Raw genomic sequence first — 144,179 nt, 5'->3', positions numbered from 1 at the left:
CAGTCCAGTGCTGCTTCTCTGTAGCCCAGGTCAGGCGCTTCTGCCGCTGTTTATGGTTCAAAAGTGGCTTTACCTGGGGAATGCGGCACCTGTAGCCCATTTCCTGCACACGCCTGTGCACGGTGGCTCTGGATGTTTCCACACCAGACTCAGTCCACTGCTTCCTCAGGTTCCCCAAGGTCTGGAATCGGTCCTTCTCCACAATCTTCCTCAGGGTCCGGTCACCTCTTCTCGTTGTACAGCGTTTTCTGCCACATTGTTTCCTTCCAACAGACTTACCATTGAATAGTCCAAGACAAAAGAAAAAAGTAAGCTGCACAGCCTGTGTATGCAGACCGAAGGTCAACAGCGGTAAGTGGTGACAAGCTGAATGAAATCTAGGAGGTGCTCGCATAAGAAATAGAAGCAATCCAGAAGATCAAAAACAGAAAAAGAGAAAAATGCGGCAGCACTCACCCAATTGTGGTCCAGCTTGGATCAGCGCGAAACAGCTGTCGTCATTCACCTGCTCACCTCCCATCCTACTGCACTCCCTCGGACCGAAAAGCTGTATTTACTCATGTTCTAAATAAAGAACTGGACCACAATTGGGTGAGTGCTGCCGCATTTTTCTCTTTTTCTGTTTTAGACTTACCATTGAGGTGCCTTGATACAGCACTCTGGGAACAGCCTATTTGTTGAGAAATTTCTTTTTGGGTCTTAAGGCCCCGTCTCACATAGCGAGATCGCTAGCGAGATCGCTGCTGAGTCACTAGTTTTGTGACGCAACAGCGACCTCAGTAGCGATCTCGCTATGTGTGACACGTACCAGCGATCAGGCCCCTGCTGCGAGATCGCTGGTCGTGTCGGAATGGCCTGGACCTTTTTTTGGTCGTTGAGGTCCCGCTGACATCGTTGAATCGGTGTGTGTGACACCGATCCAGCGATGTCTTCACTGGTAACCAGGGTAAACATCGGGTTACTAAGCGCAGGGCCGCGCTTAGTAACCCGATGTTTACCCTGGTTACCAGCCTAAATGTAAAAAAAACCAAACACTACATACTCACCATCTGTTGCCCGTCAGGTCCCTTGGCGTCTGCTTCCTGCTCTGACTGAGCCGCCGTAAAGTGAGAGCACAGCAGTGACGTCACCGCTGCGCTCTGCTCTCACTGTACGGCGGCACTCAGTCAGAGCAGGAAGCAGACGGCAAGGGACCTGACGGACATCAGATGGTGAGTATGTACTGTTTGTTTTTTTTGGTAACCAGGGTAAACATCGGGTTACTAAGCGCGGCCCTGCGCTTAGTAACCCGATGTTTACCCTGGTTACCCGGGTGCTGCAGGGGGACTTCGGCATCGTTGAAGACAGTTTCAACGATGCCGAAGTCGTTCCCCTGATCGTTGGTCGCTGGAGAGAGCCGTCTGTGTGACAGCTCCCCAGCGACCACACAGCGACGCTGCAGCGATCAGCATCGTTGTCTGTATCGCTACAGCGTCGCTGTGTGAGACGGGGCCTTTACCCTCTTGCTTGAGGGTGTCAATGATGGCCTTCTTGACATCTGTCAGGTCGCTAGTCTTACCCATGATGGGGGTTTTGAGTAATGAACCAGGCAGGGAGTTTTTAAAAGCCTCAGGTATCTTTTGCATGTGTTTAGAGTTAATTAGTTGATTCAGAAGATTAGGGTAATAGGTCGTTTAGAGAACCTTTTCTTGATATGCTAATTTATTGAGACAGGTTTTTTGGGTTATCAGGAGTTGTATGCCAAAATCATCAGTATTAAAACAATAAAAGACCTGACAAATTTCAGTTGGTGGATAATGAATCTATAATATATGAAAGTTTAATTGTAATCATTACATTATGGTAAATAATGAAATTTAACACTATATGCTAATTTTTTGAGAAGGACCTGTATACAGACAATAAAGACATCACAAAGTAACACATAATTCAGCAGTTACAAAAGAGTGAGGGCCCTGCTCACGAGCTTACAACCTGCAAGGAAATAAGGGAAACATAGTAAATAAAAACGGCTTGTCATGTATGCAGGGCCGGTGTTATGGCAGGGCAAACTAGGCATTTTCCTAGGGCCCTCAGTCCCCCAGCCAGTGGCATGGAGCTAATAGCGGCAGATCATGCGGCTGCTATGGGGCCTGTGAGTCAGTTGAAAGCAATGATGGAGGAAGGAGCGACAGGTGACACTCCTCCCAACATTCCCCAACTGAGTGTGGCCCAAAGGGTGCCACATGCTGTGCCCGTCAGTGGAGCTTCTGAGGAGACGAGCTGCAGAGACCGAAGCAGCAGGGAAACGGGGAGAGGCGAGTATTGTACTTTTATTTTTTTTTAAATCAGTGAGTACATTGTGACCATAATACTGCAGGACTATGGGGTGTTTATTAAACTATATGGGGCTGCATTATTCAATATGGGGCTATATTATACTATATAGGGCTCCATTATACTATATGGGGCTGCATTATAATCTATTAGGGGCTATGGGGTGTGCATTATATTATACGGGGACTGTACTATACTCTATTGAGGGCTATGGGGTGCATTATACTATGTGTACTCTATACAGGAGTGCATTATATTCTATTGAGACTATGGGATGTATTACACTGTATGGAGGACTATGGTGATTGCATTATACTATATGAGGGCCTATGGGGAGTGCATTATACTGTATGGAGGACTATAACAAAAAGAGAAGGTAATCATCTGTTCATCTTGCAGGGTGTGGAGGAAATGCAGCCTCGCACAGATAAGACAAAGGAATATACTGTAAGTGACGATCCAGTGAAAGAAGGCTTCAATGCTTTGAATAAAACTTAGCTTTTCATTAGTCACTTAAATAGAAAGTTCCACACAACATTGTGGCAAAGGTGCAGTTTAAAAATTAGAACCTATGTGTTTCGACATAAGTCTTGTTCATAGTCAGACAACCTTTTATTTCTTTCTAGACAATTGTTTAAACCTTTTTTTTTCTGGTGCGCATACGAACTCCTTTTGTTAACCGGTGTTTTGATGCCGTCTGAAGAGGTAAATTGCAGTGGCAGGAAATAGGGGATCTGGTGCAGGTATTACCTCTTGTCTTGCAGTATAATAGTATAAGTGATATGTATATCATCAAGATGCATGATCCGGTCATCAGCCGGTATCTGTCCAAGTACAGTTAGCAAGTGCTATTTGGCGGATGTGGAGACGGATGAATAGGAGGGAGCAGATTCTGAGGAACTTTTAGGGCTGTGGAAGATTAGTGAAGTGAGATGATAGGCCTATTTAAAGAGATGTGTTTTAGCGCTTAAAAAAGTGGGGGCTAATTATGAATCAGATTGTCTGGGGTAGTGCATTCCAGAAAACTGGAGCAGCGTGAGAGAAACCTGGAGATGGAAGTGCGAGGTGTGGACTATGGATAATCCGAAGAAAATGCAGTCTTTCCCACTTTTGTGTAGGGAGATAAAAAGTAAAAAAAAAATCATAAGTCCCCGGGTTTGCACAATTTCAAAATCACAGCAGAAAAAAACGCTCTACCTCAGTTCCTATTTATGTGAACAGGAGCTGATCTCCGCGCCTGGGAATGGCCACGACAATGCTGCCACAGATGATGGCGGGAATACCGGAGGTTGGCTACTGAGTGCAGGACCCTGGCCCGGTGCCCACGGATGCCGGCACTGGCAGAACCTGTGATATCCCTAGTGCCTCTCTGATTAGTATGCTGCCACATATGGCCACTAGTCAGAGGCGGTGCTAGGTAGCTCGCATTAGGATAGCCGGCAGTGCAGTATGTTATATTCCGCTGTGTACGCTCTGGAACACTGGGCCGGCCTAGGGCAGAATACAGGCGCCGTCCTATACCTACACCACATAGCACAGCACGGGCTCCACAGCGCATGCCTGACTGAGTCCTCCAGTACCATAGAGACACGCCTCCTATAGGGCAGAGCGTACAACCACTCCGGGCGGAAGTACGTCACCGAGGCAGCGGCGTGAAAGGTGAGCGGAGCCGCAATTACTTCCTTTCTTTTCAGGGTGGCCATTGAGCTGGAGCGAGTGAGTAGTCGGCGCTGTGTAATCCCCCGCCATCCTCCGTGTCCCCGCAGGGCAGCGCTCTGTAGCCGCCGGGATGTGGCCGCGCAGTGCCGCTGTGTGGTGCCGGGCGGGTATTGTGGACGTGCTCCCCGTGTTACCTGTGTATGTGAGGCCCGGCCTGGTGTGTGCAGGGCTTAATAGCGGCGCCCAGTAGTGTCTCCACACATGGGGCCATCTGTCTGGTGCCACAGTGAGAGCTGCCAGTACGGGGGTCTCTGGCTCCCCTGTGTACTTAGTGCAGTGGTGGTCGTCTCCCTGGTGTGTGCGGGAGGGGCAGTCATCGGGGGGCTGCCATGGCTTAGTAAAGGGGAGTCTGAGGATAACTTTGTGATACTTCGCTGTTCCTAGTGGGGAGCTGAATTGGTGTAGGGCTCCCCACTGATTACATGTGATCACTGGTGGCTGTGCTCAGCTTATCCTCAAGGGGATCATATTTATCTACAGTGGACACCCCTTGTAGTGACACGTTCACCCAGTGGTCACTGTCGGGGTCTCTTGGTGGCAGAGAGGCTCTGGGCACACAGCGCTGAATGGATAGCTGCAGATTTACAGTGGTCACATGGAATGGCGTAATCGTGCTCATACTGTACCCCTGCTCGATCCATTCCTCGGGACTGCCAGCCTCACAGAGAATGAATGGAGCGCTGCTTGTGTGTCTGGCCTGCCCGTCCATATTGTACCTGAGATAAAGGCTACCTCTTCTGCTGATCCAGGTGCCTACCTGATTGCCACCCGTCAGTAAATTATCCTGCAGGTTATTGACCATTTTGTTTTGCACAACCCCTTTAATTATTCTACAACATCCTTCTAGTAGTCCCTGGGGGGTGGGGAGGGGGTCTCGTCTGAGGCCCACCTGCTATATTAGGCATGTCTGTGAATGGTATCTTATTTTTTGTTTTTAAGAGAATTGCTATTAACTCAATCTGATTTGTATGACCAGGGTTCCTGACTGAGGAGAACACTTGACCCTGGAGACAATCTCCTATTAATGTAATCCTCTCTTCTGCAGACATGGGCAAGTTCATGAAACCAGGGAAAGTGGTCCTTGTTCTGGCAGGGCGCTACGCTGGCCGCAAAGCCGTCATAGTAAAGGTATGTCTGCTCCTAATTTGTTAGTTTCGTATGATAGTTGTTCTAGGGTGGTAATATGTAAATTGCAGGACTTTGACGTTGGTTTATTCTGTTACTTCCCTGTCAGAACGTTGACGATGGCACCTCAGACCGTCAGTACAGTCACGCCTTGGTTGCTGGTATTGACCGCTATCCCCGCAAGGTGATTGCCACCATGGGCAAAAAGAGAATTGCCAAGCGATCCAAGATTAAAACGTTTGTGAAGGTCTACAACTACAACCACCTTATGCCAACCAGGTGAGTGCGGGATATTCTGTGTAAGCAGCTGTTAGCCCAGGTTTAGTTGCCACTTTGTATGCCTGCTACGTGGTAATATTAGGGCCTGCCATGTCTGCAGCAGTTCAGTCTTGTTTCTATTTGGCCACATCATTGTATAGTCACAGCCCTTAGTCTTGTATGTTGCCTAATGGTAGAAGCAAAACGCAAACATTTAACCCCTTAATGACCGCAGATACGCCTTTTAATGGCACTGAGATATAAGGTTATAGCTCCACCCAGCATCATTAATTCTTGGGGGTCTGTTTTAACAGACCCCCCCAATGTTTCGATCACCACTATTCATGGAATAGCGGCGACCACAAAAGTCTGATTTCCCATGTAATTTGTCTCCTCTTGTATGATCTATCACATCAGAGGAGAGAGTCAGGCCATGTGCACACGTTAAGTATTTTTCGCGTTTTTTTTCGCGTTTTTTCGCTATAAAAACGTGATAAAAACGCGAAAAAAACGCTTACATATGCCTCCCATTATTTTAAGTGTATTCCGCATTTTTTGTGCAAATGTAGCCTTTTTTTCTGCGAAAAAATCGCATCGCGGAAAAAAAAGCAACATGTTCATTAAAATGCGGAATTGCAGGGGATTCCGCACACCTAGGGGTCCATTGATCTGCTTACTTCCCGCACGGGGCTGTGCCCACGATGCGGGAAGTAAGCAGATTATGTGCGGTTGGTACCCAGGGTGGAGGAGAGGAGACTCTCCTCCACGCACTCTCCTCCACGCACTGGGCACCATATAAGTGGTCAAAAAATAAGAATTAAAATAAAAAATAGCGATATACTCACCCTCGATGTCTTCCCGCCTCCACTGCATGCTGCCGCTTCGGTTCCTGTAGCTGATGTTCGGCGAAGGACCTTGCCGATGACGTCACTGTCCTGTGATTGGTCGTGAGCGGTCATGTGACCGCTCACGTGACCATGACGTCACGGAGGGTCCTGTGCGCACAGACCAGCTATAGGAAGAGGAGCCGGACGCCGCTGAGGAGATGTCTGGGTGAGTATAACCATTTTTTTATTTTTTTTATTATTTTTAAACATTCTATCTTTTACTATAGATGCTGCAAAAGCTGCATCTATAGTAAAAAGTTGGTCACACTTGTCAAACAGTATGTTTGACAAGTGTGACCAACTTGTCAGTCAGTTTTCCAAGCGATGCTACAGATCGCTTGGAAAACTTTAGCATTCTGCAAGCTAATTACGATTGCAGAATGCTAAAAAAACGGAAAAAAAATGCGGATTTCTTGCAGAAAATTTCCGGTTTTCTTCAGGAAATTTCTGCAAGAAATCCGCAACGTGTGCACATACCCTAATGGTGTCTCCTGAGCCCTGCCCCCACTACCTCGAGTGTCCCTGACCCTCATGCATCCCTAGCCATTGGCCTCTTCAGGAAGAAAATGGCCGTCCGACACCCAGCAACAATAGGACATTTTTCCTATTGGTTCATTTTGAGCACTGTGATGGACCCCCATCATAGTGATCAAAATAAAAATAGTAAATTAAACACCTCTTTCTCACCCCCTTAGTTAGGTAAAGATGATCAAATAAAAAAACTGTATTTCCATTTTTCTGTCGGGGTTTTTCCACTGTTTAGTTACATCAGGGGGTGTCCAAACACTACATGGTGTCACCGTTGATTCCAGCCAATTTTGCTTTCAAAAAGTCAAAACGGTGCTCCCTCCCTTCTGAGCCCTGCCATGCGCCCGAGCAGTGGCTTTCCCCCACATACGGGGTATTGGTATACTCAGGAGAAATTGCACAACAAATATTGTGGTCAATTTTCTCCTGATACCCTTGTGAAAAAAAAAAAAATGGTTCCAACGTAAATTTATGAAAAAAGTGAAATGTTCATTTTTTTTTTTTAATTTTTTTTTTTTCTTCTACATTGCTTTAGTTCTCATGAAGCATCTGAAAGGTTAATAAACATCTTGAACATGGTTTTGCGCACTTTGAGGGGTGCAGTTTTTATAATGGTGTCACTTTTGGGTATTTTCTGTTATATTGACCTCCCCCCCCAACTCACTTCAAATGTGAGGTGGTCCCTACAAAAGTGGTTTTGTAAATTTTGTTGGAAAAATGAGAAATCGCTGATCAACTATTTAACCCTTATAACTTCCTAACAAAAAAAAATTGTTTCCAAAATTGTGCTGATGTAAAGTAGACATGTGGGAAATGTTGTTTAAGTATTTTGTGATACCACTCGTAACAAATTGCCCCCCAAAAAATTTCCTTCCATACATGAGTGCATTTAAAGAGGAGTTTTCACCAGTTTGTAAATGTTGTCCTGGCCACATCAGACTATTTCCTGCAGAGCTGAGAAATAAATACGTTATGGGCTCAACTCATCACAGCTTTCACGCCAGAATTCCAGCTTAAAAGTTGCTTCAAAATTTGCAAGATTTATGCGCCATTCGGAGTTGCACCAAAATTGTCACTTGGACTTTTCATGAGTTTTTCCTAGCCCTGCCAAAATGGATGGAGTTGGGTGGGACGGTAATGTGGCAGGGGTGCTAATCTAATTCATGACTTTGTGGTGGTCCTTACTTCAGAAATCTTACTTAAAGGGAACAGTCACCCCCAAAATCGATGGTGAGGTAAGCTTACCGTCATCAGGGGCTTATCTACAGCATTCTGTAATGCTGTATATAAGCCCCCGATGTTACATAAGAGGTTAGATTACACTCACCCAGGGGCGGTCCCATTGCGGTCCGGGTCCGATGAGTGTCTCAGGTCCGATCCAGGGCCTCCCATCTTCATTCCATGACGTCCTCTTCTGGTCTTCATGCTGCGGCGCAGGCGTACTTTGTCTGCCCTGTTGTGGGCAGAGCAAAGTACTGCAGTGCGCAGGCGCTGGGAAAGGTCAGAGGCCCGACCCCTGCGCTTTGCAGTACTTTGCTCTGCCCTCAACAGGACAAATCAGTACGCCAGCACAGGAGCCGTGACAGATTGAAGAGGACATCATGGAATGAAGATGGGAGGCTCCGGACCGGACCTGAGACACCACCCATCGGACCCCGAGCGCAGCGTGACCGCCCCTGGGTGAGTATAATCTAACCTCTTTTTCTCCCCTTGTAGGTAACATCGGGGGCTTATCTACAGCATTACAGAATGCTGTAGATAAGCCCCTGATGACGGTGGGCTTACCTCACCATTGATTTTGGGGGTGACAGGTTCCCTTTAAGTCCTTCACTTGAGTAAGACTTTTGGCATGGCACGCAGAGACTTGCATCACTCACACTAAAGATTCTTTTAGGAGTGTCTAAATCCAGCATGCCCTCTCTTCAAGACCTTCGTGAACAATGGCAGTCTTCATGAATCCTGGTCCTATATTTTAAACTTCACATCTGTTTCGGCAATATTGGCTTGTAAAGTTTAGGTTAGAATTTGATAAGCTCAACTGGGCTTTCCAGACATTTTTCTGGGGGTATGTACTTCTTTCCTTGCATGAGATTGACCAGTCATAAGCAGGCAGTCATGCAGGCAAGTTAAGAACACACCCTTCACTGATCTCTGTAGAGGTACAGCTGAGATGAGTTGTTCATTACAAACACTTCCAGATGTCATTGCAGTCGGTGTAGGGGGAAAGGCTTAGGGTATATGCACACGTATTTTTGGCCACTACGGATTTTTCCGCAGCAGATTTGATAAATCTGCAGAGCAAAAACGCTGCGGATTTACCGCGTTTTTTTCTGCAGTTTTCACTGCGGTTTTACAACTGCAGTTTTCCATAGGGGCAGCTGTAAAACCGCTGTGGAATCCGCAGAAAAGTGACATGCTGCGGAATGTAAATCGCTGCGTTTCCGCGCATTTTTTTTCCGCAGCATGTGCAGAGTGTTTTTGGTTTGGTTTATATTGAACTGTAAACTCAAGGGAAACTACTGCAGACCCGCAGCTGCAGAAACGCTGTGGATCCGCAGCAAAAACCACATCGTGTGCACATACTCTTACAGTACGATGAGATCTGGAAGGAGTTGGTAATGATACACAACTTGCCTCAGCTGTATCTCCCCATGGTAGCTGCAGAAATCAGTGAGGGGAGCATGTTCTACTCTCGCGTGCATAACACTGCCTGCTTATATCACTGGTCAACCTCGTGCAGGGGAAGAGGCACACACCCCAGTAAAATCTCTAAAAAGCCCAGTTGCACTTCTCATAAATTATAATCTAAGCTTTACAAGCTACTATCTCTGCAATGGGTGAGAAATAAAAAAAAAAAAACCAAAACAAAAGCATGTTTACTTGGCTTTAAAGCCACTATCCCATGATATGACCAGTTTATCATACTCAAACTGGTGGAACGGCCTCTAAATAACTGCATGGCAAAATGGAGAGCTGCCACCTGTCAGGAGTCTGCAGGATAAGTTCACACTAGGTGCTTTTGCTTCATTTTTTAATGCTGATTTTCAGCTGTTTTACAGTACTAGCAAAGCCTGAGACTTCAGAAATGTCATGCACCCACATTATTTTTTGTCATTAGTATTTTGTGCATGTTTGTTTTGGACACGGAGCATGTCCTTCTTTCAGCTTTTTTTTTTTTTTTTTTACCCATCGAAATTGATGGGTAATGAAAACAAGCAAGTCCTGCTTATGAAACCTATTTTTGAAAAAAAAATAAAAAAAAAATATATATATATATATATATATATATATATATATATATATATATATATATATATATATATATATATATATATATATCCCCAGATTAAGGGTACTGTCACACAGTGCCATTTTGATCGCTACGACGGCACGATCCGTGACGTCGCAGCGATCGTATGATTATCGCTCCAGCGTCGTAGACTGCGGTCACACGTTGCAATCACGGCGCTGGAGCGATGCCGAAGTCCCCGGGTAACCAGGGTAAACATCGGGTTACTAAGCGCAGGGCCGCGCTTAGTAACCCGATGTTTACCCTTGTTACCAGCGTAAATGTAAAAAAACAAACAGTACATACTTGCATTCCGGTGTCTGTCCCCGGCGTTCTGCTTCTCTCCACTGTGTAAGCAGCAGAGCCGGAAAGCACAGCGGTGACGTCAGACGTCACCGCTGTGCTCGCTTTCCGGCTGGCAGGCGCTCACAGTGCAGAGAAGCTGAGACGCCGGAGGACAGACACCGGAATGTGAGTATGTACTGTTTGTTTTTTTTTTACTTTTTACGCTGGTAACCACGGTAAACATCGGGTTACTAAGCGTGGCCCTGCGCTTAGTTACCCGATGTTTACCCTGGTTACAAGCGAACACATCGCTGGATCGCTGTCACACACAGCGATGTCAGCGGGAGATCCAGCGACGAAAGAAAGTTCCATACGATCTGCTACGACGTACGATTCTCAGCAGGATCCCTGATCGCTGCTGCGTGTCAGACACAGCGATATCGTAACGATATCGCTAGAACGTCACGAATCGTACGGTCGTAGCGATCAAAGTGTGACTGTGTGACAGTACCCTTACTGAGAAGGCAGTTGGGATTAGTACAGTTTAATTACATTAGTGATGTGTACAAAGTAAAGATTGGAATGATTGGCGAACAAAGGTGTGAGATTGAACAATGCCTATGGCTGACCAAGGTGTGAGATTGAGTTGCTCATGCATTGTGCAGAGAGGGTACCGTCTCACAGTGGCACTTTGGTCGCTACGACGGCACGATCCGTGACGTTCCAGCGATATACTTACTTGCTGTGTCTGACACGCTACTGTGATCAAGGACCCCGCTGAGAATCGTACGTCGTAGCAGATCGTTTGAAACTTTCTTTCGTCGTCAAGTGTCCCGCTGTGGCGGCATGATCACGTCGTGTAACAAAGGTGTGCACGATATGACATGCCCGAACGACTGTCCCGTACGACTTCTACATCGCAAATACGTCATGAAATTATCGCTCCAGCGCTGTGCATTGCGAAGTGTGACCGCAGTCTACGACGCTGGAGCGATAATGGAGCGACGCTGGAGCGTCACGGATCGTGCCGTCGTAGCGACCAAAGTGCCACTGTGAGACGGTACCTTTAAAGTTGGTTACCTACAAACTCAATGCACTACCAGTGTCTTGGGTAAATTTATTCCCCCCCCCCAGTTACATTTACATGCATATTTTTTTTCAATGATCCCATGTCTTGTATTGGTGACCTGTGTTCATGTGTCTGTGGTGGAACCAAAGCTGATCTTTGGGATCCTCAAATATGCACCAACACATGCGTTTTTGACTGCTTGTTTTCTGTTAATAGTGCAGGTTTTGCAGAAAGAAAAAAAAAAAATGCCTAGTGTGAGCTTAGCCTTAAAGTGGTTTTCCAGGCAATATACACTATTGAATGCCTCAGGCTTAGAGAATCAATACTGAGCACCCACATTCTGCAGCAGGGATGCGAGGCAGACATTACATGGCTTCTTTGCAAAAATGGCGGTCTCTGAGTATTTGAAGGATGTGCTTCTCTACGCCAAGTATGCTTCTGCAAGTATCAGTCTTCCAGGGTATTTTACCATAACATAATGCAAGAACACCCACCTCCTTAAAGCAAATAAGAAAGTCAACTACTTATTAGTTGTGTGTTTTTTTTTTTGTTTTTTTTTGTTTTTTTTTTTTTACCAAATGTATGAAAAGATTTAATGTGTCTGGTCATGGATTTTTTTTTTTTTGTTGTTGTTTCTGCAGATACTCTGTTGACATCCCTCTTGACAAGGCTGTAGTGAATAAAGACGTTTTCAGGGACCCAGCTCTGAAGCGTAAAGCCAGGAGGGAGGCCAAAGTAAAATTTGAGGAGAGGTTGGTATATCATGCTGCAAGATTTTAATATGGCAAAACTTTCTGCTGCATTTATTATGCTTTGCTATTATAGCGCTATCATTCTGCAGAACTGTCCCCAATGGGGCTTTCAATCTAAGTTCCCCATCAGTATGTGTTTGGAGTGTGGGAAGAAACACGAGCGAGCATACAAACTCCTCGCAGATGTTGCCCTTGGTGGGATTTGAATCTGGGAACCCGGCACTGCAAGGCTGCACTGCTAACCACTGAGCCACCGTGCTGCCCATGTTAGTTTTGTTCTGTCGGTTCTCCCATTTCACTTTCCTGGGTGATTAACAATCTGCCCTGCTATTCTGAAAGACCTACTGAGTGAATAGAATTGTCACGGATCCTATGTGAGCTAAAGCCTGCCTGTTTTTGTGGGTGACATGCTGCTGTTTTTACACTGATCCCCTTTGGTTCAGGACAGTTATCTATTAAAACCGAAAGCGACTGCACAGTATAATTTACATGGATATTTTCATTGCCCCCTGTGATGGTTGTTTTTTGTGCCTGCAGTGTATACACAATTAGTGATGAGTATACTCGTTACTCGAGATCCCGAGCATGCTTGGGTGATCTGAGTATTTTGGTGTGCTTGGAGATTTAGTTTGACGCCGTAGCTGCATGATTTGCGACTGCTAGATAGGGAATCCCCACATGTATTCAGCCTAACAGGCAACCCACACATGTGTTCGGGCTGGCTAGCAGCTGTAAATCATGTAGCTACGGCGTCAAACTAAATCTCAGAGCACACCAAAATACTCGGAGATCACTCGAGTAATGAGTATACTGTCTCATCACTAAAACTATCTGCAGAATTTATCATGATGGGAACAAGTCCTGCACATGGCTGCTTTACATTACATGTAGATCTGGCGTAGATAAAGGCAAAGTTTGATACACAAATTTATCTTTATGTAAAACACTTTTACAGCAGAGTTTCCACTTTACTCTGAATTCCCTATTGGAGTTGGTTTGCATTTCATAAATATGCCTTTGCCTCACTTGCAATGCTCTGCTTATTGACAGTCTTCTAACAATCTGTTAAAAATGCAGTCAACTTTGTCCTCGTGCTCACAACCATATTTTCAGTTTCTGGGGGGCAATGTCAGACCGACCTCTGGTCTCCTGACTGGTCTGTGGACTAACAGCCTCACAGGCATGATTAGTAGTGATTAGCGAATATACTCGTTACTCGAGATTTCCCGAGCACGCTCGGGGGTCCTCCAAGTGTTTTTTTAGTGCTCGGAGATTTAGTTTTTCTTGCCGCAGCTGAATGATTTACATCTGTTAGCCAGCATAAGTACATTTGGGAATTCCCTAGCAACCAGGCAACCCCCACATGTACTCAGCCTGGCTAACAGATGTAAATCATTCAGCTGTGGCAAGAAAAACTAAATCTCCGAGCACTAAAAAATACTCGGAGGACACCCGAGCGTGCTCGGGAAATCTGGAGTAACGATTATATTCGCTCATAACTAATGATTAGGCATTGCGGTCTGAATGCAGACCATGAAATGGTCGTGTGGATGCCCTCTTAATCAGGATGGAAACCTGTTTATTCTGATAATGTGGTTTATTCTGATAATGTGCGGGTTGACAATATGAACTAACTTTTGAAAGCCCTGATTTGTGGGGGATTGTCCCAAAAAATGGCTGAAAGTTTGCTAAAAAACTGAAGTTTCTATTTACCGTATATACTCGAGTATAAGCAGACCCCCCCCCCTTCCCTTCCTAATTTTGCCACAAAAAAACTGGGAAAACTTAATGACTCGAGTATAAGGCTAGGGTGGGAAATGCAGCAGCTACTGATAAATTTCAAAAATAAAAATAGATACCAATAAAAGTAAAAATTAATTGAGACATCAAAAGTTAAGTGTTTTTGAGTATCCATATTGAATCAGGAGCCCCATATAATGCTCCATATAGTTCATGATGGGCCCCATAAGATGCCCCGTACAAAATACACCCCATATAATGCTACATACAGTGTATGATGGGCTCCATAAGATGCTCCATATTAAAATATGCCCCATATAATGCTGCACAAATGTTGATTGACCCCATAAGATGCTCCATACAGATCATTGCCCCATATAACGCTGCACATGGCCCCATAAGATGCTCCATACAGACATTTGCCCCATATGCTGTTGCTGCGATAAAAAAAATCACATACCCGCCTCTCAGGCCCCGGCACTTGCTATACTCAACTTTCCCGTTCCACTGTCGACGCCGCTGTCTTCTCCATCCTGTCCACTGACTGTTCAGGCAGAACCCTCTGACCTGAGCGTCTGTGCAGAAGACGGGGAAGTTGTGCCGGCGGTGGAACGGGGAGCAGGTGAATATTGCGCACTGCGTTACTCACCTGCTCCTGGCGCGGTCCCTGCACATCTGTTCCCCGGCAGCTTCTTCCTGTAGTGAGCGGTCACATGGTACCGCTCATTACAGTAATGAGCGGTACCATGTGACCGCTCACTACAGGAAGAAGCTGTCAGCGCCGTGGAACAGACGTCCAGGGGCCGCGCCAGGAGCAGGTGAGTATTACTACACAGCTCCGCTCCCCCTCCCCTGCTGACCCCTGGGTATGAGTCGAGTATAAACCGAGAGGGGCAATTTCAGCCTAAAAAAATGGGCTGACATTCTCTGCTTATACTTGAGTATATACGGTACTTCTATTGAAAACTTCACTGTTTCATATGTTTAAATTTTTTTTTTTTTTAACCAAGCATTTTAAGGCGGTCAATCCTTCAAATGATTACCCAGTATGAATTAGTCCATGTTTTACAAAAGTCTGGGAAAGCTACAAGATGCCTGGGTTCTTTGGTCTCATGAAATGCTAGCTTTTTATTAATTAATTAATGGATTTCGATAAATGTAAGGATCGCCCATAAGAAAAGTTTTATAAATGCTTTGGGACCGAAAACGTGACAAAACAAAGCATTTCCTGATGCGGGTGTTTTGTTTTTTGTGGCCAAACATTCACTAATGGGAGCGTCCCACTAAATTAATTCCATACTGCAGGCAGCATGAATCTGATCCCAAATGTGTGACTGCAGCAAGGTATGTTTTTTTTATTTTGAAACTGCCATGTTTCAGATAAAACAAAATGTGAAATCTTGGCCAGGGACTAAAGGCAACACCTGACTAAGGCCCCTTTCACACCACCATATGAGTTTTTTTCTCAGACTTGTATTAGCGACAGATGGCCTCATGTTTCATCCGTCATTAGCTGGATCCACCAAAAATTGTTTGTCCGGCGGCTGGAGACAACAGACATAGTAACGTGTTTTGTTTTTTTTTGTCCGTCGAAAAAAACCGGACAGCAGCGGAACCATTGCCGCCTGTCGTTTGCTAGAATGGAAGCCTATGGCGCCGGATCCGTCAAATGATGGAATTGGTGCTGGATTCCGTTTTTTTTTTTTTTTTTTTTTTTTTTTTTTTTTTTAGGATCAAATTAGCAGGATCAGCTAATTGAATCCAGCGAAAAACAGGATCCGTCGCATCAGTTTTTCACAATCTGCCACGGATCCGTCGAGCCAATGGATTGTGACTGATGGCAAAACACTGATGTGTGAAAAGGGCCTAACCCCAGGCAGCCACTGACTGTCTCCGCACACCGCTACAGATGATTAACATGTCTCTCCCTGTGAATGCACATGGAAGATGCTATCCAACTAGCACGACGCATGGAGAAGATGCTGGTTGGGGCCATGCTGGTAGTCGGGTAGCTCTGTATAGTACTCGGCCTGCCAGTCTATGGGAGAAGCTGACAGTTTGGCCTGGTACTAGTCAGCCAAAATGCATAGTCCCAGACTGGCTCTCGTATGCTTTCTCTAAAAAAGTAGCATTTTAAAATAAAATATATCCAACTGCAATTGTACAGTCAGCACTTACCCTCATGCTGCCTGTGTTATAAAACCCCATGCCACAACATCCTCATTTTTTCCAACCTATGATTGATCAATACACTGACAGATGCCGGCTGGAAGGAGTTGTGGAGATGCTACATTTATGGGCAGTGGAGCAAAACTATAGTACAGGAACAGTAATGTTGGGTTTATGTGGCATGCTGTAAAGATTTGTGCACCTAATAGGAATTACAGGTTTCATGACTAGTGCCAAAAGTTGTCTTTAGTAGAAGCATCTCCTTATTGAGTTTAACTTCTGATAATTTTATCAAGTTTGTTAAATGTATTTTCCTTCTGTCTCTTGCAGGTACAAGACAGGCAAAAACAAGTGGTTCTTCCAGAAGCTGCGGTTCTAAATCACTTCATTTGGTCCAAAATTAAAGTTTATGAAAAAACATTCCTTAGAAGTGTCATTTTGTTTTGGATGTGAATTATATGTTGAACGGTCTTTATTTAGCAGATCTACAGGCAAGACACTAAGCCATTGTATGCAGAACATTAAATACAGGTGTTTTTTTTTGTTTTTTACAGTTGTGTAACATACTGTTAGACATTTTCTCTAGACTTCTGTAGTATATTAAAACTGAGGCCAAAAAAGTTGCTTTGATCTTGTACTACCGACTTGTTGTGCTCATGAAGAGCTCCTACAGATGTTTCTCACAAAATTAGATTACTACGTTTATTTCAGTTGTTCAATACAAAAAGTGAAACTCAATCATTATAAACTGATCTATTTCAAATGTTTGTTAATGTTTGATTATGGCTTACAGCCAAAGACAACCCAAGTCATTATCTCAGTAACTTAGAATAATTAACAAACACCTGCAAAGGCTTCCTAAGCGTTTTAGTCTACTTTCACACTAGCGTTGGTACGGGGCTGTCACCATGCGTCGGCCCGACGTACCGATGCACGTTGTGAAATAAATGCACAAAGGGGGCAAGCGGATGCAGTTTTTCAATGCATCTGCTGCCCCACTGTAATGTCTGGGGAGGAGTGGGTGGAGTTTTGGCCGCGCATGTGTGGTCGAAAATGGCGGACGCGACGCACAAAAAAAGTTACATGGAACGTTTTTTTTGTGCCAACGGTCTGCCAAAACACGACGCATCCGTCGCACGACGGATGCGACATGTGGCCATGCGTCGCTAATGCAAGTCTATGCCCGCAGGATGCGTTTTTTTTTCTCCAAAACTATGCATTACGACGTACGTCACACGACGCTAGTGTGAAAGTAGCCTTAGTCTTTCAGTAGGCTCCACAATCATGGGGAAGACTGCTGACCTGACAGATGTCCAGAAGGCAGTCATTGACACACTCCACAAGGAGGGTAAGCAACAAAAGGTCATTGTAAAGAAGCTGGCTGTATCCAAGCATATTAATGGAAAGTTGAGTGGAAGGATAAAGTGTGGTAGAAAAAGGTGCACAAGCAACTGGGATAACTGCAGCCTTGAAAGGATTAAGAAAAGGGCATTCAAAAATTTGGGGGAGATTAACAAGGAGTTGAACTGCTACTGGAGTCATTGCTTCAAGAGCCACCACACACGGATGTATCCAGGACACGGGCTACAAGTGTCGCATTCCTTGTGCCAAGTAACTCATGAGTAATATGTAGATAAAACGTGTGCACAGCTAGGAGAATTGGTTCCAAGGTAGGTTCCCAAACCTTAGTGATATATAATAAGAACCTGGCATTCAACTTGTTGTAATGCAAGTGGATTTATTCTGTTCCAACTGGTGGTACAGAATAAATCCACTTGCATTACAACAAGTTGAGTGCCAGGTTCTTACCATCACCCCTCTTCATGTAGATCCACTGTGCTTTATCAAGACCAAAGTCAGCACAGCTGTCTGCCAGGAAATTTTAGAGCACTTCATGCTTCCCTCTGCCAGCAAACTTTATGGAGATGGAAATGTCATTCTCCAGCAGGAATTGGCACCTGTCCACACTGCAAAGAGTACGAATATCTACAGTATCGCTGTGATTGATTGGCCAGCAAACACTCCTGACCTTAACCCCATAGAGATTGTGAAGAGGAGACACCAGACCCAACAATGCAGACAAGCTGAAGGCTGCTATCAAAGCAACCTGGGCTTCCATAACACCTCGGCAGTGCCACCGGCTGATCACCTCCATGCCACGCCGCATTGATGCAAAAGGAACCTTGACAAAGTATTGAGTGCATTTACTGAACATACATTTCCGTAGGCCAACATTTCAGATTTTAAAATCTTTTTTTTGAAGCTGGTGTTATAAAGTATTCTAATTTACTGAGATAATAACTTGGGTTTTGATTGGCTGCAAGCCATAATCAACATTAATAGAAATAAACATTTGGAATAGATCACTGTTTGTAATGACTCTAATGAGTTTCACTTTTTGTATTGAAGAATTGAAATAAAATTTAACTTTTTGATGATATTCTAATTTAGTAAGAAGCACTTGTGTATATACTGAGATTTCCTTTAGTGGTTAAAGTACATGTCTGTCAGCACAGAATGACTTTAAAGTGAGTACAGGCACTCAGTGCCCCTTTCACGTGGCTAAAATTTAAGTGCACCTTCTTATGTTCTATCTGCACCCTTCTCTGACTCTATAAATCGAGTTTTCAGAGGTGAGGTCTGTTAGCCCTTAGTACTAGCATGGTCTAATGGCCAACCTGGCAGTGTGAAACAGTTGTAATACTGGGGAAAAAGTACATTGCCAAAACATTTTTGGGTGTCCTTTTACTGTGAAACTATGATATGAATGTGGTATCAAATACTACCTAATACCATGTGGAAACCAACGTTTCTGAATTGGAGAAAAAAAGAATGGTAGTTCTCCGGAATACGGTGACATAAAATAAATTTGCCATTGCTGTAATCCTAGTAATCTTCAGAATAAAGTTAGCATGCCAGTCATGGTGAAGTTAACTCTAAAATTGTAGAATTGCTGTTTTTACAGAGGAAGGAGAAGTGGGCACAGTGAGCACATGGAAATGCCACCCCACACCATTACTGACCCACTGCCAAACAGGTCATGCTGAAGGATGTTGCAGGCAGGAGGTCGCTCTCCACGGGGTCTCCAGACTCAGTCACGTGCGCAGTGTGAACTTGCTTTCATCTGTGAAGAACACAGGGCGCCAGTGGCGAATTTGCCAATCCTGGTGTTCTGTGGCAAATGCCAAGCGTCCAGCACGGTGTTCGGCTGTGAGCACAACCCCCATCTGTGGACTTTGGGCACTCAGACCATTCTCATGGAGTCTGGTTCTAACCGTTTGTGCAGACACATGCACATTTGTGGCCTGCTGGAGGTCATTTTGCAGGGCTCTGGCAGTGCTCCTCCTTGCACAAAGGCGGAGGTAGTGGTCCTGCTGCTGTGTTGTTGCCCTCCTATGGCCCCCTTCCACGTCTCCTGGTGTACTGGCCTGTCTCCTGGTAGCGCCTTCAGCCTCTGGACACTATGCTGACAGACACAGCAAACCTTGCCACAGCTTGCATTGATGTGCCATCCTGGATGAGCTGCACTACCTGAACCACTTGTGTGGGTTGTAGAGTCCGTCTCGTGCTACTACGAGTGTGAAAGCACAACCAACATTCAAAACGTCAACCATAAAGCATTGGTACTGAGATGTGGTCTGTGTTCCCCACCTGCAGAACCACTCCTTTATTGAGTGTCTTGATAATTGCCAATAATTTCCATCTGTTGTCTATCCCATTTGCGCAACAGCATGTGAAATTGACAGTGTTGCTTCCTAAGTGGACAGTTTGATTTCACAGAAGTTTGATTTACTTGAAGTTATATTCTGTTGTTTAAAGGGCCACTGTGGCCCCCCTCCAGCCGTTATAAACTAAAAGAGCCACCTTGTGCAGCAGTAATGCTGCATTCTAACAAGGTGGCTCTTTTAGTTTTAAGTTCAAGTATACCCAAAATAAAGCGTTTTGATACTTAGCCACAATACCGGTCTTTAGCCAGGGAGGCGGGTCCTCACTCCCCAGCTTGAACCGCTACTCTGCCGTCACTCCAATCTTCATGCGCTTTCGGCGCCGCCCCCTCAGCGCTGTTTACGTTTCAAAACCGTCGCCTGCGCTGTTTACTAATGTGCTGCGCAGTCGCAGTAAGCTCTGGCCGTCTGACGTCCCAGCCAGGCTTGCAGACTGCGCCTGTGCGGGCAGTGCGGCCAGCCACCTTTGGAATCCCCGCCCCGCACTGTGTTATGCATTATGCACAGTGCCTCCTCATCCATTTCTGCCCCCAGCATTGATTAGCAGCTCACTGTCAATATACAAAGTATACAGAAAGCTGTGGTGTGGGTGTGGGCAGCATTTGAGTTCAGCTACATCTACAGCAGAGCAAACTGCTGCACCCAGGGAAGGACTGGCCCACCGGGACACCGGAGAATTCTCCGGTGGGCCTCGGGGTCTTGGCGGGCCCTTGAGCAGGACGTAGACAGGACCTGCGGCTTTCAACTGAATGTGCGTACTTGGATGCACATTCAGTTGAAATGTATTGCTTCGTCTCAATAGGCCGCCATCCTAGCAGAGGCTGTAAATTGACGTGTGTGTTTTTGTGTCACAGGCGGCGCATGACGTCACTATTATGTGACGCCTGCGCTGAGTGCACTCAGTGCATGCGATGACAGGAGCTGCCAGGAAGAGGAAGTGGCGGGGTGCGGAAGTCCTGAGTGAGTTGAGTACTTGCAGTGGCGAGCAGTGATGGCAGCCTGTCAACAGTAGGATTCACAAGTCTGCATTCGTGAACAGTGACTATTAAAATATAGGACAGAATGCCATAGAGATGAGTGACAAGATTTTTTCTGTGTAAACAAAAACAGTCCAATGCACAGACAACAAGGACAACACCACCCCTGCTGCCTGCCATAACTGTGTTACCAATGAACCTGGAGCTATCTGGAAAATACATTTATTTGTGCCAACACCCTTTTTCTTTGTAGGTCTCCTGGACATTTTAGAAATTGGTATGTAAGGTTAAAATTGATATAAAACACTGATCTTTACCTTTTTTTTCTATAACAAGTACATTACATGTCTTAATATATACTTACCTTGTAATGTCTTCACATCTTGTTCCGTCTAGATGTGTCTGGATCCCGGAATTCCAAGCGGCGGAAGTTCACTGACCGCCATATTGGGACACCCAAGTGATGGGTATCTCAATATGGAAATCCAAGAAGTATCGTTTCTCCTTGCGGAGATTGACATGCTAAGCATGCCGAGATGAGGAGACTTAAAGCTACAATGCTCCTCTGGGAAATATGCTAATTTTGCAAATTGTCTCTTCAGAGAGGAAGAGGACTAGAACTCTAGTGCCACCTATTTGAAGGTAGCAATCCTACAAGTCAATGTTGACCCTTTAACGAGCCTTGTCACATGACTTAGCATAATAGCCAAACCAGAATCTCAATTTGCAGACACTGTGTTTCGGGGTACTGCCCCTCATCAGTGCAAAGTGGAGATCTGCTTTGGCTGTGTGAGAGGCGTCCAACCGATATCCAAGAAGTATCGTTTCTCCTTGCGGAGATTGACATACTAAGCATGTCGAGATGAAGAGACGTAAAGCCGCAATGCTCCTCTGGGAAATATGCAAATTATGAAAAATTGTCTCTTCAGAGAGGAAGAGAACTAGAAGTCATGTGACAAGGCTCCTTAAAGGGTCGACAGTGACTTATAGGATTACTACTTCCAATAGGTGGCACTAGAGTTCTAGTTCTCTTCCTCTCTGAAGAGACAATTTGCATAACTATGAGGTGTAGTTCTATAGTTAGGCAGCAGATGTCACTGTGCATCTTGGTGTATAAAGCCAGGACACTGGCAACACCCTGGAATGAAAAAGAATTCAACTGTTTTTTCTGTTTCAAGGTCCACAGTGTCCGATTTCACCTAATTGAGGAGGAGATTACAAAGTTATTCATAAGACTTAAAGGAGTTGTCCACTAATAGGAAAATGCCTTTTCTTGCCGGATCCATTAGAAATCGACTACTACAGATGCCGCATTAATCTGATAGCCACTGACTCCAAAGTGAAAAAAAACGGATCTGGCAGTCTGTGAATAATGGACTTCTGGACATGATGTTGAGGATGATTAGGGTATGTTTCCATGTTCAGGAAACCTTCAGGATTTGCTGCGGATTGGACGCTGCGTACAGCCGCAGCGTCCAGATGTTACAGCATAGTGGAGGGGATTTTATTAAATCCCATCTCCATTATGCGTGCAGGGCTGCATCCGGACCTGTGTTACCGGACATGTGGTGCGTCTTTCCAGACCGCAGCATGTCTATTTATCTTGCGGAGAAGCTTAGTCTCCACAAGATAAATAACCCAGTCTATGAATATGATGCGGTGATTCCGCACGGTTCAATGAACACAGGAATCACCGCGCGTACAACAGGGGAGGGGCGGCGCTTTGGGCGGAGCAGGGTATCCGCTGCGTAGGGATTCCGGCACGTGGAAACATACCTTAAGGATCCAGCATCTCTGATTTCAGACTGCTAATCCTCTTGTTCTCCGCCAGAGAGGCGGTGTTGCAGCTTTCCAGAAATTCCAGGACAGTCCATAAAAAAATAAAACACTTTTTTGCCCTGCCCATAAAAAAATGTAAGGCGTCCATGATTTTTTTTTAAGCTAAAGAAACTTATACAGATTATTTTTACTGTAATGATTTTTTCACTGTAATGTTCCTAAAGGAATTACTTGTCTAGAAAACTGTGGGGAACTAGAACACTTCTGGGCCCAAGGTCCCTGGGAGTCCATCAGGGTGGTACTGTGATCAGCCTATTGCCAAGGGAGGTCTTCAGCTGCATTGGTTTCTTTCATCTCAGTGGGGTTATTTCAGTGGCAAGTACATGGGTTTTTGCAAGTTTCATTTAGATGAACGGATCAGTCCTAAAACTTTTTATAACAAATCTGCCACCTCTGAATGTAGCCTCCTCAACATAAAAAAATCACAGCGATCAAAATGAACCAATGGGAAAGATTTCCTATTGTTGCTGAGTGCCGGCCGGCAGATCTCATGCGCCTGCCATTATCTCCCAGAAGAAGACGGCGGCCCGGGGGGCTTCACGGGGGGTTGCAGGGACACCAGAGGTACCGGGGGGATCGGGGGACCCCATTTCTGTCTCCACTGATGTGCGATCACATCAGAGGAGACAGAAATTAAACGGGAAATCAGACTTTTGCGGTCGCTGTTATAACGTTAATAACGGCGATCACAACACTGGGGTCGGTGAAAACCACCCCGAATCATGTTCTCTGGGGTCTCAGCTACTGCCAGTAGTCAAGACCCCGGAGAAACTCCCAGGCTGGGGGGCGCTATCCACTAATTTCTTACCGCCGTTAAAAATTGGCACTGAGGCATAAGTACCCTTGACTGAAGCCGTTAAAAGGCGTATCGGCGGTCATTAAGGTGTTAATAACCATATTGATAGCAGCTAAGGCATATAAGTGCGTGGATTTGTGCACGTGGTACTCATACTCAATACTGAATAAATCAAGATGTTTTGAAAATGTATTTTTTTTTTTTCATTAATTGCATATAATTAACATGTCTATTCATTCTGTGATATATTATTCCAAAACGTTTCCTTCTTGGCGTTGCAATTTCAATGTTGGGGAAGAAGTGTATATTCTAAACTGGGAAACCAAGTATTTGATGTAAGGCAAGCTGATGAAAGCAGGAAGAGGACTGCTGGAGGAGAAATGAAAGTAAAAGCAAGGGAGCTGCAGAGAACAGGACAAGAGGAGAGGAGAGGCGGCCGAGGAGAGGTAGGAAATGTGCTATTTATCCCGAAACTAGTCCTACATTACACAACATTAGATACAGTGCCATGTGTCTGTAGAGCCTGGAACCAGACTGTGCCTGGACTCCTTATATATCACCTAGTGTGTCACTCCTGGAGCACATGCTGTATTCTTATATACTGCAGCTTCCATAGACTATTGCATTCGTGTTTATGCCCCCATACTGTAGTCAAAGACCCTCCAAACCAAAGGCAGTCTGTTTCCTTGTGTGCCCCCGACTGCTCGCACCTCTCATAGCTATGCCTGGTATGTGTCCTGGTAACACTGGGTTTCCTATATTGACTTTGATACAGAATAGATTATTACATGTTGCCTTTTTATGTCACTCCCACATATATCTGCTTGGACAAACTCTTCATTTCCAGAAATGTTCATTTTAGGCTAATCTGACTGGCAGAGGCCTTAGCTCGTTGGTATCTGGCATTAGGCATTTCCACTGAGAAAAGATTGTGAGCGAGCGTTCTTAATAGCACTTATTTCATGATAATCTTCGGTGTAAACATATTATTAAACAACTACTGATCGGTTAATGTTTACCGATCGCCGGTCATTTCGTGCCGTTGGTCACGCCATGTAAAGGGTCCCTAAGGTACTAAATCATTATTATTCTGTTTTGAATTTTGAATGTAAGAATTTTGGGATCGCCCCATATCTTTGAACAACTCTGCAGCTGGTGCTCTTGTATAAATGTACACCTACCTTGTTTATGGCCACAAATAAGACTTTTTACATGGAGTAGGAACCTGAACTTGAAGCTGCAATTCCACAACACGGATTAAGACCCATTTATCCTATGATATGTACCATTACAGACCGGACAGGTCCGTTTTAATATTGACGGGTAATTGCCAAAATAGTATGTTATCCCCTATACCAGAGGTGTCAAAACTGCATTCCTCGAGGGCCGCCAACAGGTCATGTTTTCAGGATTTCCTTGTATTGCACAGGTGATAATTTAATCACCTGCACAGAATGATTCCAGCTCCTTGTGGAATGCTAAGGAAATCCTGAAAACATGACCTGTTGGCGGCCCTCGAGGAATGCAGTTTGACACCTCTGCCCTATACTATAACTTATTGATCAATGGGGTCTGACCGTTAGGAGCCACAGTGATCCAAAAAAGTAAAACCTCTGTCTTGAATGGTTTGTCTATGCTCATGCATGGTTGACCACCTCTCTATTTATTGTCTGTTGGACTGCCGGGCTTAGCCAAGCACTGTACTTTTCTTTCTCCAAAAGTCCCATAGACAATAAATGAGGGCGGAGGTTCAACATGTGCCCCTCAGCTCCATTCAAGACAGTGCTCTGCAGAGTCCGGTTCCTGGGTTCCAAACTCTCATCATCACAGGGGGTCAGATCACAGTGATCAGTTAGTTCTTTCCTATGGATAGGGGATAACCTATGATTTGGGGAACAACCTTTTAATAAGTACATTTGTTAATACTGATACATGAGCAGTGTGCCAGTCTGTCATCAGTACACCATGTGCTAAGTGTATGGGCTCACTTTAGATGACAATCTGAATCTTTATAAGATATATAAGGCACCGTACTTTTTAGTTCTTTGAGGATCTGCTGCTCATTATTTGGTAATATATGACAGTGAACCCTAAGGCTATTTATCCATGATCAGGATATAGCTGCGTTCTAATCACGCATGTAAATCTGCATGTGTTCACTGAATGGCTATGGGTGAGACTACACAGCAGAGAAAGAGATAATTAACATGCTGCGGCTTGTAAATCCGCACCGCGGGGGAGTGTACGCAGCATCTGATAGAAGAACAGTGGGCACGGGATTCCTATAGATCCCACCCAGTGTGCTTGTAACCTAGAACACAGCGGTTTGGATGCTTTTCTGCTACATACAAACAATCTGATCATTGCCTGTATGTAGCAGCGCCGATCAGACAACGGCAGCTTCTAGTCTCCCATGGAGACTAATGAAGTCTGCCAAGTGTAAAAAAAAAAGTTTTCATAAATATTAAAAAAATATATAAAAGTTCAAATCATCCCACTTTTGCCCCATGCAAAATAAATTTAAAAAAAAAATCAAACATACACATATTTGGTATCACCACGTTCAAAATCACCAATCTATAAGAATAATTAATCTGACTGGTAAACGGCATAGCAAAAAAAAAAAGTGTAAAAACCCCAGAATTACGTTTTTTTGGTTGCCGCAAAATTGCATTAAAAGGCAATAATGGGTGATCAAAAGATCGTATACACACTAAAATGGTACCATTAAAAACGACAGCTCGGTACGCAAAAAATAAGGCCTCACCCAACCCCAGATCATGAAAAATGGAGACGCTACAGGTCTTTGGAAACGATGCAATTTTTTTTTTTTTTTAGCTAACTATGGATTTTTTTTCACCACTTAAATAAAAAAGAACCTAGACATGTTTGGTGTTTATGAACTCGTAATGACCTGGAGAATCATAATGGCAGGTCAGTTTTAGCATTTGGTGAACATAGAAAAAAAAAATAAAAAAAACAGTTGTGGAATTGCTTTTTTCTTGCAATTTCACCGTACTTAGAATTTTTTTTCCCCATTTTCAAGTACATGATATGGTAAAACCAATCATGTCGTTCAAAAGTACAACTTGTCCCGCCTAAAACAAGCCCTCACATGGCCATATTGACGGAAAATAAAAAAAAGTTATGGCTCTGGAAAGAAGGGGAGAGAAAAACAAACGCAAAAATGAAAAAGGGCTCCGTCATGAAGGGGTTAATACAGCACAATTTGCTCCCACACACCCATTTAACTTATTTCATTAAAAAAAAAAAAAAAAAAGTTTTCATACTTGCCTCTCATACGATCCCTTGCAGCTCCACTTTCATGTCCAGTGCGCGTATGTGCTGGTGCGATGCAGTCATTGCGTAGGTGCTGTCACCTGACCCCAGCTTGTCACTGACGAGGTGGAGAGAGCTTGGAGCTGCACGGTCATGTTGCTCCGGTAAAGCTCCCTGCCCCGACAAGATTGAGCCACAACCCACCCCTGCACCTGGTGAGCAAAAACAGAAAAATAGGGGGGCCCAGACTGGGTTTGAGACTCTGTTCTTTGCTTCTGCTCACCGGGCTCCATACACCAGTAAGGGTAGTAATGCCCTGATGGCGGCCCTGTATATCTTATCAATATCAATACTCAGATAAACTAAAGCTGAGCTAAGAAAGCAGTAAGAAATTTTAAGACATTTAAGTTCTCATTTTATGCAATTTCTTACCAAACTAATATTTTATTTTTATGATTACAGATATTGCGGTCACACCAAAGATACGACGATGGCGTCCGAGGCAGTCAAAAATGAGGTAAAATAGAAGAAATATTCGCAAACTTGTGACACTTTTTTGTGATTCTCAACCCCTGCCTTATAAGGCTACTTTACCATAATGAGATATTGGTGATATTTACTGCACCTATCATGTAAATTAGGTTACTTGCATTTTTTCATTGCGTTTGTGTGTGATTTTTACATGTTTTTATCACTTTTTGACGCTGCATTCTTGTCTCTTGTTGGTGTGTAATGTTTTAAATAAAGCTGCTTTATTTTTGATACTTTCTGGTATTTAGGTTTAACAAAACTTTATTGACACAGTGATGTGCAGATTGCATACATTTTTTATGCGTTTCCGCAGAGTTTTTCACCTGCTGATTTTCCACAGCTAATGCAAGTCTATGGGAAAAATCTGCACATAACGCTCAGTGTACCTGCAAGAGAAATTGACAAGTTGTTGATGTGAAACCCACACCGCAGGTCAGTTTACACTGCGTAAAAAAGAAGCACAGTGGGCACGAGATTTCTATAAATCCCATCCACTGTACTGGAGCTGCGGTTTTGACGCAGTGAAAACATGCAGCGTCAAAAACTCACCAAACACTCACTGTGGGCACACAGCCTAATGGTTTCCAGTGGATGATAGGAGTGGGATGGTAGTTAGCGGTTGGAGCCTGGATTCAATACAGACCTATTAGGACCCCATATGCCACTGTGTACTGCCTCCATAGAGCACCATACTTCTCTATAGTAGCCACGCTCCTGGCGGGAGAATACCAACAGAATGCGACATCTCAATGAATGTTTATTTTCCGATGAACAGATACAGTACAGACCAAAAGTTTGGACACACCTTCTCATTTAAAGGTTTTTCCGTATTTTCATGACTATGAAAATTGTATATTCACACTGAAGGCATCAAAACTATGAATTAACACATGTGGAATTATATACTTAACAAAAAAGAGTGAAACAACTGAAAATATGTCCTATATTCTAGGTTCTTCAAAGTAGCCACCTTTTGCTTTGATGACTTCTTTGCACACTCTTGGCATTCTCTTGATCAGCTTCAAGAGGTAGTCACCGGAAATGGTTTTCACTTCACAGGTGTGCCCTTTCAGGTTTAATAAGTAGGTTTTCTTGCCTTATAAATGGGGATGGGACCATCAGTTGTGTTGTGCAGAAGTCTGGTGGATACACAGCTGATAGTCCTACTGAATAGACTGTTAGAATTTGTATCATGGCAAGAAAAAAAGCAGCTCTGCACACAGAACAATTTCACTGCCACAAAATTACAACATGGGATATGGCAAGCTGTATCATGTTTAGCAACAGATAAACGTTAAAATTTTATTTTAATGTGCGTTAGGTCTGAAGACAGCTTCATATCACCGCCACAAAATTACAACGTGGAATATGGCGGGCTGTATCACATTTAGCAACAGAAAAAAATATTTTTTTAATGTGTATGAGCTATGCACACTGTGGAATTTCACCGCCACTAAATAACAAGATGAGATATGGCATGGGGAATCACGCTAGCAACTGCCCCCCAAAAAATATTTCTTCATGCACAACAGCTCAAATCACAGAACTATGTCACCACAGCACTAAATGACAAAATGGGATATGGCATGCTGTTTTGCATTTAGCTAGTGAAAAAATAAGATTTAGAACGCTATACTCATGCATGGAGCACAATAGAAGCAGTGCACAACACACTTGTATGACATGTGCCCTGCTGTCTTTGTCTGTGGACCTCAGTGATGGCAAAAAAAAAAAGGAAAAAGCTGAAAGGTCGATTTCACAGCCACACAGGACAAAAGCTAGCTAAACTTTCTGAATAAGAAACAACTGCCTAGCTAAGTACCTAAAATCTAGATGCAAACACTGCCAGCATCTGGAGCAGCCTCTCTGCGCTGTTACAGTGTCAAAATGGCACTAAAACAAGATGTCCACTCTTTATATGGAGAGGGACATGTGATTTTAGCAGCCAATGACACAAGCCGTTGTGTCAGGACATTGTGGATGTTTCCTGTACCCTGATTGGCTAGCCACACTGTGCATACATAAAGTTAGGGGAATAAAAAGACTTACAAGAACGCCGCGCCTCTGAGCTCTGCAAACCCCCTCATATAATCAAACACGTGCCCCACGCTCATGATACACCACCATTATCATAGCCAAAGTGCTGAAAATACTTTTTTTGACAACGCAAATATTTTCCCGCACTTTTTACTGAATATTTCTGATTTTTCCTGATTTTGTAATATTTTGCTTGTGCTTCCGATCACGAATCCGAATGTGCCACATTCATGCCGAATTTATGTTTGGTGATCGTTTTCCGAACAAATTTGATCATCTCTACTTGTGGGGGGTTTCTGCTGTTTTGACATATGTGCTCTGCAAATGCAACATGGCGTTCAAAATCTATTCCAGACAAATTTACTCTCCAAAAATTGAATAGCGCTCATTCCTTTCCGAGCCCTGTCATGTGCCCAAACAGCAGCTTTGTTTTTTGTACTTTAACCCCTTAATGACCACTGATCCACATTAAAACGGTGGCCGCATAGGGTACTTATACCCTCATTGCGATTTTAAAACAGAAAATCTCTGGGATCTCCGCTACCATCAGGGATGGATTTCCAGGTTCCGATCACAAAAAAAAGCGTGCCTGCTGTTACAATGATTTCTCTCTCTTCTGACATGATATATATGTCAGAAGAGAGAGAGAAAGGATGCCCCCCTGAACCACCCCAATACCTCCACCATCCACGGATCGTCCTGATCCTTCCCCCAGCCCAGTGTTATCTTCCTGGTAAAACAAACGGTGGGCGCATGTGCAGTGAGCCCGCCCAGATCTGCTGGCCGGTACCCGGAAACAATAGGAAATTTTTCCTATTAGTTCCTTATGATCACTCTGATAGACCCCTGTCATGATTTGACTGGCGAGTGACCTGGGACCAGTGGCACCTTTCCTGGCCCTAACACTAGGGGTCGCCCTAGCTCGCCCTGTTACACGGGATACTTCAGAAGACGCCGGAGCCTCCGCCCTTGCCCTATCACCTAGAATAGCCCTTCGTCTGTCCCCTTCCCCCACCCATTGAACAGGGGGCGCTACTGTGCACCGCAGTACACTAACCCGCAAGACAGGGTAACAAAGACCAGGGTAAACTGAAAACTCCACGCACACAAAATATACACTCACATATAACAGAGGTATTCACCAGGGTGTGTACGGAGGGGGAAGAAAGCAAAACAGGGAAGGATAAAGAATTTCCAAGCGTACAAACCAGGGAACAGTCGCTAATAAATTCCTCCAGCACTCCTTCATAAAACCAACTTCTCCCACTCCTATGTCTTGCAGTAAATGCTAACTCAGACAAGGACTTGGTAATCAAACACAGATTTTATAGGGGAAAGGAGTGGCTAACCGAGCACAACATGGCTGATTAACCCCTGATCTGCTGAAAGAAATAAACATGTTTAAAAGACTGGAGAAGTGCGATCTTCCGGCTCCACTCCATTGCGGTAACCCTGTGACAACCCCATCACAGTGATCAAAAGAGAAAAAAAAAGTAAATCAAATCCCCCTTTGTCACCCCCTTAGTTAAATAAAAATTATAAAATATATATATTTTTCCATTCTTTGCAGTTGGGGTTAGGGCTAGGGATGTGTTAGGGTTGGTGTTAGGGTTGGGATTAGGGTTGCGTGAAGGTTAGGGTTAGGGTTGCGTGAAGGTTAGGGTTGGATGTGGGGTTAGGGTTAGAATGTTTTTTTTTTAACACAAAAAAAAAAATGGTATGACGGTTATCAACACAAATATATAACATTAGGTTGTCATATTGAATAAGTCGTAATTAGTGTTGAGCGCAAGTGCTCGCTACTGGAGTTTGCTTCGGGTGCTCGGGTATGCACAGAGTATTGCAGATCACCGCATGTTTTTTTGTGGGTGTTTAACAGCCACGAAACATGCGGGGCAGGGACTCGAGCATGTCATTCGAGCACCCACGATATTCGATGCATATCCAAGCACCCGGTGCAAACTGGAGTAGCGAGCACTTGCGTTCAACACTAATGGCGACGTATTCAATATGACAACCTAATGTTATCAAATTCTGTGTTGTACCTGTGGGTTAAAAATACGCACTATACCCCTGGATAAAATTCTTGAGGGGTCTGGCTGGCAAAATGGGGTCACTTGGGGGGGGGTCCTGTTATGACCTGGTGGTTATGGAGCGGTACTGAGATGACCTGATGGGTAAAACCAATCATGGACAAGCTCAGAGGAGGTGGCAGCTCCACAGACAGAAATCACTGATATGACCTAGTGATTACGAAGCAGCACAGAAATGACTTGGTGGGTAAACAAATAATGTACAAGCTCTGAGGAGGTGGTAGCTTTACTGACCGCAATCCCTACTCCTAACACCAACACTAGAAATAGCCGTGGAGCGTTCCTATCTCTGCCTAGACGCCTCTTCACAGCCTAAGAACTAGCTACCCCTGAAGATGGAAACGGAAAACTATCTCGCCTCAGAGAAACCCCCAAAGGAAGATAGCCCCCCACAAATATTGACGGTGAGTGGAGAGGGAAATGACAAACTAAGAAATGAAACTAGATTTTAGCAAAGGAGGCCAAAACTATCTAAATAAACAGAGATAGAAAAGGCTACTGTGCGGTCAGTATAAAAACTAAATGTCCACGCAGAGTTTACAAAAATAACCTCCACACCGACTCACGGTGTGGAGGGGCAAATCTGCGACCCCAGAGCTTCCAACTAGCCGGAATATTTCATAATGACAAGCTGGACAAAAGAGACATAACTTAAACTGAACAGAAGGTCATAAGCAGGGAAACACCCAAAAACTAGCAGAACTTATCTTAAGCTGAAATGAACTGGCCAACAGAGAACTTCCAGGAAAGAACTGAATCCACAGGAAAAACATTGACAGCTGGCATCAACTACAGCCAAAAGCCCAGTTAAATAACAAGGCCAGGGAACCGATTAGAGAAAGCAGCTGCTAAGTTCCACTCGAAACCACCAGAGGGAGCCCAAGAGCAGAACTCCCAAAAATACCATTCGTAACCACAGGATGGAGCCCAAGAACGGAATTCACAACAGTACCCCCCCCTTGAGGAGGGGTCACCGAACCCTCACCAGAGCCCCCAGGCCGATCGGGACGAGCCAAATGAAAAGCACGTACCAAATCGGCAGCATGGACATCGGAGGCAAAAACCCAAGAGTTATCCTCCTGGCCATAACCCTTCCACTTGACCAGATACTGAAGTTTCCGCCTTGAAAGACGAGAATCCAAAATCTTCTCCACTGCATATTCCAGCTCCCCCTCAACCAACACCGGAGCAGGAGGGTCAACGGAGGGAACCATGGGCACCACATATCTCCGCAACAAAGATCTATGGAACACATTATGAATGGAAAAGGAAGCTGGAAGGGCCAAACGAAAAGACACCTGATTGATAATTTCCAAAATCCTATACGGACCAATACAACGAGGTTTGAACTTAGGGGAAGAGACCTTCATAGGAACATGACGAGAAGACAACCAGACCAAATCCCCAACCCGAAGCCGGGGACCAACGCACCGACGGCGGTTAGCAAAACGTTGAGCCTTTTCCTGAGACAATGTTAAATTGTCCACCACATGAGTCCAAATCCGCTGCAACCTGTCCACCACAGAATCTACCCCAGGACAGTCCGAAGGCTCAACCTGTCCTGAAGAAAAGCGAGGATGAAAACCGAATTTACAAAAAAAAGGCGAAACCAAAGTAGCCGAACTAGCCCGATTATTAAGGGCAAACTCGGCCAACGGCAAGAAGGTAACCCAATCATCCTGATCAGCAGACACAAAGCATCTCAAATAGGTTTCCAAGGTCTGATTGGTTCGCTCCGTCTGTCCATTTGTCTGAGGGTGAAACGCCGAAGAAAAAGACAAATTAATGCCCATTCTAACACAAAAGGACCGCCAAAACCTAGAAACAAACTGGGTACCTCTGTCAGACACAATATTCTCCGGAATACCATGCAAACGAACCACATGCTGGGAAAACAAAGGAACCAAATCAGAGGAGGAAGGCAACTTAGGCAAAGGTACCAAATGGACCATTTTAGAAAACCGGTCACAAACCACCCAGATGACAGACATCTTCTGAGAAACAGGAAGATCAGAAATAAAATCCATGGAAATATGCATCCAGGGCCTCTCAGGGATAGGCAAAGGCAAAAGCAACCCACTAGCACGAGAACAGCAGGGCTTAGCCCGGGCACAGATCCCACAGGACTGCACGAAGGAACGCACATCCCGTGACAAAGAAGGCCACCAAAAGGACCTGGCAACCAAATCTCTGGTACCAAAGATCCCAGGATGACCAGCCAACACCGAACAATGAATCTCAGAAATCACCTTACTAGTCCATCTATCAGGAACAAACAATTTCCCCACAGGACAGCGATCGGGTCTATCAGCCTGAAACTCCTGAAGCACCCGCCGCAAATCAGGAGAGATAGCAGAAAGAATCACCCCCTCCTTGAGAATACCAGCCGGCTCACAGACTCCCGGAGAATCAGGCAAAAAACTCGACAGGGCATCAGCCTTCACATTCTTAGATCCCGGAAGATACGAGACCACAAAATCAAAACGGGAGAAAAATAAAGACCACCGAGCCTGTCTAGGATTCAACCGCTTGGCCGACTCAAGGTAAATCAAATTCTTATGATCGGTCAAGACCACAACACGATGCTTGGCTCCCTCAAGCCAATGTCGCCACTCCTCGAATGCCCACTTCATAGCCAACAACTCCCGATTGCCGACATCATAATTACGCTCAGCAGGCGAAAACTTTCTAGAGAAGAAAGCACACGGCTTCAACACAGAGCCATCAGAACTTCTCTGAGACAGAACAGCTCCTGCCCCAATCTCAGAAGCGTCAACCTCAACCTGAAAAGGGAGATAAACATCTGGCTGACGCAACACAGGGGCAGAAGTAAAACGACGCTTAAGCTCCTGAAAGGCCTCCACAGCCGCAGAGGACCAATTCACCACATCTGCACCTTTCTTGGTCAAATCGGTCAGAGGTTTAACCAGAGTAGAAAAATTAGCAATGAAGCGGCGATAAAAATTAGCAAAGCCCAAAAATTTCTGAAGGCTCTTCACAGATGTGGGTTGAGTCCAATCATAAATAGCCTGGACCTTAACAGGGTCCATTTCAATAGCCGAGGGAGAAAAAATGAACCCCAGAAAAGAAACCTTCTGAACTCCAAAAAGGCACTTAGACCCCTTCACAAACAGAGTATTAGCACGAAGAATCTGAAATACCATCCTGACCTGCTTCACATGAGACTCCCAATCATCGGAAAAAAACAAAATATCATCCAAATATACAATCATAAATTTATCCAGATACTCCCGGAAAATATCATGCATAAAGGACTGAAACACAGATGGAGCATTAGAGAGCCCGAAAGGCATCACAAGATATTCAAAATGGCCTTCGGCGTATTAAATGCTGTTTTCCATTCATCACCCTGTTTAATGCGGACCAGATTATACGCTGTTATGATCCCAATGGCAGAGGATCTCTGATATTCTGTGCAAGATAGCAAAAATATAAATACTGCTCTAGGGAGGTGGAAACTGGACTAACCGCATACCTGATCCTGACACAAACAACTAAAAGTAGCCAGTGAACGTGCCTACGATGGTTCTAGACGTCTCGAGCCAGCCGGAGAACTGACTACCCCTAGAGGGAAAAAATAAGACCTCGCTTGCCTCCAGAGAAATTGAACCCCAAAGATATAGAAAGCCCCCAACAAATAATAACGGTGAGGCAAGAGGAAAACACAAACGCAGAGATGAACTAGATTCAGCAAAGTGAGGCCCAATAGTCTAGATAGCAGAAAATAGATAGTGGACTATGCGGTTAGCAGAAAACCCTACAAAACATCCACGCTGAACATTCAAGAACACCCACACCGACTGACGGTGTGGAGGGAGAATATCAGCCCCCTAGAGCTTCCAGCGAGTCAAAAATCAAATGTAAAGCAAGCTGGACAAAAACACTGAAAAATGCAAACGATCCAAATTGTACTAAACAGACTTAGCTTTTCTTGCATGAGGCAGACTGAAAGGAATCCGGAGGAGACCAAATAGGTCTGGATACAACGATGCCAGGCAAGAGACTGAGTCCAGAGGAGACTCAAATAGGAAACACCCGCTGCTTAACGACACAGCTGGAGCTCAGGCCTGCAACAAGACATACCTAACACAATACCGTTAGTGACCACCAGAGGGAGCCCAGAAACACAGTTCACAACAGTACCCCCCCCTTGAGGAGGGGTCACCGAACCCTCACCAAGACCCCCAGGGCGATCAGGATGAGCAGCGTGAAAGGCATGAACCAAATCAGCCGCATGAACATCAGAGGCGACAACCCAGGAATTATCCTCCTGACCATAGCCTTTCCACTTAACTAAATACTGGAGTTTTCGTCTAGAGATACGAGAATCCAGAATCTTCTCCACCACGTACTCCAACTCGCCCTCAACCAAAACCGGGGCAGGAGGCTCAACAGCAGGAACCATAGGCACCACGTACCGCCGCAACAAGGACCTATGGAACACATTATGAATAGCAAAAGACGCTGGAAGGTCCAAGCGAAAAGACACCGGGTTAAGGATTTCCAAAATCTTATAAGGACCGATAAAGCGAGGCTTGAACTTAGGAGAGGAGACTTTCAAAGGAACATGCCGAGAAGACAACCAAACCAAATCCCAAACCCGAAGTCGGGGACCCACACCACGGCGGCGGTTGGCAAACCGCTGGGCCTTGTCTTGTGACAGTTTCAAATTGTCCACCACATGGTTCCAAATCCGCTGCAACCTATCCACCACAGAATCAACCCCAGGACAGTCAGAAGATTCAACCTGACCCGAGGAGAAACGAGGATGAAAACCAGAGTTGCAGAAAAAGGGTGAAACCAAGGTGGCAGAACTAGCCCGATTATTAAGGGCAAACTCGGCCAGTGGCAAAAAGGTAACCCAGTCGTCCTGATCAGCAGAAACAAAACATCTCAAATAAGTCTCTAACGTCTGATTAGTTCGCTCGGCCTGGCATTCTGTTATGATCCCAATGGCAGAGGATCTCTGATATTCCGTGCAAGATAGCAAAAATATAAATACTGCTCTAGGGAGGTGGAAACTGGACTAACCGCATACCTGATCCTGACACAAACAACTAAAAGTAGCCGGTGAACGTGCCTACGTTGGTTCTAGACGTCTCGAGCCAGCCGGAGAACTGACTACCCCTAGAGGGAAAAAATAAGACCTCGCTTGCCTCCAGAGAAATTGAACCCCAAAGATATAGAAAGCCCCCAACAAATAATAACGGTGAGGCAAGAGGAAAACACAAACGCAGAGATGAACTAGATTCAGCAAAGTGAGGCCCAATAGTCTAGATAGCAGAAAATAGATAGTGGACTATGTGGTTAGCAGAAAACCCTACAAAACATCCACGCTGAACATTCAAGAACCCCCACACTGACTGACGGTGTGGAGGGAGAATATCAGCCCCCTAGAGCTTCCAGCGAGTCAAAAATCAAATGTAAAGCAAGCTGGACAAAAACACTGAAAAATGCAAACGATCCAAATTGTACAAAACAGACTTAGCTTTTCTTGCATGAGGCAGACTGAAAGGAATCCGGAGGAGACCAAATAGGTCTGGATACAACGATGCCAGGCAAGAGACTGAGTCCAGAGGAGACTCAAATAGGAAACACCCGCTGCTTAATGACACAGCTGGAGCTCAGGCCTGCAACAAGACATACCTAACACAATACCGTTAGTGACCACCAGAGGGAGCCCAGAAACACAGTTCACAACAATACGCCCCTCGAAGGTCAATCTTGGTAAACCAGCTAGCCCCTTTAATCCAAGCAAACAAATCAGAGAGCAAAGGTTACTGGAATTTGACCGTGATCTTATTGAGAAGGCGATAATCTATACAGGGCCTCAAGGAGCCATCCTTCTTGGCAACAAAAAAGAACCCCGCTCCCAACGGTGACGAAGACGGGCGAATATGCCCCTTCTCCAAGGACTCCTTTACATAAGTCCGCATAGCGGCATGCTCTGGCACTGACAGATTGAAAAGTCGACCCTTAGGGAACTTACAGCCAGGAATCAAATTAATAGCGCAATCACAGTCCCTATGAGGAGGCAGAGGACTGGATTTAGGCTCCTCAAATATATCCTGGAAATCCGACAAAAACTCAGGAACTTCAGAAGAAGGGGACGAGGAAATTGACATCAGAGGAATGTCACTATGTATCCCCTGACAACCCCAACTAGTCACAGACATAGATTTCCAATCCAGCACTGGATTATGTACCTGTAACCATGGAAACCCCAGCACAACCACATCATGCAAATTATGCAACACCAAAAAGCGAATATTTTCCTGATGTGCTGGAGCCATGTTCATGGCTAACTGTGTCCAGTACTGAGGTTTATTCTTGGCCAATGGCGTAGCATCAATCCCCCTCAAGGAAATCGGACTCTGCAAAGGCTCCAAGGAAAAACCACAGCGCTTGGCAAATTCTAAGTCCATTAAGTTCAGGGCAGCGCCAGAATCCACAAATGCCATTACAGAAAAGGACGACAATTAGCAAATCAGGGTAATAGACAAGAGAAATTTAGGCTGTACAGTACTGATGGTAACCGACCTAGCAACCCTCTTAGTTCGCTTCGGGCAGTCAGAGATAGCATGAGTAGCGTCACCACAGTAAAAACACAGCCCATTCTGACGTCTGAACTCCTGCCGTTCTGCTCTCGTCAAAATTCTATCACATTGCATAGGCTCAGAACTCTGCCCAGAGGACACCGCCATATGGTGCACTACCTTACGTTCACGTAGGCGCCGATCAATCTGAATGGCCAGAGACATTGATTCGTTCAAACCAGCAGGCGTGGGAAACCCCACCATAACATCTTTAAGGGCTTCAGAAAGACCCTTTCTGAAAATAGCCGCCAGGGCATCCTCATTCCATTTTGTAAGCACAGACCACTTTCTAAATTTCTGGCAATATATCTCTGCCGCTTCCTGACGCTGACAGAGCCAGCAAAATTTTTTCTGCCTGATCCACAGAATTGGGTTCGTCATAAAGCAATGCAAGTGATTGAAAAAATGAATCTACATTGAGCAATGCAGGATTCCCTGGCTCAAGGGAGAATGCCCAATCCTGCGGGTCGCCGCGCAGCAGAGAAATAACAATCTTCACCTGCTGAATGGGGTCACCAGAGGAACGGGGTCTCAGAGCAAAAAACAATCTGCAATTATTTTTAAAGTTCAAGAACTTAGATCTATCCCCAGCAGAAAACAAATCAGGGATAGGAATTCTAGGCTCAGAAACAGGAGTTTGAACAACATAATCTTGGATACTCTGTACCCTTGCAGCGAGATGATCAACACGCGCAGACAGACCCTGAACCTCCATATCAGCACCAAGCTCCTGCACCATCCAAAAATCAAGGGGAAGAAAAAAGACGAAACAAGCAACAAGAAAAAAAAAACACTGACTCAGAACTTTCTCTTCCCTCTTTTGAGATGCATTTAACACATTGTGGGCCAGCTGTACTGTTATGACCTGGTGGTTACGGAGCGGTACTGAGATGACCTGGTGGGTAAAACCAATCATGGACAAGCTCAGAGGAGGTGGCAGCTCCACAGACAGAAATCACTGATATGACCTAGTGATTACGAAGCAGCACAGAAATGACCTGGTGGGTAAACAAATAATGTACAAGCTCTGAGGAGGTGGTAGCTTTACTGACCGCAATCCCTACTCCTAACACCAACACTAGAAATAGCCGTGGAGCGTTCCTATCTCTGCCTAGATGCCTCTTCACAGCCTAAGAACTAGCTACCCCTGAAGATGGAAACGGAAAACTATCTCGCCTCAGAGAAACCCCCAAAGGAAGATAGCCCCCCACAAATATTGACGGTGAGTGGAGAGGGAAATGACAAACTAAGAAATGAAACTAGATTTTAGCAAAGGAGGCCAAAACTATCTAAATAGACAGAGATAGAAAAGGCTACTGTGCGGTCAGTATAAAAACTAAATGTCCACGCAGAGTTTACAAAAATAACCTCCACACCGACTCACGGTGTGGAGGGGCAAATCTGCGACCCCAGAGCTTCCAACTAGCCGGAATATTTCATAATGACAAGCTGGACAAAAGAGACATAACTTAAACTGAACAGAAGGTCATAAGCAGGGAAACACCCAAAAACTAGCAGAACTTATCTTAAGCTGAAATGAACTGGCCAACAGAGAACTTCCAGGAAAGAACTGAATCCACAGGAAAAACATTGACAGCTGGCATCAACTACAGCCAAAAGCCCAGTTAAATAACAAGGCCAGGGAACCGATTAGAGAAAGCAGCTGCTAAGTTCCACTCGAAACCACCAGAGGGAGCCCAAGAGCAGAACTCCCAAAAATACCATTCGTAACCACAGGATGGAGCCCAAGAACGGAATTCACAACAGGGTCCACTGTTTAGGCACATCAGGGGCTCTCCAAATGCAACATCGAGTCCGCTAATTATTCCAGTAATTTTTAAATTCAAAAAGTCTAATGGCGCTCTTTCCCTTCCTAGCTCTGCCAAGCGCCCAAACAGTGGATTTCCCCCACAAATAAGGTATCGGCGTGCTCAGCACAACAAATTTTGTGGTCCATTTTCTCCTGTTACCCTTGTGAAAATAAAAAGTTTGGGTCTAAAGTTATTCTTTTTCTTGTTTTTTTTATTAAGGCTAAGTTTACACATTGTCACTTCTTTCAATGTTTTTTCAGTGTTTTTCACCATTCAATTTAATGGAAAAAAAACACATGAAAAAATGAAGCAAAGATGCAACAAAACCTGCGTTTTTGCTGCAGCTTCTTTCCTGCAGAAAAAAAGGCGGCAGAAACGCCCAGTGTGAACTGTTCACTTTTTTCTTCCATATTGCTTCAATTTCTTTGAAGCATCTGAAGGTTTAATAAAGCTCTTGAATGTGGTTTTGAGCACCTTGATCAGTTCAATTTTTAGAATGGTGTCACTTTTGAGTACTTTCTGTCATATGGGCCCCTCAAAGTCACTTCAAATGTGATGTGGTCCCTAAAAAAAACAATAATTGACTGAACATCTGTTAGAAAGTGCTTAAGGATTTATTTCTTTGACTTTGAGACTGAATCCGGAGAAATAGAAAGTAGGCCAATTTGGGGGAGGATGTGACTCTGCTATCAGTGAGACTACTGTACAGTGAGAATATTGAATTCCATCAGGCCCGGATTGATAATCTGCCCCACTGGGCATTTTCCCGCTGAGCTACAATGTGTCCATTCATTGTGGGCCGCAGGCCGGCGGCGCCCGCTCTTCAGGCCACCCACCTGCTGATCTGCCCACCGGCCCGTTTTTTCCAGCCCTTTAAATCTGTGGACATGGCGGTTCTAGAGGAGCGCATATGCAGCAGTCAATGCTTGACTGTTGCGATGCACATAAGGTTAAGAACGCGCTGACGTTGACACGTCAGGACGTTCTTTGTGGGTGGAGAGAGCGCGCTCTACTCCCCCATCCCTGTAAAGGAGGATGCAGCAGTTGGTTGAGATCTGCAGCACAAGAATGTATCAGGGACAGGGAGCTCCTACCCGCGCGCCTGGTCTCAGTTGCTGCCCCCTTCTATTTCACTCTGGGTCGGGGTGAGTGAGTGTTGCTATTGCATTGGGAGGGTGGTAATGTCACAATGGGAGCAGGCTTTGCAGCGTTAAGAATCCCCCCCCATGTGCTCACCCACCTATCCACTCTCTTTCCCCATGTGCTGACTTCTCCCATCTGTGCTCTCTTCTTTGACTTGTCTACCACATGTGCTATCCCCCTTGTCTGCTGTCTCTGTCCTTCCTGTGCAGTGTTCTCCCCTCATGTGCTGTCCTGTTTGAGCTGTCCCCCCTGTGCTCCTGTCTCTCTCACCCCTGTGTTCTTTCTCTCTCCCTCATCTGCTGCCTTCTCCTCTCTTGTAATCTCTTCTTTGACCTGTGTACCCCATGTGCTCTCCCCCTTGTGTGCTCTCTCTCCACCACTGTGCTGTCTTCTTCCCTCATGTGTTGTCTCGTGTGCGCTGTTTCCCCCCTGTGTGTCCAGGAGATTGCACTCACATTTTGTGAGGTAAAATATTGTTTAAGAACAGTCAGTGAAATATTTTACCTGACAAAATGAATCCTCTGTGATCCCCTGCTGTTAAGTCAGTATTGTCTTTTGCTTCCTCCCCTGCCCAGGAGATGTGGTATGCTCCGTACACGGTCAGACACAGGCAATTTTTTAAATGATCTTTCGTTCGTGGGAAAAAACCTTTCATGTGATCGGCTTCCTCTGCCTGTAGACACATCGCGCATCTGCCGCAGGGATCAGCCGAATGATTCACTTCCCCTTGCCGGCATTCGCCTGAGGGATCTCCTCCCAGACCTGGACTAAAGCATCCGCCAACTCCTGGACAGTCTGTGGTGCAACATGACGTTGGTGAATGGTGCTAGACATGATGTCCCAGATGTGTTCAATCGGATTCAGGTCTGGGGAACGGGCGGGCCAGCCCATAGCTTCAATGCCTTCATCTTGCTGGAACTGCTGACACACTCCAGCCACATGAGGTCTGGCATTGTCCTGCATTAGGAGGAACCCAGGGCCAACCGCACCAGCATATGGTCTCACAAGGGGTCTGAGGATCTCATCTCGGTACCTAATGGCAGTCAGGCTACCTCTGGCAAGCACATGGAGGGCTGTGAGGCCCTCCAAAGAAATGCCACCCCACACCATTACTGACCCACTGCCAAACCCGTCATGCTGAAGGATGTTGCAGGCAGCAGATCGCTCTCCATGGCGTCTCCAGACTCTGTCACATGTGATCAGTGTGAACCTGCTTTCATCTGTTAAGAGCACAGAGCGCCAGTGGCGAATTTGCCAATCCTGGTGTTCTGTGGCAAATGCCAATCGTCCTGCACGGTGTTGGGCTGTGAGCACAACCCCCATCTGTGGACGTTGGGCACTCAGACCATCCTCATTGAGTTGGTTTCTAACCATTTGTGTAGACATATGCACATTTGTGGCCTGCTGGAGGTCATTTTGCAGTGCTCTGGCAGAGCTCCTCCTGTTCCTCCTTGCACAAAGGCTAAGGTAGCGGTCCTGCTGCTGGGTTGGTGCCCTCCTATGGCCCCCTCCATGTCTCCTGGTGTACTGACCTGTCTCCTGGTAGCGGTTCCAGCCTCTAGACACTACGCTGACAGACACAGCAAACCACGAGTGTGAAAGCACAACCAACATTCAAAAGTGACCAAAACATCAGCCAGAAAGCATTGGTACTGAGATGTGGTCTGTGGTCCCCACCTGCAGAACCACTCCTTTATTGAGTGTCTTGATAATTGGCAATAATTTCCATCTGTTGTCTATTCCATTTGCACAACCGCATGTGAAACTGATTGTCAAACAGTGTTGCTTCCTAAGTGGACAGTTTGAATTCACAGAACTTTGATTTACTTATATTCTGTTGTTTAATTGTTCCCTTTATTTTTTTGAGCAGTGTATATTGCCTATATATACATGTTTGGGAACATTTTAAGTTCTCTTTATGTTAAGTTCTTTTTAATGTTGCATATTTTTGCTGCTCAAAAAATGCAGCATCTTACAGTTCCAGAAAAGCGGATAAGATTTCTAGAAGTCTCGTGCCGACTGTGTTGAATTTTTTAAATTTGCAACATGTCAATTTCTCCTGAGTGTCATATGCATATTTTCCCCATGAAGTTGCAGTAGATGCAGAAACTCTGCAGGTAAAATGACGATTTGCGGTTTTAGAGATTTTTCCACAGCAGAAACGTACTAAAAACACATGTAAGGCTACGTTCACATTTGCGGTGTGTGCCGCAGCGTCGGGCGCCGCAGCGTCGCCGCATGCGTCATGCGTCCTATATTTAACATGGGGGCGCATGGACATGCGTCGCACTTGCGTTTTGCGCCGCGTGCGTCCCTGCGGCGCCTGCGTCTGGGCGCAGAGGACGCAGCAAGTTGCATTTTTGCTGCGTCAAAAATCAATGAAAAAAAGGACGCATGCGGCGCAAAACGCAGCGTTGTGCATGCGTTTTGCTGCGTTTTTGTTTGCGTTGTGCGTTGCGGCGCCGACGCTGCAGCGCACAACGCAAATGTGAACGTAGCCTAATTCATACATGACTGTTTGCTCAAAGCCAAATATCAGGAAGTTTCTATAACAAAGTATCTTTATTTAAAACATGATTTACCAACAACAGACAAAAACTACAACATCAAAATGTGATAAAAACTCATTAAAAAAGTGCATAAAAAAGTGCAGTGAAAAAAATGCAACTAACCCAACTCCGCTAAAAGATGCAGAAAATCTGCAACTTCAAAAACTCACAAAATAGCCATTGTGGGAACGAACCTTTAGGACTCTGCCAGCACATAATGACTGATCAAACTAAGCCGCTCAGTGCATCACGGGGAACCAATCATTTACAGTATATACACTTTCCCATGGGCTTGTTTTCCCTCTATCTCCTCCTTCCCTTGGATTGACGGCTTTGGCTTCCTAGAGCCAGAAAAGGGTGGAGAGACAGAAACCAAGCAGATGGGAAGGTGTATATAAATGATTGGCCTCCATCAAACACTGGGTGCTCATACTTGGTTGAACAGTCATTCTGTGCTGACAGAGTCCCTTTAAGCTTTTCTTATTTAACCCCTTAACGACCGCCGATACGCCTTTTAACGGCGGCCGCTAAGGGTACTTAAACCACAGCGCCGTTAATTAACGGCGCTGTGGAAAAAGTGAATAGCGCCCCCCAGAGTCGGATTTTCTCTGGGGTCTCGGTTGCCGGGGGTAGCCGAGACCCCAGAGAACATGATTCGGGGGTTTTTTACCGACCCCCGAGTTGCGATCGCCGGTAATTAACCGTTTACCGGCGGTCGCAACAAAAAAAAACAAAACGCGATTTGCCATTTAATTTAATTTAATAAGTGATCGCACATCGGAGGACAGAGAAATGTGGTCCCCGATAGCCCCCGATAGCCCCCCAATACTCACCTACCTCCCCCGGTGCTCCTCGTGGCTCCCGATGGGCGCCGCCATCTTTTTCCGGGGAAATAATAGCGGGCGCATGCGCAGTGCGCCCGCCGCCCGGCACCCGGATGTTCTTTGGGGTCTCGGCTGCCGGGGGTAGCCGAGACCCCAAAGAACATGATCGGGGTCGGTTTTTACCGACCCTTGTTTTGCGATCGCCGGTAATTAACTGTTTACCGGCGACCGCAAAAAAAAAAAAAAAAAAGCGATGTCATTCTCTGTCCTCTGATGTGATCGCACATCAGAGGACAGAGAAATAGGGGGATTCGGGGACCCTGTTATACTTACCGGTGTCCCTGGGTCCTCCTGCTTCTTCTGCTGGCCGCCGGCTTCTTGCTCCGGTAAGAAAATGGCGGGCGCATGCGCAGTGCGCCCGCCATGATCTGCCGGCCGGCAAAAGAAAATTCTTCCTCTTTTTTTATTTTGGTCACTGTGAGATCCTATCACAGTGATCAAAATAAAAAAAATAGTCAATAACCCCCCCTTTATCACCCCCTTAGTAAGAAAAAAATAATAAAATAAAAAAAATGTATGAATTTCTATTTTCCAAATAGGGTTAGGGGTAGGGGTAGGGTTAGGGTTAGGGGTAGGGTTAGGGTTAGGGGTAGGGTTAGGATATGTGCACACATAGAATGGTTCTCTGCGGATTTTTCCGCAGCGGATTTGATAAATCCGCAGGACCAAAACGCTGCGTTTTTCCTGGGGATTTATCGCGGATGTACCGCGGTTTTTGTGCGGATTCCACTGCGGTTTTACACCTGCGGTTTTCTATTATGGAGCAGGTGTAAAACCGCTGCGGAATCAGCAGAAAGAATTGACATGCTGCGGAATGTAAACCGCTGCGTTTCCGTGTGGTTTTTTTTCCGCAGCATGGGCACAGCGTTTTATGTTTCCCATAGGTTTACATTGTACTGTAAACTCATGGGAAACTGCTGCGGACCCACAGCTGCGGAAACGCTGCGGATCCGCAGCAAAATCCGCAACATGTGCACATAGCCTTAGGGTTAGGGTTAGGGCTTGGGTTAGGGTTAGAGCTAGGATTAGGGTTAGAGTTAGGGTTAGGGCTAGGGTTGGGGCTAAAGTTAGGGTTTAGTGTTGGAGCTAGGTTTAGGGCTAAAGTTAGGGTTTGGGCTAAAGTTAGGGTTAGGGCTAGGGTTGGGGCTAAAGTTAGGGTTAGAGTTGGGATTAGGATTTGGATTAGGGTTGGCATTAGGGTTACATTTGGGATTAGGGTTAGGTTTGGGATTAGGGTTAAGGCTAGGGTTGGGATTAAGGATAGGGGTGTATTGGGATTAGGGTTAGGTTTTGAGGTTAGGATTGAGATTAGGATTAGGGGGGTGTTGGGTTTAGGGTTTTGATTAGGGTTATGGTTAGCTTTGGGATTAGGGTTAGGGGTGTTTTGGGGGTTAGGGTTGTGATTAGGATTATGGATCGGGTTGGGATTAGGGTTAGGGGTGTGTTGGGGTTAGGGTTGGAGTTAGAATTGGGGGGTTTCCACTGTTTAGGTACATCAAGGGGTCTCTAAACGCCACAGCCAATTTTGTGCTCAAAAAGTAAAATGGTGCTCCCTACCTTCTGAGCTCTGCCGTGCGCCCAAACAGTGGTTTACCCCCACATATGGGGCATCAGCGTACTCGGAATAAATTGGACAACAACTTTTGGGGTCCAATTTCTCCTGATACCCTTGTGAAAATAAAAACTTGGGGGCTAAAAAATCTTTTTTTGTGGAAAAAAAAATATTTTTTATTTTCACGACTCTGCATTATAAACTTCTGTGAAGCACTTGGGCATTCAAAGTTCTCACCACACATCTAGATAAGTTCCTTGGGGGGTCTAGTTTCCAAAATGGGGTCACTTCTGGGGGGTCTCTACTGTTTAGGTATATCTGGGGCTCTGCAAATGCAACATAACGCCCGCAGACCATTCTATCAAAGTCTGCATTCCAAAACGGCACTCCTTCCCTTCCGAGCTCAGCCATGCACCTAAACAGTGGTCCCCCCCACACATGGGGTATCAGTGTACTCAGGACAAATTGGACAACAACTTTTGGGGTCCAATTTCTCTTGTTACCTTTGTGAAAATAAAAATTGGGGGGCTAAAAAAAATCTTTTTTGTGAAAAAAATATTTTTTTTTGTTTTCACGACTCTGCATTATAAACTTCTGTGAAGCACTTTGGCATTCAAAGTTCTCACAACACATCTAGATAAGTTCCTTGGGGGGTCTAGTTTCCAAAATGAGGTCACTTGTGGGGGGTTTCTACTGTTTAGGTACATCGGGGGCTCTGCAAACGCAACATAATGCCTGCAGACCATTCTATCAAAGTCTGCATTCCAAAACGGCGCTCCTTCCCTTCCAAGCTCTGCCATGCGCCCAAACAGTGGTTTATCCCCCACATATGGGGTATCAGCCTACTCAGCATAAATTGCACAATAAATTTTGGGGTCCAATTTCTCCTGTTACCCTTGTGAAAGTAAAAATTTGGGGGTGAAAAGATGATTTTTTTTATTTTCATGGCTCTACATTATAAACTTCTGTGAAGCAGTTGAGGGTTCCTAGTGCTCACCACACATCTAGATAAGCTCTTTGGGGGGTCTAGTTTCCAAAATGGAGTCACTTGTGGGGGGTTTCTACTGTTTAGGTACATCAGGATCTCTGCAAATGCAACATGACACCTGCAGACCATCCCATCAAAGTCTGCATTCCAAGCGGAGCTCCTTCCCTTCCGAGCCCTGATGGGTGCCCAAACAGTGCCCTCCCCCCACATATGGGGTATCAGCGTACTCAGGACAAACTGGTCAACAGATTTTGTGGTCCAATGTCTCCTGTTACCCTTGATAAAATAAAAAATTGCAGGCTAAAAAATCATTTTTGAGTGAAAAAAAGGATTTTTTATTTTCACGGCTCTACGTTATAAACTTCCGTGAAGCACCTGGGGGTTTAAAGTGCTCACCACACATCTAGATAAGTTCCTTAAGGGGTCTAGTTTCCAAAATGGTGTCATTTGTGGGGGGTTTCCACTGTTTAGGCACATCAGGGGCTCTCCAAACGCGACATGGCATCCGATCTCAATTCCAGCCAATTCTACATTGAAAAAGTAAAACGGCACTCCTTCTCTTCCAAGCTCTGCAGTGCGCCCAAACAGTGGTTTACCCCCACATATGGGGTATCGACGTACTCAGGAGAGGTTGCACAACAACATTTGTTGTCTAATTTCTCCTGTTACCCTTGTGAAAATAAAAATTTTGGGGCAAAAAGATCATTTTTGTAGAAAAAATGTGACTTTTTTATTTTCACGGCTCTACGTTATAAACTTCCGGGAAGCACCTGGGGGTTTAAAGTGCTCACCACACATCTAGATAAGTTCCTTAAGGGGTCTAGTTTCCAAAATCGTGTCATTTGTGGGGGGTTTAAACTGTTTAGGCACATCAGTGGCTCTCCAAACGCGACATGGCATCCGATCTCAATTCCAGCTAATTCTACATTGAAAAAGTAAAACGGCGCTCCTTCTCTTCCAAGCTCTGCAGTGCGCCCAAACAGTGGTTTACCCCCACATATGGGGTATCAACGTACTCAGGAGAAATTGCACAACAACTTTTGTGGTCTAATTTCTCCTGTTACCCTTGGGAAAATAAAAATTTTGGGGCAAAAAGATCATTTTTGTAGAAAAAATTAGATTTTTTATTTTCACGGCTCTACGTTATAAACTTCCGTGAAGCACCTGGGGGATCAAAGTGCTCACCACACATCTAGTTAAGTTCCTTATGGGGTCTAGTTTCCAAAATGGTGTCACTTGTGGGGGGTTTCCACTGTTTAGGCACATCAGGGGCTCTCCAAACGCGACATGGCGTCCGATCTCAATTCCAGCCAATTCTACATTGAAAAAGTAAAACGGCACTCCTTCTCTTCCAAGCTCTGCGGTGCGCCCAAACTGTGGTTTACCCCCACATATGGGGTATCGACGTACTCAGGAGAAATTGCACAACAACTTTTGTGGTCTAATTTCTCCTGTTACCCTTGTGAAAATAAGAATTTGTGGGCGAAAATATCATTTTTGTGTAAACAAATGCGATTTTTTATTTTCACGGCTCTACATTATAAACTTCTGTGAAGCACTTGGGGGCTCAAAGTGCTCACCACACATCTAGTTAAGTTCCTTAAGGGGTCTAGTTTCCAAAATGGTGTCACTTGTGGAGCGTTTCCACTGTTTAGGCACATCAGGGGCTCTCCAAACGTGACATGGCATCCGATCTCAATTCCAGCCAATTCTGCATTGAAAAAGTCAAACGGCGCTCCTTCTCTTCCAAGCTCTGCGGTGCGCCCAAACAGTGGTTTACCCCCACATATGGGGTATCAGCGTATTCACGAGAAATTGCACAACAAAATGTATGGTTAAATTTCTGTTTTTGCACTTGTGAAATAAAAAAATATGGTTCTGAATTAAAGTGTTTGCAAAAAAAGTTAAATGTTCATTTTTTCCTTCCACATTGTTTGAGTTCCTGTGAAGCACGTAAAGGGTTAATAAACTTCTTTAACCCCTTCACCCCCGGAGCTTTTTCCGTTTTTCCGTTTTCGTTTTTCGCTCCCCTCCTTCCCAGAGCCATAACTTTTTTATTTTTCTGTCAATTTGGCCATGTGAGGGCTTATTTTTTGCGGGACGAGTTGTACTTTTGAACGACATCATTGGTTTTACCATGTCGTGTACTAGAAAATGGGAAAAAAATTCCAAGTGCAGTGAAATTGCAAAAAAAGTGCAATCCCACACTTGTTTTTTGCTTGCCTATTTTGCTAGGTTCACTAAATGCTAAAACTGACCTGCCATTATGATTCTCCAGGTCAGTACGAGTTCATAGACACCTAACATGACTAGGTTCTTTTTTACCTAAGTGGTGAAAAAAAATTCCAAACTTTGCAAAAAAATAAATAAATAAAATTGCGCCATTTTCCGATACCCGTAGCGTCTCCATTTTTCGTGATCTGGGGTCAGGTGAGGGCTTATTTTTTGCGTGCCGAGCTGGCATTTTTAATGATAGCATTTTGGTGCAGATACGTTCTTTTGATCGCCCGTTATTGCATTTTAATGCAATGTTGTGGCGACCAAAAAAACGTAAATCTGGCGTTTCGATTTTTTTTTTCATTACGCCGTTTAGCGATCAGGTTAATGCTTTTTTTTTATTGATAGATCGGGCGATTCTGAACGCGGCGATACCAAATATGTGTAGGTTGGGTTTTTTTTTTATTGATTTATTTTGATTGGGGCGAAAGGGGGGTGATTTAAACTTTTATATTTTTTTTATTTTTTTCACATTTTTTTTTACTTTTTTTTTTAACTTTTACCATGCTTCTATAGCCTCCATGGGAGGCTAGAAGCAGGCACAGCCCGATCGGCTCTGCTACATAACAGCGATCATCAGATCGCTGTTATGTAGCTAAAATGCAGGTGTGCTGTGAGCGCCGACCACAGGGGGGCGCTCACAGCCACCGGCGATCAGTAACCATAGAGGTCTCCAGGACCTCTATGGTTACAATGTACAAGCATCGCCGACCTCCGATCATGTGACGGGGGTCGGCGATGCGCTCATATCCGGCCGCACGGCCGGATGCGGTAGTTAAATGCCGCTGTCTGAGTTTGACAGCGGCATTTAACTAGTTAATAGCGGCGGGTGATCGCGATTTCACCCGCCGCTATTGCGCGCACATGTCAGCTGTAAAAAACAGCTGACATGTCGCGACTTTGATGTGCGCTCACCGCCGGAGCGCACATCAAAGCGGGGGTCCCGACATGTGACGTACTATTCCGTCACATGTCGGGAAGGGGTTAATGTGGTTTTAAGTACCTTGAGGGGTGCAGTTTTTAGAATGGTGTCACACTTGGTTATTTTCTATCATATAGACCCCTCAAAATGACTTCAAATGTGATGTGGTCCCTAAAAAAAAATGGTGTTGTAAAAATGAGAAATTGCTGGTCAAATTTTAACCCTTATAACTCCCTAACAAAAAAAAAATTTGTTTCCAAAATTGTGCTGATGTAAAGTAGACATGTCGGAAATGTTATTTATTAACTATTTTGTGTGACATATCTCTCTGATTTAAGGGCATAAAAATACAAAATTTGAAAATTGCAAAATTTTAAAAATTTTCACCATATTTCCATTTTTTTCATAAATAATCGCAAGTAATATCGAAGAAATGTTACCACTAGCATGAAGTACAACATGTCACGAAAAAACAGTCTCAGAATCAGCAGGATCCGTTGAAGCGTTCCAGAGTTATAACCTCATAAAGTGACAGTGGTCAGAATTGTAAAAATTTGCTCGGTCATTAAGTACCAAATTGGCTCTGTCACTAAGGGGTTAAGGCCATGTTCCCACATATTCAAGATTCAAGATTCAAGATTCAAAGAAGCTTTATTGGCAGGACCAAATACACATCAGTTTTGCCAAAGCAAGTGTATAAAGGCAATAGGGATAGGGACTGTGGGAATGTTGGGTAGGAGCTGTAGGGGAGGTGGATGGGGCAGATCCAGGGTAGGGGCTATAGTCCATGGCATAGGGAAGGTGGATGGGGGCAGATCCATCGTGGGGGCTATAGTCCATGGCATAGGGGAGGTGGATGGGGGCAGATCCATCGTGGGGGCTATAGTCCATGGCATAGGGAAGGTGGATGGGGGCAGATCCAGGGTGGGGGCTATAGTCCATGGCATCATAGTTCTCTTTCTCGCAGTCTATGACATTCGCTCACATACCGCGCTGCTATCTCCACTGCTCTCTCTTCTTCTCCCAGCAGGATATATGTCTTCTCTTCCTCCTTCATGGTGATGAAGTCCGGGAAGAGATGTGAGAGTCTCCTGAAGTGAGTGTCCCTCACTGCTGAGTATTTGGAGCAGTGTAGCAAGAAGTGGGTTTCGTCCTCTATGGCCTCCTGATCACAGTGTTGGCACAGTCTTTCCTCCCTGGGCTTGTAGTTCTGCCTGTGTCGGCCACATTCGATGGCCAGACTGTGGGCACTGAGTCTATATCGGCTCAGGATCTTGCGATCTGCGGGGTCCGGGAGTTTCTCCAGATATGGGGCCAGTCTGTAGTCTCTCTGTAGGCTCCGGTACATGATCAGTTTCTGTGAGTTGTTGATATCATTCTTCCAGTCACTGACATACCTCTCCTGGCCTTCTTCTGCCATCTTCCTGATTCCGGCTTTTGTCAGGTTGTTATGATTGGTGTTCTGGTCCGGTTGAGTTTGGCTTGGCTGTTCCGAGGGTTCTGGTTTTACTGTTTCACCTACATGTATCAGTGCTTTATGGTGATGGGAGCTTGGATTGCTCCTATGCAGGTGAGCCCGGAATGACAGCACCCTCTTTAGAACTGTTAGGTGTAGAGGGAATCTGCCCAGCTCGGCCCGACAAGCACTGTTGGAGGTGCTCCGGTGGACCTGGAGAAGGTGCTTGCAGAATTCCAGGTGGAATATTTCTGTTGGACTGGAATCCCACCTTGACCAGTCTGGGTAGGTATGGGGACCCCAGACTTCGCTGCCATACAGGAGGATTGGGGCGATGATGGAGTCACATATCCAAAACAATTACGGTACTTCTATATCTACTAGTGATGAGCGATTATACTCATTGCTCGGGTTTTCCCGAGCACGCTTGGGTGGTCTCTGAGTATTTGTAAGTGCTCAGAAATTTAGTTTTTGTTGACTCAGCTGCATGATTTACAGCTGCTAGCCAGCCTGAGTACATGTGGGGGTTGCCTGGTTGCTAGGGAATCCCCACATGTATTCAAGCTGTCTATCAGCTGTAAATCATTCAGCTGTGGCGACGAAAACTAAATCTCCGAGCACTTACAAATACTCGGAGATCACCCGAGCGTGTGTGTTTTTCTGAGCAATGAGTATACTCGCGCATCACTAATATCTACTAAAAATTACCAACAAACCAAAAACACAATTATGATATATATGTATAGATCTGAACCCTATTGAGATACTAATGCACCCCTAACCTTTTATCTGCCTAAGGCCTGGGTCACACTTGCGAGTGCAATGCGAGTGTATACACTTTCACCAACCTTTTTCTATCCTTCAGCCAATTTAATTTATATTTTATTAACACCTTATACTGAATAACTGTCTTATTTTTGGTTATCATTAGTACAGTGTAGGGTTTTCTAGGGCTGATTAGGGACAGCCGCTATGGAGCGGGGCACCATTTCTCATTTCTATATATAGGGTGCCAACCTCTGCTGTTTTGGTTACTTGACAAACCTTGCTACTATTATATATACAGTTTTTTTCATGTTCTCACAAACAAAAACTCTTTTTTTCTGAAGTTCTGTGTTCCAAAATACGCAAAAGTAGTCTGCTCTGATTAGCGTTTACTAGGGTTTACCCTTTTGATACATTGTTGGTGTAGATTTGACAAATTTTATATGCGTCTTCGAATTCTGCACTTAAAAAAGAAATTGCATTCATTACATGTATATATTTAGGTTCCTCATAGAAGTCTACTGGAAAAAACTGCACCAAAAATTGCATAGTTCAATGGCATCTTTACAGACGTAGTGGGCATGAGTTTTCATTAGAAACACATCCACGGACCACGTTACTTGAATTTCTAACAGCAGCGGATTGTCGCTACAAATAAATAAAGAAGCAGCATCTACGCTGCATGGGAACATGGAATAAAGCCACATTCAGTTTTTTGGACGTACAAGAAAAATGGACCGAGTTTCAACAGAGTGTGATCAGCATATCATCAGGTTTTTTCACTCATTAGGAAATAAAAATATTTCTCCCCCTTCTCCTATCAGTCAGTGAAAACGGACAGCTATCAGAGTTCTGTCTGATTTTATCACAGACCTGTAGACTCTCTTTGCTGAGATTGATCCAACAATTGGATCAATATCAGACATGTCTCCGTGATTTAGCATGGACCCCCTGATCCACAAAAAAAAACAAAAAAAACACTGACATGTGTGAATAGCCTCATAGACTATCACAGGTACTAGTGCTGTCCGAGAAAACATGGATTGTTCTCGTAGGTGAAAAACTGACATGTGAATGAACCCTGACGTCAAAGACAATTCTAAGCAATGCTTCCATTTTCTCCTGGCGGAGTTCCTAGGGCCAGCTGCTAAAGTCTTGTTCTGTTAGGCTGCTGTCACACTAGCAGTATTTGGTCAGTATTTTACATCAGTATTTGTAAGCCAAAACCAGGAGTGGGTGATAAATGCAGAAGTGGTGCATATGTTTCTATTATACTTTTCCTCTGATTGTTCCACTCCTGGTTTTGGCTTACAAATACTGATGTAAAATACTGACCAAATACTGCTAGTGTGACGGCAGCCTTAGTGATTGTGCAACATAAAAAGAGGGTGCAGTAAAATTGCTGGCCAGACCGACACAGGGCGATGACTCCTTCTGTGGCTGCAGGCACTACTGCATATAGTATCAGTGGCTGGTAACCAAAGTTTGCTAATTAGTGACACAATAGCAATTATTCACAAAGGGAGAAGGGTGGTGAAACCAATTCTCAGCTTTACAGCACAAGAGAGTATTTCTATGGACCTCTACATTGTGTATTTGACAGTCTAATACCAGGGCAGAAAAAGCATTGAATGCATCGGAGTGAGGGATGAGCCCACAGAATCACTTTTAGGGCTCCTACTCACTTGCGTGAAATATGGCCGAATCTCGCATGTTAAAACCCGGCTCTGCCGCCGGCACTCCAGAGCGGAGCATGCGGCCGCATAGCAATACATGGAGCTGTACGCTCCTCTCCCAAGTGCCGGCGCCAGAGCCATGCGAGACTCATCCGTATTTCACGCAAGTGAGTATGAGCCCTTAGATTAAGGAGTTTCATTTTACAAAAGCCTGATGCAAATTAGAATTGTTGTAATTTAATTTGCTTTCATTCAAGGTCATTCAAGAGATTAAGAAAAATTACATTACATTCCTTTATCAAATCTCTTCAGCCTAATGTCCCCGCAAAAGACAGCCATCAGCTGAACAATGTTTTGGTTGATCATTCAGCGGGCCGCCATCTATCCCTCAACTCTCCCATACACTCTGCCAGACATCTTATCTTAGGCTAAGTTCACACTTGCGTACGGCAAGTCTGCGGATGTCTGCGTATGTCCTCCTTAAGCTCCGCTTACTTCCGCATGCGTCGTCCTGCCTACCTATCTTTAACATTGGGTACGCAGGGACATGCGTTGTATGTGGATGCGTACGGATGCGATGTTTTGACATGCCTGCCGAACGCACGGGAACGCAAAAAGTTGCGTTCCCGTGCAGTTGGCGGGCACGTCAAAACGCCACATCCGCATACAACGCATATCCCTGCATACTCAATGTTAAAGATAGGTACGCAGGACGCATGTGGAAGTAGGCGGAGCGTAGTTGGAGCTTATGGGAGGACGTACGCAACCATCCGCTGCAGACCAGCCATACACAAGTGTGAACTTGGCCTATCGAGAACAAAAGGATAACAGGCTGAATTCAGATATGCCAGATCCTTGTCTCCCACCCATCCCCCGACATCATCTGTGGAGGGAGAGTCAGGAGGCCTCCATGCATATTAGACTATTGGCTGACAGACTAATGTGTATGGGACACTCCCCTGACAGATTATTAAGAAAGCCATAGCGAAGTATGTTTTTTTTTTTTTTCAATAATGTTTTTATTAAACTTTTTTGACAATACAAATATAAAATCTGCACATTCTTGTATCAATCAGACAATGTTACGTCACATTTCGAGCAATACGGAATAAGTAAATAAAATAATTTACATAGACATAACAAATAAGTAGAATGGCTAATCTAAAAGGTCTGTTGTTGGTCTTTATTATCTATCGTTGCCATATTTTGACGTTATGCCAGAATGGGCAGAAAGACAGAGAAGTATGAGGAAAATACTTAGGAAAATGGAGGGGGGGGGGAGGGGGGAGGGGGAAACATCTGGGGAAATGAAGGAAGGGGGAAGGGGGGAGAGCACACGGCTTCCACTCCCACATCCTCGGGTTTATATGACCCAATCCGCGAGTCATCCTCACAGAGGCGGACGACCTGCTATTGTTTGTTCCAAGAACCAAGTAGTCATCTTAAAACAATCTCTAATTCCTTGCTTAGTGTGAGTCGGAAGGATCGCTATAAATGGTTCCCATGTGTCAAAGAATGTCTGAGTCCTCCTCTCCTTTTGGAGGGAAGCGTCTATCCAATCCATTCTAAACAGAAAAGCAAGTTTCTCTAGGAAAAGTCGCAGTGTGGGCACTTTAGGCGCTAACCAGTTTTGCAGAACTGTCTTACGAGCTGCAGCTGAGATAATAAAAAGGAATTTTTTACCATGGTATGGTATATGGACATCACTATCCGTAATATGACCAAAGAGAGCCCAGGCTGGAGTAAGTGTGATGTTATATGAGGTGTGCGTCGACACGAAGGTATATATACGTTGCCAGAACAGTTGAATTTGTGGACAAGCCCAAAAGCAGTGATAATGGTCCGCTTCAGGTTCCCCACATCTAGAACAGGCCGAGCTCGCCAGATTCCCCATCAGATAACTACGTTTTGGTGAAACATAGGTCTTGTGCAGGATCTGTAACGCCATTTCCCAATAAGAGACAGAAGGTATATATTTGAGTGCTTTCTGTAATGCCCGCAAGATAAGAGATGGTGTAAAGGAGACATCATCCACCTGCCATTTTGTAATTCCCACCCCTACGGTATCATACTGTATCAAAGGACGGAGGAATGTATAGTACTCCGAGACCAGACCCTTATTCTGAGTGCCTGTATTCAACTTGCTCAGTAATTCGTCCTGCCAGTCATTGTCATTGAAAGCATGTATGACACTATGTGCGTAGCTTTGCAGCTGCATGTAATGGAAAGGATGTGCGCGTATATAGTCAAACAAAGTGCATGCCTGAGCAAATGAAATGACGGTCCTTGTCTGTGTGTCAACTATGTCTCCAATGGATTGTAAACCCTCTCTCTGCCATCTAGAGAAGATGGGGTGTGCCTTTCCATCATGGAAACTAGGGTTATTGGAAAATGATTGTGCAAGTGAAACACCACTGGACAAGTGTAGCCTCCTACGTACCACCACCCACGTCCTCCACATTGACATAAATAAGGGGTTATTTTTATGGTCTGATGTTAATGAGGGATATGGGGAATGTAATAAGCTTACCAGGGACCTATTATCTATCAGAGATGATTCTACGTTATTGGATGAATACGTGGATGTACCGTTCAGCCAGTCCTTAAGGATCCGCATATTGGCTGCCAGATTATATAATTTAACATCTGGGAAATTGATTCCCCCATTAGTCTTAGGCTGTTGGAGGATGTACAGTCCAATTCTAGGTCTCCTTCCCTGCCATATGAAATTGCGGAATAGTCGATTGATGTTGCGTTCATCTACGGGTCTTAGATAGAACGGTAAGACATTAAACAGGTATAGCAGCCGCGGGAAGGAGATCATTTTTATTAGGTTTGCCCGACCTATAAAAGAGAGGGTGAATTTGCTCCACGCATTTAAGTCGTCCTGTAATGATTTGATAAATGCCTGCAGGTTAGTCCGCTGCAGTTCTGCTGGAGATCTAGTAATTTGAACACCCAAGTATGTAATAGATTGGGTTTTCCACTGGATAGGGTAACTTTGAGCCCACGTAGGTTTTGCAGGTCCCGTAAGCATCAGAGCTTCAGATTTTGTCACATTTATTGAGAAACCTATTATTGCTCCCTTTTGCTCTACTATTGAAAGCAAAGGGCCCAAATTGACCCGAGGTCTTGACATAAAGATTAAAAGGTCATCTGCGAAAGCCATCGTTTTAATTTCAGTATTCCCAAATTGTAATCCCTGAAGACCTGGCCACTTCTGCAAGTACCTTAATAGTGGGTCCAGTGCCAGATTAAAAAGTATCGGTGAGATTGGGCATCCCTGTCTTGCTCCCCTTTCCAAAATGATTGGAGGAGATAGTAAATTATTTATGGATAGTTTAGTGGTTGCGTTATGTTGTATGATGTGTAGAAATCTAAGAAAAATATCGCCAAAGCCTCTGTGCCTTAAAACCGTGTTCAGAAAGCTCCATGATATTGAGTCAAATGCCTTCTCAGCATCAAGGCTGAGTAGCAGTGAGGGAGGACAGTTTTGTTGTTTAGCAAGAACTGTTGCGGCCACAGCCGTCCTAACTCCCAGGGCAGAGTGGCGGCCTCTTGTAAAACCCAGTTGTGAGGGTATGAGTAAACCTGGTAAAAACTCTTGCAAGCGATCCGCCAGGATTTTAGTGAGTATTTTGTAGTCTACATTTAGTAGGGATATCGGGCGATATGAGCCTACCTCAAGAGGGTCTTTATTTGGTTTGGGTAGAAGAATTGTATGGGCTTCATGGAAGCCTTCCACTTGTTCCCCCTGTGCGTATATGGTATTAAGCAAATCCACCATCATGGGGGTGATATCTGGCTGCAGCATCTTGTAATACTCAGCAGTTAGACCATCAGGTCCTGGTGACTTGTTATTGTGTAGGGACTTGATCGTCGACTGCACCTCCTCAATAGTTATTGGAGCTGACAACTGTTCCCTTTGGTCTCCCGTTATTTTTGGTAGTGCAATCGAGGATATAAGATCCCACGTGTCCTGTGAGCTATATGGCCGTTCTCTGTATAGTTCAGTATAGTACTTTAGGAAGGCCTGTTGTTTATCCCTTTCTGATGTGACCACTTGATGGTTCTCTGGGTGTCTCACTTGTATAATTGTGCGTCTAGAGTGGAACGGCTTAGTTAAACGTGCCAGTAAGCTGCCAGTCTTTCCGCCCCACCTATAATAATGGTTCTTTGTGAAATCTATACTTCTTGTAGCCTGGGCAATAGTGAAAGTATCAATGAGTCGTTTGGCTTCTAGGTAATTTTGTTTTTTAAGTGTGTCTGTGGGATCAATCAGATAGGCCTGGTGGGCAGTCAATAGGTCCGTGTGTAAAAGTTGGTATTTTGCCCTTTTTTCCCTCTTTTGATGTATCAGGTAGGAAGTAATATGGCCTCTCATCACTGCCTTAGAGGTGCGCCACAGTAAGGACGCGTCTGAGGAGGATGACATGTTATCGTCTAGGAAGTTGTTCCAGTGTGTCTGAAGGAATCCCCTAAAATCCTCTGAATTAAACAAATATGATGGAAATCTCCAATGCCTCAAGGGATATCTTGGCGGGTTCAGAAAGAGCCGTAATGTAATTGGCGCATGATCCGACACCTCAATGGTTTCTATTGTTGTGTTTTCCACCTTTTCAAACAAGGTATCAGTAAGTAGAAAATAATCTATTCTTGAATGCACATCATGCACCCGTGAATAGAACGTATAGTCTTTCTCCGTGGTGTGGAGCACGCGCCAAGGATCGCACAAACCAGTGTGCTGCATCATTTTTACAATAATTTGAGCAGTCTGATTGTCATGGGGTGAGTTGGAAGACCTGTCCAGATGTGGGGAAAGAGCAGCATTAAAATCTCCACCCAAAATAAGGTTGTCTATACGTTTAGATAATAAAAACTGATATAGATTAGAGAAAAAAGTGCTGTTAGGGCTGTTTGGAGCGTAGATATTGAGCAGTGTATAAACAGTGTCTCCAATCTGGAGCAGGAGATATAGAAATCTTCCCTCTGCGTCAGAGTGTTCCTCTAGCAGCGTGTAAGATAATGAAGTCCCCAGCAAAATGGCCACGCCCCTTGATTTAGTGGTATGTGTGGCCGTGTAGCACTTTTGAATCCAAGGAGCTCGTAGAGAATTATCTTCTCCCTGCTTCCAGTGGGTTTCCTGAAGGAAAACAACATCGGGCTTAAATCTATTCAAATGGGTTAGAACACGCCTGCGTTTCACTGGGGAGTTCAATCCTGCCACGTTCCAAGAAATAAATGTATGTGGTTGTGCATGTACTGGTGTAATTTGTGTGGATGCGGTACTCATCCTACTCCAGCTCTGGGCATCTCGAATATTGGAAACATTTGCTTCTGGGTCTTTCGGGTCCTGTCCCAGCGAGCAGGTCCCTCAAGGTAGGCCGGATAGGGTAAGAAGCCGTGTGCCCTCAGGAGGAAGGGGGTAGGTTGAAGCTGGTAGGAAAAAAGCAACAGATTAACTTTCCCAGGATGGGAGACATAAACCTGTAAACATATAAACATTAACATGGATAATTGACAGGCAAAGTAACGTTCTGCCATAACACAAATGAGAGGATCAGTATCATCCTAATTGACTCTCCTAGTCAGAATCATTTTGAGGAAGGAAGTGCGCTTTTGCTGCATCCGGGTCTGTATATACGGTCGTTCGGCCATTCTCTGTCACCTTGAGTTTGGCCGGAAATAGCAGCTGGAACCTGATGTTCTTCTCTACCAGTTGACTGCAGATTGGGGTAAACAACTTTCTCCTAGCAGTTACTGTTGGTGAGAAGTCCTGAAATATTAGGACCCGAAAGTCTCTGATGACAAGTGAACGCCGCTGTCTATATGCTTTAAGAATGGCCTCTTTAGCCGTGTAGTATAGAAATTTAGCGATCGCTGGTCTTGGTCTCCTTTTCTCATCAGGGATCTGGTCTCCCAATCGGTGTGCTCTTTCGATCAAAGGAGGACTCTGTGGGAAGGATAAGTCCAGGGCCTTAGGCAAGTCCTTTGTTAACAAAGTGATGAGATCCTCTCCCCTGATCGATTCAGGTATGCCCACAAACCGCAGGTTGCTCCTTCGGCTCCGGTTCTCTAAGTCGTCGACCTTGTCCTTCAAGTAGTCAATGGTGGTTTGTTGGCGTGTAAGGATTGAGCGGATATCTGAGGAGGAGGTCTCGCAGTCCACCACACGATTCTCCAGTTCCCCTATTTTTTGTGTTAGGGTGGTAACTTGCGTGAGCACTGAATTAATAGAGGTTTGCAGTTGGTTAAATTTTGAGTCAAACATTGGCATGAGGATCTTAGAGACCTTTATTGCTAGTGCCTCCACCTGAGTATCATCAAAGTCCCACTGGGTAGCTGAGTCATCAGACTTATTCGGAGACGGTGAGCCTTTCCCGGCTTGTATTGTTGGTGCCGAAGGGGTCTTATTTATATTTTTATCTTTATTTGCTCCCGTTGTCTTTTTGGGAGGTTGTTTGTTGGCCATATTTGTTTCAGGTGTGATGAGATATTTTTTCATCAGAATGTCTGTAAAAATGGATGCAGCAGAAATATTAACTAGGGAGTCATGCAGTAATGAAGGTTACATTTTTTTTTTTTTTTTTGTTTGTTTTAGAATTATTTTGCAGTTATTTTAAATGGTGGAGTGTTGGCTCCCTCTGGTGGTCAATTTTGGAAGTGCAGCCTGTATGAACGGCTTGTAAAGTTCAGACTCCTGGCGAGGATTTTGTGAAAGAAAACCTAGGAAGATAGTGATCTTCCCCCAAGTATCTCGCAAACACTGGAGTAGCTGCAGTCTCCCAGGAGCAGCTCCCTCCTTACTGAGCTGAGCGGTGTGCTGATAAAGCACGGAGGTATGTCGGCGGGGAGGGGGGGCCGAGGAATGCAGTCTCTCGGGTGCCGCTGGTTACTGCTGCCTGTGTGTGGTCTCTTTTGCTGGCAGAAGCACACACTGGAGGCTTCTGCGCTGCGGGGCTCCGCTCCTACCTGGCTCCTGTCTTCAGTAGGAGTCCCCTGACAGCGGGGTGAAAAACTCTCCCTCTCCCAGGCCTCCAAGATGGCGGGCGAGAGAGCACGTGTGTCGGCCGGGGGGTTAATTTCAGGCTCGTGCAGCCTTGGATTCCGGGAGAAAAAGGCAGGTGGTGATGCCTGGCCCCTGCAGTGAGTCTCCGGTCACTTATCTGACACAAATGCGGCGTCTGTGGGCACAGCAAGGTGCACTTTAGGTCCCACTAGCAGGGAGCTGCTTAAGATGCGGCCATCTATGTGTCCCGCCTCCCGGAAGTCCGCGAAGTATGTTTTTAAGGTCACTTCTAAACTCTAGATTTTATTTTGCTTTTATACTTGAAACATTACATTTTACTAAAATTTTAATGTACCGTAACTATTGTTGGAGTTATAGTCCATACTCCCATCATACGAATATGTGGATAAAAAATGACTTTTACCTACAGTATGTAAGCTTGCTATAAATGGCCAAGATATTCTCAGGTAGCATGCAACAAGTCTTTGCCCAGACTGATCAGAGTTATCTTGGCCTATGGGTTGGGACCAGCTGAGGCATGGGGCTAAAGATCACATAGGTGGAGCAGCTGACACAGACATCAGCAAACTGTGAGGAGACACAGCTGTCCTCTGGTGTCTCATTGTAGTCTGATAAAAGTCTCCCTTCAGGCTGTAACTAGAGGTGTAGTTCAGCTTTACTACACCCAGGAGAAAGATTACATTTGTTGTCCTAGCACTGAATATAAATTCCCTGGCCATGACAGATTAGTGTAGGATGGTCACACACTTCTGATAGCCATCAGGCCGCATACACAATAGATAGGTGATATACAGTAGGTGCTGGCCAGGCCAGGCAAGTCCAGCTAAAGGTACCTTCACACTAAACGACTTTGCAGCGATAACGACAGCGATCCGTGACGTTGCAGCGTCCTGGATAGCGATATCGTTGTGTTTGACACGCAGCAGCGATCTGGATCCCGCTGTGATATCGCTGGTCGTTGCTGAAAGTTCAGAACTTTATTTGGTTGTCAGATCAGCGTGTATCGTTGTGTTTGACAGCAAAAGCAACGATGCCAGCGATGTTTTACAATGGTAACCAGGGTAAATATCGGGTTACTAAGTGCAGGGCCGCGCTTAGTAACCCGATATTTACCCTGGGTACCATTGTAAAAGTAAAAAAAAAACCAGTACATACTCACCCTCTGATGTCTGTCACACGTCCCCCGGCGTCCGCGCTGCTGCTCAGAGCTTCCTGCACTGAATGTGTCAGTGCCGGCCGGAAAGCAAAGCACAGCGGTGATGTCACTGCTCTGCTGTTAGGGCCGGCGCTTACACAGTGCAGGGAAGCGGACGCCGGGGGACGCGAATGTAAGTATGTACTGTTTGTTTTTTTACATTTACACTGGTAACCAGGGTAAACATCGGGTTACTAAGCGCGGCCCTGCGCTTAGCAACTTGATGTTTACTCTGGTTACCCGGGGACTTCGGCATCGTTGGTCGCTGGAGAGCTGTCTGTGTGACAGCTCTCCAGCGACCACACAGCGACGCTGCAGCGATCGGCATTGTTGTCGATATCGCTGCAGCGTCGCTTAGTGTGAAGGTACCTTTAGACTATGTTCACATGTCCAGTAATCAGTAGAATAGATCCATCAGGAATCCGTTTGTTCAGACAAAACTTTTTGTCTGTTTTTTAACAACCGCTGAATCCGTTTTTTTAACATTGATGTTTTGGAAAATAGATCCATTAATTAGCCGTTTGAAACAGATCAGTTTTTGCTTAGGCTACGTTCACATGACCAGTAATCATCAGTTAGGGTACTGTCACACAGTGCAGTTTTGATCGCTACGACGGTACGATTCGTGACGTTCTAGCGATATCGTTACGATATCGCAGTGTCTGACACGCAGCAGCGATCAGGGATCCTGCTGAGAATCGTACGTCGTAGCAGATCGTTTGGAACTTTCTTTCGTCGCTGGATCTCCCGCTGTCATCGCTGGATCGTTGTGTGTGACAGCGATCCAGCGATGCGTTCGCTGGTAACCAGGGTAAACATCGGGTAACTAAGCGCAGGGCCGCGCTTAGTAACCCGATGTTTACCGTGGTTACCAGCGTAAAAGTAAAAAAAAAAAAACCGTACATGCTCACCATCTGATGTCCATCAGGTCCCTTGCCGTCCGCTTCCCTCTCTGACTGTGAGCGCCGGCCGGAAAGTGAGAGCAGATCACAGCGGTGACGTCACCGCTGCGCTCTGCTCTCACTGTACGGCGGCTCAGTCAGAGCAGGAAGCGGACGGCAAGGGACCTGACGGACATCAGACATCAGGGCGCGGCCCTGCGCTTAGTAACCCGATGTTTACCCTGGTTACCAGCGAACCTCGGCATCGCTCCAGCGCCGTGATTGCAAAGTGTGACCGCAGTCTACGACGCTGGAGCGATACTCATACGACGCTGCGACGTCACGGATCGTGCCGTCGTAGCGACGAAAATTGCACGGTGTGACAGTACCCTTAGAACAGATTCAGCAACCATTAACAAAGAAAAATAGTGCAGACAAACTTTTTTGTCCAGCTAAAAAAACAAACATTTAATTGGATCTGTCGTTTTTTAACATTAAAGTCTATGGAAAATTGATCAGTTAAATAGTAAATTTTGTTTCAATTGAAAGTGATCCAGTAAGCAAATACCGTAGCTGATACTTCTCGCTTGAAAGAAAAATTGATGGCTATTTAACTGATCAGTTTCCCATAAACTTCAATCCTTTTGTTCTGCCTGTGGTTTATCTCACCAAGAACAAAAGGATCTGTAATCCAAAATCCGACATTCTAATCTCCTCCGATGTCATCTGTCCATAGTGAATGTGTATGGAGGGTTTATCACTTGCTTATCTGACAACTATTTCTCCCAATCCCATCAAACACATGAAAACTCAGCTGACCAAGTGGGCACATGTTCTGGAAAGCCCATCTTTGGAGTCAGCAAAAACAAAAAGGATCCAAATGCCATTGAGAGTCAGAAGGCCACCATACACAATAGTTGGCTGGTTCTACAAAGCTGATTTTGGCACTGTCAGTCTAGTGTGCATGACTTGCTTTAGGGCAGGTTTACATGACCATATAAAAAAAATCATTAGTTTCATCCAGAAAACTTTTTTTTCCTCACTTGTCATCCATGTACAATCCAGTTTTAACTGCAGCAGCTATTAATAATTTACAGGACCATTTACAGTTTCCTAAGTTACAATGCTCTCATAAAGAATGAATGCTATATTGTGGCTCCGTATGGCATCCGATTATTTTTTTTGTCCACCCATAGATTTCAATGGGCGAGTCTCATCTGATTTACAAAAGAAACTTGTGCATGCTGCGATTTTTCTCACATGCAGATTCGGTCCATAAAAAAAGACCTCAATGAATAACATTGGTCCAAGTGCGGTTAGTTTTATTACGTGCTGAAAGTACGATGGTGTGAACGAATTCTTACTGATACACACCTGGCACCCCACACCAGGGCCAATAACCTGCCAGCCCACCATTCCTCACAGCTACACCTCTGGAGCTGCACTATAACACTGGTCAACGTAATTTTTCTGGCAAAAGGTTTTAAAACATATTTTAAGTCAATTTTGGCTGCTGATTACAAATATGAACTCCGTTTTTGGCTATCACATCAGGATTTCGAGATATTTTCAATTTTTGATGAAAATTACTCCTATCTAATGTTTTATGATAAAAACACGATTTTCGATACTACATTGTATATTTTTAATCAAAGAATAACAAAGATTACAAAGTCTATGTACAGCAAATCAAATATACTTACAGAATTAAACTACAAAATATAAAAACACATATATATGGCACACAGATGAATGGCAAATGGTAGTTATTTGACCTTTCCTTTCTTGGCTGATCTGTGATGTACAACTTCTGGGTTGTGTCTCATCAAGCTCCAGCAATAGTCAGCCATCATATGTGAGTCCCACTGGCCTTGATATCGTTCTTCCATTGTTTTAATGTCCTGATGAAACCGCTCCCCTTGTTCCTCGCTCACATCCCCAAGGTTCTCTGGAAAAAAGTCCAAATGGCTGTGTAAATAGTGAATCTTGATACTCATTCTACATCCAAGATTTCGCAGACTCATTAGTAGCTCTTCCACAATCTCTTCATAGTTGTCTGCTTTCTTATTCCCTAGAAAATTCTGCACCACATTAAAAAATGCATTCCAAGCTCTTTCTTCTGTCTCATTCATTGATGTGATAAAATTTGGGTCTCTCATAAGTGTTCTTATTTGAGGTCCATCAAATATTCCAGCCTTTTTCTTCTCTTCACTAAGACGAGGAAAAGTTGAACATATATAGTGAAAGCATTCTCAACTGTGATTGAGAGCTTTGACAAACTGCTTCATCAATCCAAGTTTTATGCGTAAGGGAGGAAAGACAATGTCCTTCCTATCCACTAGAGCAGTGATTTTCAACCAGTGTTCCGCGGCACACTAGTGTGCCGCGACACATGGTCGGGTGTGCCGCGGAGAAAGTTCCCCAAACTATGGTGCCCCCTTTGTTTTGTTCCCCGGCAATGCGCAGTCACGGAATAACACATGCGCGAGCTTTGAACGCTCGTGCGACTTAATGACGTCACCGAGGCCGGCGCGTCATCCTGAGAGCGGAGAGACTCTCGCATTTGCCTGCCGCCAAGGTAATGCCCGCCAATAATGCTGTGTATAATCATTAAGTCAGCAACAGCTCATTAACCCCTTCCCGACCTTTGACGCCACGTAGGCGTCATGAAAGTCGGTGCCAATCTGACCCATGACGCCTATGTGGCGTCATGGAATGATTGCGTCCCTGCAGATCGGGTGAAAGGGTTAACTCCAATTTCACCCGATCTGCAGGGACAGGGGGAGTGGTACTTCACCCAAGGGGGGGTGGCTTCACCCCCTTGTGGCTACGATCGCTCTGATTGGCTGTTGAAAGTGAAACTGCCAATCAGAGCGATTTGTAATATTTCACCTAAAAAACTGGTGAAATATTACAATCCAGCCATGGCCGATGCTGCAATATCATCGGCCATGGCTGGAAACACTTATATACCCCCCCACCACCACCGATCTCCTCTCCGGTCCTCCGTCCGGTGCTCCGCTCCCCTCTGTCGTCCTGTCCGCTCCCCCGTCCTCCTGCCCGCTCCCCCCGTGCTCCGATGCCACCCCCCCGTCCTCCGATCCACCCCCCATGCTCAGATCTCCCCCCCCCCTCATACTTACCGGGCCTCCCGGTGTCCGTCCGTCTTCTCCATGGGCGCCGCCATCTTCCAAAATGGCGGGCGCATGCGCAGTGCGCCCGCCGAATCTGCCGGCTGGCAGATTCGTTCCAGGTATATTTTGATCACTGAGATATAACCTATCACAGTGATCAAAATAAAAAAAATAGTAAATGACCCCCCCTTATCACCCCCATAGGTAGGGACAATAATAAAAAAAAAAGAAAATATTTTTTTTTCTTTTTCCACTAGGGTTAGGGTTAGAACTAGGGTTAGGGGTAGGGTTAGGGTTAGGGGTAGGGTTAGGGTTAGGGCATGTGCACAAAAAAAAACTAAAAACAGGGAGAGACTGAGAACTGTTGAGGAAGAGCTTCGTGTGTGTCTTTCCACCATTCCTGCCAGGATATCCCTTTTGTGTTTATCGAAACAGGCCCAGGTTTCACACTGAGTGAGTATAAATACATTTAGAATCTATATTATTAACTATATGTAGAATATGTACTGTTTTAGTGTCATTTTGTGCCATTTTGGTTGGTGGTGTGCCCCGGGATTTTTTAAGTATAAAAAGTGTGCCGCGGCTCAAAAAAGGTTGAAAATCACTGCACTAGAGGATCATGGATGACATTCTTATCGCCAGATGCCAAACTCTGTCGCTGAGGTCATTCTGTTTTCACCCAATGCTCTGTTGTAGCTCTACTGTCCAAGTAGCACAGAAAACAAGGGTGTTATCATTACAAATGGGAATTATGCATGTTCAAAGAAAACAAAGATATTCTTCTCACATTTATTGGGAGACTAAATGAAAACTAAATTTACCTTAGTGAACCGTATAAACCGGCACTTTCCATACACTACTTATATTTATCATGGAATTCATGAAAATCGGCTATATACCTATAGCGCAAAAACATGATGTGATAGAGAAATAAGATCAGATTTGAATTCAGCACCCTCAAATTAGTCTAAAACTGTTCTTAAAGTCCATGCCAGAATTTTTTTTTTTTGTAGACCAGTGTAATTAGTTAAAAAAAAAAAACTTAAAAGAGTTATAATTGCAATACAAAGGCAGGGAAAATTACTGAAAAATAATCAGACCACACAAAAATTACTTTCCAATCCATTTAGCATTACCTGGCTACTTATGGGATCAAATCAAAGAGTGCAGCAGACACTGTATGCGCTAAGATGTGTGCAAACAGAGAATATGAGGAATGTAAACTGCAATAATGCTATATAGAATATACCGTATATACTCGAGTATAAGCCAAGATTTTCAGCCCATTTTTTGGGGCTGTAAGTTTCCCTCTCGGCTTATACTTGAGTCATACCCAGGGGTCGGCAGGGGAGGGGGAGCGGGGGCTGTCTAATTATACTCACCTGCTCCTGGCGCGGTCCCTGCAGGTCCATGGCTGCCCGGCGCCCCAGCTTCTTCCTGTACTGAGCGGTCACATGGTACCGCTCATTACAGTAATGAATATGTGGCTCCTCCCATAGAGGTGGAGCCGCATATTCATTACTGTAATGAGCGGTAACGGTGACCGCTCAGTACAGGAAGAAGCAGCAGTGCCGGGGAAGCAGGGACTGCACAGTGGCAGGAGTAGGTGAGTATAACGGGGAGGGGAGCGCAGCGCTGCGTGATATTCACCTGCTCCCCGTTCCGGCGCCGCTCCATCTTCAGAGTCTTCTGCAGTGACGCTGAGGTCAGAGGGCACGGTGACGTGGTTAGTGTGCGCCCTCTGCCTGAACGTCAGTGCAGAAGACGCTGAAGATGGAGCGGCGCCGGAACGAAGGCAGGTGAATATTGAAAGTGTCGGGGGCCTGAGCAACGGAGAGGTGAGTATGTATTTTTTTTTTTTTTATCGCAGCAACAGCAAATGGGGCAAGTGTCTGTATGGAGCCATAATCAACGTTTGTGCAGCACTATATGGGGCAAGTGTCTGTATAGGGCATCTTATGTTGCCATAACGTTTGTGCAGCACTATAATGGGGCAAGTGTCTGTATGGGGCATCTTATGGGGCCATAACGTTTATGCAGTACTATAATGGGGCAAGTGTCTGTATGGAGCATCTATGGGGCCATAACATTTGTGCAGCATTATATGGGGCAAGTGTCTGTATGGAGCCATAATCAACGTTTGTGCAGCACTATGTGGGGCAAGTGTCTGTATGGAGCATCTATGGGGCCATAACATTTGTGCAGCACTATATGGGGCAAGTGTCTTTATGGGGCCATAATCAACGTTTGTGCAGTACTATATGGGGCAAGTGTCTGTATGCGGCCATAATCAGTGTTTGTGCAGCACTATATAGGGCAAATATCTTTATGGAGCATCTTATGGGGCCATAATTAACGTTTGTGGAGCATTATATGGGGCAAGTGTCTGTATGGAGCATCTTATGGAGCCATAATCAAGGTTTGTGCAGCACTATATGGGGCAAATATCTTTATGGAGCATTTTATGGGGCCATAATCAACATTTGTGCAGCATTATGTTGGGCAAATGTGTCTATGGAGCATCTTATGGGGCCATTATTATCCTTTATGCAGGATTATATGGGGCATATTTTAATATGGAGCATCTTATGGGGCCATCATAAACTTTATGGAGCATTATATGGGGCTCCTGATTCAATGTGGATATTCAAAAACACTTAACCTACTGATGTCTCAATTCATTTTACTTTTATTGGTATCTATTTTTACTTTTGACATTTACCTGTAGCTGCTGCATTTCCCACCCTAGGCTTATACTTGAGTCATTAAGTTTTCCCAGTTTTTTGTGGCAAAATTAGGGGGGTCGGCTTATACTCGAGTATATACGGTACTTAGAAAATTACCATACATACTCGAGTATAAGCCGACCCGGGTATAAGCCGACCCCCCTAATTTTGCCACAAAAACTAGGAAAACTTATTGACTCGAGTATAAGCCTAGGGTGGAAAATGCAGCAGCTACCGGTGAATTTCAAAAATAAAAATAGATGCTCCATACCATTCATTATTGCCCCATAGATGCTCCATATAAAGCTGTGCCATATATAATGCTCCATACCATTGATTATTGCCCCATATATTATCCATATATAGCTGTGCCATATAGAATGCTCTGCACCGTTCATTATGGCCCTATAGATGCTCCATATAAAGCTGTGCCATATATGCTCTGCACCGTTCATCATGGCCCCATAGATGCTCCACATAAAGCTGTGCCATATATGCTCTGCACCGTTCATTATGGCCCTATAGATGCTCCACATAAAGCTGTGCCATATATGCTCTGCACCGTTCATTATGGCCCCATAGATGCTCCTTATAAAGCTGTGCCATATATGCTCTGCACCGTTCATTATGGCCCCATAGATGCTCCTTATAAAGCTGTGCCCTATATGCTCTGCACCGTTCATTATGGCCCCATAGATGCTCCTTATAAAGCTGTGCCATATATGCTCTGCACCGTTCAGTTTGGCCCCATAGATGCTCCTTATAAAGCTGTGCCCTATATGCTCTGCACCGTTCAGTTTGGCCCCATAGATGCTCCTTATATAGCTGTGCCCTATATGCTCTGCACCGTTCAGTTTGGCCCCATACATGATCCATATATAGCTGTGCCCTATATGCTCTGCACCGTTCAGTTTGGCCCCATAGATGCTCATTATATAGCTGTGCCCTATATGCTCTGCACCGTTCAGTTTGGCCCCATAGATGCTCATTATAAAGCTGCCCCATATGGAATGCTCTGCAGCGTTCAGTTTGGCCCCATAGATGCTCCACATAAATCTGTGCCATATATAACGCTGGTGCTGCTGCAATAAAAAAAAACAACACATACTCACCTTTCTTGCTTGCAGCTCCTCAGCGTCCCGTCCCGGCGTCTCTCCGCACTGACTGATCAGGCAGAGGGCGGCGCGCACACTATATGCGTCATCGCGCCCTCTGACCTGAACAGTCAGAGCGGAGAGACGCCGGGAAGACAGAGCGGCGCCCGGCGTGTGGAACGAGGACAGGTAAATATGCGATACTTACCTGCTCCCGGCGTCCCGCTCCTTCCCCCAGACAGCTGGTCTCCGGGTGCCGCAGCCTCTTCCTCTATCAGCGGTCACCGGCACCGCTGATTAGAGAAATGAATATGGGGCTCCACCCCTATGGGAGTGGAGTACATATTCATAAGTTTAATGAGCGGTCCCACGTGACCGCTGTACAGGGGAAGAGCTGCGGCACCCGGAGACAGTGTGACGGGCAGGGGGAGCGTCAGGATCGCTGGCACTAGGTAAGTATGCCTCAGCGCCCTCTCCCCCTCACCCGCCGACCCTGCCACAGAGCGTGACTCGAGTATAAGCCGAGAGGGGCACTTTCAGCCCAAAAATTTGGGCTGAAAATCTCGGCTTATACTCGAGTATATACGGTACTTAGTGCAGAAATTGGTCAATTCGTGTTTGACCACCAGCCACAAAAGGTGATCTTTTTCTGGAGGGACCCTAACCATTTCTATCAGATAAGCATCGCCTTGGCCAAAAGCCTACAAATTTAAAGGGCTAATAAGATCCGATGCTACCGTATATACTCGAGTATAAGCCGACCCGAGTATAAGCCGACCTCCCTAATTTTGCAACAAAAAACTGGGAAAACTTATTGACTCGAGTATAAGCCTAGGGTGGAAAATGCAGCAGCTACCGGTAAATGTCAAAAATAAAAATAGATACATCAGTAGGTTGTGTTTTTGAATATCCATATTGAATCAGGAGCCCCATATAATGCTCCATACAAAATACGCCCCATATAATGATCCATGCAGTTATGGCCCCATAGATGCCCCATATAATGCTCCATGCAGTTATGGCCCCATAGATGCCCCATATAATGCTCCATGCAGTTATGGCCCCATATAATGCTCCATGCAATTATGGCCCCATATAATGCTCCATGCTGTTATGGCCCCATATAATGCTCCATATAATGCTCCATGCAGTTATGGCCCCATAGATGCCCCATATAATGCTCCATGCAGTTATGGCCCCATATAATGCTCCATATAATGCTCCATGCAGTTATGGCCCCATAGATGCCCCATATAATGCTCCATGCAGTTATGGCCCCATAGATGCTCCATATAATGCTCCATGCAGTTATGGCCCCATATAATGCTACATATAATGCTCCATGCAATTATGGCCCCATAGATGCCCCATATAATGCTCCATGCAGTTATGGCTCCATATAATGCTCCATGCAGTTATGGCCCCATAGATGCCCCATATAATGCTCCATGCAGTTATGGCCCCATAGATGCTCCATATAATGCTCCATGCAGTTATGGCCCCATAGATGCTCCATATATCATTGTGCCACATGTAATGCTGCTGCACTAAAAAAAAAAAAATTACATACTCGCCTCTCGTCGCTGCACGCTGCTCCTCAGCGTCCTGTCTCTCCGCACTGACTGTTCAGGCAGAGGGCGGCGCGCACACTAGTACGTCATCGCGCCCTCTGACCTGAACAGTCACAGCAAGAGGACGGGAAGACGGAGCTTTAGTGGAACGAGGGAAGGTAAATATACTCACCTCCCGGCGCTCCTGACGCGGTACCTGCATGTCCCACGGTGTACGGCGCGGCAGCTTCTTCCTGTAATGAGCGGTCACATGGTACCGCTCATTACAGTAATGAATATGCGGCTCCACTCCTATGGGCGTGGAGTCCATATTCATAACTTTAATGAGCGGTACCACGTGACCGCTGAAGAGGGAAAGAACTTGAAGCTGCCACGCCGAACACTGTGGGACATGCGGGGACCACGTCAGGAGCGCCGGGAGTAGGTGAGTATCTGACAGGCGTCGCTCCCCCTCACCCGCCGACCCCCTGCCGACCATGACTCGAGTATAAGCCGAGAGGGGCACTTTCAGCCCATTTTTTGGGGCTGAAAATCTCAGCTTATACTCGAGTATATACGGTAATTAAAAAAAAAAAGCCAGAGACCACGTTCACACATTCAGTATTTGGTCAGTATTTTACCTCAGTATTTGTAAGCCAAAACTACTAGTGGAACAATCAGAGGAAAAGTATAATAGAAACACGTCACCACTTCTGTATTTATCACCCGACACCCACTCCTGGTTTTGGCTTACAGATACTGAGGTAAACATCTCACCTAAGGGTACCGTCACACATTGAAATTTTCATCGCTGCGATGGCACGATTCGTGACGTCGCAGCGTCGTATAATCATCGCTCCAGCGTCGTAGACTGCGGTCACACGGTGCAATCACGGCGCTGGAGCGATGCCGAAGTCCCCGGGTAACCAGGGTAAACATCGGGTAACTAAGCGCAGGGCCGCGCTTAGTAACCCGATGTTTACCCTGGTTACAAGCGTAAACGTAAAAAAACAAACCGTACATACTCACCCGTCGGTGTCCTTCAGGTCCCTTGCCGTCTGCTTCCTGTTCTGAGTGCAGCCATACAGTGAGAGCAGATCACAGCACCGCTGCGCTCTGCTCTCACTTTCCGGCCGGCACTGTCAGAGCAGGAAGCAGACGGCAAGGGACCTGAAGGACACCGACGGGTGAGTATGTACGGTTTGTTTTTTTACGTTTACGCTTGTAACCAGGGTAAACATCGGGTTACTAAGCGCGGCCCTGCGCTTAGTTACCCGATGTTTACCCTGGTTACAAGCGAAGACATCGCTGGATCGCTGTCACACACAACGATCCAGCGATGTCAGCGGGTGATCAAGCGACGAAAGAAAGTTCCAAACGATCTGCTACGACGTACGATTCTCAGCAGGGTGTCTGATCGCAGTAGCGTGTCAGACACAGCGATATCGTAACGATATCGCTAGAACGTCACGAATCGTAACGTCGTAGCGATGGAAATTTCAATGTGTGACGGTACCTTAATACTGAACAGGCCTTAGGCTGATGGGAGGAGTGCTCAGCCAACAAAGCAGGCTAAGTAGTTTCATTTTCTAAGTAAATATTGCATTGTGTGAACATGGCCTATGCTCATATGTGGTAGGCAAAATGTGTGTTCCATACATCAGTATAGGGGTAATGCAGCATTTGCTTGAATTTCTTCAAGCCAAAATGTATATGAATCACAGAAGTTCAAACCGAAAATGTTTATTGTACTCGCTTATCTAGCGGTATTTATACCAAAGCGCTTTACAGATCTAAATTTCTAATTAGTGTGTCTTTGGAGTGTGGAAACCCGTGCAAACACGGGGAGAACATAAAAACTCCTTGCAGATGTTTTCCATCATAACTATAACAAGGATATATGTCCAAGGACACCCAATGGTATTCACAGATGGCAAGCTGTTACTAGCCATATTATTTATTTATTTCACTCACTTATATAGCGCCATTATCATCGCTGTCCCCATTGGGGCTCACAGTCTAGATTCCCTATCAATATGTCTTTGGCGTGGGAGGAAACCCGAGAGTTCCCACACAAATACGGGGAGAACATACAAACTCATTGCAGATGTTGTCCTTGTTGGGATTTGAACACAGGACCCCAGTACTGCAAAGGTGCAGTGCCAACCACTGAGCCACCGCGCAATGAATTAAATCTGTCTTAGACTCATACACAAGTATGATTTTACAGAAAGCTGCGTGAGATAAGTGTTGGTTACACATAGCGCTTGGTGTCCATTTGGCTGAGTCTGTTAAGATGCCGAGTAAACAACAACATAAAGAGATGAACTGGAATATAAATTGTAGGTGCATGTTCACACTTGGCCACTAAACAGACAAACCAAGATAAAAACATAATAAGCAAATACCCTGCAGTAAATAAATAAGCAATAGTGCATGAAAATAATATTGGGTGCACAGTTAGCAATTTTGATTAAAAAAAAAAATGTAAAAGCCATCCCACCACATCCCTATTCAGGGATAACCTCCAGGATTAAAACCTCACCATTTGTTAAGTGACGTACATGTGAATAAGGGCTGAGAAGGATTGAGACCTGGCTAATGGACACCCAGCCTTGGGGAACTATATGAATGTTAAGGTACCTTCACACGAAGCGACGCTGCAGCGATAGCGACAACGATGCCGATCGCTGCAGCGTCGCTGTTTGATCGCTGGAGAGCTGTCACACAGACCGCTCTCCAGCGACCAACGATGCCGAGGTCCCCGGGTAACCAGGGTAAACATCGGGTTGCTAAGCGCAGGGCCGCGCTTAGTAACCCGATGTTTACCCTGGTTACCAGCGTAAAAGTAAAAAAAACAAACAGTACATACTCACCTGCGCGTCTCCCAGCGTCCGCTTCCTGACACTGACTGAGCTCCGGCCCTAACAGCAGAGCGGTGACGTCACCGCTGTGCTTTCACTTTCACTTTAGGGCCGGCGCTCAGTAAGTGTCAGGAAGCAGACGCTGGGGGACGCGCAGGTGAGTATGTACTGTTTGTTTTTTTTACTTTTACGCTGGTAACCAGGGTAAACATCGGGTTACTAAGCGCGGCCCTGCGCTTGGTAACCCGATGTTTACCCTGGTTACCAGTGTAAAACATCGCTGGTATCGTTGCTTTTGCTTTCAAACACAACGATACACAGCGATCGGACGACCAAATAAAGTTCTGGACTTTATTCAGCGACCAGCGACATCACAGCAGGATCCTGATCGCTGCTGCGTGTCAAACTAAACGATATCGCTAGCGAGGACGCTGCAACGTCACGGATCGCTAGCGATATCGTTACAAAGTCGTTTCGTGTGAAGGTACCTTAAGGTCCAACTCAAACAAAAGGGAGGTTGCAGCCTTATTTGCACAAAGTACAAAAAACTGAAACAAAAAGCTAAAGAGATGAGCTGGAATATAAATTGGTGTGCATGCAGCGGGTAGGTGCATGTTCACACTGACCACGAAACAGACAAAACCTAAGATAAAAACAAAATAAGCAACTACCCTGCAGTAATTAAATTTCAATAGGGCATGAAAATAATATATTGTATTTAGTTAATAAAATTTTGATTAAAAAAAAAAAGTAATAGCCATCCCACCATGTCAAGGTGACCCTATTCGGGACGGACGGTCCTAACCTGTAGTATTTTTTTAAGCTGTACCTATTATGTGTGACTTTGCCCATATTTGTACCAAGCATATATATGCAAGATGAGATATGTCTGCCATTATAAAGTGACAGCTTTCCTGGGGAACCCCTATGCATTAAACTGTCTTTGGGGAGAATGACTGAGCATGTGACCAGCAGAACTCAGCTCATTAGATGGACCTATACATTGCTATAGACTCTGACCACTAGTTAGTGCTGTACTAAGAAAATGTCAGAACTTTTAACTGACTTTACCAGCCTTAAAATTGCAAATATATATTTTTTATGATCTATACAGGGGATGTGATATGTAATTGCCCACACATCAGTAATCACATTTAGGAATCCAGAGTTTAAGTTTAGAATAGCCAGGCAATCCTTTCCCAATATTATTTATGACTAAAGACTAATCCACGCTTAACTTACAATATTAGTATATAATGTAACTGAGTATATGCAGGCTAGTGATGTCACTTACCATTGGTTACACACGTCTCATTTATGAGATAACCTCTGATGATGGCGCCCCATTGAAGATCAAGATAACACTTCGCACTCAATGCCCTAGCCAGACACAGGTATTGTGATTAAATGCTGCACACTAAGGAGTGGACGTAGTATATTTGCCCCATAAGATGTCTCTTTTGGTTTTATAACTTATATGAATATATTTTTTTTTAAGTTCATATTGTTGAAAGCGATTTGCTGTTCATAGTTTGGAAATACATATGATCTAGTGACAAGCTTGATCAGTCAGATTTTATAACCTCAGGGACCTGCCAAAGTAGCTGTCACACCCAGACACCAAATTTTGAGTGCCCACAAACCCTTCTACCATATAACACTAAAAAATAGCATGTGGATGAGGCCTCTTTCACACTTCCGTCTTTTTGAAGACGTTGCAATGCGTCGTTCTGTGCAAAAAACGCATCCTGCAAAGTTGCCCACAGGATGCGTTTTTTGCACACAGACTTGTATTACCGACGCATCGCGACGTATGGACGTATGGAGACACATTCCATATGTCATGCACTGGATGTGTCGGTAATTGGCGGACCGTCGTCTCAAAAAAAGTTCAATGTAACTTTTTTTTGTGCGACGGGTCCACCATTTTCGACTGCGTATGCGCGGCTGAAACTCTGCCCCCTCCTCCCTGGACTGCAGAATGGGCAGCGGATGCATCCATCCTCTGCCCACGTCGTGCAGAGAATTCACAACGTTCGTCGGTACGTCAGCCCAACGCATTGCGACGGGCCCGTACCGACGGAAATGTGAAAGAGACCTAAGGAGCGTGCAGAGGTAAGCACATTACTCATTCTGTATTGCTGCCCAGGAGCTTCCAGGTCCACCTATGTAATGGTTATGGACTAGTTAAAACCCCGAATACAAAGACCGTAGGGCTTGGAATATAGGCGTCCTAGAAGCAGCTATATAAAAGCGACATTCCCACCCTTTGCAAACATATGATAAGTTTTATTCAAAGCAATTTTATTTTTATTGGGTAGTATACCATCAGTGCTATAGTGCTCCAATTATAACTGTTGACGATCAATGGTCCCCTTCATGCCCAATGAGTGTGTATACAACACTATCTCACATCAGATTAACATAAAATTACTCCAGGGAAGGGGGGTACTGGAGTCCATTTGCCCCAAAGTTTGGCAATTTTTTAATAAGTCGCAGTCAGCTAAAAACATTTAGGCTATGTGCACACGATGCGGAATGGGGTGCAGAATTTTCTACACCAAATCCGCTTCTCCTGGCAGAATCCGCAGGTGCAGATTTTCTGCGAATTTTGTGCGGAATTGATGCAGATTTTGTGCGGATTTTACCCCTGTGGATTTCTATCATGGAAGGGTCCAAATCCGCTGCAGTTCCGTACAAAAGAAGTGACATGCACTTATTTTCATTCCGCTGCGGAATCAGTGCGGATTTTTCCACACCATTAGGACAGGTTTTTTGTTCCCCAATTGATTTACATTGTAATGTAAATCACATTGCTGAACTGCAGCATTTCTGCACGGAAAAAAACGCTGTGGATCTGCACCAATTCCGCATCATGTGCACATAGCCTTAGAAACCCTAAACCTCGTCCACAATTGTGAACTAAAAAAACCCACATAAAATAAACTTCAAAAAAGGCACAAGATAAAAAAAAAAGACACGTGAAAAACAGGCAAAAAGTATATAAAAAAGTGTAAATACGATAATGAATTGTGCCCTTAGACCCACCACCTGCAAACAACTGTTTCAGGGTTCTTGCACACTGCTCACGTAGCCGACCAGTATCCCACTTTGCACTGAAACAGCTGTCTGCAGATGGGTGTCTGTTCCTCTTAGCTATACTATCTATTGATTTCTCAAAAAACTTAATTGCAAACTGTTTTTCACAAGAAAAAGCTGTGGGCAGCCATGATTTCCTATGGAGTGAACATCCAGAGGAGCTGTAGAGTTACCTGGTGCCCATTTCATTGAGTGGATAACCATGTGACACCAGATCCCCATGGGATTACATCTGCTTGTAAATGTTTCCATTTATACTAACTTTTATATTTCTATTAAATTTAAAGGGGTTGACCACTACTCTGACAATCCCAGCTCAATCACTGTTTCACCACAGGTATAATAGCATCTATACTTGCCTTTGGTGCCATTGACGTTCCAACGATGTTAGCACTTGCTCTCCCGTGGTTTGCGTGACATTATTATGTCATGCGATCGCTGCAGCCAATCAGTGCAGGCTTCACTCTCTTACGCACGTACTTGACAGCCGGAGGAAGTGAGAGCAGGAGGAAGTGAGAGCAGCCGCAGTGCAGCTCTCCCTTCCTCTTGATGTCTGGCAGGCATGGTACTGCATAAGGAATGTGCCTCTGACTGTGGAGCCCATATGACAAAATGCCAATAAAATAATGTCAGTGCCCAGTTCCCCCCTCGCACCACTCCCATTGGTGATGCACTAATTGGGATGCCCCTGCCGGCCAATGGTTCTTACATGGGAAGGCTCCTACGGCCACACCTACAGGGGTTAAATCCAGGTGTCCGGGTCAGTAACTTCCTCTTTCCCCCTCAGCGGACACCTGGAAGTTAACTGGTGGATGGAAGTAAACGTGTAAAAAAAACAAAGCAAAAAAACACAATTATGTTAATATAACTAACCATTGTTAACGATACTAAGTCACAGCGGAAGAAACGGAGGGCAAAGGTTCGTAACTGCTCGTTGGCCAAATTGCCTGTCAATCGCGGACAGGAGCTCGGCGACGAACCACCCATTACGAAATGTAATTGCCTTTCTCTGCTGATGTAATTAACTGTGACTGACCTGTTCAACCCACCTAGGACTGTCTGTGTTTCATTGCGGGATTGGTGGAAAGGGGGAAGGCACTGGTTACGACACACAGGTCTCCACAGTCTAATTTGTCAAATGTAGTGGAGAGTGGTGCTAGTGATGACTGGCTGCACGGATTGTGTTATGTCACATCAAACCTTGGGAGAGCCAATGCCGAACCGAACAGTGCCGGCACCAGAGGTGAATTTAAATGTTATAGGGCAGCACAGTGGCTCAGTGAATAGCACTGCAGCGCTGGAGTCCTGGGTTTTAATCCCACCTTGGACAACATCTGCAAGGAGTTTATGTTCTCCCCGTGTTTGCGTGGGTTTCCTCCCGGTACTCCGGTTTCCTCCCACATTCCAAAGACATACTGATATATACTGTATATTCCCTATCTGTGTAAAAGTTGTAGGGACACCTGGAATAATTGAGCAAAGTAAGACGCTTTCAAAAGTAGAAATTTCAATAGTTTATTTTTACCAATCAAGAAAATGCTAAGTGAAAAATGTAAATATAACCATTATTTGGTGTGACCAGTCTTTGCCTGCAAAATGGAAACTGAGCACCAGCTCTTTTAGGTACTTACACAGTTTTTTAAGGAACTCAATAGATTGTGGGCCCCATCGGGGACAGTGATGATAATGTGTGCAAAACTGTAAAGTGCTGCGGAATATGTTAGCGCAATATAAAGATTATTATTATTATTATAATAAATTTCCTGGGGAAAACATAGGTATTGAGAAGGGTTTTTCTGAGTAGTGGACAAGCCCTTTAAGGAGATCTAATAACCAATGCTATTAGCCAATGCAAAAGAAAAGAAAAGCAATTGCTCTTGAACTACAGTATCATATATGTATACCAAGAAAAACGCAACCAAGCGGCACTGTCCTGCCGAATTCAGACCTCTCTATGGGGATCACAGACGTGCAACCTGCTGTGCCGTTCAAGACTTCAGGTGCTCCTTCATGAAAAACAGTCTCTTAATCCAAAAACGTTTAGTAAGTACAAAAGATGAGGGCACTCACCCGTCTTCAATAAAACCAATTCCTTTATTTATGAAAAAACATCCAGAGGGTCGTTATGGCCGGGGGAGAGAGGGGGCCTCAGCCCGTGTGAGCAGAGGAGATGGACGTCCATCTCCTCTGCTCACACGGGCTGAGGCCCCCTCTCTCCCCCGGCCATAACGACCCTCTGGATGTTTTTTCATAAATAAAGGAATTGGTTTTATTGAAGACGGGTGAGTGCCCTCATCTTTTGTACTTACTAATCATATATGTATATAGTTTATAAGTACATTTGGTTAGATATATATTATGTATACAAAAATAAATGTTGCCATAACTGTCATTTTAGGAAGAATTTGTACATGTTGTAGATGAGAAATTGAGTGAAGAGGAATCACTGAGACGGGAGATAGAAACGTACAAGGTATGTGGCTCGTTGTTATTAATGAAGACATCATTTGGTGTGGGGTTATATACAGGTCCTTCTCAAAAAATTAGCATATAGTGTTAAATTTCATTATTTACCATAATGTAATGATTACAATTAAACTTTCATATATTATAGATTCATTATCCACCAACTGAAATTTGTCAGGTCTTTTATTGTTTTAATACTGATGATTTTGGCATACAACTCCTGATAACCCAAAAAACCTGTCTCAATAAATTAGCATATCAAGAAAAGGTTCTCTAAACGACCTATTACCCTAATCTTCTGAATCAAGTAATTAACTCTAAACACATGCAAAAGATACCTGAGGCTTTTAAAAACTCCCTGCCTGGTTCATTACTCAAAACCCCCATCATGGGTAAGACTAGCGACCTGACAGATGTCAAGAAGGCCATCATTGACACCCTCAAGCAAGAGGGTGAGACCCAGAAAGAAATTTCTCAACAAATAGGCTGTTCCCAGAGTGCTGTATCAAGGCACCTCAATGGTAAGTCTGTTGGAAGGCAAAAATGAATGAGAAGAGGTGACCGGACCCTGAGGAAGATTGTGGAGAAGGACCGATTCCAGACCTTGGGGAACCTGAGGAAGCAGTGGACTGAGTCTGGTGTGGAAACATCCAGAGCCACCGTGCACAGGCGTGTGCAGGAAATGGGCTACAGGTGCCGCATTCCCCAGGTAAAGCCACTTTTGAACCATAAACAGCGGCAGAAGCGCCTGACCTGGGCTACAGAGAAGCAGCACTGGACTGTTGCTAAGTGGTCCCAAGTACTTTTTTCTGATGAAAGCAAATTTTGCATGTCATTCGGAAATCAAGGTGCCAGAGTCTGGAGGAAGACTGGGGAGAAGGAAATGCCAAAATGCCTGAAGTCCAGTGTCAAGTACCCACAGTCAGTGATGGTGTGGGGTGCCATGTCAGCTGCTGGTGTTGGTCCACTGTGTTTCATCAAGGGCAGGGTCAATGCAGCTAGCTATCAGGAGATTTTGGAGCACTTCATGCTTCCATCGGCTGAAATGCTTTATGGAGATGAAGATTTCATTTTCCAGCACGACCTGGCACCTGCTCACAGTGCCAAAACCACTGGTAAATGGTTTACTGACCATGGTATTACTGTGCTCAATTGGCCTGCCAACTCTCCTGACCTGAACCCCATAGAGAATCTGTGGGATATTGTGAAGAGAAAGTTGAGAGACGCAAGACCCAACACTCTGGATGAGCTTAAGGCCGCTATTGAAGCATCCTGGGCCTCCATAACATCTCAGCAGTGTCACAGGCTGATTGCCTCCATGCCACGCCGCATTGAAGCAGTCATTTCTGCCAAAGGATTCCCGACCAAGTATTGAGTGCATAACTGAACATTATTATTTGATGGTTTTTTTGTTTGGTATTAAAAAACACTTTTATTTGATTGGTCGGGTGAAATATGCTAATTTATTGAGACAGGTTTTTTGGGTTATCAGGAGTTGTATGCCAAAATCATCAGTATTAAAACAATAAAAGACCTGACAAATTTCAGTTGGTGGATAATGAATCTATAATATATGAAAGTTTAATTGTAATCATTACATTATGGTAAATAATGAAATTTAACACTATATGCTAATTTTTTGAGAAGGACCTGTATTATTGTCTTTCTATGCTGGGTTAGGATTCTTTCACACTTCCCTCTTTGTAGTCCCATCGAGATACGTCGTTTTTTTGAGAAAACAGGATCCTGCAAAAAAATGTGCAGGATCCTGCATTTTCTCATAGACTTGTATTAGCGACATATCACGACGTATGGCCACACGTTTCGTCCGTCGTGCACTGGATCCTGCGGAATTTGACGGCCAGTCGTTTGGAAGAAAAAACGTTCAAAGAAACGTTTTTTTGTCTGCAGTGGAAAAACGTTTCCCGACGCCTCCTGCTTCATATGTTGTTCCACAGAATGGGAGCCTATGGACGCAGGATCCTGCGGTCACTGTGAAACGCAGGGATCCAGTGACGGATCCTGTTTTTACATTTGAACATGCCAGGAAGCATTTTCCAACCTGGGGGAAAGAAAAAAATCTCTCTTTCTCCATTGAAATTCAGGCAAGAACACAAACGACGCATCCGTCAAAACACTGGATGCGTTACACACGTTTTTCACAATTTTTACAACGTACGTCGATCCGTCGGAGCAACGCATTACGATGCCCGCCAGAAGACGGAAGTGTGACACAAGCCTTACAGGTCCTGTATTTCGGGTAATGGCCAGAGTACACGTAGTGTTCATCATCAAGTTGTAGCCCATTGTTTACAGATGTCTATACATTGGCACAGCGGGCACATATCCCCAAGCGTGGGCTGTGACATTTCTGTTATACAAACCTTACTCACCATTGTGGAGGAGGGTAGCTACTCCTAGCAGATGTGCATTACCTAATCAGGTAGCATTCAGGGCCTTCACTCCCACCTCCATTTATGGCCGCATTGTCCTACCCTGTAAACACAATGAAGACACCATCTCCTGCCTGGGGGATGGTTGAGAAATTCCCGGAAGCTCCTTAAACTCTTAAGGTGCCGTCACACTAAGCGACGCTGCAGCGATAGCGACAGCAATGCCGATCGCTGCAGCGTCGCTGTGTGGTCGCTGGAGAGCTGTCACACAGACCGCTCTCCAGCGACCAGCGATGCCGAGGTCCCCGGGTAACCAGGGTAAACATCGGGTTGCTAAGCGCAGGGCCGCGCTTAGTAACCCGATGTTTACCCTGGTTACCAGCGTAAAAGTTAAAAAAACAAACAGTACATGCTCACCTGCGCGTCCCCCAGCCTCTGCATCCTGACGCTGACTGAGCTCCGGCCCTAACAGCAGAGCGGTGACGTCACCGCTGTTGCTTTCACTTTCAGTTTAGGGCCGGCGCTTTAGTGTCAGGAAGCAGAGGCTGGGGGACGCGCAGGTGAGTATGTACTGTTTGTTTTTTTAACTTTTACGCTGGTAACCAGGGTAAACATCGGGTTACTAAGCGCGGCCCTGCGCTTAGTAACCCGATGTTTACCCTGGTTACCAGTGTAAAATATCGCTGGTATCGTCGCTTTTGCTGTCAAACACGGCGATACACGGCGACCTAGCGACCAAATAATGTGCAGACCTTCTAGCAGCGACCAGCAATTTCACAGCGGGATCCAGATCGCTGCTGCGTGTCAAATACAGCGATATCGCCATCCAGGTCGCTGCAACGTCACGGATTGCTGGCGATATCGCCTAGTGTGACGGTACCTTTACTGCTGACTGCAGCCTTCAGTATCCTGTTCTCCTAATCACACAGTTGTCATATCTAGTATGTTACAGCATTCCCAGATATGACGCATTGCTTGCATTACTCACTCAAGTGCAACTGATAGGGAATAACAAAAACAGAAACTGCTACGGTATATATCGCTCATAATGCCGTTATCTCTGATGATTGTCTCCATAGTCAGGGAAAAGATCCTAGAAACTCTGTATATACTGTAGAATGTATGTAGAAGAATTTGTATATATGAATAGGTTGTGATTGCCTAGAAATGGAGTTGTCTGACTATATGGACATTCAGAGATATATCAGGGCTTATCCTGCACTGGCATACACCCCAAGACTGCACATCTGAGGGCAGTGAGAAACTTGACTAGAAGTTGTGCTCCTTTCTTCACACATAGATACATACTGTTAGGTCATTGCAGCATTTTAGGAGCCACAATATTTATTACACAGTATTCTTCAGCACCGTACCTTGCTTGATTGCAGGATGAGATGTATTTGGCACGGGAAGCATTTTGGGATACATCTCAGGAGCGGGCACAGACAGAAGAGGCCTCTGTGCAAGAACAGTTTATGGGCCATTTGCAGTCCAATAGCTCATCATAATACTCAATTCCACTTGCTTTTGAGTTGGACGTGGGCCCCTTTCACATCAGTTTTTTGCCGTCAGGCACAATCCTGGCAAATTTTGAAAAAAATGGATCTGGCAAAAGTTGCCGCCGAATCAGTTTTTTCTCATAGAATTGTATTGCGATGGATGGCCTCACGTTTCATCCGTTTTTCACAGGATTCGTAGAAAATTATTTTCCTGCAGCCAGAGAAAACGGACATAGGAACTTTTTTGTGTCTGTCAAAAAAACGGACAGCGACTTATCCGTCGCCATTCATCGTTTGCTTTAATGGAACCCTATGGTGCCGGATCCGTCAAATGATTGAATCCGTTGACGGATTCTGTTTATTTAAACTAAGCATGCGTTTTCCATTCTGGGTTCTCTCTCTCTCTCTGCATAGGTTGTATCAATGGTATGTCCGCCCCTGAAAGATATTACTTATCAACCAACTTTATTTCTTTATCCCCTTAAGGAGTTAATAAAAAACTGCAATTCTGTGTGCATGCATATATGGGCCATAACATTTTCATTTTTTCGTTTACAGAGCTCAATGAGGGCTTGCTATTTTTCTTAATAAGAAGCTATAGCTTTTACTGGTTCCATTTTTATAAATTTTATAAATACAAATTTTACTACTTTTTGTTTAATATTTTTTTTAAGCGGAAATAAAGATAACAATGCCATAAGTGTTTGTGCTAAATCTTACGACGTTCACTGGGCAGGATAAACAATGATGTAGTATTTTCAAATGCTTCTTGTGGCAATACCAAATGTATGTCATTTTTAAAGGACATTTATTTGTTGTAGATCAATTTTGATATCAGGAATCTGGGGATTGTGGAGTTTTTTTTTTTTTTTTTATCCCCTTCCCGACCTTTGACGCCACGTAGGCGTCATGAAAACCCGTGCCAATCCGACCCATGACGCCTATGTGGCGTCATGGAATGATCGCGTCGCTGCAGAGCGGGTGAAAGGATTAACTCCGATTTCACCCGTTCTGCAGGGACAGGGGGAGTGGTACTTCAGCCCAGGGGGGGGTGGCTTCACCCCCCCGTGGCTACGATCGCTCTGATTGGCTGTTGAAAGTGAAACTGCCAATCAGAGCGATTTGTAATATTTCACCTAAAAAACTGGTGAAATATTACAATCCAGCCATGACCGATGCTGCAATATCATCGGCCATGGCTGGAAATACTGAAGTGACCCCCCCACCCCACCGATCGCCCCCCCACCCCACCGATCTGTCCCGTAGTCCCCTCCGTCCTGTGCTCCGCTCCCCCGTCCTCCTGTCCGCTCCCCCCGTGCTCCTATGTCACCCCCCGTGCTCCGACGCCCCCCCCGTGCCCCGATCTCCCCCCCCTTATACTTACCGAGGCTCCCGGTGCCCGTCCGCCTCCTCCATGGGCGCCGCCATCTTCCAAAATGGCGGGCGCATGCTCAGTGCGCCCGCCGAATCTGCCGGCCGGCAGATTCTTTACAAAGTACATTTTGATCGCTGTGGTAGGTTCTATCACAGCGATCAAAATAAAAAAAATAATAAATAAACCCCCCCCTTTATCACCCCCATAGGTAGGGACAATAATAAAATAAAGAAAATATTTTTTTTTCTTTTTCCACTAGGGTTAGGGTTAGAACTAGGGTTAGAACTAGGGTTAGGGTTAGGGGTAGGGTTAGGGTTACGGGTAGGGTTAGGGTTAGGGTTGGGGTTATGGCATGTGCACACAGTGCGGATTTGGCTGCGGATCCGCAGCGGATTGGCTGCGGATCCGCAGCGGATTGGCCGCGGATCTGCAGCGGATTGGCCGCGGATCCGCAGCGGATTGGCCGCTGCGAATTCGTAGCAGTTTTCCATCAGGTTTACAGTACCATGTACACCTATGGAAAACCAAATCCGCTGTGCCCATGGTGCGGAAAATTCCGTGCAGAAATGCTGCGTTGTATTTTCCGCAGCATGTCAATTCTTTGTGCGGATTCCGCAGCGTTTTACACCTGTTCCTCAATAGGAATCCGCAGGTGAAATCCGCACAAAAAAACACTGGAAATCTGCTGTAAATCCGCAGGTAAAACGCAGTGCCTTTTACCTGCAGATTTTTCAAAAATCGTGCGGAAAAATCTCACACGAATCCGCAACGTGGGCACATAGCCTTAGGGTTAGGGTTGGAATTAGGGCTAGGGTTGGAAATAGGGTTAAGATTAGGCTTGTGGTTAGGGTTACGGATAGAGTTAGGGGTGCGTTGGGGTTACAGTTGTGGTTAGGGTTGGGATTAGGGTTAGGGTTGGGATTAGGGTTAGGATTAGGGTTGGAATTAGGGTTACGGGTGTGTTGCGGTTAGGGTTGTGGTTAGGGGTGTGTTGGGGTTAGTGTTGAAGTTAGAATTGAGGGGTTTCCACTGTTTAGGCACATCAGGGGTCTCCAAACGCAACATGGCGCCACCATTGATTCCAGCCAATCTTGCGTTCAAAAAGTCAAATGGTGCTCCCTCCCTTCCAAGCCCCGATGTGCGCCCAAACAGTGGTTTACCCCCACATTTGGGGTACCAGCGTACTCAGGACAAACTGGGCAACAACTGTTGGGGTCCAATTTCTCCTGTTACCCTTGCAAAAATAAAAAATTACTTGCTAAAACACAATTTTTGAGGAAAGAACAATTATTTTTTATTTTCACGGCTCTGCGTTATAAACTTCTGTGAAGCACTTGGGGGTTGAAAGTGCTCACCACACATCTAGATAAGTTCCTTCGGGGGTCTAGTTTCCAAAATGGGGTCACTTGTGGGGTGTTTCTACTGTTTAGGCACATCAGGGGCTCTGCAAATGCAACGTGATGCCCGCAGACCATTCCATCAAAGTCTGCATTTCAAATGTCACTACTTCCCTTCCGAGCCCTGACGTGTGCCCAAACAGTGGTTTACCCCCACATATGGGGTACCAGCACACTCAAAACAAACCGGGCAACAAATATTGGGGCCCAATTTCTCCTGTTACCCTTGTGAAAATAAAAAATTGCTTGCTAAAACATCTTTTTTGAGGAAAGAAAAATGATTTTTTATTTTCACGGCTCTGCGTTGTAAACTTCTGTGAAGCACTTGGGGGTTGAACGTGCTCATCACACATCTAGATAAGTTCCTTGGGGGGGTCTAGTTTCCAAAATGGGGTCACTTGTGGGGTGTTTCTACTGTTTAGGCACATCAGGGGCTCTGCAAATGCAATGTGACGCCCGCAGACCATTCCATCAAAGTCTGCATTTCAAATGTCACTACTTCCCTTCCGAGCCCTGACGTGTGCCCAAACAGTGGTTTACCCCCACATATGGGGTACCAGCACACTCACAACAAACTGGGCAACAAATATTGGGGTCCAATTTCTCCTGTTACCCTTGTGAAAATAAAAAATTGCTTGCTAAAACATCTTTTTTGAGGAAAGAAAAATGATTTTTTATTTTCACGGCTCTGCGTTGTAAACTTCTGTGAAGCACTTGGGGGTTGAACGTGCTCACCACACATCTAGATAAGTTCCTTGGGGGGTCTAGTTTCCAAAATGGGGTCACTTGTGGGGGGTTTCTACTGATTAGGCATATCAGGGGCTCTGCAAACGTAACATGATGCCCGCAGACCATTCCATCAAAGTCTGCATTCCAAAACGTCACTACTTCCCTTCCGAGCCCCGGCATGTGCCCAAACAGTGGTTTACCCCCATATATGGGGTATCAGCGTACTCAGGAGAAACTGGACAACAACTTTTGGGTCCAATTTCTCCTGTTACTCTTGCAAAAATAAAAAATTCTGGGCTAAAAAAATATTTTTGAGGAAAGGAAACATTTATTATTTTCACGGCTCTGCGTTATAAACTGCTGTGAAGCACTTGGGGGTTCAAAGTGCTCACCACACATCTAGATAAGTTCCCTTGGGGGTCTAGTTTCCAAAATGGAGTCACTTGTGGGGAGTTCCTACTGTTTAGGCACATCAGGGGCTCTGCAAAAGCAACCTGACGCCCGCAGAGCATTCCATCAAAGTCTGCATTTCAAAACCTCACTACTTCCCTTCCGAACCCCGACGTGTGCCAAAACAGTGGTTTACCCCCACATATGGGGTATCAGTGTACTCAGGAGAAACTGGACAACAACTTTTGGTGTCCAATTTCTCCTGTTACCCTTGGGAAAATAAAAAATTGTGGGCTAAAAAATCATTTTTGAGAAAAGAAAAATTATTTTTTATTTTCATGGCTCTGCATTATAAACTTCTGTGAAGCACTTGGGGGTTCAAAGTGCTCACCACACATCTAGGTTAGTTCCTTGGGAGGTCTAGTTTCCAAAATGGGGTCACTTGTGCGGGAGCTCCAATGTTTAGGCACACAGGGGCTCTCCAAACGCGACATGGTGTCCGCTAATGATTGGAGCTAATTTTCCATTCAAAAAGCCAAATGGCGTGCCTTCCCTTCCGAGCCCTGCCGTGCGCCCAAACAGTGGTTTACCCCCACATATGGGGTATCATCGTACTCAGGACAAACTGGACAACAACATTTGTGGTCCAATTTCTCCTATTACCCTTGGGAAAATAAAAAATTCTGGGCTAAAAATCATTTTTGAGGAAAGAAAAATTATTTTTTATTTTCACGGCTCTGCGTTATAAACTTCTGTGAAGCACCTGGGGGTTATAAGTGCTCACTATGCATCTAGATAAGTTCCTTGGGGGGGTCTAGTTTCCAAAATGGGGTCACTTGTAGGGGATCTCCAATGTTTAGGCACACAGGGGCTCTCCAAACGCGACATGGTGTCCGCTAACGATTGGAGCTAATTTTCCATTCAAAAAGTCAAATGGCACGCCTCCCCTTCCGAGCCTTGCCGTGCACCCAAACAGTGGTTTACCCCCACATATGAGGTATCGGCGTACTCAGGAGAAATTGCCCAACAAATTTTAGGATCCATTTAATCCTGTTGCCCATGTGAAAATGAAAGAATTGAGGCTAAAATAAATTTTGTGTGAAAAAAAAGTACTTTTTCATTTTTGCGGATCAATTTGTGAAGCACCTGGGGGTTTAAAGTGCTCACTATGCCTCTAGATAAGTTCCTTGGGGGGTCTAGTTTCCAAAATGGGGTCACTTGTGGAGGAGCTCCAATGTTTAGGCACACAGGGGCATTCCAAAAGCGACATGGTGTCCGCTAACGATGGAGATAATTTTCCATTCAAAAAGTCAAATGGCGCTCCTTCCCTTCCGAGCCTTACCATGTGCCCAAACAGTGGTTTACTCCCACATGTGAGGTATCGGTGTACTCAGGAGAAATTGCCCAACAAAATTTAGGATCCATTTTATCCTGTTGCCCATGTGAAAATGAAAAAATTGAGGCTAAAATAATTTTTTGGGGAAAAAAAAAGTACTTTTTCATTTTTACGGATCAATTTGTGAAGCACCTGGGGGTTTAAAGTGCTCACTATGCTTCTAGATAAGTTCCTTGGGGGGTCTAGTTTCCAAAATGGGGTCACTTGTGGGGGAGCTCCAATGTTTAGGCACACGGGGGCTCTCCAAACGCGACATGGTGTCCGCTAAAGATTGGAGCCAATTTTTCATTCAAAAAGTCAAATGGCGCTCCTTCCCTTCCGAGCCCTGCCGTGCGCCCAAACAGTGGTGTACTCACACATATGAGGTATCAGCGTACTCAGGACAAATTGGACAACAACGTCCGTGGTCCAGTTTCTCCTTTTACCCTTGGGAAAATAAAAAAATTGTTGCTAAAAGATCATTTTTGTGACTAAAAAGTTAAATGTTCATTTTTTACTTCCATGTTGCTTCTGCTGCTGTGAAACACCTGAAGGGTTAATAAACTTCTTGAATGTGGTTTTGAGCACCTTGAGGGGTGCAGTTTTTAGAATGGTGTCACTTTTGGGTATTTTCAGCCATATAGAACCCTCAAAATGACTTCAAATGTGAGGTGGTCCCTAAAAAAAATGGTTTTGTAAATTTTGTTGTAAAAATGAGAAATCACTGGTCAAATTTTAACCCTTATAACTTCCTAGAAAATCATAATCAACATAATTTTATTAATATTAAAAGAGAAAATGCATGACATATATAAAAGGGAAAACAAAAACCAGGAGGAAAGAAAGTGCGGGATATCACGGAGGACTAATGTTACTATACAATCTGACTCCTACTTTAGGAGTCAGATTGTATAGTAACATTAGTCCTCCGTGATATCCCGCACTTTCTTTCCTCCTGGTTTTTGTTTTCCCTTTTATATATGTCATGCATTTTCTCTTTTAATATTAATAAAATTATGTTGATTATGATTTTCTGAGTTGTGCATTATGTTGTAGGTTCAGTTTATTCTTTAATGCACGTCACATATTTATTTGTGTATATATGTGTATTATTTATTCCTTATAACTTCCTAGCCAAATAAAAATGTGTTTACAAAATTGTGCTGATGTAAAGTAGACATGTGGGAAACGTTATTTATTAACTATTTTGTGTCACATAACTCTCTGGTTTAACAGAATAAAAATTCAAAATGTGAAAATTGCGAAATTTTCAAAATTTTTGCCAAATTTCCATTTTTTTCACAAATAAACTCAGAAATTATCGACCTAAATTTACCACTAACATGAAGCCCAATATGTCACGAAAAAACAATCTCAGAATCGCTAGGATCCGTTGAAGCGTTCCTGAGTTATTACCTCATAAAAGGGACACTGGTCAGAATTGCAAAAAACGGCAAGGTCATTAAGGCCAAAATAGGCTGGGTCATGAAGGGGTTAAAGGATGTTTTTCAGATTACAAAAACAATGTATATAAACAAAGGAAATAGGGTGATAAATGTTTTTCCTTTTTTTAAATAATTAAAAAATATATATTTGTTACTCCCAAGGGTGCTGATACCTCTGACAAACCACGAATGTGCTGCAGACACTATTGACAGCGGAATAGGAGTGGTTAAATTACTAGGATGGGTATTCTCACTAAACCTAGCAGTCACAGCAGGAGTCTGGCTGTGTAGATCAGTCAGGCTCGTGCGGCTGATTGGTGCAGAAACTATACCGTGCAACTAGCATGACATACATTTCTATCATGTAGCACAAAGTGATGAGCTCATAAGGGATATAGACAGGGATATAGTTAATGTAAAATCAAGCAACAGGTTGGTTTTTGTTTGCCACCAGTTGCCTAGATTACTGCCACCTCTGACCTCTCTCATAAGCAAGGAGTACAGTCCTTACAAGCTCTTTGCTATAGAGCTAGCAAGCACTGCTCTAAAGCTGGCCAGCTCTGACAAGCTGCACTGCCCTGCGATTCTCTGATGCTCAGGAGGCAAAGCTGTCTGTGCTTCCAGCATTGGAGACATCACAACTCGGACCAGCAGCTCATCATGCCGTTGACCCGAATTGTCAATCATCATGTGCTGTGTCAAATAATGTAAGGGTACATACACATTTGGTGGTTACACAGACCAAGGACACAGAGTGAGAATACATTGAGCTTTGCAATATAATTTTACCAACCCTGTGGTGCCCTACTACACATGCAGCCATGGATGGTACAGTATATGCTCTGTAGGCAGCCATCTGAGGATGTGTGGAGTGAGGCCATGCGGATTAGAGAGGATCCACAGAATAAAGGAGCTGCATCGCTAAGTGAAAAAGCCCATTCACGTCGTCTCTTTCACAGTGCAAATCCAACTCCAGAAATTTCATGCTCACATGGGTTTCTGCTCTGGGGGTTTTTTTTGCACCTATTTTTCATTAAATGAATATAAAAATGTGTTAGTGTCACATGTAAACATACCAAACCAAGTGAATGGGTCAATGTTGCAATACGGGATCAGTGCTATGTCAGAGGTAGGAAAGGAGGCCCTTTACTTAAACACTTGGTTATTTTAGTTTTTATTTCAGTAATCAATACTACATCTGAAAGCAACTTTGTAATATATTATCAGAGAAATCTGCTTCGTATTCCTCCAGGACTGATTTTTCACTTTCAACTCATGGGTAAAATCTGTATTCCACAAAGACACATTTTTGAAATTCCTGAAATACCGTGGATAACAGTTGGAGCTTTTCCATTTCTATAGAGGAGGTAGAAAGAAAATCATTCTACTGCAACTTTGTGCACCGTCATCTCATATTAATGGTACAGTACATATTCACTGCAGACAGATTTTACCAGAGTTGAGAATTGAGGTTTTCAGATGACTAACATTTTAGTGTCTGTATCAAGCTAAAAAGATCCAAACGCCTTCTGGTTTAACTGCACTAAACTTAGACCACTATTCACCCCGTAATGATACAAGATGGATGGGTTCAAACCATGGGCTCGGGTCTGTAGTTGGAATACATATGCTGTAGTGTGGTCACATACTTGGACCACCAATGTCAGAGGTGTGAAACCGGCCTTAGGTTGTTTTAATACACTATATTTTTACACTTGCAGTACTAGACCAATAAGATGAGCGATGTTTGCTACACAACTTCTTTAAAAAGGGGTTGGTCACCTTTTGGAGCAATATTTTGGTATATATTTTTCAGTGGAAGTATTTTGGGCTAAAAATCATTTTTGCGATTGGGTTTCATTACAAATTTCGCTTTACCTGGCTTTTTGTTCCGCAGAACATTCAAATTTAAAGTAGTCGGTGGGCATAAATTAGCTCAGAAAAGATCTATATATGTTACAGAATTTCCTTTTACACGGTCAGAACAAGCTCACTGACACAAATTCTAGGGTAGAGAGGTCGGCCATTTGCTCTGCAGCTTTCCTCACAGACTTCTGTCCATACAATGGATTCTGGTGGAGGGGCATGTCACCAGGCCTGTCTATTAGCATATTACAATGGAAAGGCAGCTTTCCCATGTGAGGTGTTTAACAATTAGAGGAGTCTGAGGGACAGGTCTGGTCACATGTTCCTCCACCAGCGGCCATTGTATGGACAGAAGTGCTGCTCAGTGTGTGAGGAAAGCTGCACTAATATAACAAAATGGCCGACATCTTTACCTGAGTCAGTGAGCTCAATCTGACAGTAAAGGTACCTTCACACGAAGCGACGCTGCAGCGATAGCGACAACGATGCCGATCGCTGCAGCGTCGCTGTTTGATCGCTGGGGAGCTGTCACACAGACCGCTCTCCAGCGACCAACGATGCCGAGGTCCCCGGGTAACCAGGGTAAACATCGGGTTGCTAAGCGCAGGGCCGCGCTTAGTAACCCGATGTTTACCCTGGTTACCAGCATAAAAGTAAAAAAAACAAACAGTACATGCTCACCTGCGCGTCCCCCGGCGTCTGCTTCCTGACACTGACTGAGCTCCGGCCCTAACTGCAGAGCGGTGACGTCACCGCTGTGCTTTCACTTTCACTTTAGGGCCGGTGTTCTGAAATTTGTCGGCATGTCGTAGATAGTAGGGATGGGCGAGGCTACGGAGTCACGTGGCGCAAACTGACCAATCACGGCCAAGCAACAGCTGAAGATGCAGGGTGGAGAGAAGAGGAGCTCTGGGCGGCAACATGCCTGAAAATTTCAGGGACGGGCGTGAGTATGGCACCTGGGGGCCTGGTTAAAACCACAATAGTGAGGGAGGGGGCGTGACAAAGGGAGGGGGGCGATACTATGCTCAGAAATTTCAGGGCGTCTTCATTTCTGCAAAGGGGGGTAATTAAAGCAGCGGGGAGTGACTACATGCCGAGAAGGGGAGTGTATACATGCCCAGAAATTTCACCAGAGGGCGTGATTAAGGCAGGGGGGAGTATATACATGCCCAGGAAGGAATTGAACACTCAGGACAGATAGCCGAGAGGAGAAAAGCAGTTATGGAGGACGCTACGGCGGTGAGTGCGCTACGACTGCGATCATCGCTCCATCTGAATGAGCCCCTATCTCACTCAGTCGTAGCGCACTCACCGCCGTAGCGTCCTCCATAACTGCTTTTCTCCTCTCGGCTATCTGTCCTGAGTGTTCAATTCCTTCCTGGGCATGTATATACTCCCCCCTGCCTTAATCACGCCCTCTGGTGAAATTTCTGGGCATGTATACACTCCCCTTCTCGGCATGTAGTCACTCCCCGCTGCTTTAATTACCCCCCTTTGCAGAAATGAAGACGCCCTGAAATTTCTGAGCATAGTAACGCCCCCCTCCCTTTGTCACGCCCCCTCCCTCACTATTGTGGTTTTAACCAGGCCCCCAGGTGCCATACTCACGCCCGTCCCTGAAATTTTCAGGCATGTTGCCGCCCAGAGCACCTCTTCTCTCCACCCTGCATCTTCAGCTGTTGCTTGGCCGTGATTGGTCAGTTTGCGCCACGTGACTCCGTAGCCTCGCCCATCCCTACTATCTACGACATGCCGACAAATTTCAGAACACCGGCGCTCAGTAAGTGTCAGGAAGCAGACGCTGGGGGACGCGCAGGTAACCCGATGTTTACCCTGGTTACCAGTGTAAAATATCGCTGGTATCGTTGCTTTTGCTTTCAAACACAACGATACACGGCGATCGGACGACCAAATAAAGTTCTGGACTTTATTCAGCGACATCACAGCAGGATCCTGATCGCTGCTGCGTGTCAAACTAAACGATATCGCTAGCGAGGACGCTGCAACGTCACGGATCGCTAGCGATATCGTTACAAAGTCGTTTCGTGTGAAGGTACCTTAACAGAGTTTGTAGCTTTATCGGTCTTTTTCTGAGCCTCTCTCAAGCTGATTTAGGACCACAGACTACGAAACTTAAATCTGCAGGGCAAAAGATCCTGTAAAAGCCAATCAGAGCAAAATTTGTAAAGAACCCAATTGCAAATATGTTTTTTTAGCTGAAACTAGATACATTCATGTAAAGAAAAAAAAGTGACTAAATGGAACCTGTCACTAGCAACAACACTATTAACCTGCATATATGCGCATAGTCTGCAGGTGAATAGCATTACTAACCTGCCCGATGCCTGCACGTAGCAAGTATTCCCTGGCAGCATTCGGTTTCAGTTACGGAGGCGACACTGACGTGGGTCCAGTCACCGCTCTGAGAATACACAGCAGTGGCTGTAACAGCACCCCGGCATTGACTGACAGCCGGCCCCAATGCAGAGTGCGGTGGACTTAGACCCCTTTCACACATCAGTTTTTTGCTATCAGTCGCAGTAAGTCGAATTTTGGAAAAAAAAACAAAAAACAGATCATAGACTTGTATTAGCGACGGATTGCCTCTCGTTTTATCTGTCGTTCGCCGGATCCGTTGAAATTTGTTTGTCTGGTGGCCGGAGAAAACGGACATAGTGACGCTTTTTGTGTCCGTCGAAAAAACGGACAGCGATGGATGTGTCGCCGTCCGTCATTTGCTAGAATGGAAGCCTATTGCACCGGATCCGTCAAATGACAGAATCCGGTGACTGATTCCGTTTTGTTTAGGATCCAATTAGCCGTCGCATCAGTTTTTTTCAAAATTCGACAGATTGTGACGGATGGCAAAAAACTGATGTGTGAAAGAGGCCGGAGGCTATGTGTACACGATGCGGATTTTGCTGCGGATCTGCAGCTGCGGGTCCGCAACAGTTTCCCATGAGTTTACAGTACAATGTAAACCTATGGGAAACCGAAAACGCTGTGCCCATGCTGCGGAAAAAAACGCGCGGAAACGCCGCAGTTTATATTCCGCAGCATGTCAATTCTTTGTGCGGAATCCGCAGCGGTTTTACACCTGCTCCATAATAGAAAACCGCAGTGGAATCCACACAAAAACCGCGGTAAATCCGCAGGAAAAAAGCGATGTTTTTGCCCTGCGGATTTATCAAATCTGCTGCGGAAGAATCCGCAGAGGACCATTCTACATGTGCACATAGCCTTACAGTCGCCACTCCGTAGTCTCAGAGCAGTGACCGAACAAGCGCCATGACAAAACAAATGCTGCTGTGGGGGAATAAAGTGCCTCCCTGCAGTGCTCAGCTATGCGAGAAGGTTAGTAATAATATTAACAAGTCTTTATTACACACTAACTAATTTACATAAAAATATAAGGGTTCTAAGGTAGCACATGATGGGACAACACATGGTACATTTGGGTAGAGAAGTGGTATCAATTCATGTACTAAAGAATTTTTATTGCATCAGACACATTTCTGTGCGTGGTCCATCAGTACTGAATCAGTGGTATGTCTGTTTAAAGCTTATGGGTGTCTTGTGGGGAGGGTTGCCCTGTACTATTTGAGCATCTTTATATGCACTGTTTGCACTTTAAAATAAATGCTTTGTGATGCAATTTTATGCCATTTGATTATATATTTATACACGTACTAAACAGTGCCTAGGGAACATAGGGAACTTCAGTCGGGATATAGGTGGAAATTGCTCTAAATATTAGTCCTGATACCATCCCTTTAGTTGCCGCTATGTGGTGGTTTAATAAAATATCGTATATACATGAGTATAAGCCGACCCCCTAATTTTGCCACAAAAAACTGGGAAAACTTAATGACTCGAGTATAAGCCTAGGGTGGAAAATGCAGCAGCTACCGGTAAATGTCAAAAGTAAAAATAGATACCAATAAAAGTAAAATTAATTTAGACATCAGTAGGTTGTGTTTTTGAATATTGATATTGAATCAAGAGCCCCATAAAGTTTATGATGGGCCCCATAAGATGCTACATATGAAAATCTGCCCCATATAATCCTGCATAAAGGTTAATAATGGCCCCATAAGATGCTCCATACACACATTTGCCCCATATAGTGCTGCACAGACGTTGATTATGGCCCCATAAGATGCTCCATAAAGATATTTGCCCCATACAGTGCTGCACAAACGTTGATAATGGCCCCATAAGATGCTCCATACAGACACTTGCCCCATTTGCTGTTGCTGCGATAAAACAAACAAAAAAAAAACACAAACAAAAAAAAAAAAAAAACATACCTCTCGTCGCTCAGGCCCCCGGCACTTGCTAAATTCACCTGCTCCATGTTCCGATGCCGCTTAGTCTTCAGCATCTTCTGCACTGACGTTCAGGCAGAGGGCGGGCACTAACCACGTCACCGCACCCTCTGACCTGAGCGTCACTGCAGAAGACGCTGAAGACGGAGCGGCACCGGAACGAGGAAAGGTGACTATCACGCAGCACTCCCCTCCCCGTTATACTCACCTGCTCCTGGCGCGGTCCCTGGTTCCCCAGCGCTGCAGCTTCTTCCTGTATTGAGCGGTCACCGTTACCGCTCATTATAGTAATGAATATGCGGCTCCAACCCTATGGGAGGTGAAGCCGCATATCCATTACTGTAATGAGCGGTACCATGTGACTGCTCAGTACAGGAAGTAGCTGCGACGCCTGGGAACCAGGGATCTGCAGGGACCGCGCCAGGAGCAGGTGAGTTATTAGACAGTCCCCGCTCCCCCTCCCCTGCCGACCCCTGGGTATGACTCGAGTATAAGCCGAGAGGGGGACTTTCAGCCCAAAAAATGGGCTGAAAATCTCGAGTATATACGGTATATATAAATACTAAATGCATTTCTGAGTATGAGCTTTTACATACGGCAGTTCTGACATTTACACATCGTTTTACAACGAAATATAGTTCAAAACACATATATATATATTTTTTTTTTCAGTGAGATATATATACATATATATATATATTTATATTTAATACAGCGCTAGATAGCAGAAAAGCCGGTAATTCAATTGCCGGCTTTTGCTATGTCCTTCCCAAACCCGACAGGATGAGACATGGGTTTACATACAGTAAACCATTTCATATCCCTAATTTTTTTTTACATATTCCTCACTAATAATGTTCCAAGTGTATGTGTGCAAAATTTAGTGGCTCTAGCTGTTAAAATAAAAGGTTAATTCATTGAAAAAACTGGCGTGGGCTCCCGCGCAATTTTCTCTGTCAGAGTGGGAAAGCCAGTGACTGAGGGCCGATATTAACAGCCTAGAGAGGGACCATGGTTATTGGCCCTCCCCCCCGGCTAGAGACATCTGCCCCAGCCACCCCAGAAAAGGTGCATCTTACAGATGGCAGCAGGGGGCGCAGCACCGCAAGTCTAGGTAGCTACGTTCCCGTTTTCCATTAATTCCCCAGTTTTTACAGGCAGGAGCACAGCTGCATTAGCAGAGCTCCTGGTTGTAAAATTATTTAACCCCTTCTGATGGATTTACATCGTGGGACATGACTGTAGCAGCGGAGAGGTATGGGATATTTTTTTTTTTTTTACCTATTTTACAGAAGACATGGATCGTCATTTGGATTGAGCGTATAATAAACATTTTACAACACCCTGTGAATTTATTTCATTAAAGTGTTTTTTTCCTATTGTGTATTATTAACCCTTTATTACTATTGGATTAATAATGGATGAGTCTTATTGACTTCTCTCCATTATTAACCAGGCTTAATGTCACCTTACATTAGCAAGGTGACATTAACCCTTTATTAACCCATATCCCACCGCTACAGGGGAGTGGGAAGAGAGAGGCTAAGCGCCGGAAAAGGCGCATCTGTAAGATGCGCCTTTTCTGGGGTGGCTGGGGGCAGACGTTTCTAGGGGGGGGGGGGGGCAGACGTTTCTAGCCGGGGGGGGGGGGGGGGCAATAACCATGGTCCCTCTGTAGGCTATTAATATCTGCCCTCAGTCACTGGCTTTCCCACTCTGGCTGAGAAAATTGCGCGGAAGCCCACACCAGTTTTTTCCGTGAATTAACCCTTTATTGCTACAGCTCCCAAATTTTACACACAGACACTTGTAACATTATTAGTGAGGAACATGTAAAAAAAATAAGGGATATGAAATGGTTTACTGTATGTAAACCATGTCTCATATCCTGTCGGGTTTGTGAAGGAGATAGCAAAAGCCGGCAATTGAATTACCGGCTTTTCTGCTATCTAGCGCTGTATGAAATAAAAAAAAATAAAAAATATATATATATATATATATATATATATATATATATATATACACATACATACATATACACGCACACATATACACACACTGTACACCTATTCTATGTGTATATATCTATTCTCTTCTAACCTGTCAGTGTGATTTTACTGTACGCCGCACTGAATTACCGGCTTTTCAAAGAACACCAATGCGCAAAAAAAAATCGGACAAAACTCACATGGTGCAAGTGCTGTGCGATTTTTTTTTTTCTCACACCCACTGACTTGCATTGGCGAGTCTTGTCTGGGACTCAGCATGCTGTAATTTTGTCAGTCCGATTTCGGCTGAGAAAAAAAAATAAAATAAAATAAAAAATCGGAAATGAGATGTCACCTATTGACTAACATTGGTCCAAGTGGAATCCGATTTTTTTTTATCGAATTGCACTCGTCCGTTTTGCTCACAAGTGAGCATGAGCCCTAATTAACATACTCCTATGGATCCCTTTAATTGTGGTATATACACTTAACTTTCTCCCTTCCCCACTAACATTCCTTTTTGGGCATAATCAGGCTTTCAATTTTGTACGAAATATTTTTCACTGGAGAAGTTGTTAGTATTCTCGTTTGGGGATATTTCCTGAAGTTCCAAACATATGAGTTGAGACAGTTTTTTTTATAAGTAAAAAATTTAAATATGTATATGATGCAATAAAAATTCTTGTTACATGAATTGATACCACTTCTCTACCTAAATGTCCCATCATGTGCTACCTTAGAACCCTTATATTTTTATGTAAATTGTTACTGTGTGTAATAAAGATTTGTTAATTATTTTAAATAGAGTTTGGCAGTTTTTTGATAGGATGAGTTAGCAATTGGACAGGAGATACTATATATTTTTGCCCAACCATCGGATATTTTTTTTTTAGTAATATTAACCTGCAGGTAAGCCCCAGATCTGCAGGTTAATGTTTTTGCTGGTGCAAATGTGTCTGACCATACAGTGACATGGTCTGATCATACCACAGCTCTTGGGCAGGGGACGAAGCAAAAGTGTATAGGCATTACAGCAGGGATCACAGCTGTGCTTTTCTATGAGGTAAAATCTGTTTAAAATGAGCAGCAAATATTTTACCTCACAGAAAAAAAATCAGATATGATCCTGTGCTGTACTGACTGTATACTCTATTGAATAAAATCATCTTTGTTCTTGGAAAAACTCCTTTAACATTTAGCGCAATGTACCTCAATACATATAAACACTTGGGTCAAGTGAACATGTACCATCAATGGGGAGAAAGACCCCACCAGACAACTCATGATCACCTGTCATGAGATTAAAGGATGACTTAAGGCAATCAGCATCATTTGTATGGCCGTATTCAGACAAGCATTTTATCAGTGTCTAAGGCCATGTGCACACGCTGCGGATTCCATTGCAGATTTTTTCCGCAGCGGATTTGATTAAATCCGCAGTGCAAAAAGTACTGCGGATTTATCGCGTTTTTTGGTTCGGTTTCTACTGCGGTTTTAGACACCTGCGTTTTTTTAATATGGAACAGGTGCCAAACCGCTGCGGATTCCGCACAAAGAATTGACATGCTGCGGAAAATAAACCGCGTTTCCGCGCGTTTTTTTCCGCAGCATGTGCACAGCGGTTTTTGTTTTCCATAGGTTAACATTGTACTATACACCGCATGGAAAACTGCTGCGGATCCGCAGCGTCAAAAACGCTGCGGATCAGCAGCAAAAACCGCAACGTGTGCACATGGCCTAATGCTGGGTTTATGTGTCAATAGTAGCTGTTAGACAACTGCTGACCAGCTACGTGCATGCTAGTCAGTGGTCATTTAATGGCCAGCTGACCACAATTCTTTATCCACGAAACTATCATTAATGCAATTGTTCTGTGCATATAGAATAGGATGTTATTGGCAGCACATCCCCAGCTTACACAAGACAATATACCAAGAACCATTTTTTTTTAAGAAAGTTTATTCATTGGCCAAAGAAAGGGCATTTTGCTCGCGGCCAGATGTGTCCAGCATCGCTCAGTCCAAAAACGCTGGTTCCAAGTCATTGGCCAATAGAAAACCAGCATGTGTTCATATTCAGGATGTACTACTGGGACCCCCCATAATTTCAGTGAACCATCCCCGATTGAGATGTCTGTCACAAATATCAGTATGACAATCTTTGCTTCCAAATAAAGACCAAAATTACTTTTCCTAGTAAAATCAAAATTTATTGTTACATACATAAAATCAGAATATTACAGTAAAACAAGCAACTTTAAAAACCCTACAAAGCATTTAAGTTATAAAAGTAACAAATGGCAACTGTAAAGCAAACACACAACATAGGACTCCATGTGGTGAAATGTAAAACACAACAGGACTAGGCAGACGTGGAAGAAGTGGGCGACGGAGGTGCAGCAGCTGATCTGGCTCCAGCGCGGCCCCTTCTACACGTGTGCGTGTACAGAATATGTAGGTTTGGGGGGCTTGTACTCCAATAGAATATCTGCCTTGTGCATAGAAACTAAAAAGTAAACCAATTAGATCACTGCTTATATTGTTTAACTAGCAATGACAAGTATTGTGATTGGTCACTCTGGGTGACTACTCATACCCTAGTTTTTATATTCAAGGCCCAACGTTCGGCACATGCTAATAATCACCACCGTCCACCATTTTACTTCACAAACCATTTTGACAGCTTGTGGCTTAGTGACTTAATAAAAAAAAAAAAAGCACATCAGTGTGACACTTCAAGAAAATTAAAGGGATTGAATACTAAGGTCTGCTTCTGTCCTCATAGCCCAAATAAGCAGCCTTGGTCTCCATTAGATGTTCTATACAGCAATTTCTGTCAGGAATATAGAGCCCTGATGAAGCAGCATTCCCTATGAGGGTGCCAATGTTGGAAGCATCTGAAGGAGGCCACAGCTGGTTACCTCAGGTGTAATCAGAGACGAAAGCCAGAAAGTATACAGCCCCTTTAATACATAACTACTTGTAAAACACAACACCCCCAAATAACGCAAACAATACATGATACAGGTAAGGGGTGACCCTAGCCTCCTACAATGGCTGAGGACAACCCCCCAAAACGTAGTGGTATGGTGAGGAAACAGGAAAGTGAAGGCCTATAAAAGGAGTCAGCCATTTTGTTACCCACGCTGCTAAGGAAAAGCAACAATTAAGTAAGAGGCTGGAGCCGCCCTCCGAGATCATGGAAAGTGAACCCAGCCTCAATCGTGTGCATGCAAAATGGCTGCCTCTAAAGTGAGGAGTATTCTCTAGGACAACACGCATGATAAACTACTGCAAAAACTGCTTTGGTGAAGAAAGAATATTAAAAATAAATGTATTTTCTTGTGCAATAGCCCTTAGTAACAGCCAAGACTCATGCATTGTGAGCTTCCTGCAGAACAATAAGGCTATTGGAGATCTGCAGGAAGCCACTGCTGCATTGTACTGCTAACCTGAAGAATGGTATACTATAATATACATGGTCACGTCTGACAACCGTCACAGTACGGGGTCTGTATAGTCCACATGACATTTATATAGATAATGCATAGATTATATGGATTGCTATAGAGAAAGCCAAGAGTTGTGCGGTAAACGCCAGAGATGCCTGGCCAGACCTAAAGTTTATATACAGCTTTCGTTAACTATGTGAACCCTTATTGCAGTAACTAAGTGTAGATCCTTGTATTGCAGCGTGAGGGGGATCTGCTTCTTCATTGTAAAATTAAGTCTCAGAATGACCATGCCTTCTGTAGCCCCCTTCCAAAATAAACTCAAAGCTATAAAAACCTATACACCAATTAGGCCAGGGCTACAGGGCGACTTTGTGCACCATAATAGTAAGTCAATCATAGCGTTGGCCTCCAAGTAAAACAAAAACAAACCACACTGCATAACCATCACCAATTATGACTGACTGCAATCCTAACGTCATGCGCCCACAAGTCGCCGTGTAGCCCTGGCTTTATTGCTGAGCCCAATACACCAACTGCATTGGGAAATTTCTGTACTATCACTTAGGGCGCAGTCAGACAGCAGTATAAATCAGACCAAGATCAGAACGCAATGCTGGACTGGCTGGCGGCTCTCCCAACCAGACAGTGACCGATGCATAAAAATATATGAAGCGGTCATGCTCAGCGCAGGAGGGCTGCAAGCCAGTCTGTACAGCGCATTCCGATCTCGCCTTATACAATCAGCGGTCATTGCACACAGGCGGCCATAGACGTCGGCAGTACAAGTGTACAAGTACAGTACACAGGATGAAGCACCGAGAACCATGATCATTTCTGCTGCACAAAAGACCGTATCATCCTATTGATCACAGTTTGTTAGTGTATCTTCAGTACAGTATGACTATTAATTAGCAACCTGAAACCTGCTGCTGTAGAACTACAACCTCCAGCATGCCCAGACAGCCAAAAGCTGCAAAGGTATGCTGGGGGAGATAGTTACATGACAATCACAGATGTAGATTTCAGACCGCTACTTTAAAACATTAATTTTAGAAAAATCTACACAGGGTTAATAAATTAAAAACATGTGCCAAAAAAAATGATAAATATGCCAATAGGCGGTATATACTGTAACATCATTAAAAGGGGCCCCTCCCAGCCTCTACACAGAAGCCATTAATCTGCCAGGTGAAATCACACAGAATACTACTAGTCCAGTAAACAATATGGCCACCAGTATTGTGCAGAAGCAACCAGTAAAGAGAATACGTTATAATGGAACGGTTATTATATACTTTAGATTGTAGCTTCATTTTGGAAAAAGTCAATATAGAGTTAACAGTCAATATAATGTAAAAGCAATAACCTTGAATCCAAAAATTCTTACCATCACTTGCATTTACTCGGGGTGGGGGAGGCTATTGCCCCAGAGAGGTTTTCAAGAGAGGTACCCCTAATAACCCCACCATTATTGAAGACAAGGGGATCTGTAAAAGGTGGAAGTGGGCAGGAGGAAATTATGCATTCTAGATGGACTGTCCCTTTAAATATTACCATTAGTAAGAACCGTGAATGTGGAAAGTGAGAAGGGACTAGAAATGGGGCAGAGGATAGAATTACAGCATAATGATACAGGCAGTGGGAATGAAGAGACAGTATCCATAAAAAGGTCTATTAGATGCTCTCCATAGCTTTAAACTCACTAAGAGCCTGCACTGGGTTGACATGCTTTTTCTGAGATGCCCTCTTGATCTTGGTTTGGGTCTCATCCGGCTTCTCCCTCTTGACAAGGGGCTTCTTCTCAGGGGCTTTCATTTTCCAAGACACTGCAGGAAGGTTCAGGGAAGCCATGCCCTGGGATCTTTGATATTTGGTGGAGGCCACGTAAGAAGCCTTCACGGTTTGCACCACAGCATTCATCAGATTCTTGGCAGCTTGTATGAGGGACATGGCACTGTCCGCTCCGGAGACCACTAACTCGCCACCAAGATTCTGGACTTCAGCCTTGACCTTGCTACAAATATTTAACTGGTGACAGTATAAGGCAATGCGTTGCAGATAGGCCAAGAGGTCCTGTTTGCAGGTAGAGTCAGGGCAGTGGTCAGCAATGGTTCGCCCCAGTTTATCCATCCGTGATCCAGCCTCTGCAATTTTCTTTGCTGCGCCAATAACGTCTGAAGCATTCTTGAGGGGTCCTTTGCCCCTTGTAAAGTCAGTCATCTCCATCATGATCATGCACATCTGCTTGGCAAGGACAATAATGTCATTGCCGCTGTCATCCCATTTGGATACCTCAGCATCCAACTTGCTCTTTTCTTCTTGGAAGCTTGCCACCTGTTCAGCAATTTTAGCTTTTTGCTCCTGTGGAAGCTGAGCCATGATGGCCCTGGCACTCTGCCCAGCAATGAGCTGATCATCTTCAGTCTGGATGCTGGTACGACTTCTCACATCAAAGTCCTCAGTCTCAAAATCAGAATCATCCAGTTCTTCAGGGGTCCTTATCATGAGCACAGCTTTGCGGATATCACGTATGCCATCATACACCAGTCTGGAGGCATCAATGAATTCATTCTCATCCACTGGTTGGTTGGAGTCTCCGGTAAGCGCACTGGCCGCAGCTTCTACTTGTTCAGCAAAACGTGGCATGACAGTGTCTGACAACAGTTTGGTGGCCTCAACTACCTTCTCTGTGTAGATGCCAGCCTCATAGTTTTCCATTTCTGCTGTGACTACATGGATTACTCTTGCCGCACGACCACGGATTGCGCCAGCTGTACGATCAAGTCCATCAACATCTCTTTCCTGTAGAGCGATAACACACTTGTTGACATCTTCCAGTATGTGGTTCTCGGAGACTGCTAAGAAGTCATCAATGGAGGTGATGTCATCCACTGCATCAGTCAAGATACACACTTGCTTCTCCCACTGCTCCTTGAAAATGTCCATATTATCCATTGCTACTTTACTATGAGGTTTGGCTGCCAATGCCAATGCTGCGTTGATGACCTGAGGGCAGAGGGCCTCAAGCTGGTTGGCAGACATGCGGACAATCTTAACCCCGTCTTCGTTGTTGGATATGGAGCAGGCCAAGTTGGCCACTTCAATCAATTTAGTTGCATGCTCACGGAAAACTTGGGCGTACTCTTTGACTTCTTTCTCATTTCCATTCTTGGCAGCCTCGATTAAGACCAGGAGGGGCACATTGGTTTCAAGAAAAGAGTCAGAGACGTGATCCATGACTGCTTTACGTAGCTGCCTGCGCAAGTCTCTGGTCTTTCGAGTCATTCTGTCTATGGCCACATTGAGGGCATCGCTCCTTTCTTTACGGCCAGCATTTCCCATGTACTCTGTGAGGAGATCCTGTAGGGCTTGTCTCACAGAGTTACATTCAGCCACAATTCTCTCACGGCGGTCATCACGGGTGCAGGCAGAGTCAGCCATTAGGGCGGCACCACTGATGATGCTCTCCAGACGTTCCTCCAGTGATGGCCTGAAGCGCTCCTCACTGAAACCTTGGGGGTCCATGATGATCTGTTTATCAAAGTTATTTAAGGCAACGGCCAGCTCACCGCCATGCTGGGTCGGGGCCTCCTCAGAGGTGGTGGCCTGGGCAGCATTGGAGATGCCAGTCACTGCCTGCTGGAGTTGTTTATAGACCAGGTCCCGGTTGGCTCTGTAGGCGGCTACATCAGGGTGCTGGAGACAGGCCTGGGTGGCACTGTACAGGATGGGCAGGTTCTTCTGCAGGATGCCCCGGGCTGCTGCCATCTGATCCCGGTGCCCTCCATCTTTCAGCTCCTGCTGGCGCTTTGCAGTCATGGATTGCAGCTTGTCCACCTCTGCCTTCAGGGCTTTGTACTGGATGCCCAGGTCCTGCTCGGTGCCCGCATTCCTCAGCTTCACGATGCCCTCCTCCACCACCTTCAGCTGCACCAGCAGTTTGTACACATCGGCCATGTCTGCCAGGATGAGCAGCCGGGTGACGGCGGATAGCAAGGTGCGGGCGGCCCGGACTACATTGCCCCTCTTCACCGAGGAGCAGGGGTCGTCCGCGAAGTCCCCGGAGGCCGACCTCATCAGCTCACCCTGGCTGCGGACGTCTTCCACGGCGGCCACCAGCTCGTCCCGCAGGAACTGGCTCTCTCGGGCGATCTTGTCGCCGCTCTCCAGGAAGTTCTGCGTCGCTTGCTCCACGGAGGCGGCCAGCACTTTGGCTTTTTTGGAGCGGCCCTTCTTCTTGGCGGACGGGCCTTTGCTGCTGGTGTTGACCAGGGTGGTGACCTGAGTTACCAGCGGCTCCAGCAGCCGCTCCACGGCCAGCGTGCGGATCTCCAGGGACTTCGGGTCCCACTTGAAGTTGATGTCGGCGGTGTGGACGCTCATGGCTGCGCCGTCTGTGCTGCTCTCTCTGGCGGCTGGGAATGACTGGCTGCGAGCAGGTGAAACTAATGTGTGAGGAGAGCGGGGGAGACTCCTCCCTGGCCGAGCAGTATTGTTCCCGGGAACAGGGGCCGGGAACTTCCGGCTCACCTCACCCCCCCCCCCACCCGGAGAAGGCCGTGACGTCATGCGGTGCACCCCGGGCGGCTCCCAGCACGTGATAGGGCGCAGTGCAGGATGATGCTGGGACATGATGTGTATTGTTGTGTGCAGGGAGCTGCTGGACGTGCTGGGGCTTGTTGTCCTACAGCTACCGGAAACGGCTCGTGGCGGAAACTCAGGCAATTCACATAAAGGGACAGGAACGAAATGGCTCAGTGTAGAGGAGCTGAATGGGTGCGCACTGCGATGTGACGGGGCCCGTGGTCCGTCCGGTCACAGACACGTCTGGGGCGACGGGACATGGGGGGAGATAACAAAATGGCGACGCTACCTCACACCGCGGTCACAGTGAACGTGGGGGCGATGTAAGGCTAGTTTCACACTAGCGTTCACTGCAATACGTCGCAAATGCGTCGTTTTGCCGAAAATACGCATCCAGCAAAAGTTCTTGCTGGATACGTTTTTTTGTCATAGACTAACATTAGCGACGCATTGCAAAACGTCGCGTCCGTTTTGCGACGCTTGGGCGTGTGGTAGCGGACCGTCGGGAAAAAAAACCGTTACATGTAACGTTTTTTGCTCCCGACGGTCCGCTTTTTCCGACCGCGCATGCGCGGCCGGAACTCCGCCCCCACCTCCCCGCACTTCCCCGCACCTCACAATGGGGCAGCGGATGCGTGGGAAAAATGCATCCGCTGCCCCCGTTGTGCGGCGGAGACCACGCTAGCGTCGGGAACGGCGGCCCGACGCACAGCGACGGGTTGTTCCCGACGCTAGTGTGAAAGTAGCCTTACTGCTACACAAACATCGTGACAGAGCGTCAAAGTTTGGAATTATTGCAACCGAAGGGCTCAGTCAGATGGGAGCTATGGAGCTGGGCGCTGCCCTCCGGTGTACCGGGCCGGTGTAATCACTAGGGCTGACAGGTGACCCAGTGTCCATCTGAGAGAAACTGCAGCCTGCCATGGGGCAAGGCCGGCTCCAGGTTTTCATGGGCCCTGGGCGAAAGAGTCCCGGTGGGCCCCTTTATCACATACCACAATTCATAATGCACAGATATGGCAGAGAAATATAGGTATAGTACAATGCCAAGGCTTTCACTTACTTCTTACATTACATGAGTGATATCTATTGTGCATTCTACATTAGCTCAGAAACCGGACAGTATAGTCCTCTATACAGAATAATGAGCCCCATATATTGCCCCATACAGTATAATGGCCCCATATAGTGCCCCATACAGTATAATGGGCACAACATAGTCCTCTATACAGAATAATGAGCCCCATATATTGCCCCATACAGAATAATGAGCCTCATATAATGCTCCATACAGTATAATGGGCACCACAGAGTGCTCCATACAGAATGAGCCGCATATATTGCTCCATACGGAATTGACCCCTTATAATGCTCCATACAATATAGTGAGCCATATATAATTCTCCATACAGTATATGATGGGCCCCATCTATTGCTCCATATATAATGGGCCTCATATAATGCTCCATACAGTATATGATTGGCCCCATACAGTATACGGAGTCCCATGTATTGCTCCATACAGAATGAGCCCCATATGATGCCCCTTACAGAATGGGTCCCACATAATACTCCTTACAGAATGGGCCCCATATGATGCTCCTTGCAGAATGGGTCCCATATACTGCTCCTTACAGAATGGGTCCCATATAATGCTCCAAAAATAATTGGCCCCATAAGATGCTCCATGTATAATTGGCCAAATAAAATGCTCCATATATAATTAGTCCCATAAGATGCTTCATATATTACACTGGGGAACAATTTGAAAAACATTTTCTGTTGAGTTAGGTTTTTGAGCTGATTTATACTAAAATTGGCATGCTGATTCCAAAAATGTAGTCAGTTTTTTCTAGCACGTCAAGTTTTCCTCCACAACTTACCTGCCAGAGAAGCACAATTGCACTGATATCTGTAATAAGACTTGTTATCTGATTACAATTCGACTCATAGAGCTACGTGGCAACTTGTAAGAGTAGTCACAACTGAGACAGTGTGGTGAGAGGTGTGTGCAGCTCCCAATACGTCATAATTATCAATATCTTTACACAAAAAATTTATCATAGTAGGAATAAATAGGATTTCTGATAGCTTTTCTCTTTACATTGGGCGCTTAGGCCATGTTCACACTTTGCGGTGTGCTCTGCAGGTTTATCCCGCAGCGGAATTGATAAAATCTGCAGGGCAAAACCGCTGCGGTTATCCCTGCAGATTTATCGCGGTTTGTTCCGCGGTTTCCGCTGCGGGATTACTCCTGTACTATTGATGCTGCATATGCAGCAATATGCAGCATCAATAGTAATGATAAAAATAATAAAAATTGGCTATACTCACCCTCCGATGTCCGGATCTCCTGGGCGCTGCACCCGGCGGTCCGGTTCCAAAGATACTGTGCCGAGAAGGACCTTCGTGATGTCACGGTCATGTGACCGCGGCGTCATCGCGGTCATGTGACCGCGACGTCACCGCAGGTCCTGCTCGCACAGCAAACCGAAGACCGGCCGGCCGCGGGCAGCGCCGAGAGGTGAGTATAACATCATTTTTTTTTTAATTCTTTTTTTTTTACACTATGGTTCCCAGGGCCTGGAGGAGAGTTTCCTCTCCTCCACCCCGGGTACCACCCGCACATTAACTGCTTACTTCCCGCAACGTGGGCACAGCCCCATGCGGGAAGTAAGCGGTTCAATGCATTCCTATGGGTGCAGAATCGCAGCGATTCTGCACAAAGAAGTGACATGCTGCGGGTTTTAAACCGCTGCGTTTCTGCGTGGTTTTTCCCGCAGCATGTGCACAGCGGTTTGCGGTTTCCATAGGGTTTACATGTTAATGTAAACGCTATGGAAACTGCTGCGGACCCGTAGCATCAAAATCGCCGCGGATCCGCAGTAAAAACTGCAAAGTGTGAACATGGCCTTAGTTGTAATTTATATATCTTTTATGATTTTTTTCTTTGTTAGTTTTCAAAGCTTGTAACTTTCCATCTCAGTGTTTTATTTACATATGTACATATTTCCTTTGTTTCAGATCATGTCTGCTCCTTCTTCCTCTCGTCGTAAATGCCTAAACAACCCTGACTCCTTCTGCTATATTTGTGGTGTTTTCACCATTCCAGTTCAAAGGGCAAACATCAGTGCATTTGTCAAACAAGCATATTTTGCATATTTTAAAGTAAAACTCGGTGATCAAGATAAGCCATGGGCCCCTCACATAGCGTGCATAGGAAGTACATATGATGGCTGACTATTGCTGGAGCATCAAACGTGATTGTCCTCAAGTTAAACACTCCAGAAAAAGCTATAAATGTACATTTTTACCTTAAATACTTGCATATATATATATCCTTTGTAAAAAAAACATGATAGTGTTAAAAAACATATTTGTCATGCCTATTTCTTATATATTTCATTTTTTGTTCATATTTGTACTATTTAAAAAAACCAAACACTTTTTAGGTACAGTAGTTTACATATTTTTGAGAAGACAAAAATCCTATAGTTCAAAAACTTGACGTGATAGAGAAAAACTGAGATCATTTTCTGGATTCAGCATCCAAAAATTAATTAAGAACAGTTGTCTGACCTAACTCTTAAAAAATTGTGTTCCCCAGTGTTATTGGCCCCATATACTGCTCCATATGTAATTGGCCCCATATACTGCTCCATATTGAATTGGCCCCATAAGATGCTCCATATTAAATTGGCTCCATATTAAATTGGCCCCATATAATGCTTCCTATAGAATTGGCTTCATAAGATGCTCCCTATATTATTGGCCCCATAAGATACTCCATATAGAATTAGCCCCATATAAGGCTCCATATATGGGCCCCTTCTGATGGTCCCCATATATTTCTCCAAATATAAAAAAAAAAAAATGAAATACCTCTCGTTGCTTGACGCTGCTCTGCTCTGGACTCCTCACCGTCGGCGTCTTCCTGCTCTCTCTGCTGCGACTGCTCAGGCAGAGGGCGCGCACTGGTGACGTCATCGCACCCTCTGACCTGAACGTCACAGTCAGCGGATGGAAGATGCTGCAGCGCTGGAACCGGGAGAGGTATGTATCGCAAGTGCCGGAGCCCGGAGCAGGCGGGGGGTCCACTCGCAGGGGCCGTCACTATAGTGCGCCAGTGTCCCCGATGGCGAGTGGGCCCCCTGCCTGCTCAGGGCCCTGGCACTTGCCCGGGTGCTGACACCGGCCCTGCCCTGGGGGGTCGCCTGAACAAGGCTGCGGAACACACAAAGCGTCATATCCCATGTATATCATCTGAGGAACACCGATGGCTCTCATTTACTGCACGGTGGCACAGTGGTTAGCACGGTGGATCAGTGGTCAGCACTGTGGATCAGTGGTCAGCATGGTGGCTCAGTGGTTAGCACTGTAGCCTTGCAGCACTGGCATCAGATCCACTGAGAACAACATCTGCGCGTAGTTTGTGTGTTCTCCTTTACATGGATTTCCTCCCACACTCCAAAGACTTAGGGTATGTTTCCATGTTCAGGATTCCCTGCGCTTTGGATGCAGCGGATACCCCGCTCCGCCCAAAGTATCGCCCCCTGTTGTATGCGCGGTGATTCCTCTGTGTTCATTGAGCACATGCGGAATCACCGCATCGTATTCATAGACTGGGTTATTTATCTTGCGGGGAAGGAGCGTCTCCACAAGATAAATAGACATGCTGCGATCTAGAAAGACGCACCACATGGCCGGATACGCAGGGCCGCCGGATGCAGCCGTGCGCACATAGTGGAGACGGGATTTCATGAAATCCCCTCCACTATGCTGTAACATCTGGCTGTACGCAGCGTCCAATCTGCAGCAAATCCTGAAGGTTTCCTGACCGTGGAACCGTAGTCTAACTGATAGGGAAATGAGATTGTGAGCTCCATCGGGAACAGTGCCGATAATGTCTGTAAAGCGCTGTGGAATTAATGGCGCTGTGAGAGTAAAAATAGATACATTGCAGCTATTAACTTAATAAACTATTTGGTCTTGTACGTTTTAAAATGTTGATGTATAAAAACAGATGTAAAAACATGGACGGCACTGATGGCATACAGATGACAACACTAATGAAAATCGTCCATTTTTCCTGTATAGTCATGGTAACTTCAGAGTGGCAAAATGACCACATTCACATTCATAATGCAGCCGCACGCTCCGCTCCTGAGTGACGGCAGCAATGCCGGGTATTTACATGCGAGACTCGGCCGTATTTCCCGCATGTGTGATCCTGACCTTACATGACATTACAACTCCTACAGTGGTTGTCACCAAGCACTGGATGTTACTGCTCCAATTAAAACGGTTGTTCAACTAGATAAATGAAGTTCATTGTGTTAAACTTAGTAAGTAAGGCTACTTTCACATTTGCGTTTTAATCTGCAGCGTTTAATCCGCAAACGCAAGGACACGAAAAACGCAAGAAAATGCGTGTAAACACAGCGTTTTAAAACTGCATGCTGTTAACGCATGCGTCATTAAAACGCTGCGTTTACATGCTTTTATATGCGTTTTTCATGCGTTTGCGTTTTTTGGGCGCATGTTGAAAAAATTTACAGGAGAAAAATCTAGATCACAAGAAACAGCCAATGGGACTACAGAGGGCGTGTATTACGGGATATCTATATATAGACCCTAGGACAGCTGAAATCTTCAGATTTTGCTCCTGTATCCTGTGACAAGATGGATCTTCACATGGATAGCTTTTACTTCAAACTGGATCTAAGCATCAAGATTTTTCTGGCGTGTGCGTTTGCTTGGGAGCAACACCGAAACCGGGAAAGACAGAGAAGGACACGGCGTAGGCGTTTTTGGCAACACCCCATTGTAGAACTGCGGGAGAGCCGTGGTGCATATCACACCCTGTATGGCGAGCTCAATGAGAACCCAGAAAAATTCCCGGAATATACAAGGATGTCACAAGACTCTTTCCGGGATTTGCTTGATCGCGTCCAAGGAGCCATCCGGAGACAGGACACACAGCTCCGTAGAGCGATTCCACCAGAGGAACGTCTCCTGGTTACCTTAAGGTACGTAATAATTCTAAACAAATGCTAGTCATAATTTTTGCTGGTGTGACATGTATTTTTGGCATTTTTGTAAATTATTTTTTCTTTCCACAGATTTCTAGCAACTGGAGAGAGCTTGTCATCCCTTCATTTCCAGTACCGCCTTGGAATTTCCACCCTGTCCGGAATTGTTTTTGACACCTGCCGGGCTTTATGGACCATTCTCCGTGAAGAATTTATACCCATACCCACGGAGGACATGTGGAAGGAAATTGCCGAAAAATTTTGGACTGTTTGTGATTTTCCCAACTGTTTGGGTGCGGTGGATGGGAAGCACATCCGGATTATCAAACCAGCCAGAACGGGATCACAGTTCTTCAACTATAAGAAATATTTTTCACTTGTTCTCATGGCAATAGCCGATGCGGACTGTTGCTTCATTGCTGTGGACATTGGTGCTTTTGGCCGTGGCAACGATTCACAGACTTTTAAAAACTCTGATATGGGCCGACGTGTTTATGGAAAAAAATTTAATTTCCCACAGCCACGACCACTCCCCAACACTCAAGGCCCGCCACTGCCATTTGTAATGGTTGGGGATGAGGCATTTCAGATGAGTGAAAATCTCCTGAAGCCCTATTCAAGTCGGGACTTGAACCGCACAAAACGGATCTATAACTACAGACTAACCAGGGCACGCAGAACAGTAGAGTGTGCCTTTGGGATTATGGTGTCCAAATGGCGCATTCTAGCAACTGCCATAAATCTAAAAATGGAGACAGTGGATGAGGTGGTAAAAGCCTGGTGGTTCTCCACAATTTCATTATGGCTAAGGAGCGACCCACCATAGAACTTGATGAACCTGTTGCAAACCCTTTGCCTGATTACCGTCATCACCCGCTGCGGTCAACAGTTGAAGTAGGCCACATGAGGAACCAATATGCTGCCTTTTTTTATTCTGACATTGGACGTGTGCCATGGCAGGACAATATGGTGTAAAATGTCCTGCTGGCTTCGGGTCTGTAAAGTTATGTTTTAAATGTTAATAATGTTTTTTCTAATAAAATAATTGTGTTTTACTTTCTTCACCATGTCTCCTATCTATTTCCTTAACAAACCACTTTGGGTTTTTGGGCTTAGGTTGTTGACTTCATTGCGTCCTGTCTTGGTTCACCAGTAGCTATTTGCCGCAGACTGTATAGACGATGGCTGTTAGGTGTCGCAGTATTTGTCCAGTACTTAACATCAGTATTTGTAAGCCAAAACCAGGAGTGGTAGTTAAATGCTTAGTGGTGCATATGTGTTTATTGAACTTTTCCTCACATAGTTCCACTCCAGATTTTGGCTTACAAATAGTGCTGTAAAATACAGAGCGAATACTGACAGTGTGACGGCAGCCTACACCACAGATCTATAGTCATCAAGTCAGGTGTCAGAAATAATGAATTCATGATGCAAATGGCTCTTGAATTCATTTTTCCTGACACTTGTCCGGGTGAGTATAGATATGCCATGTATGACGTACATTGTCCCTTCACTTTGTGTGAAATATATGTAATGTACCAAGAAGATAAAATGGAGGCAATACAATGCATTTCTCAAATCAGCAGGTCAGGGGTCATAAATAATGTTTCTGATAAGACACGACCTGTTGAGTATAGTTGTGCTGTGTATTACCACCATTTTGTCTTCTGTGTGCGACAAAAAGTCACGGAGTAAATAGAAAAAAGTGTTTTTGAAGAAAATACAAGTGTTATTTTTGGGGTCAACCTCATATCTCTCAACCAAACACACACCAAGCTTCAGTGTTCTGCTAAGTAAGTACTGGAGGTTGGAGGTGGCCCCCAAAAAAGTGTTTGACGCATTTTTTGTTATTGGCGCATGGTGTGTGTTGACGGCGGTGAAATACACAATTAACCAAACCTTATTGGGGCAAAACACAGGTTTATTTTAGTAAACACAAACAACAACAAAAAAATTTAACTGCGCCTGCTTGGGGTTGAGTGACGATATTGTGGGGTGTCGAGCTGTGAGGTCTGGCTTACTGTAGCCGACATAGGGGTGGCAGGAGAAGGCGCTATAAAACTGCTGGGGTCAGGAAATTCAGGGATTGGGCTAGACACATGAGAGGGCTGAGACACACTGGAAGGGTGAGACAAACCAGACATTACAGACACATTGGGAGGTGAGGGGGGAGGGATAGCTATGTTTTTTTTTTGTTTTGCCTTTCCCTTTCTTGGGTTGGTGCGGGTGTCCTGGGAGCCTTGTTGGGCTAATTGGTATCGGCCTTACCGTGGTGGCCGACCTGTTGCGGTCTGTGTGCCTTTGCAGCGGCATAGTTGTTGTGGTGGCGGGTAATGCCAGGGCAGGGTCCGGCAGCGGCATTGTTGTTGTGGTGGCGGGGAACGCCAGGGCAGGGTCCGGCAGCGGCACTCTTGTGGTGGCGGGGAACGCCAGGACAGGGTCCGGCAGCGGCACTCTTGTGGTGGCGGGGAACGCCAGGGCAGGGTCCGGCAGCGGCACTCTTGTGGTGGCGGGGAACGCCAGGGCAGAGTCCGGCAGCGGCACTCTTGTGGTGGCAGGGAACGCCAGGGCAGGGTCCTGCGGCTGCAGCATGGTGGTGGCAGTGGAGGAGGTCCGAGCAGGAGCAGCGGTTGTCATGGTGGTGGCGGTGGGCTGTCCGACTGCACTCGCCATGGTGGTGGTGCTATAGTGGTGTCCGGCAGTGCTTGGAATGGAGGTGGCCGTGCAGTGGTATGCAGCAGAGGTTGGCATTGACGTAAAGCGTGACAGTGTGGGCACAGGTGGAAATGCCCCTACTGTCTGCTGAAAATACCGACTCTGCTGCATAGCCTGCACGTAAGCAGCATTGCAGGCCTGCATAACAGTAATCTGGAGATCGGGACTAAGGTGTTCCGACATGCCCTGTTCTATCTGATTAAAAAAATGATGTGCTGGCCTCTGGAGGTCGGCTTTCACTTGGGCAAGGGCTGTGGTAACCTCCTGGATACGTGTACTCTTATGACTAATGGCAGTATCCAGTCGGTCACCCATCGCCTTGAGTCCCTCGTGGAAGACCGAGCTCAAGTGCAAAAACTCGGGCATGAGTGACCTGTCCGCGGCCCTCTGCCGCTGCCGGGAGGAGCCCATAAAAAAATTGGCTAGAGGCAGAGGACTGGGGAAGGGGAACACCTGATGGACCAGCTTCCTGGTCTCCAGGTTGTGTGGCAGGCCCACTTGCTGCAGCGCTGGAGGATGGCTGGGACGGGTCCATGGCTGACTGATGAAGGACCGCTCCAGAACCTGGACCAACAGTGGAGCTCCAAGTGCTGTGAAAAAAATAAAAATTAATACAAAACATTTACAAAAAGATAACTCCAGAGTTATATAAACATTCAGATAGGGAGAGGTCACACTAGCACTATTTGGAGTGAATTTTACATCAGAGTTTGCAAGCCAGGAGTACAACAGTAGGAAGAAAAGTTTCATAAAACCATATGCTCAACTTCTGCATTCATCAACCACTCCTTGTTTGGATTCAAAATACTGATGTAAAATATGAAGAGACGATGGAGGCGATAAAAGCCATATCTCTATACAAGCCACATGTATACTCACCAGGACAAGTGCCAGGAAAAATGAATTCAGGAGCCATTTGCATCCTGAATTCATTATTTCTGACACCTGACTTGATGACTATAGATCTGTTGTGTAGGCTGCCGTCACACTGTCAGTATTTGCTCAGTATTTCAAATCAGTATTGGTAAGCCAAAACCTGGAGAGGAACTATGTGAGGAAAAGTATTCAAAGAACACGTACCCCACTTCTGCATGTATCAATTACTCATGGTTTTGGATTCCAAATACTGATGGAAAATACGAATGGACGATGGAGGTCATACAAGGCACATCTATACTAACCAGGACAAGTGCCAGGAAAAATGAATTCAGGAGCCATTTGCATCCTGAATTCATTATTTCTGACACCTGACTTAATGACTATAGATCTGTTGTGTAGGCTGCTGTCACACTGTCAGTATTTGCTCAGTATTTCAAATCAGTATTGGTAAGCCAAAACCTGGAGAGGAACTATGTGAGGAAAAGTATTCAAAGAACACGTACCCCACTTCTGCATGTATCAATCACTCATGGTTTTGGATTCCAAATACTGATTCAAAATAGTGACCCAAAAATGCTAGCATTAAAAACCTTTTTTTTTTTTTAACCAATATACTTACGTTCTTCGTGCAAGGATCGGTATCAAAAACGCAAGGATGCGGTGGTACTTGTATTTTCGTATCCTTGCTCCAGAACCACTTGGAAGCCGGCTCTCTTGGCGCAGGTCCTTGTTGAAGCGGTCCTTCATCGATCGCCAACGTGTTTTGACTTTTGACACTGTTGACAAAACAAAACATAATAGTTAGGACAATGGTCTTTTGACCGTGGTCACACAACTATGTGTGCTGTGAAAAAGTAATGACTTTCTCTCACCATACACAGTTGTGTGAGCATGGCCAAGGTCTTGACTGCATCACACTGCATTGCGATACTTACCAAATGCAGAACGGACCCGAGCCGGGGCATAGGCCCAGCCATCCCACAACGCTGTGGCCACCTCATTCCAAAGCCGCCGGATCGTCACGTTGTTGGCGTGCAGTGGATCCCGGGTGTCCCACAACGGGACTCGCTCATGGACCAGGGAGATGAGGTGTTCATTCTCAATGAGGTCCTCATCCCCTTCTGGAACCTAAAAACAAAAAGGACATTAATATTGGAGACATTAACATAAGGAAGACAGAAAACAGAATCAGAGGAATGGCATGAATATTGAAATAAAAAAAAAAAAACACTGGTGCTGAAGCAAAAGGGAAAGAAAGAGAGAAGTAGAAAGAAATGAAGATTCAAGAATTGTAAAATGAGGATACAATAAACAGTCAGCCAGGTATACTTACACGCTGCCGCCGTGCCACCCGACCGTGACTACGCTGCTCCTGCCCAGTCTCTTCCGCTGTAGAAGAAGTGGTCAGAAAAAAGGTAAATATACATTGTCATATGTGTAGATGTGACAGTGAATACTTACCAATCTGAGGAGGTGAATACTCACTTCGCTGACATGTTCCCCTTGTGCAGGCCCAGGCGTTTGCTCATCAGAAGAAGAAGACATTCTGATATGTGCAGAAAGAAAGAAATGGCAGAAATTAGGGCATATAGAGACAGAAAATAGAAAAGAAATGCATTGGATAGGATATACTCACATAGTTCTGAGGCTTGTTTGCTGCTCCAAGGGGTTGTGGGGCGTCTAGTCTGCAAGACAGTCTGATGAGTAGTGAACTGCAAATGTCCACTACCTCCCCTTATCACCTTGTATGTGGGGGGTGGCTTATCAGTGTCTAGACATGTTTTTCTCAATTGAGACGCATGCGTCGACAAACGCAACCAAACGCATGTGCTGAAAAACGCATGCGTTTACATAGACTACAATGCGTTTTTTTGGCGCAAACCTTGCGCAATCAGCCGCATACGTTTCCAGGCGGCAAAATGACGCCTCTAAAAATTACTACATGTTGCATTTCCGTGCCAAGACGCAGACGACTAGACGACGCATGCGTCGTCAAACGCGGCAAAACGCGAACAAACAAAAACGCATGCGTTCCTAATGTTAAATATAGGAATACACAACGCATGCGGATATTTGCGGAAGAAACGCTGCGGACACAACCGCAAATGTGAAAGCGGCCTTAGGCAACTTACTAATTTAATTCATGCCTGAAAGGTGTCCTGATTTTAGCTGCAGCCTCCAGTCCAAGTCCTAGTGGGTTTCTTTTAGTTTTTGCCTACTATCGGACACTTTTTCTTGTGTCGATACCTGACTACAGTTGTGTATGAAGGGGGCTGGCTGCTCATATTAATAGCTAAGCCAGTCCCCTTCCCTGTCAAATCTGATGTATGGACATAAACATGGACTGGCTCAGCTTCTGAAATGGCTGGTCAGACAGTCTCTGAACACAGCACTAGTTACTGCTCTCTCCTGTGCTGAGCACAAGCTAGAAGTGGAGCTGCCGAAACTGGGACTACTAATAGCACAAGATCGGGAAACCTTTGGAAATGCAAAAAGTGCCTCTAAGGTCTCTCTATGGATACAGGGTATCATTATTATTCCACTTATAGATAATTGGAAAGTGGGAAGCTGAGTTTCCACATAGCTGTTGACGCACGGCTAGTTTATGTATGAGATGTGTCTGAGCCACTTGATAAGACCACGTTGACACGTTCAGTATTTCACATCAGTATTTGTAAGCTAAAACCAGTTGTGGGTGAAATGTTTCTATTATGCTGGTTGCTCCTCTCCTGATTTTCGCTTACATATACTGATATGAAATACTGACCAAACTACTGTAGTGTGAACGTGGCCTAAAAGTTAAAACGACTTCCTGCTGTATCACGGAGCTAGTTGCATATGGCTAGCATAGTGTAATGGCTTTATGGTTTTGCAGCCATTAACAATAGGCAAGCCATTTGAAATGAATTTCCAATGATAGGACAGAATGCTGCTTCCAGGCTGAGGGTCACACTACCGTATAATGCAGCCAAGTGCTATACGATAAAACATCAGATAGCGCTCGGCCCAGTGTTATATTATGGAGCAGCTTAGATCAGCGGTTATTTTCTTATGCCGAGTCAGCAGTATGCTGAGATTGGCAACAAGACTGTGCTCACTCGCACCATACAAGTCTATGGGTGCGTGTGAAACATTGGACTGCACTCTGATGTCATCCCAGTGCAGACCGATATACGCCGAGGCCGGGGAGGAGATGGAGAAATTACTTTCTCCGTTTTCTCCGCATCTGTGCTGCAAGAGGATGGGAGCACGGAGCACTGACACTAGGTCCCGCTCGCAGCAAACCTGAGGCCGAGGATCATTAGCATATCGCATCCGATGCCATACGCTATTGTGATTCCAGCCAAATGAGGCGGCTCATCTGTGCCCCAGAGGAATACTAGCTGCGCATTACGGACTGCCCCAAGCTCAGCAGCCTCATAGGCATATATGAGAATGTCAGCCAGTCCATTTATGACAGTCCATACTGGCATCCTGATACAAGGATGTATGAATCCAGCCCTATAGGTCAAACAACCAGAGTTGCATAGCATCATTTATTGCTAATGAGGATTGATGGACCGTACATAAGCATTGTTATTTTCTGCGGGGTTATGACGTGATTGGCTTGTCCCTACCATAGTGTAATGTGCTGAGACTGGATATATGGCAAATATTGTTCTTAATATTAGTAATAGTATTAAAGTCGGTCCAAAGATCATAACAAATGGTGAAGTTCTGAATTGGTGTTTAATGTATTATTCTAGGGGAGGCATTCGGCCCTATTAGCAGACATTACTAAATTGGAGCAGAAAAAGATGGAGTTTGAAAATCTGGCTCAGAAGTTTCAAGACAGAGTGGGAAAAGAGGAGAAAAAACTGATAGAGAATGAACAGGCTCTGCATGATAAGGATCAGAAGCTTCAGGTTAGTATGATTAGCTATGGGTAACGTGACAAAAAATTGCATTGGCATGTCCTGGGTTTTTGCTGTTTTTTTTGTTTTGTGCAAATGTTTTCTATTGGTAAAGGTCGGGACTGCAAGCGGCCGGTTCATCACCTGAACTCTTCTTCTGTAAAGCCATGCTGTGGTGATGGATGCAGTATGTGGTTTAGTATTGTCTTCCCTGAAATAGCCATTGTGTGGATGGGAGCATATGTTGTTGTAAAACCTCGACAGAATGCACATTATTGACAGAGCATCTTAGCTGCCCATGCCATGGACACTAATGCAACTCTATATAATCAGAGGTGCAGGTTTTGAACTCTGCACTGATAACAAGCTGGAAGGTCCCTCTCCTGTTGAATCCGCAGTACGTGGTTTCCATAAAGAGTTTAACATTTTGATTCATCTGATCACAGGACAGGTTTCCATTTTGCCTAAGTCCGTTTTAAATGAGCTTTGGCCCAGAAAAAAACAGCAAAGTTTCTGGATTGTGTTGATATATAGCTTCTTGCATCATAGAACTTTCACACTTTCACTTGCATTTCTGGATTGCATGGGGAACTATCTTTACAGACAATGATTTCTGGAAGTATTCCTGAGCCAATGCAGTGATTTGCACTACCAAATCCTGCTTGTTTTCAATGCAGTGCCATCACAGTAGTTCACGAGCATCCAATATTGATAGCCGTGCTTGTCCCTTGTGCACATAGATTTCTGAAAAATAGCTGAAGCTTTTGATGATATTATATATAATGGTGGGATACTCAAAGTCTTTGCAGTTTTACATTGAGAAACATTTCTCAGGAATTATTCCACAATTTGTAGACGCAGTTCACAGACTGTTGAACCTGTGACCATCTTTGCTTCTTAGAGACTCTGCCTCTCTAACATTCTCCTTTTATACACAGTCATGTGACTTACTTCAAAATTGACAATCCAGCTGCTTTTCATGACTACCACTTACCGTACTTTTCCAGCCTTTTGTTAACCCTTTCTCAACTTTTTTTTTGAGAAGTGTTGATGCCATCTTTTTCCAAAAGAGTAATTTTTTTTCAAGTGAAATGGAAAAATATCCAACTTTCACCTTATGATCTGTGCTATGTTCTTTTGTAAATAACATATATCGCTATAAAAAGATTTCCAAATCATTGCATCCTTATTTTCTTTACATTGTACACAGAGTCTCAACATTTTTGAATTGTTGTTATACAATCCATTTGAAAACGGCATCAATTTGCAGTGAAAGTATATATTGTATTGTGGTCACTACATGGTACTTCATCCTTATTGTTGTGCCAGTGTATGGATTACCTCTAAGGGCTCATTCAGTCATCAGTTTTTCTCATATGAGTTTTATTCGTGGTTTTCATTGATAATACGCATACCTATTTGTTATGAAGACCTGGTGGTTAGGAGCACTAGGAATGACCTGATGAGCAAACTAGTAATACAGGACAAGCTCTGGGAAGTGGGAGCTCTGCTGACCGCAACCCCTAATCCTATCGCAACAACTAGAAATAGCCGTGGAGCGTACCTGACTCTGCCTAGACGCCTCTTCACAGCCTAAGAGCTAACTACCCCTAAAGATAGAAAATAAGGCCTAACTTGCCTCAGAGAAATTCCCCCAAAGAGAAAGGCAGCCCCCCACACATATTGACTGTGAGTTAAGATGGAAGTCACAAACACAGGAATGAAATAGGTTTCAGCAAAGGAGGCCAGACTTAACTAAACAGACTTGAGGATAGAAAAGGTATCTTTGCGGTCAGCATAAAAAAACTACCAAAAAAACACGCAGAGTGTGCAAAAGAGACCCCACACCGACTCACGGCGTGGAGGTGCCACTCTGCATCCCAGAGCTTCCAGCTAGCAAGGCAGAATCATGATAGCAAGCTGGACAAGAAAACAGTGGTAAACAAATAAGCTAGCAGGGACTTAGCTTTTGCTGGAGTAGACAGGTCATCTGAAAGATCCAAGAGAGAACTGAACCAGTACTAGGACATTGACAGCTGGCATCAAGTAACGATCTAAGTGGAGTTAAATAGAGCAGCCAGCCTAGGACTAAACGAGGTCAGCTGAGGAAGGAACCTCAGAACCAGCAGCTCCACTCACAGCCACCAGAGGTAGTCCATGGACAGAACTCGCCGAAGTACCATTCATAACCACCGGAGGGAGTTCGAGAACAGAATTCACAACTCCTATTATAGTCTATGGGGTTGTTCACATGTTTGTGTATTTTTGTAGACCTAGTGGTCCGCACAAAAACATGAAGATATGTCCGGATGCCATCCGCGTGCTCGATAGAAAAAGCACGACCCCCCCTCCAATCAGGTTGTTTTTTTTTTGCATATGAAAAAATCTGATGACACTGATGGTAAAAACTGACACACTGACCAAGCACTGAGTAAAATCTGATTGAAAATTGGTCATTTTTACGCAGAAAAATCACTGAAGTCTGAATGAGGCTTTCGGCCTTATTCACACAATCCTAAAGTCATTCTAAGGTATTACAGGTCTGTACAAAATGAATTCATAAGACAGTCAATGTATCATTGCATCAAAAATGTAGCTTGTATGTGAAATCTTAATCATGGATGGAGGAATATTGCTGTGTGCTGTATATAACTAGGTCTTAAGGGTGTGGACCTGTGAAAGATCTCCAAGCTATTTACCAATGGTGAATGCCACACAGGGAGGCTGCAAAGTGAGTCATCTGAAATCTGCACAAGCCGCAGAGATGGCTGACTGTACACACAGACTGTGACTAAACGGCTGGAAAAAAGAGAGCACCCGCATTATTTTTACCAGTGACCGTCATGGTGAATTTTAAGGCATTTATGATTTGGATTTCCCCAAGACTGTCTGAGAATGCCCCAGATTGAGTACAGCAGCTCATATTGGATGAAAATGTGTGCACATTTTTAGATATTTTTTTTCTAACTCTACACCATGTATTAGTTGGCTTACTTTGTAGCTGAAATCTGAGCCAAAAGTTTGGCACATGGTGCTGCATCTTAAGCCCCACACCTTCCATGCTGACCACACACCTTGACGCTAAGTACCGAGCTAGTGTCTAAAATGGGCAATAAAGGTGGTACCCAACAAGTGCGACAGGATTTTCTTTTGCACAAATTGTGGAAGAATTTTGACACATTTACCTTAGTAAATCTCCCACACTGTATCACAGGGTTGTTCCTTGTTGCACAACCCCTATATATTAGGCCCACAGAGGTGAAAAAAAAGGATGCTAAAAACCGATTCCTCCCTACCAACCGCAGCTGTTTTGCTTTCCCCACTCGTTACCTTGGATCAACCTATAGGGTAATTTCTTCTGCTCGGGACAGAATGTGAACTCTGCATCTGATCAGTGCCTACTGATTGACACTGACTACTTCAGCAGTCATATTATGCCAGTGTTGATGCCAGGAGACCAGCAGGGACCCAGTGCTGAGTATAGAGGAACAGCATCGGTCTGGAGGTAATTATCTTTTTTTTTATTTCTTTTTATCTTTTTCACCTCCTTATGTGTGGTTGCAACAGGGACAAATGAAGTAAAGAGTTGTTTGCACATATATGGTCATGTCACTCTAAATTTATTCTCTGACAGGAACAAGTTAAAAGCATGAGGGATGAAAACCAACAGCTGAAGATAGATGAACAAACCTTGAAGGAAAAGATTTGCTATCTAGAAAGGGAAACTGAGAAGCTGGAGGCAGTGAGTATCCTTAACACATGTCTGGCACTATAGCTCTACTCCTTCATTCTTATGGTGTCACCTGCAGTACCAGACACAACCACACCTATTTGTATGTCACTTTGACTGTTGCTTTGCTTTTATTCTGCTGATCATGGGGGTCCGAGTAGCCAGATACCCATTAAGAGATTCTAAATTTATACTCATAATAGTAGAGTGAAATAATTAGGGAAATCAACTACCACTATTCTCACTTTCTTTACAGATTTGTTCTTCTGGAGTGGAAAGGAAACTGGTTTTTAAGGGAAAAGTGAGTGACGACATTCCAAGATGTGGGATTAATGTAAAACATCAGATTAGATATCCTGTTAAAGGAGGAACAGCACTTGTTGTCTTCGAAGAGCCGTCTGGTAAGGATCAATGAACTATCAGTTTCTAGAGTATTACAAGCCTCAGGACTCGATTACATTTGCTGACTGTGACCGTTCTACAACTGTCGATCGGTCATATAGAAGCCGGTGGTTGTTTAATACCTTGACGAGAAAGGCCGACCTGAATTCTATACGCACAGAAGATCGTTAATTCGACCATTCTGTGCGCATAGAATAACATTTATTAACATAACCATTATTTTAACTGCTTTGTGACAAGTCAATATGCTGCTTAATTCCCACTGATTCTGAGACAGTTTTTTCGTGACATATTGTAATTCATGTTAGTGGTAAAATTTCTTCGATATGACTTGCATTTATGAAAAAAAATGAAAATGTTGCAATTTTCAATTTTGATGCCCTTAAATCAGAGAGATACAGTACAGAGCAAAAAGTTTGGACACACCTTCTCATTTAAAGATTTTTCTGTATTGTCATGACTATGAAAATTGTAAATTCACACTGAAGGCATCAAAACTATGAATTTCACACATGTGGAATTATATACTTAACAAAAAAGTGTGAAACAACTGAAATTATGTCTTATATTCTCGGTTCTTCAAAGTAGCCACCTTTTGCTTTTATGACTGCTTTGCACACTCTTGGCATTCTCTTGATGAGCTTCAAGAGGTAGTCACCGGTAATGGTTTTCACTTCACAGGTGTGCCCTGTCAGGTTTAATAAGTGGGATTTCTTGCCTTAAAATGGGGTTGGGACCATCAGTTGTGTTGAGCAGAAGTCTGGTGGATAAACAGCTGATAGTCCTACTGAATAGACTGTTAGAATTTGTATTATGGCAAGAAAAAAGCAACTAAGTAAAGAAAAACAAGTGGCCATCATTACTTTAAGAAATGAAGGTCAATCAGTCCGAAAAATGGGCAAAACTTTGAAAGTGTCCCCAAGTGCAGTGGCAAAAACAACCAAACGCTACAAAAAAACTGGCTCACATGAGGACCGCCCCAGGAAAGGAAGACCAAGAGTCGCCTCTGCTTCTGAGGATAAGTTTATCCGAGTCACCAGCCTCAGAAATCGCAGGTTAACAGCAGCTCAGATTAGAGACAAGGTCAATGCCACACAGAGTTCTAGCAGCAGACACATCTATACAACAACTGTTAGGAGGAGACTTTGTGCAGCAGGCCTTCATGGTAAAATAGCTGCTAGGAAACCACTGCTAAGGACAGGCAACAAGCAGAAGAGACTTGGTTGTGCTAAAGAACACAAGGAATGGACATTAGACCAGTGGAAATCTGTGCTTTGGTCTGATGAGTCCAAATTTGAGATCTTTGGTTCCAATCACCTTGTCTTTGTGCGACGCAGAAAAGGTGAATGGATGGACTCTACATGTCTGGTTCCCACCGTGAAGCATGGAGGAGGAGGTGTGGGGGTGCTTTGCTGGTGACACTGTTGGGGATTTATTCAAAATTGAAGGCATACTGAACCAGCATGGCTACCACAGCATCTTGCAGCGGCATGCTATTCCATCCGGTTTGCGTTTAGTTATTATTTATTTATATAGCACCATTGATTCCATGGTGCTGTACATGACAAGGGGTTACATACAAGTTACAGATATTACGACAGTAAACAAACTAACAATGACAGACTGATACAGAGGGGCGAGGACCCTGCCCTTGCGTGCTTACATTCTACAGGATTATGGGGATGGAGACAGTAGGTTGAGGGTTGCAGGAGCTCCGGTGTTGGTGAGGCGTTAGCTTCGGTAGTGATGAGGAGGCAGCGGGGGTCAGTGCAGGCTGTAGGCTTTCCTGAAGAGATGGGTTTTCAGGTTCCGTCTGAAGGATCTGAATGTGGTTGATAGTCGGACGAGTTGGGGCAGAGAATTCCAGAGGATGGGGGATATTCGGGAGAAGTCTTGGAGGCGATTGGATGAGGAGCGAATAAGTGTGGAGGAGAGAAGGAGGTCTTGGGAGGACCGGAGATTACGTAAGGAAAGATATCGGGAGATTAGTTCAGAGATATATGGAGGAGACAGGTTATGGATGGCTTTGTAGGTCAGTATTAGTAATTTGAACTGGATACGATGAGGGAATGGGAGCCAGTGAAGAGATTTGCAGAGGGGGGAAGCGGAGGAGTAGCGAGGAGAGAGATGAATTAGTTGGACAGCAGAGTTAAGGATGGACTGGAGAGGTGCAAGGGTGTTAGCAGGGAGGCCGCAGAAAAGGATGTTGCAGTAGTCAAGGCGGGAGATGATGAGGGCATGCACAAGCATTTTAGTAGATTGATGGTTGAGGAAAGGACGGATTCTGGAGATATTTTTGAGCTGGAGGCGACAGAAGGTGGACAGAGCTTGGATGTGCGGTTTGAAGGACAGGGCATAGTCAAAGGTTACTCCGAGGCAGCGGACTTCCGGTACGGGGGAAAGCATGATGTCATTGATTGCGATAGATAGGTCAGGTAATTACGGAAGATCTATGGGATGGAGGAAAGATGATGAGTTAAGATTTGTCCACATTGAGTTTAGTTGGACCATCATTTATTTTTCAACAGGACAATGACCCCAAACACACCTCCAGGCTGTGTAAGGGCTATTTGACCAAGAAGGAGAGTGATGGGGTGCTACGCCAGATGACCTGGCCTCCACAGTCACCAGACCTGAACCCAATCGAGATGGCTTGGGGTGAGCTGGACCGCAGAGTAAAGGCAAAAGGCCCAACTAGTGCTAAGCATCTCTGGGAACTCCTTCAAAATTGTTGGAAGACCATTTCCGGTGACTACCTCTTGAAGCTCATCAAGAGAATGCCAAGAGTGTGCAAAGCAGTCATCAAAGCAAAAGGTGGCTACTTTGAAGAACCTAGAATATAAGACATATTTTCAGTTGTTTCACACTTTTTTGTTAAGTATAAAATTCCACATGTGTTAATTCATAGTTTTGATGCCTTCAGTGTGAATTTACATTTTTCATAGTCATGAAAATACAGAAAAATCTTTAAATGAGAAGGTGTGTCCAAACTCTTGTTCTGTACTGTATGTCACACAAAATATTTAAAAAATAATATTTCCCACATGTCTACTTTACATCAGCACAGTTTTGGAAACAACATTTTTTTTTGTTAGGAAGTTTTAAGGGTTAAAAGTTGACCAGCAATTTCTAATTTTTACAACAAAATTTACAAAACCTTTTTTTTAGGGATCACATCACATTTGAAGTCACTTTGAGGGGTGTACATGACAGAAAATACTCCAAAGTGACACCATTCTAAAAACTACACCCCTCAATGTGCTCAAAACCACATTCAAGAAGTTTATTAGCTCTTTACGTGCTTCACAGGAACTAAAGCAATGTGGAAGGAAAAAATGAACATTTACGTTTTTTTTTCTCAAACATTTTACTTCAGAACCAATTTTTTTTATTTTCACAATTTTGCAATTTCTCCTGAATACGCCGATACCCTATTTGTGGGGGTAAACCACTGTTTAAGCACACGGCAGAGCTTGGAAGGGAAGGAGCGCCATTTGACTTCTTCAACGCAGAATTGGCTGGAATTGAGATCGGACGCCATGTCGCGTTTGGCGAGCCCCTGATGTGCCTAAACAGTGGAAACTCCCCACAAGTTATACCATTTTGGAAACTAGACCCCCCAAGGAAATTTTCTAGATGTGTTGTGAGCACTTTGAACCCCCAAGTGCTTCACAGAAGTTTATGACTTAGAGCCTAGAAAATAAAAAATCTTATTTTTTCCACAAAAATTATCTTTTCGCCCTCAAATGTTTATTTTCCCAATGGTAACAGGAGAAATTAGACCCTCAAAGTTGTTGTTCAATTTGTCCTGAGTACACTGATAGCCCATATGAGGGAGCACCATTTGACTTTTTGAACACAAAATTGGCTGGAATCAATGGTGGCGCCATGTCACATTTGGAGACCCCCTGATGTACCTAAACAGTGGAAATGCCAAAATTCTAACTCCAATTCTAACACACCCCTAACTCTAATCCCAACCCTAACCATAGCCCTAACTACAAACCTAACCCTAACCTCTATCCCAACCCTAACCCTAACTTTAGCCCAACTCACTTTAGCCCAACTCTAACCCTAATGTAAAAATGGAAATAAATATATATTTTTTATTTTATTATTTTTCCCTAACTAAGGGGGTGATAAAGGTTTTTTTTATTTACTATATTTTTATTTTGATCACTGTGATACGGTCTATCACAGTGATCATAATGAACCAATAGGAAAAATTTCCTATTGTTGCTTGGTGCCGGTCGGCAGATCTCGGCGGGCGTACTGCGCATACGCCCGCCATTTTCTCCCGGAAGAAGATGCCGGCGGCCCGGGGGACTTCATGGGGGGATGCCTTGGCATCAGAGGTACCAGGGGGTGGGGTTGATCGGGGGACCCTATTTCTCTCTCCTCTGATGAGCGATCACATCAGAGGAGAGAGAAATTAAATGGAAAATCAGACTTTTTTTTTGCGGTCGCCATTATACTGTTAATAACGGCGATCGCAACACTGGGGTCGGTAAAAACCGCCCCAAATCATGTTCTCTGGGGTCTCAGCTATCCCTAATAGCCGAGACCCTGGAGAAATTCCGACTCTGGGGGGTGCTATACAGTTAAACCTCAGCGCCGTTAAAAAGTGGTGCTCTGGTTTAAGTACCCTTAACTGCCGCTGTTAAAAGGCGTATTGGCAGTCGTTAAGGGGTTAATGCCAATCACCAGACAAATGAGCATTTTGCTTACAAAAGGCAACACTCTAACGAACGCTCATTCCCAGTTATTGGCTCGCCTAAATGGGCCTTTGTGGACAAAAAGAGCTGATGAATAAAAAAAAAAGAAAATGAAAGCTAATTGGGGTAAAGAATAACATAAGAAAGAAAATATGTTTGTATTTGATACAGCAAGGGCATTTTCCTACTATTAACTAAAGCCATTCACCTTTTAGTTGCTGCAAGAATAATTCAGAAGAGGCATCACAAGGTAAAAATTGAAGAATGCCACATCAATGTGAAGGCCGAGCCTATTGAACTTCTGGCCCTGGATACTCTCAGTGTAAGTAATGATCTTCTGACATTCTTGTACCCTATGGCACTTGTATCCTGAATATAAAGCATATGGTGGAGTAATAGATGGGTCATGTATAAGGACATTTATGACCAAATGGGAACATTCTGGTAGTCTGTCTATGATATTGCCAGGAACGTATTGTTTTTGCGCTTTTGTTTTTTTAATTAGTTTTCATCTACAAAGCCGTAGATAAGTTTCAGGCAGTGGCTGCATGATTTCAGCCAGGTATGCTGGATTCTGAAACGCTGCAGCATTTCAGATAGAATAATGCTTTAAAAGCCACGGGACCAAGCCACACAGGAAACTAGTCGGACAGGAGGGGCCCCAGTGATTTCTCCCCACCCCCTACTAGTGACTGACAGGTCTCTCCCTATATGTGCTTATATAGTCACCTGTCTGACTAGTTTCCAGTGCGGCTTGGTCTCCAGCGGTTTTTAAGGTACCAAGCCACATGCAGCGTTTCAGAGTCAAACATGCCTGGCTGAAATCATACAACCAGTGTCTGATAGCTATCATAATGCTATGTTGACGAAAAAAAATGATGACTCTTGGAAGAAGAGGAGGAAAAAAATATTTCAAACTGATGCAGATTCATTTTTTGTTCCTGAAAAAAACGAGTTAGAAATGTCTGGCAGACCATTGATCCAGCTTACCTGAAAATAAATACATTTAAAGGGGTATTAACATCTCCAAGGTCCTATTCCAATATGTAGTAGGTGTAATAATAATAATATTAGCAAATATCTCCAAATTGAAATGCAGTAAAGTTCTCCTGATAAACTACGGTATATCACTTACCTCATCTGCAGACATTGCAGTAGCTTAGGTATCCATTGCTACGGCCCCTCAAATAGTGACAGTTAGCTAGTTGCTGGTTGTCATAACCATGGAAACCTAAGGTACTGCAATGCCCTGCCCATGGGGTAAGCAACATAGTGAATCAGAAGAACGATACTACATTTCTAATTGGAGGTATTTGCTAACAATATTATCATTATTACACCTATTACATATTGGGATGGGATCTTGGAGATGGGAATACCCCTTAAGTGGATTGAATTAATGAATAATAGAAGGATCAGGGTGATTTCTTTTGGTCTGTACCTGTAGCATGAGTATATATAGCAAAGAATTCAACAATAATGCAACAAGGTAATTGTACGTGGTGAATAACTGATAGAAATGTCTGCAATAATCAGAATCTCCTTTGCTAACATACAGATGGATATGAGCCTGAGCCCACAGAAGATTCTGGTGTCTAATCTTCCAGCTTCTGTATCTGAAGAAGTTCTCCTCGACAAACTGGAGCTATTTTTTGGCAAAACCAAATATGGTGGCGGAGAAGTTGAGGACAGAGAGTTTCTTGCAGACTCCAGGAGCGCCATTTTGACATTTGCAAACAAAGGAGGTAGAAGGACGTCATGTAGTGAATTCTTGTGCTCTAAGAGTTCGTGTCTCTGTGATAGCATCTAAAGACTACAGGACCTGATGATGCCACATTTGTTGCCTCATTGGTGAAAGTGTATGTGGTGAAGGGATCAGATCAGATTTACAAATTGGAATTATGATGGAAGTTTAAAAGGGCCACTGTCACCCCCCTCCAGCCGTTATAAACTAAAAGAGCCACCTTGTGCAGCAGTAATGCTGCATTCTAACAAGGTGGCTCTTTTAGTTTTAGGTTCAAGTATACCCCAAATAAAGCGTTTTTATACTTAGCCACAATTCCTGTCTCTAGCCAGGTAGGCGGGTCCTCACTCCCCAGCTTGGCCAGCTCCTCTGCCGTCACTCACATCTTCCTGCGCTTTCGGCGCCGCCCCCTCAGCGCTGTTATCATTTCAAAACCGGCGCCTGCGCTGTGTACTGGTGTCCTGCGCAGGAGCAGTAAGCTCTGGCCGTCTGGCATCCCAGCCAGGCTTGCACACTGCGCCTGCGCGGGCATTGCGGCCAGCCACCTTTGGAATCCCCGGAAAACGTCTTCTTATCAGTATATATTTATGTTTCACCTATACAGAATATTCCGTGTAATGGCTGATACCAGAGAACAAAAGACATCCACAGAACACCAGGATGGATCTGCTGCACAGCAAATAGCTGTAGGACCTTCGGTGACATCACTGCCATGTGATTGCCCTAATCGCAGGTCCTACAGCTATTTGCTGTGCAGCAGATCCATCCTGGTGTTCTGTGGATGTCTTTTGTTCTCTGGTATCAGCCATTACACGGAATATTCTGTATAGGTGGAACCTTTGCAATCCCCGCCCCGCACTGTGCATAATGCATAACACAGTGCGGGGCGGGGATTCCAAAGGTGGCTGGCCGCAATGCCCGCGCAGGCGCAGTGTGCAAGCCTGGCTGGGACATCAGACGGCCAGAGCTTACTGCATCTGCGCAGGACACCAGTACACAGCGCAGGCGCCGGTTTTGAAATGATAACAGCGCTGAGGGGGTGGCGCCGAAAGCGCAGGAAGATTGGAGTGACGGCAGAGGAGCTGGTCAAGCTGGGGAGTGAGGACCCGCCTACCTGGCTAGAGACAGGAATTGTGGCTAAGTATAAAAACGCTTTATTTGGGGTATACTTGAACCTAAAACTAAAAGAGCCACCTTGTTAGAATGCAGCATTACTGCTGCACAAGGTGGCTCTTTTAGTTTATAACAGCTGGAGGGGGGTGACAGTGGCCCTTTAATAAAGGTCCATTTGCACTGAAATATTTTCGTGAACAGGGGTTTCCTGTGAGCGCTCGTGTCACTATAAGTGAGTGGTGTAAACAGGCTGCCAATCGCCCAACGAACATGCGAAACACTTATTCATCAGGCGAAATTATCCTAAAGTCAGCACAGAAGATGATAATTCTCGGCAGCACAGTCTATAATAGACTTACACTGCCGAGAATAATGGCAGCCTATGTGCTCAGAACAATCTATTGCATATTGTCGAGTACTTGTGTGAAAAATTGTTGGCCTGTGTAGCCTGGCTAATAAACAACTGCGGATCAGCAAACTAATGGCGGATCGTGGTTGTCTCATGCTGCCAGCTAGGTAATATAAACGGATTGCTGTGTAATATGGCAGTTACCATGGAGTTGGCTGTAGTGAGCTGTACTTCTCTGGTCTTCTGCATGCAAAAAGTCAAAACTGTGCCAGCTCTGGGCTGGCATAGATTTGCATTATACTTTATGCTTATTTATGGCATATTTAATTAATGCATCAATTCTTCTAGGCACACTTGCACACAGTTCTTGAAGGAAAATCTTCTGTGGATGTGGCTTGTAAAGATCCTTCTGTCTTCATTGTAACCCCCAGACAGACACAATGATGAGGAGATCAGGGCTCTGGGATGACCTGATGAGACAAACGGATTAGTTGAAGCCTACATCCACAGAAGATCTGATGTTAGTTCTCCAAGATATTTGGAACAACCTCCCTGCTGAGTTCACTCAAACCTGAGTGCAAGTACCTAGGAGAATGGAAGGCAAAGGGCGGTCACACCAAATACTGATTTGATTTAGATTTTTCTTTAGTTCATTCGCTTTGCATTTTGTTAATTGATAAAAATAATCCATTAACACTTCTATTTTTGAAAGCATTTTTTACTCTATAGCATTCTTTCTCGCATTTGCCTAGAACTTTTGCACAGTCCTTTTTATGGAACCTCTGTCTTAAAATGCATGGCGTGTATGTGTTCTGGTCATTTGGATCAAGCCTCTTGTCTTTCTTTTTTAATCCATTACAGTTGCACCAAAGTTGGTGGAAAAAAAGAAGTATGACGTGCCTTTTGGAGGACAAAAAACGCACCAAGTCTGTGTATCTCTATCTTTAGATAGCAACATTACAAGACATGATGTAAGAAAAATGGATGCTGAACTCACATATCCTGTACATGCCAGAAGTGATTGCTATTTATTGTTGTCTATGCGAGATCATATGCACAAAGAATTACAGTACAGACCAAATGTTTGGACACACCTTCTCATTTAAAGATTTTTCTGTATTTTCATGACTATGAAAATTGTAAATTCACACCGAAGGCATCAAAACTATGAATTAACACATGTGGAATTATATACTTAACAAAAAAGTGTGAAACAACTGAAAATATGCCTTATATTCTAGGTTCTTCCACCTTTTGCTTTGATGACTGCTTTGCACATTCTTGGCATTCTCTTTGAGCTTCAAGAGGTAGTCACCGGAAATGGTTTTCACGTCACAGGTGTGCCCTGTCAGGTTTAATAAGTGGGATTTCTTGCCTTATAAATCAGGGTGGATTGATTTAAATCACGCCGATTTAAATCATGATTTAAATCACGATTTAAATCAAAAGATTTTTTTCTATTTAAATCGGATCGATTTAAATCATGATTTTAATCATGATTTAAATCACAGATTTAAATCAAAAGGTTTTTTTTAATATAAATCACGATTAAAATGAGAAGTGAGAGCAGTGCGCATGTGCGCCCATAGTTACACGGACGAAACTAGGGGCAACGATCTAACGCCAGGGTGAGGGGGGGACCCCAAAGTAAGTAAAAATCTTTTTTGTTTTACTATATGGCAATAGGTAGGTGTTTAAAAGCAGCATGTCTTAATTGTATAAACTATTAATAGCCTCCACATTTTGTTCATACTGCCCCTTTAATTCCACACTTCTAGCTTGGTTTCACTTTTGGTTTAGTTTCTTTTTCCATTCAGTTGACATGCCCAAACTTGTTGGATAGTCAGCAGTACTTGGCTGTAGTAACAATCAAACTTCATAAGTGATCTGTGTGAGCCATGGCAGGTCGTAAGAGAGACCCTATTTGGGTTCATTTTGTTGAGATGCCAGCAGCAGATCTTGGAAAGAAAGGTGCAAGAGCAAAGTGCAAATACTGTCAAAAGGATATCCAAGGACTTGTTTGCCGTTTGAAATCACATTATGAAAACTGCAACCAGAAGGGAAATGAAGATGTTGATAGTGAAGTGTTTCTTTGGTCATCTTCATCACCGCACTTCTCATGATGTTGCCTCATTCACGCCACCAGGCCTTGCATCTCTTTGTTGCATCGTTTGCATTTTGCACGCATGCCTGCCTTACCGATAGGCGAAGGAGCTTCATTAAAATATTCCCAAACTGGGTCTCTTTTACGGCCTGCTGCCATTATAAGGAAAGAATGTAATAAACCTCAGATCGTACACACAAACAGATCCAGACTTGTCTGTCTGTGGCTATGCTGCAGTATTGTGCTCAAAGTTTAACTTTCATTTTTTTGTCTGCTTGCCCTTCCTCCTCAAAACACTTAGATTCACATTCTTCTTGTGTTGTGCAGATCTATTCCACTCCAAACAATCAAACATATTGTCTAACTTCTTGGACTTGGCACTGAAGGGGTTGATTCTGTATTCATAGGTTTGTAGAACAATAGGATTAAGGTCTTTTTCTCAACTCTGTTCATGTTGTAACATTTTTGCCATGAAGAAGAGGCTGGGACCTCTGCGGAGTCAAATTCAGTGTTGAGAACTGCGTAAGTAAAGCGAGCGTCTGTGATAATATAGGAGAGAAACTGCCCACTAATCCTACAGAAACCTCTGGAAGAGCATGGCATTGTGAATGTTACACATATACAGCCTTTATTCTACTGAGTTAAACAACTCAGCTTTATCTCATGATGGAAGAACCTTTGGATGGTAAAATATTTTCCTCAAAAAGCAGTTTATTGAAAAAAATCCGATTTAAATCAAAAAAATCCGATTTAAATCAAAAAAATCCGATTTTTTTGATTTTTTTTTTAAAAACATTGATTTTTATCCACCCTGTTATAAATGGGGTTGGGACCATCAGCTGTGTTGAGCAGAAGTCTGGTGGATACACAACTGATAGACCTACTGAATAGACTGTTAGAACTTGTATTATGGCAAGAAAAAAGCAGCTAAGCAAAGAAAAACGAGTGGCCATCATTACTTTAAGAAATGAAGGTCAGTCAGTCCGAAAAATGGGCAAAACTTTGAAAGTATCCCCAAGTGCAGTTGCCAAAACCATCAAACACTACAAAGAAACTGGCTCACATGAGGACCGCCCCAGGAAAGGAGGACCAAGAGTCACCTCTGCTTCTGAGGATAAGTTTATCCGAGTCACCAGCCTCAGAAATCGCAGGTTAACAGCAGCTCAGATTAGAGACCAGGTCAAAGCCACACAGAGTTCTAGCAGCAGACACATCTCTACAACAACTGTTAAGAGGAGACTTTGTGCAGCAGACCTTCATGGTAAAATAGCTGCCAGGAAACCACTGCTAAGGACAGGCAACAAGCAGAAGAGACTTGTTTTGACTAAAGAACACAAGGAATGGACATTAGACCAGTGGAAATCTGGGCTTTAGTCTGATGAGTTCACATTTGAGATCTTTGGTTCCAACCACCGTGTCTTTGTGCGACATAGAAAAGGTGAACGGATGGACTCTACATGCCTGGTTCCCACCGTGAAGCATGGAGGAGGTGTGATGGTGTGGGGGTGCTTTGCTGGTGACACTGTTGGGGATTTATTCAAAATTGAAGGCATACTGAACCAGCATGGCTACCACAGCATCTTGCAGCGGCATGCTATTCCATCCGGTTTGCATTTAGTTGGATCATCATTTATTTTTCAACAGGATAATGACCCCAAACACACCTCCAGGCTGTGTAAGGGATATTTGACCAAGAAGGAGAGTGATGGGGTGCTACGCCAGATGATCTGGCCTCCACAGTTGCTAGACCTGAACCCTATCGAGATGGTTTGGGGTGAGCTGGACCGCAGAGTGAAGGCAAAAGGGCCAACAAGTGCTAAGCATCTCTGTGAACTCCTTCAAGACTGTTGGAAGACCATTCCCAGTGACTACCTCTTGAAGCTCATCAAGAGAATGCCAAGAGTGCGCAAAGCAGTCATAAAAGCAAAAGGTGGCTACTTTGAAGAACCTAGAATATAAGACATAATTTCAGTTGTTTCACACTTTTTTGTTAAGTATATAATTCCACATGTGTTAATTCATAGTTTTGATGCCTTCAGTGTGAATTTACAATTTTCATAGTCTTGAAAATACAGAAAAATCTTTAAATGAGAAGGTGTGTCCAAACTTTTGGTCTCTACTGTATATACCAAGCAAATACACATTAGGCTGATCTTGTCTCCTACACGTTGGCAGTCAATTTAAAAATGTATTAAGGATCAAGGTTTTTTTTTTCAACTTCAAAATCAGAAAGCTTGAAATTTTCACACTGTCTACTATGCCTCATATTAGACTCACGCTTGCTGATCTTTAAGCACCACTCCAGCATTATTTTGTATTGAAGTGCTGGAGGGGTGCTACCAATCTTAGTTCCTTGCCTTATCATTGGCGCCGCTCCGGTCGTCTTCTGCAGGTTGTGACCTACCGGATCGCTGCAGTATTTGCTGGAGAGATCCAGAAGTCACAACTCAATGTAAGTCTATGAGAGCCAGAACAAGACTCGCATAGGCTTACACTGAGAGCATGTGTGATCATTATCTCTGACTTCTGGTCAGTAAGAAGCTGTGGTCCCAAGATGGCAGCGTGAGGCCAGAGTGGCGCTGGGAAGAGCTGAAGACGGGGGCTGCTATGAATCATACTAGGGTCAGGGAACTTAGATTGGCAGCACCACGCCAGCGCTGAAATATTGGCAAAAATAATAAAATTGACAACTTTTTCATCTTATAAAACTAGCACACACTCCCTGTTCTACAGGTTACGCACCCCACGTCTATTTTAACCCTCCTCCCCATACTTTTGTTTTTTCACTTGCAGATAAAGAGATTGCAATGTAACCGGACCGTCTTGATCACGGGGATTCCTGATATTAAAGATGAAGAAACCCTAAAGGATCTTTTGGAGATCCACTTTCAGATGGGAGTGAATGGTGGAGGAGAGGTGCAGGCATTTCTATATTGTCCAAAGGGGAAGAACACCATAGCTGTGTTTGAAGATGATGACGACGCCTCCTCACAAAAAGAGTGATTCTCAGAAAAACTAAGGCTAGGTTCACATAGCGTTAGGGCAATCCGTTAAGCGCATAGCGCTAACGCAATGTTTCTTTAGGGTTCGCGTTCATCGTTCCCGCTAGCGCAGATCCCCGATCTGCGCTAGCGAGGACCGGACCTCAGACGCACTTCGGACGCTGCAAGCAGCGTCCGAGGTCCGTCACAAAAGAACGGTACATTGCTAGCGCGTGCCGAAAATGGCATGCGCTAGCGATGCGCTACAGAGACAAATCACATTGCTGTCAATGGGTGCGCTAACGGACCCGTTGCACGGCGTTAATTGCGACAATTTTGCCGTGCAACGCAGTCCGTTAGCGTTAACCCATTAACGCAATGTGAACCTAGCCTTAGGCCCCAATTCATTATTGCCTTTGTGCTTGTTTTTTCTCTAGTTTTGTGCCTTTTTTTCCTTTTCACCCAACGCATAACCATTTCGCCTTATTTGAAGTCTATTTCATATGTCCTCCCCTTTTGAAGGCTGACTTTAGTGATTCCACATATTTTTGTCTGAATCATTAATTGCAACGTTTGAAAAATGTCTCAACATCTGCAAACTACCTCCTTTGTTGTATTTGGAAATGTTGTAACGATATGCTGTTCTCAATTAATAAACTACCGTAGTTAATGGGAAAAAATAATGTCTCAACATGTAGCACAACTCCACTCCAGTTCCCCCAGAGTGATTTTCTACACCCAAAGCCGGGATCACACACAGCGAGATACAGCCGAGTCTCGCAGGTTAAAGCCAAGCTTTGGCGCCGGCACTCTGGAGCGGAGCGTGCAGCTGCACAGCAATACATGGAGTATGGAATAAAAACAGTGTATCACTGAATGCACACAACAGATAACAATACAATCTATTCTGGTATACTGGGTGTGCCCAGAGACTCCTTAATTCTGCACCCTGGCAGTGCACTCATTCATATGGATGCAGTCCAAATAGAAGAAAAAAAATGAATGGCACTGAGATAAATGTAATGAGTTACTTACTGGTATAGAGGGATACACTGAATCATTGGCACATTATGGGAGTAAAGTCACTTGGTGGAGGGTGCTTGCCAGGAAGAAACATGTAGATAAATCCAAACGAAGAGGAAAGCAGCAACACTTCCATTTTGTGACAAAGAAACCATAGTCCTTTATTTCCAATATAAATTCATGGACAAGGTAAACAGTCTGGACTATTCGTGCTTTTTGTAGAAGGGGTTTTTTGTAAAGAGGAAATTTTTTATCGAAATTTTAGAAAAATTTTTATAAAATGTTTTTTCTTTTTGTCTTTTCTTGTAGCTAATATGTATTACTAAGTCAATCAACAAAATTAGATATATGTTTGAATTGTTGTGTCATTTGTTAATAATTAGTTCTGTTTTGAACTTTTTATGGTATGTTTTAATGATATGCAAATACTGTCACATGACTGCTTTTATAAAAGGAAATTACATGCTATCTGACATATCTGGACCCGTGGAAGCGTGGTTAACGCAAAACTGCCGTCGTCCTTTTTACTTGCACTGTCCCTGCCCTAGTTACCTTGTCCATGAATTTATATTGGAAATAAAGGACTAAGGTTTCTTCGTCACAAAACGGAAGTGTTGCTGCTTTCCTCTTCGTTTGCATTCATATGGATGCAGTGCGCTGCTCCATAGCTTTATCCATTGCACAGCTCAGCACCATTCCATGCAACTGATAAAGCGTAGATTTAATGTGAATTTCCTTACTTGATCTCCTATATGCTGTCCAGTTGCTTCTTGGTACCTGACTATATCCAGTCACTTGTTAACTTATTCATCATCTCATTTAATCAAAGTATTTTTTCACCTTGTGAAAAATGAACAGAAAATATACGCTTCTTCTTTGATTCAAGCTAGTTTATGTAACACCCAAAAAATGAACATCTGTAACTTCCAGTTTTCTGATTATATTGGTACCAAACATTCACTTTATTATTTGACACTTTGATACTAGGAAAGCTGGTTGTCACAACTCAGATGTCGGGTGACCCGGGACCAGGGGCTCCTTCCCTGTCCCTAACACTAGGGGGCGCCCTAGCTCGCCCTATTTCCCGGGATACTTCTGAAGGTGAAGATGCAAATATGGAGTATACTTGCCTTATTTCCTAAATCAGCCCGCCATCTATTCTCTTCTCCCACCAAGGAAAGAGGGGCGCTACTATGCACCTCAGTACACCAATATACCGTAATTCTGGTATCTTTGTAATCATAATAAACCAAAGAATAAAGCTGTCTGTCACTTTTACCAAATAGTGTATGATGCCTAATAAATAAAAACAATTCTTGAATTTCTGTTTATTTATGTATCCTACCTCCCAAAAATCAGTATAAGGCCACGTTCAGTATTTGGTGAGTATTTTACCTCAGTATTTATCAGCCAAAACCAGTAGTGGAACAATCAGAGGAAAAGTACAGTATATACTCGTGTATAAGCTGAGTTTTTCAGGACTTTTTTGTGTGCTAAAAATGCCCCCCTCGGCTTATACATGTGTCATTGTCCCAGTTTATGGCGGGGGAGGGGGAGCGGCAGAGCAACAGATCACAGGAGGCAGTAGCCGGTGGCTGCGGCTAAAGCCTGTGCCCGCTGCTAAAGATAAATGAATATTCACTGCACTGGTAATGAATATTCATTTCTCTTATAGCGTGAGCACAGCTGCAGCCGCAGCTGCCGGCTTCCAGCAGCTGCCGGGCTATCACGGGTGCCCACTCATTAAGGTAATGAATATTCACCTCTCTCCACTCTCAGGCGTGGAGAGAGGTGAATATTTATTACCTTGATGAGCGAGGACACGTGATCATTCGGCTGGAAGAGGTGCTGGCATTGGAACAAGATGCTGCGAGGGTGCGCAGGGAAGATAAGTAGGATTTTTTTAAATGCTTTTCTCATGGGGGCCGTACATACAAGGATGGGGATGAGGAGCCCTGCATACAAGGATGGGAATAAGGACCCATGCAGACAAGGATGGGGATGAGGAGCCATGCAGACAAGGATGGGGATAAGGAGCCATGCATACAAGGATGGGAATAAGGAGCCATGCAGATAAGGATGAGGATAAGGAGCCATGCATACAAGGATGGGAATAAGGAGCCATGCAGCATACAAGGATGGGAATAAGGAGCCATGCAGACAAGGATGGGAATAAGGACCTATGCAGACAAGGATGGGGATGAGGAGCCATGCAGACAAGGATGGGGATAAGGAGCCATGCATACAAGGATGGGAATAAGGAGCCATGCAGATAAGGATGAGGATAAGGAGCCATGCATACAAGGATGGAAATAAGGAGCCATGCAGACAAAGATGGGAATAAGGAGCCATGCAGCATACAAGGATGGGAATAAGGAGCCATGCAGACAAGGATGGGAATAAGGAGCCATGCAGACAAGGATGGGGATGAGGAACCATGCCTACAAGGATGGGGACAGGGAGCCATGCAGACAAGGATGGGAATAAGAAGCCATGCATACAAGGATAGGAATAAGGAGCCATGCAGACAAGGATGGGTATGAGGAACCATGCATACAAGGATGGGGACAGGGAGCCATGCAGACAAGGATGGAGATGAAGAACCATACATACCAGAATAGGGATTAGGAAACAATGCATACCTGGCTTATACTCGAGTCAATAAGTTTTCCCTGTTTTTCGAGGCAAAATTAGGTGTCGACTTATACACGAGTATAATAGAAACACGTAACCACTTCTGTATTTATCACCCACTCCTGGTTTTGACTTACAAATACTGATCACGTGAATGTGGCCTTATGGTGCATTCACACATCTGCATGGTATGTCCGAATGCACTTGGACCCACAGAGTGGGCAGCACGGTGGTGCAGTGGTTAGCACAGTAGCCTTGCAGCGCTGGAGTCCTGGGTTCTAATCCCACCTTGGACAACATCTGCAAAGAGTTTGTATGTTCTCTCCGTGTTTGCGTGGGTTTCCTCCCACATTCCAAAGACATACTGATAGGGAATTTAGATTGTGAGCCCCATCAGGGACAGCGATGATAATGTGTACAAACTGTAAAGCGCTGCGTAATATGTTAGCGCTATATAAAAATAAAGATTATTATATTATATTATTAGATACATTCACACATTCAAGAAAACCCTGAATCTGAGAAAGTGATTGGTGAAACCCAGAGCACTTCCTATTGTGATTTGATGTTGAGGATAACAATACGACTTACTCAGTGGGTCTCAGAGCCCTTCAATAAAAGAAAAAAAAAATCGGGTAGTATAACATCTGCCTTATTATAGTGAATATTTCTGTAAACGATCTGTCAGAATCATGTTTTTAAGGGATTTAGATGGAAAATGCTCAGTGTAGTGACATAGCTCCCTACCCCCCCAAAAATAAAAAAATATGAGTTCCCAAAGCCAAATTGCTTCCCCTCTCCCCTTCTGAGCCCTGCAGTGTGTCCAAGCTTAAGTTAGCATCCTCTTTTATGGCACTGCTGTAAGAGAAACTGCTGTAAAAAGCCCCACTTACTAAATCATGCAGTGGTTATCTCCAAAAGCACAAGCCGGGCACAATGTAATTGGAACTAAAATGGCATATTCACAATTATCTCTCTACAACATCCAATGTGTGCATATTCACGGAAAACACCTGTAATGTAAAAATAGTTCCTACACCTGTAGATGAACGTGTGTCACTTCCAAAATGGGATCACTTCAAGGTTTCCTGATATACTCGCAATATAGTGGGCTGTGCAAATGGCACCTGTAACCTATTCCAGCAGAATCAGCTCTCCACGACACATGCATGGAGAGCCCAACAAACAGGCCTCCATGCATGTGTCGTGACTGTGACACAGCCGCGACACATGCAGCTGGGGCACCGATCAAGGAAGCCGGGCTCCTCCTGCAGCTTATTCGGCAAGCACTATAGCTTGCAGAATAAGAGGGAACCCGAACATAATCGCTCAACTCTAGTGATGATGTATCCAACCTTTCTTCTCATCTACAATTTGGGGAAAACTGGGGGGGGACCATTCTACTTTTGTTCTTAGGGTCACTCATCCGCTTATGGACAGACAATGAATTAGAAAGGTTCCCCTTAACTGATCATGCACACAGTTTTGGTGAAAAGTTTGGACACACCTGTTCATACAATGGTTTTCCTTGTTATTGGAATGTGCACATTGTAGATTCAGACTGAAGGCAACAAAATCACGAGCAAACACATATGGAAACAAGGAGAAAAGGAACACTTCTAAAATAAACCAGAATGTTAAACCTTATCAATGTACACCCCTCTTTTACTCTGATAACAATTTTACACCACCTTAGCATTCTCTCAAGCAGCTTCATTAGGTCAACACCTGCAATGGTTTTCCAAAAGTCTAGAAGTAGTTCCCCGAGGTGCTGAGCACCTGTTGGCTACTTTGCCTTCATTGTGTATCCAACTCATGTCAAAATAACTCGAGTTGAGGTCGGGTGATCATAGAATCATAGACTGTTAGAGTTGGAAGGGACCTCCTGTGTCATCTGGTCCAACCCCCTGCTCAAAGCAGGATTCACTAAATCATCCCAGACAGATGTCTGTCCAGCCTCTGAAGACTTCCATTGAGGGAGAACTCACCACCTCTCGTGGCAGCCTGTTCCACTCATTGATCACCCTGTCAAAAAGTTTTTTCTAATATCTAATCTGTGTCTCCTCCCATTCAGTTTCATCCCATTGCTTCTAGTGTTTCCTTCTACAATGTGAAAGCCCTTGAGATATTTGTAGACAGCTATTAAGTCTCCTCTCAGTCTTCTTTTTTGCAAGCTAAACATTCCCAAATCCTGTAAATGTTCCTCATAGGACATGGTTTGCAGACCAGTCACCATTCTGGTCGCTCTTCTCTGAACTTGCTCCAGTTTGTTGATATTTTTTTTTAAATGTGGTGCCCAAATCTGGACACAGTATTCCAGATGAGGTCTGACCAAAGAGGAGTAGAGGGCAATAATGACTTCACGTGATCTAGACTGTATGCTTCTGTTAATACATCCCAGAATTGTATTTGCCCTTTTTGCTGCTGTATCACACTGTTGACTCATATTCAGTCTGTGATCTATTAGTATACCCAAGTCATTTTCACATGTGCTGTTGCTTAGCCCTATTCCTCCCATTCTGTATATGCTTTTTTCTTTTGTATTGCCCAGATGTAGTACTTTGCATTTTTCCCTGTTAAAAATCATTTTGTTAGTTGCAGCCCACTGCTCCAGTTTATTTATATCTTTTTGAATCCTCTCTCCCTCTTCTCTAGTATTAGCTATCCCTCCTAGCTTTGTGTGATCAGTAAATTTACTCAGTTTACCCTCAATTCCTTCATCTAAATCATTGATAAAGATGTTGAACAATACAGGGCCCGGGACAGAGCCCTGTGGTACCCCACTTGAGACATTCTTCCAACTGGATGTGCAGCCATTCTTTGGGTCCGATCACTAAGCCAGTTATGAATCCACCTAACAGTTGATTGTGGAGGCCATGTCATCTGACACAGTCCATCCCTCTCCCTCTTGGTCACATAGCCATTACTTAGCCTGGAGGTTTTGGG

General features: G+C 44.6%; 2 protein-coding genes and 1 pseudogene across 7 annotated transcripts; 2 read left to right on the top strand and 1 right to left on the bottom strand.

Moving 5' to 3' along the window:
- Positions 1-3,940: 3,940 nt before the first annotated feature.
- RPL27 (ribosomal protein L27) lies at positions 3,941-16,557 on the top strand. The gene is made up of 5 exons (XM_077252045.1): positions 3,941-4,032; positions 5,081-5,163; positions 5,270-5,439; positions 12,118-12,228; positions 16,468-16,557. Exons 2-5 carry the CDS (start codon positions 5,083-5,085, stop codon positions 16,514-16,516), a joined length of 411 nt encoding a protein of 136 aa, XP_077108160.1. The 5' UTR covers positions 3,941-4,032; positions 5,081-5,082; the 3' UTR covers positions 16,517-16,557.
- A 7,268-nt stretch (positions 16,558-23,825) lies between these two features.
- Positions 23,826-139,918, top strand: IFI35 (interferon induced protein 35). 5 transcript variants are annotated; one of them, XM_077252040.1, is made up of 11 exons: positions 23,862-23,920; positions 27,216-27,270; positions 75,851-75,922; positions 80,026-80,100; positions 120,292-120,450; positions 124,073-124,180; positions 124,425-124,569; positions 129,501-129,607; positions 130,844-131,030; positions 133,353-133,462; positions 137,389-138,250. In XM_077252040.1, exons 2-11 carry the CDS (start codon positions 27,244-27,246, stop codon positions 137,596-137,598), a joined length of 1,200 nt encoding a protein of 399 aa, XP_077108155.1. In that variant the 5' UTR covers positions 23,862-23,920; positions 27,216-27,243; the 3' UTR covers positions 137,599-138,250. The 5 variants fall into 5 exon arrangements, with proteins under 5 accessions (XP_077108156.1, XP_077108155.1, XP_077108157.1 ...); XM_077252042.1 differs by lacking the exon at positions 75,851-75,922 and adding an exon at positions 28,237-28,343 and having other exon boundaries at positions 23,863-23,920; XM_077252041.1 differs by lacking the exon at positions 75,851-75,922 and having other exon boundaries at positions 23,826-23,920; positions 137,389-139,918.
- Positions 102,291-106,874, bottom strand: LOC143765409 (catenin alpha-1 pseudogene; annotated as a pseudogene). Its single transcript, XR_013213385.1, has one exon. The product of XR_013213385.1 is annotated as a catenin alpha-1 pseudogene (transcript).
- Positions 139,919-144,179: the final 4,261 nt, after the last annotated feature.

Source organism: Ranitomeya variabilis, chromosome 4, assembly GCF_051348905.1.
Source record: "Ranitomeya variabilis isolate aRanVar5 chromosome 4, aRanVar5.hap1, whole genome shotgun sequence".
Classification (NCBI taxonomy): Eukaryota; Metazoa; Chordata; class Amphibia; order Anura; family Dendrobatidae; genus Ranitomeya; species Ranitomeya variabilis.
This window is presented reverse-complemented; position numbering and strand designations above follow the sequence as displayed.

Coding starts and splice junctions, on each gene's coding strand:
- RPL27 (XM_077252045.1), top strand. CDS start 5,083: ATGGGCAAGTTCATGAAACCAGGGAAAGTGGTCCTTGTTCTGGCAGGG. Junction 5,164..5,269: donor GCAAAGCCGTCATAGTAAAG/GTATGTCTGCTC, acceptor CTTCCCTGTCAG/AACGTTGACGATGGCACCTC. Junction 5,440..12,117: donor AACCACCTTATGCCAACCAG/GTGAGTGCGGGA, acceptor TTGTTTCTGCAG/ATACTCTGTTGACATCCCTC.
- IFI35 (XM_077252040.1), top strand. CDS start 27,244: ATGGCGTCCGAGGCAGTCAAAAATGAG. Junction 75,923..80,025: donor AATGCCCTAGCCAGACACAG/GTATTGTGATTA, acceptor CTGTCATTTTAG/GAAGAATTTGTACATGTTGT. Junction 124,181..124,424: donor AAACTGAGAAGCTGGAGGCA/GTGAGTATCCTT, acceptor CTTTCTTTACAG/ATTTGTTCTTCTGGAGTGGA.